The sequence below is a fragment of the Hyperoodon ampullatus genome, assembly GCF_949752795.1.
Source record: "Hyperoodon ampullatus genome assembly, chromosome: 2".
Taxonomy (NCBI): Eukaryota; Metazoa; Chordata; class Mammalia; order Artiodactyla; family Ziphiidae; genus Hyperoodon; species Hyperoodon ampullatus.
Window position 1 is genome coordinate 22,304,235 of NC_136915.1, and position 123,803 is coordinate 22,428,037.

The 123,803-nt window shown below is 49.5% G+C and overlaps 6 protein-coding genes across 12 annotated transcripts; 3 read left to right on the forward strand and 3 right to left on the reverse strand.

Moving 5' to 3' along the window:
- Positions 1–8,333: 8,333 nt before the first annotated feature.
- WDTC1 (WD and tetratricopeptide repeats 1) lies at positions 8,334–60,157 on the forward strand (the record flags this gene model as incomplete). Of its 5 annotated transcripts, none has more annotated exons than XM_079697252.1 (15): positions 8,334–8,396; positions 9,792–9,875; positions 41,483–41,529; positions 41,973–42,084; positions 44,855–45,042; positions 47,487–47,669; positions 48,832–48,926; positions 49,338–49,453; positions 50,771–50,846; positions 51,434–51,542; positions 52,314–52,487; positions 55,562–55,794; positions 57,253–57,433; positions 58,375–58,567; positions 59,960–60,157. In XM_079697252.1, 15 exons carry the CDS (start codon positions 8,349–8,351, stop codon positions 60,155–60,157), a joined length of 2,037 nt encoding a protein of 678 aa, XP_079553378.1. The 5 variants fall into 5 exon arrangements, with proteins under 5 accessions (XP_079553378.1, XP_079553379.1, XP_079553380.1 ...); XM_079697253.1 differs by having other exon boundaries at positions 8,349–8,396; positions 44,852–45,042; positions 55,562–55,797; XM_079697254.1 differs by having other exon boundaries at positions 8,349–8,396; positions 55,562–55,797.
- An 11,001-nt stretch (positions 60,158–71,158) lies between these two features.
- On the forward strand, positions 71,159–83,199 carry TMEM222 (transmembrane protein 222; the record flags this gene model as incomplete). Its single annotated transcript, XM_079698623.1, has 6 exons — positions 71,159–71,355; positions 77,740–77,824; positions 79,121–79,152; positions 80,659–80,755; positions 80,841–80,971; positions 82,112–83,199. 6 exons carry the CDS (start codon positions 71,159–71,161, stop codon positions 82,197–82,199), a joined length of 630 nt encoding a protein of 209 aa, XP_079554749.1. The 3' UTR covers positions 82,200–83,199.
- Positions 83,200–86,789: 3,590 nt separating this feature from the next.
- SYTL1 (synaptotagmin like 1) lies at positions 86,790–95,484 on the forward strand. The gene is made up of 16 exons (XM_079719735.1): positions 86,790–86,920; positions 87,097–87,160; positions 89,089–89,317; positions 90,299–90,447; positions 90,670–90,742; positions 90,824–90,869; positions 91,288–91,360; positions 91,611–91,714; positions 91,869–91,982; positions 92,220–92,386; positions 92,649–92,745; positions 93,086–93,244; positions 93,458–93,536; positions 93,660–93,759; positions 94,840–95,045; positions 95,254–95,484. Exons 3-16 carry the CDS (start codon positions 89,127–89,129, stop codon positions 95,391–95,393), a joined length of 1,698 nt encoding a protein of 565 aa, XP_079575861.1. The 5' UTR covers positions 86,790–86,920; positions 87,097–87,160; positions 89,089–89,126; the 3' UTR covers positions 95,394–95,484.
- A 254-nt stretch (positions 95,485–95,738) lies between these two features.
- On the reverse strand, positions 95,739–107,248 carry MAP3K6 (mitogen-activated protein kinase kinase kinase 6; the record flags this gene model as incomplete). Of its 2 annotated transcripts, XM_079728411.1 has the most annotated exons (29): positions 95,739–95,958; positions 96,183–96,259; positions 96,550–96,623; positions 96,720–96,832; positions 96,919–97,090; positions 97,364–97,469; positions 97,749–97,925; positions 98,095–98,254; positions 98,772–98,910; positions 99,016–99,208; positions 99,312–99,469; positions 99,957–100,062; positions 100,383–100,519; positions 100,759–100,886; positions 101,290–101,423; positions 101,505–101,592; positions 101,747–101,842; positions 101,930–101,979; positions 102,101–102,208; positions 102,285–102,447; positions 102,654–102,813; positions 103,210–103,322; positions 103,423–103,593; positions 104,016–104,122; positions 104,498–104,666; positions 104,783–104,973; positions 105,250–105,273; positions 105,362–105,501; positions 106,888–107,248. In XM_079728411.1, the coding sequence occupies 29 exons, from the start codon at positions 107,228–107,230 to the stop codon at positions 95,868–95,870; spliced, it is 3,888 nt and encodes a 1,295-aa protein (XP_079584537.1). In that variant the 3' UTR covers positions 95,739–95,867. The 2 variants fall into 2 exon arrangements, with proteins under 2 accessions (XP_079584537.1, XP_079584536.1); XM_079728410.1 differs by lacking the exon at positions 105,250–105,273 and having other exon boundaries at positions 106,888–107,230.
- A 97-nt stretch (positions 107,249–107,345) lies between these two features.
- On the reverse strand, positions 107,346–113,720 carry FCN3 (ficolin 3; the record flags this gene model as incomplete). Its single annotated transcript, XM_079720324.1, is given in 16 exon segments — positions 107,346–107,451; positions 107,602–107,759; positions 109,341–109,561; positions 110,596–110,632; positions 110,634–110,731; positions 110,838–110,952; positions 110,956–110,967; positions 112,074–112,094; positions 112,096–112,122; positions 112,126–112,202; positions 112,680–112,730; positions 113,077–113,172; positions 113,468–113,482; positions 113,485–113,511; positions 113,514–113,566; positions 113,659–113,720. Coding segments are annotated over 16 exon segments (1,176 nt in total).
- A 2,923-nt stretch (positions 113,721–116,643) lies between these two features.
- Positions 116,644–120,085, reverse strand: CD164L2 (CD164 molecule like 2). 2 transcript variants are annotated; one of them, XM_079698702.1, is made up of 5 exons: positions 119,936–120,085; positions 119,764–119,835; positions 119,229–119,273; positions 117,523–117,667; positions 116,644–116,961 (listed from the first exon to the last, which is right to left on the reverse strand). In XM_079698702.1, exons 1-5 carry the CDS (start codon positions 120,060–120,062, stop codon positions 116,955–116,957), a joined length of 396 nt encoding a protein of 131 aa, XP_079554828.1. In that variant the 5' UTR covers positions 120,063–120,085; the 3' UTR covers positions 116,644–116,954. The 2 variants fall into 2 exon arrangements, with proteins under 2 accessions (XP_079554828.1, XP_079554827.1); XM_079698701.1 differs by lacking the exon at positions 116,644–116,961 and adding an exon at positions 117,052–117,245.
- Positions 120,086–123,803: the final 3,718 nt, after the last annotated feature.

The window sequence follows — 123,803 nt, forward strand, 5'->3', positions numbered from 1 at the left end:
TGCATTATTGTACACGTTTTCTTATGGAGTTTCTTTGTTTTTAACAAAGTCACTTTTTTCCTCCTGACCCTGCATTTCAAAGCTAGCAGAGGTGATAAAGACATCCTATTCTCTGTGCCCCACCATCTGCAGTGGAATCCTCCATGTCAGCTTTGTTCCTCTGGTAGGGAATGAAATATGGAAGAAATGTTGTAACCATGCCAGTGAGTATAGATAACAGGAGTTATCAGGTCTTAGTAGAATTCAGGTTTGGTGGAAGTCTATTAAGCACCTACCACGATCCAGGTATATATTTTGTACTTTCATATATATTTCATCATTTATTCCTCACAAAGATCGATTGAAGTAGGTTAGTATCCCTATTTTACAAATGAGGAAATTGAAACTCAGAAACGTTAAGTAACTTGCACAACTACGGGGCTGAAATTCAGGCCCAGGTGTCTAAGTATTTCAAGTCTGCTTCTCTTTCTGCTGCGTTAACCAGAGCCTAAACAAGGACTATGGCACACCTGAAATGGGTGGGTCCTCATGTTTGTTTGGATATTACCAATTCAATCCTTGGTTCCAGATGAGTAATCTTCTCCAGATGTACTTTTTTCTAGGGTTTGTTAACCTTAGGCTCTTATATTACTGGTACCCTTTTCATTTTGAAGTATGAGATTAATTACTCCAAATTTAACTATTAGTTGAATTTTATTAGCTTCCTTTGTAACTATACAAAGATGTGCCCATTGAAGAAAGTTTCTCAGTAACTAAGTTAATAGTTTGTGGTTAATCATTAGAGAAATGCAAATCAAAACTACAATGAGATATCATCTCACACCGGTCAGAATGGCCATCATCAAAAAATCTGGAAACAATAAATGCTGGAGAAGGTGTGGAGAAAAGGGAACACGCTTGCACTGTTGGTGGGAATGTAAATGGATATAGCCACTATGGAGAACAGTATGGAGGTTCCTTAAAAAACTAAAAATAGAACTACCATACGACACAGCAATCCCACTACTGGGCATATGCCCTAAGAAAACCATAATTCAAAAAGAGTCATGTACCAAAATGTTCATTGCAGCTCTATTTACAGTAACCAGGACATGGAAGCAACCTAAGTGTCCATCAACAGATGAATGGATAAAGAAGATGTGGCACATATATACAATGGAATATTACTCAGCCATAAAAAGAAACGAAATTGAGTTATTTGTAGTGAGATGGATGGACCTAGAGTCTGTCATACGGAGTGAGGTAAGTCAGAAAGAGAAAGACTATCATATGCTAACACATATATATGGAATCTAAGAAAGAAAAAAAGAGTTCATGAAGAACCTAGCGGCAAGATGGGAATAAAGACACAGACCTACTAGAGAATGGACTTGAGGATATGGGGAGGGGGAAGGGTGGGCTGTGACAAAGAGAGTGGCATGGACATATATACACTACTAAAATAGATAGCTAGTGGGAAGTAGCCACATAGCACAGGGAGATCAGCTCGGTGCTTTGTGACCACCTGGAGGGGTGGGATAGGGAGGGTGGGAGGGAGGGAGACGCAAGAGGGAAGAGATATGGGTACATACGTATATATATATAACTGATTCACTTTGTTATAAAGCAGAAACTAACACACGATTGTAAAGCAATTATACTCCAATAAAGATGTTAAAAAAAAAAAGTTTGTGGAAGGGATGGTGTTAAGCTCTAGGCATTTTAGAGCTCTGGGAGTAGAATACCTTTTAGAAAGTGCAACATCTGCATAGCAGCTCATATTTTCTTTATAACATTAAATCAGGGCTTCCCTGGTGGTGCAGTGGTTGAGAGTCCGCCTGCCGTTTCAGGGGACACGGGTTCGTGCCCCGGTCCAGGAAGATCCCACATGCCGCGGAGCGGCTGTGCCCGTGAGCCATGGCCACTGAGCCTGCGCTTCCGGAGCCTGTGCTCCGCAACGGGAGAGGCCACAACAGTGAGAGGCCCGCGTACCGCAAAAAACAAACAAACATTAAATCATATCTTTTCCTTTGTGCCTTAGGTATTTTTATATTTCTCATATTCCTGACTCCTAGAAGCTGGCTTCCTTCTTCCTCTTTTCCATTTAATATCAGCTAGAGTTTGCCTGCAATATCCTGAATTACAAGTAAATGCCATTCCTAAACCTTTGTATTCTAGCTAGAGGAAGTTTTTATTGAGCTTTCACGTTCTGCCAACAAATTAGCCCCCAGTGTTATTAGAGCTTTAAGTGTGAAAATCAGGGTTTTTTCATTAACTGTGCTATCCTTAGGATGAAGAAGATACATTAAAAGTTGCTCGTTGTCTGGGAATTCTCTGGTGCTCCAATGGTTAGGACTCGACACTTTCACTGTGGTGGCCAGGGTTCAATTCCTGGTTGGGAAACTAAGATCCCGCAAGCCATGTGACTCAGCCAAAAAAAAAAAAATTGCTTGTTGTCTGTTAAAGTCCTTATTCTTCATTAGTGATTTCCCAGTTGTCTGTCTAGCTCTACTGTTACATGTTTAGTTTGTTTCCCTTACTGTCATTTTTGTGCTCTCTTCTAAGATGTGTGAATAAATGAGTATAAATAACATTTAATTTATTATTCCATGTTGTTCCTTCTGAATTTACTGTCCTAGCTATTCATTTTGGTCGTTTGGTTAAATTAGCCTTTTTCAGTCCCTCTTTGGAGCTCTGATTACAGTAGCCTTAGTGCCGTTGATATACAATTAATGACAACTATATTGTGTGCTCTTGAATAGACGGGTCTGTGTTCGGCTTGTTCTTTGCTGTATTTTCAAAGTTTAGCACAGTGCCTGGCAAAATAGGCATTGAAATTTTTACCTTATGGATTCCTTTTTTTTTTTTTTTTTTTTTTTAATTTGGCTGCATCGGCTCTTATTTGAGGCATGCGAACTCTTCCTTGCGGCATGTGAACTTTCAGTTGCGGCATGTGGGATCCAATTCCCTGACCAGGGATTGAACCCGGGCCCCCTGCATTGGGAGCACAGAGTCTTGGCCACTGGACCACCAGGGAAGTCCCCACCTTGTAGATTCTTGAAGTCACTTATTTCTGTCTTTTTGCCCCTCAGCAGAACTGAGCATTATGTAATTTGCATACTGCACCAGAGATAGAAATCCCCTTGATGTAGTCTTTTCTAGTGTTTAATCATATATAATATATATAACTTCCTTTTGCCAATTCCAGTCTTTCATTCGTATCATTTCATATTTATGAGTTCTTTACTCTATAGAATTGACTATTTCCTAACCTTCCTTAAAATAATGCTTTTAAAATTTGCCCATGATTAAATCTCCTAATATTCAAATAACTTTTATTTATTGCTCTGATTATTTGTATTTGAGAGACTTTGGACTGAAGTGTGAAACTAGTTGTGCCCCCTGTACATTTGAGCATATTTCTCTTCTGAGGTGAACCTTTTAAATAATCTCTGCTTAGAAGTGTTTCCAGTTATGCTTGTCTGCCTCTAAAAGTTTGTGGAAAGGCACTGTTGCCCTTAAGAGAGGAGAGGGTGGGCTGTGCTCCAGAATGAGCTATCTGCCAGTGTGCTATCATTTCTTCTCAGGATGGGAATGGAAATGTTTACCAAAATACCAACTGAGCAGTAGTTGTGTTAAATTTGACATTTGGGGTTTTAAACCTCTGCCTACCAGTCTGATATTGTTTTAAATCCCAGTTTCCATTTTATCATTTACCTGAATTGTAGTGGTTTTTGCTTGCCTGGTTTCTCTGCTTTTACCTCCCTTGTTCCTTTTAGTATTTTCAAGCCACATAACAATATTAGCTAAAGTCCCTTGCCTTTGTTTTTTTCTTTTTTTCTTTTTTTTTTTTTTTTTTGGCCTCACCATGCAGCTTGTGGGATCTTAGTTCCCCCACCAGGAATTGAACGTGTGCCCTTGGCAGTGAAAGCACCGAGTCCTAACAGCTGGACTACCAAGGAATTCCCTAAAGTCCCTTGCCTTTAATTCTTTGCTTTCTTAGTATAGGTACTATATCTTTCATCTCATTATTCCCTTGTGTCAAGCACAATGCTTGGTGCTTGGTAAAAACTCAGTTTATGTTTTAAGAAAAATAATGAATGAGTAGTGACAAATTAGTTGGCTCTTTTGGGGATTCTCGTAGTGATCTTTACTCTAGGAAGTTACATACCATAGTAACTTATGCATGTATACTTAGTAATTAAGAGTATCCAGGGCTTCCCTGGTGGCGCAGTGGTTGAGAGTCTGCCTGCTGATGCAGGGGACACAGGTTCGTGCCCCGGTTCGGGAAGATCCCACATGCCGCGGAGCGGCTGGGCCCGTGAGCCATGGCCGCTGAGCCTGTGCATCCGGAGCCTGTGCTCTGCAACTAGAGAGGCCACAACAGTGAGAGGCCCGTGCAACACCAAAAAAAAAAAAAAAAAAAAAAAAAAGAATATCCATACAGTTCTGGGTTTGAGTCCCGGCTCCACCTCCAGTTTATTAGCTGTGTGACATTGTGAAAATTGTCTCACATCTATGACTCTATTTCTTCATCTATAAAATGATAGTAGCATCTACCATACAAGCTTTTTGAACTACTCTGAGCACTAGTTGTCTCTCTCCTCAGAAGTGTATCCCCCTAGTTCTTTGCGATTTCTTGCCATTCACGGTTCAGCTTAAATGTCATCTTCTCAGAGGGCCCCTCTGTATCAGGCAGGATTTGTAGTTGTAAGCAACAGAAACCAATTCTAGCTGATTCTTGAAAGGATATTAGGGAAACTCACAAAATATCAGGGAAGGCCGCAGAGCAGGCTTGAAGAATGGGCTGGAACAATGGAAACTGGTTAGCATCCAGGACCCACACCCAGAATTATTCACAGAACCAGTCCATGAGGTCACTGCTGCTACTTATATAGCTTACACCACCACCATCTGACTGGACCTTAATGGCAATTATAGCACCTCTTCCTGCCAGCATGGACTTTCCATGGTCCTCTGATTCGTTGACAGCAGATCCCAATTAAGGTCTGGGGCTCCTGTGTCTGTTGGCATAGCCTGGGCCATATGCACACACTGTAGGTGTAAGGGAGCCTCAGAAAGAGAATCTTGTCTCCACCATTCTCACTTCATAGTGAGAGGGCAGAAAGAGAATCTTGTCTCCACCATTCTCACTTCATAGTGAGAGGGCGCTCTGCCTCCCACCAGACTCGTTAGATGGGGAGCTCCCAAAATACAGGAAGGGAGTTCACATGCTGAGCAGCCAGAAAACTCCAAAATACACTATATCTTCTTTGACCTCAAGGCTAAAAGTAGCCCATCAATCACTCTCTGATCAACTTGTTTTATTTTCATCATAGCTCTTTTCACTACTGGATATCTTCTTATTTTATTTGTATTATTATTTGTTATCTATCCCCTCCTGCTAGAATATAGGTACCATGAGAGTAAGGAACTTGCCTATTTTGTTCACTGCTGTATCTCCTGGGCCCGGAATAGTACCTGGCATATAGTAGAAGCTTCTTGTGTTCACCTGTTAAATGAATAAATTAATGAATGAATAAATATAAAGCACTTAGCACAATTCCTGGTACATAGTAAGTACATAATATTTGGCAACTTACTATTTCTTCGCAGATAAAAATATTTATATTCTTTTCAAAATAAAATTAAAGAAAAAACTTTATACTTACATTATTTTATTTGACCTTCCCAGTAATCTTCCAAGGAAAAGGTGTTGGGAGTAAAAACTGAGCCTTTTTCTGGTGAAGCATGCATGGCCCATTCAGTGTTTGTACCAATGCTTCCTGTGCCTGTGAGTCACAGGAATGAGGGCCTACTTAGAGAGATTAAGAGACTTGACCAAGGCCACATCACTGGTCTTACTTTTTTTTTTTTTTTTTTTTTTGCGGTACGCGGACCTCTCACTGTTGGGGCCTCTCCCGTTGCGGAGCACAGGCTCTGGACGCACAGGCTCAGCGGCCATGGCTCACGGGCCCAGCCGCTCCGCGGCATGTGGGATCTTCCCGGACCGGGGCACGAACCCGTGTCCCCTGCATCGGCAGGCGGACCCTCAACCACTGCGCCACCAGGGAAGCCCACTGGTCTTACTTTATATCAGATATACTCACTGACTTTGGTGTTTTCCATTGTAATAAGCCTCACCCCATATTATTGGTGATTGTAGGGCAATTACTGTTATTGTTTTGGCTTTGACCATTATATCACAAATCAGAGCCATAAACACAATTGCAGGCCAATGCTTAATTTATGTCAGTTTGTTCAAATTCATAATTTTAATTTGATGTCCAAGGGCCCCTGGAAAAGCCATTGGGGAACTGTAGTTTTCAGATGGCATCCCTGGATGTTCTTGGTGCTTGTAGGTTTTGTGAGCCTAAATAGTGCCAGTGACTTCCATATATCCCTGTTAATGCTCCCTAAGATGCAATGCTGGGTGACTTCCACACTGTAAGGGAAGGTTCTTGCCCTTTTAAGAGCTTTTAATCCCAAAATAGACCATGGAGCCATAAGCCCCAAAGAACTCGAGCTGAATGGGAACATCTAATCAGGCAGCAAGTTTTTTATAGTCCCACTGTGTGCCTAGCACTAAAGGAAAAAAAATCTGCAATAACATAGGGTTTATAAATAGAGTCTCCTTTTGTGGTTAAATGCCAAAAGGAAAGGAAGGAGTCTGCTCACAGCTCAGGTGGAGAAGGTTTGGTTTTCGGAGGGTGTGCTAGGAATCTGCAGGAGGCCAGCTGGAGGAAAGCCAGGGCCAGGAGATCCAGAAGTGGCCTTGGGAGGTCCTGCTGACTTGGGAGGGTTAGCAGAGAGGCCTGATGGGCCTTACGAGCCATCATTAGAGGGCCATCGTGGAGAAGGAAAACTAGACCTCCTGTGTGACTCCAGAGGTAGAAACAGGACTAAAAGGTGGACATAACAGGAGGCAGAACTTTCTTTTAAAACATAGTGGTTTAAAATGTAAAATAGATAGCTAGTGGGAAGCAGCCGCATAGTACAGGATGATCAGCTCCGTGCTTTGTGACCACCTAGAGGGATGGGATAGGGAGGGTGGGAGGGAGGGAGACACAAGAGGGAAGAGATATGGGGATATATATATATATGTATAACTGCTTCACTTTGTTATAAAGCAGAAACTAACACACCATTGTAAAGCAATTATACTCCAATAAAGATGTTAAAAAAAAAAAACCAAAAAACTGGTTTATTTTTTCTCTAGTGGTTTTTTTTTCCTGATTGTAGAATAAAATTAACGTGCTTTTATAGAAAAAATTTGAAAACATCAAAAAGTAGAAGGAAAAAATCAGTCATACTATTTATTACCCAAAGATGGCAATTGTTATTTTTTATATTTCCTTTTTTAAACATAGCTGTGATAATAGTGTTTACTGCAAAAGCAAAATATAAACATTTGACATGATGTAAGCATTTTTCCTTCATAAGTAGCATTTCAAATGCTACATAATATCATATGGCTATACATTATTTAGCCATTCCTCTATCATTGGAAACTTGGGTGGTTTTATTTTTTTGGCTTTTACAAACTCGGTGATGAATATGCTTCAGTATGGAACTTTTTTATTTCTCATATTTTGTGCTTTATTATGGCAAATTATCAGAAATGAGATGACTAGGTCTTTCTAACAGAGTTGTATGATAAAGGAATAGTTTGCTTAAGAAGTTCTGAGTCTGAAAGCCTACATATCAGGGTATTGAAGAAGGATTTCTTTATATTGGACATGGTCACCATTACATTTCCTGTCTACTGTTTGATTCTGTGAATCTGTTAGAGGGTACAATGTTCTGTTTGTGATACTGATTTGGTTTTGGGGAGAGCCAAGCTGAAGGTCAAGGATTTTGAAGCATAATTAAAAGTTTCAGACTGGTTGCCACAGATGCATACTGAGCAAGTGAAACTTGACATCTTTCTTGCTGTATGCCTTGTTCTTACTTTGGGATGTGCTTCCATCTTCCTTCATACTCATATCCACACACACACATCCATTTTCTAGAGAAGCACACATGACTGACTCCTTCAGTGTTTGTTCCAGTACTTCCTGTGGCTGTGAATCATTGTCTCTCCACCCCTCAACCCCCTTCACCCTCCAGAGGTTCTTCAACACTATGGAGCAGGGCCAGCACACCATGTCATAAATCACAGGCAATAGCCAGTTTACTGGGTGGGCTGGTGGGCTATTTTAGGGGTGGAATCAGGGCCCTGAAGCCACCTTACTCCATCCTCTAAGGTTTGATGGTTTTTTTCCCCCAGGTAATTAAATGTGTGTCTTGTGGACCTGGGCTTGGCTGGAATGCTCAAGGGTCCTGAAGATCCTTCTATAGCTTCCTTCTGTTGAATCCATTAAGAGAAGATGGCAAAAGTCAACATAACTAGAGACCTCATCTGTAGGCAGATAAAGGTAAGCAACCCAGACCTATGAACCAGAGCATGAGGTCCTTTTTCCCCACAGATTCATGTTATAGCTGAATAAACTGAGGACTAGAGTCTGTGACTTGCCTGAAGTCACATAACTAGTTAATGGCAGACACAGGACTAGAACCAAGGTCTCTTGACTCTGGTCTTCTTTTATCCAAGAACATGGAATCATGGAGACTCCTCTATCCAAACACTTGTACCTGGGCTGCTGAGATTGATGGAGTCTGGTGAAGGAGGGGAGCATGTATGTGCACATCTGTGGAGGAGGCGGGGTGTGCAGCGGAAGTAAATAGAGCTTCTTCATGTTGCTCTGGCTGCTCAGTTGTACATATAACAGAACCTGGGGGAATCTTAATCCCAGTTTAGCTTAGACTCTTTCTTCTCTTCTTGGAGGGTCTCCTATACCAAAGCCTCACCTTTTCTCTACAGTTTGTACCTGGAAGACACTCCAATACTGTGAGATGAATAGATGACTGGGCAGTCAAGCTCATTTAGTGAGGTAGCCCAGGCTTTGTCAGGGAAGCCCTCAGTAAAGGAGCACAGGGGTTTAATGGAGGAGATTCAACCAAGACAAGATGTGCTTTTGAAGTAAGAACCCCAGGCTGGGGTCAGGAGCTTAATCTCACCACTGCCCTAATTAACTACCTATAAGACTTTAGTCACTTTACCTTTCTGTGCCTCAGTTTTCAGTTGTTAAATGATAATAATATCTGTCTGCCTGCAGGCTGATCTTGAGAATGAAATCCGAAAGAACCTGAGAAAGTTCTTTGTAAAGGTTAAGTGCCAAAAATCTTTTGAAAATTAAGTGGCATGCAGCATAAGCTGTGGTCACCTCCAGAAGGATTGAGTGTATGCCTTTACATGAGCCATGTACCTGGTGCACGTTAGTCTGTGTTTTGTATATTTTCCCCTGCATCCCTGAATCCTTTTGCAGCTTTGTCCATTTGTGGGGGGTTTTGTGTGTGATTTCATTAGACTGGGTGGCCCCAAGGGCAAGGACCAATTCCTAGAGGCACAGAATCATAGAATTGGAGGGACCATGCAAGTTATTTTTCTCCTTTATATATACCCCACAATATGTGTCCTAAAGATGATGCCCACCTTCTCTAACCTAAATATGGAAACATTTCCTATTTGTTGTTTCAATTTTTTTTTTTGGTAAGCCAACAATTACAACGTAGTGCTTAATTATATCCTCTCTTCTATCGATATTATTCTCTAATCCCTGCCCAAGTATACTGTAAGCTCCTGCAGGCCAATTTCTTGTTCTCTTTTCTAGCTCCTGTAGGGCCCAGCACAATGCTGCATATATAATAGGAACATAGTAAATCATGTTAAATCGAATCAATGAATCTATGAGTTTGTTTCTGTTCCCCAGGAGCGGGGTGCCCTGAGCTTTGAGCGGCGCTACCATGTCACTGACCCCTTTATCAGACGGCTGGGCCTGGAAGCAGAGCTGCAGGTAAGAGATCCAGTTTGCACCCTAGATGCAGATGACTGGCTCTCCATTCTCTGCCTGCAGAGAATCCTCTTTGCACTATTCAAGGCATAAACAGTTTTTCTCTGCAGGTCATACCTGAAGGTTACCTCTCCTTTACAGCGGTTTTATTAGGCACATAAATCTGAATCAAGATTAGTGATTGACATGGTCACACAGAAATTGTTTTTTCGTCATATTATTTCCTTTGTGCTTGGAAAAAGACTATTGAATTTCATACCACTGTTTTTACTATTGGCTTGGACAGTAAAGATTCTTACCTTTGTATAGGAATTTAGAGTTTACAAAGTGTTTTCACACACACACACACACACACACACACACACACACACACTTGCATTTTAGCTTCAAAGAAATGCTGTGGGTGGTATATAGGAAATAGGTATTAAAAAAAAAAAAAGGTTTAGAAAAACCAAGCACCTTGTCCAATGTTGTCCTGTCCAATCCATGGGGAGTCAGGCCTACAGTCCAGATGTTCAGCTTTTTAGTTCTGTCCGACACAGAAACACTCCCCAGTGTTAGCTCCATCCCCTTTCCTTCCTCAGAACCGTGTTTTGAATCCAACTTTTAGCTGTCCTATCCAGCTAAGTGTCATCTGCAGGTTGAATAAGAATTCTCTTTGGTTCCTTCACGTTAATGTTTGTAAGTAATTGTGTTCATCTTAGAAAAAGACTAGAAAGAAATTCATTGCCTACTAACAGTGTTATCTCGAGTTAATGAAATTATAGATGATTGTTATTGCTTTCTTTTCATTATAAACTTTTATCCGTTATAAAATATAACCACGTTAATAGTAATATGGAAAAGATAAGTAAAAATTACTTGTTATTCCCACCTCCCTACTCTAATTACTATGTATATACTTCCTTTTATCTTTTGCATATTTTTACATAATTGTAATCATACTTTACATTGCATTTTGTATCTTTTCTATAATAATCCTTTTCTCCATGTTACCAAGTGGTCTTCACAACTTTCACTTAAAATTTTTTTTCTGATTATATAAGTAGGAAATATCATAGTAGAAAATATGGAATCGACAGAAAAATATAGAGAAGAAAACAAAATCACTTTTAATTCTACCATCCAAAGATAAACATTGTTAATGTTTGGTATATTACTTTCATGTACTATGAAGCAGAATGCTAGTTAAGAGATGGGCATTAGAGCTGAATAAATTTAGTTTCAAGACCTATCTTCTCTACAGCTATATAGCCTTGTTCAAGTTACCCTTAGTTTCCTGATCTGTAAAATGGATCAATAACTGAGAATTGTTGTGATGATTAAATGAGATGATTTTTGAAGTACTTAATACAATGCCTGGATCATATAAGCTAGTTCAGTAAATAACAATTATTATTATGTCTTACAGTTTTTTTCATGCTTAGGTAATTTTTTTCTGCAAAGTGGAGCTCATACCATTTACACAATTTGCTAAACCCTTTTATATTTTTATGTCATTATTGTTTCCCCATACCTCTAAAAAGTCTTTGAAAACATGATTTTGTAAATATATTGTATTATTTATCCTTTACTCTATTTTTTTGAATTTCTTTCCATATTTCCTTGAAACATAAAGTACATCCCTTTAGTGCAGTTGGAGGTGGGGCATGGAAGGTTTTACCTCCAAGGGGACATTTGGCAATGTCCAAACAGTTTTGGCTATGAAAACTGAAAGGGTACTACTGACATATAATGAATAGAGTATAGGGATGCTGCTGAACATACTACAATCATAGTACAACAAAGAATGTGCAAGCGCCCAATGCCAATAATGCCGAGGTTGAGAAACCCTGCTCTGGTGGATGCTGAGTAGACAGTTCTGGCTGGTCTTCTCCTTTTAGCTGTGCCTCCACCCAACCCACATTGTCTCTACTATCTCTTCCTGGTTTTATAACTTTGTCCACAACAGACTTGTAAACCTCTGTGAACACAAAACAGGATTCTAGCTATTATTTCCAAAGATTTGGCACTCAAATACAAAAATATGTTAAGGTGGATGCACTGTCTGAATTTGCACTTGGCTGAAGGCCACCTTGCCCGGGACCTATAGTAACAGTGCACAATATGAAGGAATGCCCACAGGTTTAGGTGTTAAAACAAAGACCTAGTTTGGACTTCCCTGGTGGCGCAGTGGTTAAGAATCCGCCTGCCAATGCACGGGACCCAGATTTGAGCCCTGGTCTAGGAAGATCCCACATGCCGTGGAGCATCTAAGCCCGTGTGCCACAACTACTGAGCCTGTGTTTTAGAGCCCGCAGGCCACAACTACTGAGCCCATGCACGTAGAACCCACGCTGCGCAACAAGAGAAGCTACCGCATTGAGAAGCCCACGCACCAGTACGAAGAGTAACCCCCACTCGCCACAACTAGAGAAAGCCCGCGTGCAGCAACAAAGACCCAACACAGCCAAAAATAAATAAATGAAATTTAAAAAAAAACAAAGACCTAGTTTAAATCCCAGCTTTGCCGCCTGTGAGGCTTAGAGAAGTGAGAGCAGGTGGAAAGAAGACTGGGAGAAAAATAGGTTTGAGAGAGAATCGGGGTTGGACCTGTAAAGTTTGAAAGCCTGTTGGACAGCTTTGTGGAGATGTCAGGTGGGCAGTTGATGGTCCTAATCAGGGGAGAGCTCTGGACTATAGGGAGAAATCCGGAGACTTCAGCGATCCATGCAGCCTTAGAGAATAGGGTCCAAGACCTAGCTCTGGAGATACTCCAGCTTTCAGAAATTGATTACAAGCTAAGGAGATAAAAAAAAGTTAACCACGAAAGAGAGTCAGTGAAGTAGAACGGAGACAAAACCAGGAGAGTGTAAGGAGAGTATTTCAAGAAAGGAGTGGTCAGTTCTACTCAGTGCTTCTGAGAGGTTGAATAAGTGAGGACAAAACGGTGACTGTGGTCTTGGCTAGAGCAGTTTTATTGGAGTGGTGAGAATAGATACTAAATTGGAGGGGTTGAGAAGTGAATTGGAGGTGAAGGAGTACAACAGCAAGTAGACAACTCTCTATTTAAAAAATTTTTTTTAGAGAATTCCCTGGCAGTCCAGTGTTTAAGACTCGGCGCTTTCACTGCATGGGCCTGGGTTTGATCCCTGGTCGGGAAACTAAGATCCTACAAGCCACACGGTGCAGGAAAAAAAGAAAAAATTTTTTAAAGAGGGTGATGAAAATTTATTTATCTATTTAGTCAGTTATTACAAACGTTTCCCCTAGATGAAAGGAAAGATAGGATGTAAGCAGTACAAAGGGTAAACTGTTGCAGGAAGGGGGACCCCTTCCAGGGCCCGAGAGTGGGGTCTTATCTAACACTCAGAAATGAATTGTCCAAGGAGACACACGTGCTGACAAAGCAAGAGACTTTGTATTGGGAAGGGGTGCCTGGGTGGAGACAAGTAGGGTAAGGGAACCCAGGAGAACTGCTCTGCCACGTGGCTCACAGTCTCAGGTTTTATGGTGTTGGGTTAGTTTCCAGGTTGTCTCTGGCCAATCATTCTGACTCAGGGTCCTTCCCGGTGGTGTGAGCATCACTCAGCCAAGATGGGTTCCAGTGTGATGGATTCTGGGAGGTTGGTAGGACATATGGACTGGCGTCTCCTCTCTCCTTTTGACTTCTCCCGAATTCTGCCGGTTGGTGGTAGCTTGTTCCATGTTCTTTACCAGGATCTCCTGCTGTAAGATAACTCATGCAGGTGGTTACTATTGCCCCTGGCCAGGGTGGGTGATTTCAGACAGTGATTCACCTAACAAAACTGTAAAAGATACCTTTTCTTGCTTTTCTACATCTACTTCTCACCTTTCTTTCTTCAGCTAACTACCTGGGCAGCTGACTTGCACAGATGTATCAATAGTCTCTCTTGTCATCTATCTTCTTGTTGGCTTTAACCAATGAGGAATCATTTCAGGAGATTGGAGGAAGAAGGACAGCTTTTTTTATTCCCCTCGCTTCCATCCTTCAGAATCACTTTATTTTGTTTTTGTTTTTGTTTTCCAGCTTTATTGAGTTGTGTAGACAGTTCTTGAAAGACCTCATTTACAAAAGGAAGCAGAGAAATGGGGCAGTAGCTGGAGGGGCCTTTGGGATCAAAGGAGGGATTTGTAAGAATGGGAAGAGGGCTTCCCTGGTGGCGCAGTGGTTGAGAGTTTGCCTGCCAATGAATGGGACACGGGTTCATGCCCCGGTCCAGGAAGATCCCACATGCCACGGAGTGGCTGGGCCCATGAGTCATGGCCGCTGAGCCTGCGTGTCCGGAGCCTGTGCTCTGCAAGGGGAGAGGCCACAACAGTGAGAGGCCCACATACCGCAAAAAAAAAAAAAAAAAAGAATGGGAAGAAATACTAGAGGTTGTTTGTATGTTGATGAGAGAGAGGGTGGTTGCTGATAAAGGATTAGGACAGAATAACTGAAGGAGCCACGTCCTAGGGAAGGTTGGAGGGGATAGGATTTAGAGTTGAAGCAGAGGGCTTGGCCTTTGATAAGTGCAAAAACATTTCTATCATTATTACAGGGTCCAGTGGGTTTGGCAAAAAAAGAAGCATAGACGGGGGTAAAAACTGGAAAGTCATTGTAATAGTCTATAGTAGCAGTTCTCAAAGTGTGGTCTGCAGACCCCTGGGATCCCCATGACCTCTTCAAGGGAATTCATGGGGTCAAAACTACTTTCATAGTAATACTAAGACATTATTTGCAAAACAAAACTTAAAAAAAAAAAACTAATTCATTTAAAAATTTGCGGAAAAAAAGTGGTAAAACTACTGTCATTTTAGCGTGAGTCAAGGCAAGTAGCATCAAAGTCATTGAATTATTTACCCCATGCATTTGCAGTGACCCCCCCCCAAAAAAGCCAGTCTTACTTAAAATGTTCTTGATTTTTACATCAATAAAATAATACAATAAAACTTATTAATTTTAAATTTCAACCCTTAAATACAGATCTCTTCAGTGTTCTTTATTATGAGGTAGGAAGAATCCATAAAGTGCTGCTGCTGCACACTGAACTCTGGCGGTTGTCTTGAGGAAAAGCAGTTGTTCAGTTGTTTTTGAGTTGCAAGCTCAACTGGACATTTTTTTCATGGAACACCATCTGAAAGAATGGCTAGCAGATGAAAACTGGTTATTCAAGTATGGGTATTTGGCAGACATTTTCTTTGAAATGAATGAAGTAAACTATCACTTCAAGAAGAACAACTGACAGTATTTGTTGCCAAGGATAAAATTTGAGCTTTAAAGCAAAGAAAAAAAAAAGAATATAGGAAAACTTGTATCTGCCACCATGAGCTTGTTAGCCTCTCAGTACTTCTTAAAAGTCTTTTTGATGAGATCTGTGGTGATATTAACAAATGTCAACTTTATTTTATTGTTCAAATTCAGTGAGTCCTTTTTTTAAAAAATAAATTTATTTATTTATTTTTGGCTGCATTAGGTCTTCGTTGCTGCACGTGGGCTTTCTTTAGTTGCATCCAGCGGGGGCTACTCTTCGCGCGGTGCATGGGCTTCTCATTGCAGTGGCTTCTCTTGTTGTGGAGCACAGGCTGTAGGTGCGTGGGTTTCAGTAGTTGTGGCATGCTGGATCAGTAGTTGTGGCACACGGGCTTAGTTGCTCCACAGCACATGGGATCTTCCCGGACCGGGGCTCGAACCCGTGTCCCCTGCATTGGCAGGTGGCTTCTTAACCACTGTGCAACCAGGGAAGCCCCATAAGTCACTGTTTTGAAAGCAAAGTCATACATCTGTAAAAGACCCAGGCCTAATGTAAAATCAACTAATGTTTGTTTTTGTTTTTTTTAATTTAATTTTTTTATTTTTGGCTGCGTTGGGTCCTCGTGGCTGCATGTTGCGGTGCTCAGGCTTCTCATTGCGGTGGCTTCTCTTGTTGCAGAGCACGGGCTCAAGGCGCGCAGGCTTTAGTAGTCGTGGCACATTTGCTCGGTAGTTGTGGCTCGCGGGCTCTAGAGCGCAGGCTCAGTAGTTGTGGCGCACAGGCTTAGTCGCTCCACGGCATGTGGGATCTTCCCGGACCAGGGCTCAAACCCACGTCCCCTGCATTGGCAGGCGGATTCTTAACTACTACACCACCAGGGAAGTCCCCAACCAATGTGTTTTAATGTAGCAGGATACCAACAGCTCATTTATGTGGTTTCAGATTCCACATTGTAATGTTAAGAAACTGTTATTTGTCCAGTTTTGGTGTAGTATCAAAGAAGGATACCTACAGTGATCTGAAAAGGCTGTTAAAATACTGCTCCGTAGTCCAACTGTAATACTTATCTTTATGAGGGTGGATTTTCTTCATGTACTTCAACCAAAATAACATCTTGCAACAAACTGAAATCAAAAGTAGATATGAGAACCCAGCCATCTTCCATTAAGCTAGACAAAAGAGTTTTGCAAAAATGTAAAGTAATGCCATTCTTCTCATTAAATTCTTTTGTCTTGGAAAATATAGTTAGTTTTTATTTAAAATGTGTTAGCTTATCTTTTTATTATTTTTTAAATGAAATTAATAATTTTATTTTCATTAAGTTAAAGTTATAATTAATAATGTTAATTTTAAATGAAGTTAATGTTTCAGTTTTTATTTCTAATATGGCAGATACTGATAACCTATATTAAAAAATTCTTTGGGAGCCTCAGTAATTTTTAAAAGTGTAAAGGGGTCTTGAGACTAAAAAGTTTGTGGACCAGTTGTCTATAGAGCCATTAAACTGGATGACTGGATAATATCACTGGGGAAAAAAGTAGGAGGAGAGAGAAGGCCCAAGACCAAGAACCAAGGTGTTTCAGCATTTAGAGATTATCTGTTTCTTCTCTTCCTCTACCCAGAGGAGACAGAAAGAATAGCATAGAGGTGGGAAAACATGGTATTATGGAAGCCAAGAAGGAGGAAAATTCAACGATACTGATTTCTTACAATCCTGATCTCAAAAGGCTATCTTATTTCCCTCTTTCCTAGTTGGAGCTTGGAGGGGATACCTTTATTTGACACCCTCACCCCCCCACTATAGTAATAAAAATGCCATTATAAGCCATATCGCCATGGATAAGCCCTTTAACTTCTAGGATCCATTTCCTCATCTGTAAACTAATGTACACATCCTGTTTGTCTCTTAGATTTAAGAGGAGGAATAAATAAGTTATTTTATGTATGTAAGGTACTTAGCACGGAGCTCAGTATATTGTAAAATTCATGGTACTCAAATATTAGCTACGGTTATTGTTGTTGTTATTTATAGAAAGCTTTTAAAGTTTCCTGAGATGCTGATTTGATGGCGTCCAGCTTTTTAAAATGCTTTATGGTCATTTTCTTCCCTTGTTTTGTTTCCCACCCGTTGTCACATATGGACCCCATTTCGGTTAACAAGAGTTGACTTTTGGCATTAAGATGAGGTGATATAATAAGGGTTGGGGGGTGGGATAAAAGAGGTAAAATCAACAGTAAAAACTCCTGCCTTTTTGTGGTTATTGATTATAATGTTTTCCTCTATATTATCTGGGGGAATTTTTTCCCTGGATTTCCTAATTTACTACTTTGTATAGTTTTGAAAAATGCAAAATGAAACTTAAAGAGAACTCCTAGAATATAGTACTGAACATTTAGTAGAGGCTCACTAAAAGCCTGTTGGTTTGATTGGCTTTTAAAATTTTCTATATTAAAGTTAGCTTAAAAGTTTAAAAAGATTGTCTCCTTTCCACTCTTTTTCCCAGCCACCAAATTCACTATCCTGGAATCAACTAACATATTCAATTTCAGTATCCTTCCAGAGAAATTTTATGCATTTTTATGCAAATTTTTATGTAAAAATTCTCACCTTTTCTCACAAATGTTAGCCTAACATATTTACTGCTTTGTACCTTACTTTTGAATTTAAAAATATACTTTCATGATTTTACCACATCAGTACGTAAGGATGTTTCTTTCGTCCTTCCTCTCTTTCTTTCTTTTCTTTCCTTTCTTTCTTTCCTTCTTTCTTTTCTGCGTCAGGTCTTCGTTGCTGCACGCGGGCTTTCTCTAGTTGCAGCGAGTGGGGGCTACTCTTTGTTGCGGTGCGCGGGCTTCTCATTGCGGTGGCTTCTCTTGTTGCGGAGCACGGGCTCTAGGTGCGTGGGCTTCAGTAGTTGTGGCACACGGGCTCAGTAATTGTGGCTCACGGGCTCTAGAGCGCAGGCTTAGTAGTTGTGGCGCACGGGCTTATTTGCTCCGTGGCATGTGGGATCTTCCTGGACCAGGGCTCGAACCCATGTCCCCTGCATTGGCAGGCGGATCCTTAACCACTGCGCCTTCAGGGAAGCCCAAGATGTTTCTAATATCTAATTCTTTCATGGCTTCAGAGTGTTGTGTTGTATGAGTGTACCATAATTTATTTAAATTGTCCCTGTTGATGGATATGTAGATTACTTACAGTCTTTTGTATGTACAGTGTTATTCCTTGCAACATCATTTGGCATATGTGGGTGTATATTTTTAGAATAAATACCTACAAATGGAATTAGTAGTCAGAGAGTATATCCATCTGTGGTTTTAATAAATATTAACAAAATTGTCTTTCATGGAGTTTGTACCAATTTATACTCTCATCACACTTCTTCAATCTTAAACATAGCGTTCAACAAACATTTGTTCTCTCCCCAACCCCAACCTCTTCTCCCTCACATGTCCATCATTATTCTGAGAAATTTCACAAATGAGTGAAACATAATGTGCCAGAGAGATCTCAACTTGGCTTCCTAAGAGAAATGTAGTCTAGGCTGATACCTGAAAGATGGATGGGAGGAGCTAGGTAGATTTGGGGAAGATAGGGAGAGAAAAAAATCCTAGGCTGGGGGAATAGCATATGAGTGATGCAAGAGAGAGTAGAGGGTACTTGGTTCAAGAGAACAGATAGTCCCAGGATACAAGTGGAAGAAGGATGATAGGTGAGGTTGATGAGGTTGGGATGTTCATAATGAAGGATGTTGTAAGCTGTGTTGAAGACTGTTGATTTTATCCTAAGGGCAGTGGAGAGCTATCAAGTGGTCTTTACCATGTGAGCAATATGATCACAGTTAAGGTTTTTGTTTTTGTTTTTTTAATTAAAATTGGCTTCAACATGAAATTGCAGAAGTTTAAAATGTGGACAGCTAGACCACTTAAGAGATGGTGTCAGTGATTCTGGAAGAGGTGATTGGTTACTTGAACCTAGATAATGGTAATTTGGATGGAGAGAAGTCAGTGAATTTGAAAGACATTTAAGAGGTAGAATTAACAGAATTCTTAGTGACTGAATGTGGAAAGTTAGGAAAAGAGAGGAGTCAAGGATGAAAGTTAAGTTTCTATTTGGCAGGGTAAATGGTAGTATCATTCACAGAGTTAGGGAGCACTGGAGAAGGAATAAGTTTGAAGGAAAAGATGATAAGCTTGGTTATGGATGTTCCGGAGCTCTAGGCCCATGTGTTGTCTAGTGCTTTCTAGGCAGGTAGTTGGAATACTTGGGTCTGAGCTTAGGTACACACTGGAGATGTTGATTTGGGAGCAGTGAGTAGCATATACATTGGAACAATGAAAGTGAGTTGTGATTGCCTTCGAGGAGTGTGTATAGTAGGAAGAAAGCCTAGGATAGAGCCATAAAGAACACCAATATAAGGGCCAGGTGGACAAAGAGTATGCAAAGGGTATCAAGAAAGAGCAACTAGAGGAGTAGGAAGGAAAACAGAGAGGGTGATGCCTCAGAACCCAGAAGAAGAAAGTTTCATTGGAGACGAAGTGGTCAGCACTATCAAATACCACTGGGGACCAAGTAAGATAAGGACTGAGAAGTGTCCCTTTGATTTAGAGCAAGGAAGCCATCATGGTCACCTTGGCAAGGGCCATTTTTGTGGTATAGATAGAAGTAGGTGGAGGAATTATTGGGAAGTAAGGAAGTAAAAATACCCAATATAGACTACTCTTTCAGTATGGTTATGAAGGGGAAGAGAACTGGAAGGCCACAGCTAGATGTGGATTTGGCATCAAGGGAGGACTTTTTAGCTTAGAGAAACTTGAGCATGTTTAATCCCAAGGGGAAAGAATCAGTAGAGAAAGGGAAAGTTGAAGATACAGGAAAGCTAAAAGATCATGTGGGGTTCAGAGTTTGTCAGATGAAGGTTGCAAGAGAATGACTGTAGTAATGAATCATGGATTTTTAGGGGGATGAGAAGGAAGTAAAGACATGAGGTAGCATGTAAGGAGAGAACAGAGTGACTGACTGGACTTGGAGGACTTGTTGAGGATAAGAATCATTGAGGAATGATATAGATTCTCTTTTTTTCATTTAACTAATATATCTTGAAAATCACTCATCAGTTCATAGAGTTCTTTTTTTTTTTTTTTTTTTTTTGGCCTCGCTGCGCAGCTTGTGGGATCTTAGTTTCCTGACCAGGGATAGAACCCAGGCCCACAGCAGTGAAAGCGCTGAGTCCTAACCACTGGACCACCAGGGAATTCTCCTCAGAGTTCTTTTTCACAGCTGCATAGTAGTCTCGTGTATAAATAAAACAAGATTAATCAGTGAATTTCCCATGTATGGGCTCTTAGAGTTGTTTCTAATAGTTTGCAATTACGATGTCATAACGAATAACCTTGTACATATGTATTTTAGTATTGCTAGAGATATACCTTCAGCGTAAAAACCTAGAAGTGGGAGTGCTGGCCAAAGAGTAAATGTATATATGTGGTTTTGTTAGATATTGCCAAATTTCCCTCCGTGGGAGTTGCACCATTTTGCCTTCCTGGTAGCAATGCCTGAGAGTGCCTTTTTCTCCACAGCTCACCGACAAACTAGGGGGTTAAGCTTTTGAATTTTTTTACCATTCTAAAAGATGAAAAATGGTATCTCAGTAGAGTTTTAAATTACATTTCTTTTATGAGTGAAATAGAATATCTTTTTCATATATTTAAGGGCTGTTTTAATATAATTTTGCCAAGTTTGGTGTAACAAAGGAGGGAGAGTAACAATTTTTATATGTACCTGCATGTTTTTACAAACACAAGCATAGAATGGATAAGCAGAAACTCATGAAGTTGGTCACCTCTAGGGGATAGAAGGCATAAGTGGAGAGGTAGAGAAAAGGGAATAACCCTTCTGGACCTTTTTGTAGAGTTTTTAATTTTATAACCACTTTGAGGTTTTACACATTCAAAAAGTAAATTTAAGTCAGCAGAGATGGGGAAAGGGCTGCCAACTAACTCAAGTAATTTTTGACACAGTACTTTGACTATAAATATTCTTTGTATGTATTTTAAAGACAAGCTAAAGAAATCTTGATTGAACTCTAGTTAGTAAATTTGTCATTTGTAGTGGTATTCCTATAGCAATTCTGTAACTCTCAGTATTTTGTGTGTGTTGTAGAATTGAGCAAATGAGTAAATATATCAGTGTTGTTGGGATAAATTTATCAGTTAATATATAATAAATATAATATTTATAATATTGATATAATATACCAATGTTGTTCCCTTCTCACTATGGGAGAAGGGAAATTCAAATATGGAATAGGCAACAGAAGAACTCTGAGGTATTGGATTGGAATTAGCTGTATCTCTTTGAATTCATGGTTGTTTGTTTGTTTGTTTTGGCTGTGCCACGTGGCTTGTGAGATCTTAGTTCCCCGACCAGGGATTGAACGTGGGCCCCAGCAGTGAAAGCACCGAGTCCTAACCAATGGACTGCCAGGGGATTCCTGAATTAATGGTTTAAAAATACATATATTTTAATATAAATTTATATATTATTTCCAGCTCTGTCTTCTGAAAGGGTCCAGAAGCAATGATACCTCAATAGCCATGAGTTACTGGTTTCTAAATACCATTCCCCACTAGAAAGAACCAGGGGTCCTTGGAGGAATAACTGATTCAGGTCTGGGACAGCGAGTGTACGAGATGAGCCTACAGCATCTTGTGGCAGAAGATCAACAGAAAGTAAAGAAATAAAAATGACAGGAACATATCATAAGGACACAGAAGCCAGCTTGAAAGGCATGCTACTGGCCAAACCCGTGACAATTTGAGCATCAGGATGAATAATGACAATAATGAATTAAAACCCACTGAATAAAAAAATACCTGATTTTGCACTGGTAAGAGAGAGAGGGAGAGAAAGAAGGGGTGGGGAGAGAGAAAAGCACTTCATTCTAGTAGATTGCTGACCACTAAATGAAGAAATGATAAAGTTGGAAAAAATCACCATTTTATAACTGTCACACCACATCATACCAGTAATTGATTCAGGCAAGAATAATCAATGAATGATTGAACCATTGGGTGAAAACCTGATGGTGGACAGGATGTTTGCGCAATGTAGAAGTATTTCCTCACAGATAGCAAAGGGGAAAATAGTAACATTAGAGTGGAGAAACCTGGTAGATACCACCTTAACATCAGGTGACACCTGACAGTGTGCACTGAGGAGGACACAAAATCACCTAGGTGGTATTTCTGTCAAAATGCATTATCTAAAACTAATCACGAGGAAGTAATCAGACAAATCCAAACTGAGAGACATTTCTCCAGAACAGCTGACATATTCTTCGGAAATGTCAATGTCGTAAAAAACAAAGGACTGAGGAACTGTTCCAGATTAAAGGAGACTAAAAAGAAGATGACAACTAAATGCAGTGTGTGATCCTGGATTGGGTCCTAGATCAGCAAAATCAAAGGGATAATATTGGGACAGTTGGTGAAATGTGAATATAGACTGTATATTGAATAATAATTGTGTCAGTGTCAAATTTCCTGACACTGAAATTTAAGTATGTAATGGGTCCTGAGGTCTGTAACTTATTCTCAAATGGTTCAAGAAAAAAGTGTGTGTGTGTGTGTGTGTGTGTGTGTGTGTGTGTATGTATGTGTGTGGAGAGAGAGAGAAAGAAGAGGGGGGGAGAAAAAGAAATGTTAGCAGTTAATGAAATAGGGGAAAGGTATATACGGGTGTTTTTGTACTATTCTTGTACCTTTTTATATGTTTGAAATTGTTTCAAAACAGAGAGTTAAAAATGTTCATTAGGGCTTCCCTGGTGGCGCAGTGGTTGAGAGTCCGCCTGCCGATGCAGGGGAAATGGGTTCGTGCCCCGGTCTGGGAAGATCCCACATGCCGCGGAGCGGCTGGGCCCGTGAGCCATGGCCGCTGGGCCTGTGTGTCCGGAGCCTGTGCTCCGCAACGGGAGAGGCCACAACAGTGAGAGGCCCACATACCGCAAAAAAAAAAGAAAAAAAAAAAAAAAGTGTTCATTAAGAAAATATAAAGAAGTGTTACAGTGGCAGCAACTGAGTAAGAGAGCCTGAAGGGAGGTTGAGATTAGAGGATTTAAGTTTAATGTTGATTAGGGTAATTCTAAGGTGCTCTGGTATATAGACCAAACCACTTCTCTGTATTCCTTGGACATCTTTGCTGAGCATTCCACATCCCCCTTTAGTTATATGCGCTAGCTCATCTTGTCTCAGTGAGTTTTATTTTCATAACCAGACAGGAGCCAAATATCCTGGGATTTCAGTTTGTGGCCTGCAGTCCTCACTTCGGAGGCAGTTGGTACTTGCTTTTAACATCCCTAGGGTTTTCAAAGTCCACCTTAAAGTTCTAATCTCACTTTGATCCATTCTATTTCTTCCACTTGTGGGATTTCTTGGCATAGTGTTAGGCATTAACACTGAGAGGTAGAGAGAGGGAGAGGAAAGTAACCTCACTTTACAAATAAGGAGAGTAAAACAGCACTTCCAAGGTCACATAAGTGGTAGAAATAAGATTAATAAGATTTATTTCAGGGCGTGCTTCCCTGGTGGCGCAGTGGTTGAGAGTCCGCCTGCCGATGCAGGGGACACAGGTTCGTGCCCCGGTCCGGGAAGATCCCACATGCCGCGGAGTGGCTGGGCCCGTGAGCCACGGCCGCTGAGCCTGCGCGTCCGGAGCCTGTGCTCCACAACAGGAGAGGCCACAACAGTGAGAGGCCGCGTACTGCAAAAAAATAATAATAATAAGATTTATTTCAGGCCTGTGTGGCTTTAGAGTTCACATTCTTTCCACCTCAACCATGTGTCTACTTTTTTAAAGGGCTTAACAAATAGTTCTTGGCTTGGTGGGTTTATTCTCTTGCCTTATTAGTTTTCTTAATATTGTCCTTAAACAAGTTGAAAACATTATATGTCCCACCTTCACAACTGGCTTGATGGCTTTTTTGTTTCTTATATAATTTGAGCATAAATTCACTAGAAACAAGTCATATCAAACTAGATTGGTTTTCTTTTTTAATATAATTAGTATGGTAGACCAGGGCAGTTTCATAGTATAACCTGACTCTAACAAAGACTTGTCAGAGTTTTATTACAATATCAGTTGAGAGAAGTAAATTAGATAACAAGTTCATCAAATAGCCTGAAAGAAACAGATGGAGCAGAGATCTGACTTTGTGAGAGATTTCAAGAGCTATCCTTTAGATCAGGGGTCAGCAAATTATGACTTGCAGGCCAAATCCAGCTTGCCACCTGTTTGTTGACTTAGTTTTTTAAGTTCATTTTTATTTTATGTAAGTGTACAATTCAGCATTTTTTTGTTTTTTGTTTTGTCTTAGTGTATTCACAAAGTTGTACAACTATCACCATTACCTAACTCCTGACATTTTCATCACCCCAAAATAGAAACCCTTTTAGCAGTTACTCCCCATCCCCTACCCCTGGCTCCACCCCTGGCAACCACTAATCTATTTTCTGTCTCTATGGATTTTCCTATTCTGGACACTTCATATGAATGGAATCATACACTATGTAGCTTTTTGTATCTGACTTCCTTCACTTAGTATGATAATTTCAAGATTTATCTATGTTGTAGCATTCCTTTTTATGGCCAAATACATTCCATTCTATAGCTATACCACATTTTGTTTATCCACTCATCAGGTAGTGGACATTTTGCTTGTTTCCACTTTTTGGCTATTATGAATACTGCTGCTATGAACAATTTGTGTAAAAAATTTTGTATGGACATATATTGTCAGTTCTCTTAGTTATATACCTAAGAGTGGAATTGCTGTGTCATATGGCAACTCTAGGCTTAATTTCTTGAGGAACTGCCAAACTGTTTTTCAAGGTGGCACCACCATTTTACATTCCCACCAGAAATGTACAAGGGTTCCAGTTTCTCCATACCCTTACCAATACTTATTATCTGTCTTTTTTTTATTATAGTCATCCTAGTGGGTGTGATGTAGTATTTCATTGTGGTCTTGATTTGCATTTCCCTAATGACTAATGATGTTGAGCTTCTTTTCATGTGCTTATTGGCCATTTGTATATCTTCTTCTCTGGAGGAATGTCTATTCAGATCCTTTGCCCATTTTTAAATTGTTATTTATCATTTTATCATTGAGTCATAAGAGCTCTTTGTATGTTCTAGATAATAAACACTTATCAGATATGTGATTTGAAATTTTCTCTCTCATTCTGTGGGTTTTTTCAGTTTCTTGAGAGTGCTTTTGACAGACAAATTTTTAATTTTCATGAAGTTCAAATTTTTTTCTTTTGTCATTTTTGCTTTTGGTGTTATATTTAAGAAACCATTGGGGCCAAAAAAGAAACCATTGCCTAATACAAGGTCACAAAAATTTACACCTGTGTTTTCTTCTAAAAGTTTTATAGTTTTAGATCTTATGTGTACATCTTTGATCCATTTGGGGTTATTATTTTTTTTGTGTGTGGTACACAGGCCTCTCATTGTTGTGGCCTCTCCCGTTGCGGAGCAAGGCTCCGGACGCACAGGCTCAGTGGCCATGGCTCACGGGCCCAGCCACTCCACGGCATGTGGGTTCCTCCCAGACCGGGGCATGAACCCGCGTCCCCTGCATCGGCAGGCAGACTCTCAACCACTGCGCCACCAGGGAAGCCCCATTTTGGGTTAATTTTTATATATGGTGTCATGTAGAGGCCCAGCTTCATTCTTTTGCATGTGCATATTGTTGTTACAGCACCATTTGTTGAAAAGACTATTCTTTCTTTCATTGAATTGTCTTGGCACTCTTGTCGGATATCAGTTAACCTTACATAAATGTAAGGGTTTATTTGTGAACTCGTTACTCTATCCCATTGATCTAAATTTCTGTCCTTTATGTCAGTACCACACTGTTTTGATTACTGTAGCTTTGTAGTAATTTTTGAAATTGGGAAGTGAGTCTTCTAACTTTGTTTTCTTTTTCAAGATTGTTTTGGCTATTTTGGGTCCCTTGTATTTACATATGAGGTTTATGTTCAGCTTGTGAATTTCTTCAGAGAAGGCAGATGGGATTTTGATAGGGATTGGGTTGAATCTATAGCCACTTACTTTTATAAATAAAATTTTATTGGAACACAGCCACACTCATTCATTTATGTGTTGTCTATGGCTGCCTTAGTAATTCAACAGCAGAATTGAGTAGTTATAACAGAGACCGTATGGCCTGCAAAGCCCAAAACATTTACTCTCTGGCTCTTTACAGAAAAAGTGCCAACCTCTGCTTGAGATGATGGAGTAAACTTAGGCTCTGAAGCACCAGAGGGCAGAACCTGGGAGTCATTCATTAATTCAGTCATATGTTCAAGCGTATATTGAGTGCCTACAATATGGCAGAAATGTTCTAGACTCTGGGAGATGAATATAGCAGAAAATAAGACAACACAGTTCCTGGCCTCATGAAGCTTCTTGCTATGGCCTATATGACACCCTTAGAATATTGCCTCTACTCACCTCCCTGAGCTTATCTTGCCTTACTCTGTCCCTTTTATCACTGTGTTCTAGCCACACTGGCCTTCATTCTGTATCTACAGCATACCAAGCCCGTTCCTACCTTTGTACTTTTTCTTTCCTGTACCTGGCATGCTTTTCCTTCTCAGCATTCAAATTTCTCCTCAAACATAGCTATGTCAGAGAGGCTTTCCCTGACCACTGTATCTAAAGTATAACCTGTCACCATGTTTTATTTTCTACATAGCGTTTATCACTATCTGAACTCATTTTATTGATTCCTGTGCTTATTTTTTTTCTCTCCCCACCACTAGAGTTCTCTATCTTATTTAGCACTGTAGCCTTTTCATGTATAAGAGTGCCTAGCATATAAAAAATAAAAATAAAATCAATCAATCAAATAAAAAGATTGAATGAATAAAGAGAATTTGCAGGGATAGACTGCAGATATAGGTCAGCATAAGGAAAAACTTTCTGACATGAGTTATGGTTGTTGACTTGCCCCACTATATTTATACTTAGATTTTTAGCTAGAACATATAGAAGTTGAAATATATTTTAAATCGTTCCTTTTCATGACTTCTAGGAGGATTTTTCCTTCCCCAGTAATCATAGTTCACATGCTATACTATAAGTCTTGAATTATCATGGTGCAAGGGAAAGAACATACTTGGATTTGATTTCCAGCTTTGCTACTCAGCTATCACAGTGCTTTACGACTATTGAATTGGTTCCGACAACAACCCTATGAGGTTATGTATATTATCTCCTTTTTTAGAGATATAAAACCTGAAGCACAGAGAGGTTAAAGAACTTGCTCAAGGAAACACGGCTTGTGAACATGAAAACACATTAACTGTCCTTTTTGGACAGTTTAATGGATTTTGAAGGGTAATTATGTGAAGCAATTAGGACAGGGCCTGACACATAGTAAAAGCTAAGTTTTAGTTATTCTTGTTACTCTTACTTCTCCATTTAGTAATTCTAAGGCACACTAAAATTTGAGAAACCATTGAACTAAGTTAAAGAAGCAACAAAAGGATTTTATGGAGATGTCTGGGTATTCAGATCATTCTGCCTTTAAGATAACTATCAAATCATTAAGTGAATGGAGAGCAAGTGAAGAATTCTCGAGTTTTATTTGCCTTCAGGACTCACTCCATTCTGTCATATTACAACTATGTAATCTCAATACATGCTAATAAACACGTGTATTGTGAAGTTTAAATGAATCAATATACGCAACAGCTTAGCACTTACCCTGGCATTTAGTAGATGCATAATTAATGTTTGCTGGATTTTCATCTAAATCTTCCTTGCTCAGACTCATGTTCACACTGTCAAGGAGTTATAGAGAAGCACATGGCCATCTGTTTCCTCTCTTTCCGAGTTGGCATTTCCTGTGGAGGGTACACTGAGCATCTCTAACTCTCATGCTCTTTGGCATTGATCTTTTCAGTGGAACTTCATTATACAAACGTTTAGGTCTGAAGTCAGTGGGTATGTTATACACGTATGTGGTTTGGGTTGCAGTTAAGAGAGGGCCCTTACATGTATCCATGCAAACTGGGCCACAGTTGTCTCCAAGCTAGACTATGTCTTCAAAGATCGTTTAAGCTTGCTCTTAAAGCCTGATGCTCCTGTCTTCTGGGTTTTTTTGGTACCTCTCTCCTTCCTCTTTTATGGTAGACCTTAGTCTCATGTCGCCATAGACATGGACCTGTCTTTGTTTATTCTACTGTCTATTCCCTTTTCTCCCAGTGCCTTATACCTAATGCGTGTGGAATAAATGAGTTGTCTGTTTGGTCAGAGCTTAGGGTAGCAATTTAATAGCTGCAGAAATAACCCTTTAGAAAAAGTTAGTAAATAGGAAGGAGTCCAGTTGTTCAAGATGTATACACTTTGTGAGTATTCTGGCCATGTGGAGGGGTCTTTGAGAGTAGGATCTGGAAGAACACACAGAGGTTGGCAAGAGAAGATACCTGAAGATGAGTTCCACGAATGGGAGCCAGCATTTACCAAAGTGTGCTAGGCACCTTGCATATATTACATCATTTGATCTCCACAGTGATCTTGTCAGGATGACATTATCATCATCTCCATTTCCCAGTGAAATATCTGAGGCTCTGGGAATCTTAAGTGATTGCCCATATACCTAGAAAGAGGCCAAGCTAGAGCTGAACCCAGACTGTTCTTTCACTTAACAATTCTGCCTCATATGTGTGACCCAGCTTCCTCTTGTAAAAGAATTGCTGTTACAATTCTGCCTCATATGCCTCATATGTGTGACCCAGCTTCCTCTTGTAAAGGAATAAATCTGGACAAAAGGATCTCCAGTCCTTTGGGTTATGCCAGGATACACATTGGTTGGCAGACTTCCTAGCTCTTTGCTTCTCTTTTCTTATTCCCTTAATGCAATGTGTCCCAACTTTTTCCCCTATCAAGAATGACTTTTATTATTTTTTTCCCTGTAGGTCCTACATTTTGATAGATTGTTGTCTCCTAAATTGTATTAATTAATAATGTTTCTTATTTTAATATACTTCTCCACACCGTGACTGCTCAGCAGAGCTCCTGAGTAGCATTGGCTATACCTAACGTTACAACACAGATTGTATATATTTCCAGTCAAATGCAAAAAATCATGACTTTGTGCCTAGTCTGGGTTGCCCAGTCACCTGTAAATGTTCTTTTCCCACTGGACTTTTAGAATACATCAACTCGGGACTTCCCTGGCGGTCCAGTGGTTAAGAATCTTCACTTCCAATGCAAGGGCACGGGTTCGATCTCTGGTCAAGAAACTAAGATCCCACATACTGCAGGGCACAGCCAAAAATAAATAAATAAATAATAAAATAAAATACATCAACTCACCAAAATTGGAACTGATCTAAGTGTATAACACTAAGGTAGAGATGAATATAGTTTAACCTTTGGAGGAATATTCTATAACCATTTGAAGTGATGCTTATGAGATCATAATAACATGGGGAAAGGCTCATGTTATAAGTTTGGAGAAGAGGAGGAGAAAACAAAACCTCATCAGCTCCTCCAGAGAACAGGAGATGTGTCTGTCTGACTCAGTTGCATCTCTCTGATCCAGTACAATACTGGCAGGCACATAGCAGGCATTTAAGTTTTGAGAGAAATACCCCGAAATTTAAAAAGCCAAAATGGAGCTTCCCTGGTGGCGCAGTGGTTAAGGATCCGCCTGCCAATGCAGGGAACACGGGTTCGAGCCCTGGTCCAGGAAGATCCCACATGCACCACAACTACTTAGCCTGCGCTCTAGAGCCCACGTGCCACAACTACTGAAGCCTGCACGCCTAGAGCCCATGCTCCGCAAAAAAAGAAGCCACCACAATGAGAAGCCCGTGCACCACAATGAAGAATAGCCCCCGCTCGCCACAACTAGAGAAAACCCGCGTGCAGCAACGAAGACCCAACAATGCAGCCAAAAATAAAAATAAATAAATAAAAATTTAAAGTAGATTGTAAAATAATATTTTAAAATTAATTAATTAATTAAAAAGGCAATATGACACCATGGTTAAGAGCCAAGCTCTGGAATCTGTCAGACATAAATTCACATTCTTACTATACTGTTTATAGAGTATGGGGTATTAACCTTTTCCTCATCTGAAAAATGAGAATAGGTAGTTGTAAAGTTTAACTCAAAGCATAAATGAAGGGCACAATATTGTTCCTGGTAGATGGTGAGATAGCACTTATTATATATCAGCTACCACTATCACTATTATTATTACTACCTTGTTTCTTCCCTCTCTTTATTGAGGTATGATTTACATAAAAATGAAGTGCATAGGTCTCAAGTGTTGAGTTAGATGAGTTTTGGCACTTGAGTAACTACCACCCACAACAAGATAGAGAATACTTCCATCGCCCTGGAAGTTCCCATGGTGCCCTTTCCAGTCAACACTCCTACCTCAGAGCAACCACTTTTTGGCTCTGTCTCCATAGATTAGTTTTGCCTGTTCATATACTTTCTGTAAATGGAATTATATAGTATACATATTTTTGTGTTTGGCTTCTTTTGCTTATCATAATGTTTTTTGAGTTTCATCCATGTGGTTGCGTGTATCTATGGGTAGTTCCTTTTTATTTCTGAGTAGGATTACACTGTATGAATACACTACTTTTGTGTATTCATTCTCCTGTTGATGATCATTTGGGTTATTTCCAGTGTGGGGCTTTAAAAATTAAAGCATCTATGGATATTCTTATACCAGTCTTTAGGGGGACAAATGTTTTCATTTCCCTTAAGTAAATACCTAAGGAATGGAATTGCTGGGTCATAGGGTAGATATAAGCTTAACTTTATATCAGACTGACAAACAGTTCTCTAAGGTGATGGCAGCAGTGAGATCTCTTTTTAATACAGGTGGGAATAAGGGTGACATTTGAGGTAATCCAGCACAGCCAGAGAAATACTTTGGAGTCATGTGGACCTGGGTTCCTATCTGGGCTCTGGCGTTTACAATTTGTGTGACCCTGCTAAGTTATTTAATATCTCTGAGACTTGGTCTCACCTGTAAAAAGGGAGTGATAATGAGATCAGGTATACTAATAGCTAGTATTCTACCTAGCAGCGGCATGCCAAAGTGGGGGCAGTAGTGCAGGCTTGTAAGGGGGTGCATGGTCTGTAAGGAATTTAAAAGCAGTAAGAAAACCACCTAAAAGTCCATTTGCTTTTTATCATTATGCACCTACAATTCTAAGCAGTGTCAGTGGTAAAACGCTTCTTCCTGCCTCCTTTTCCTCCTGTATACCATGCTACCTAGAAATTTATAGGAACTTATAATAAATAGTAATTATAATCAATATTTAATAAAGTTAAGCAGGAAGTAAGGGGTTGTAATTTTTAACTTAAGTGAGATTTGTAGCTTTTATTCCAGGTACTTTCTCTGTGCACTTTCTGTTTTCTCCAGATCCCTGGTGTGGAAGGCTCACCCTAAGTAGAAACATTTCCTGGGTTCCAGGGAGGCACACAGAGGTCTATTCCTCTTTAGGAGCCATGTGTAAACAGTCCCTCCTCTCTGTTCCTTTAAAGTTTGAGGTTTTCTCCCCTTTTTACCCAGTGTTTAATTCTGATATGTCATAGGCATATTTTCTCCCATTGTATTTGTCAACGTAATTATAGATCGTGTACCTAATCTAAGCCAGCCTTATTTATCAAGGCCAAAACAAATCCTCTTAAACAGTCTGTGCCTTGTAAATTAGCTTCCCAAACATACATTCTAACTTATGGAGCCCTTTATTAATGTTTTTTTGTCAATAGTTACTTTGTATTTATGTAGAATCTGGTTTGGGCTTTCTCTCTACACTTTCTCCAACTTACCTGCCTCTGAGCTATTTTTTACTATGTAAAAATGAATCATAAGTATCATATTTGTCTACTGTGGCCAGACTTCTATACTTTGGATGGGCTACTGATTTGAGGACAAATACAGTAATTCTGGAAGCATTAATACATTTTTCAGACAGTGCTTAAGAGCCTGAGCTCTTGAGTTAAAATGCTTCCTGATACCACTACTAGCTGTGCCACATTAGCCATGTCTAACATGTGGGGGGGGTTGTTTGTTTGTTTGTTTGTTTGTTTACACCACCAAGCAACTCTCTGTTACCAGCTGGGTTCCCTACAATGCAACTCAATTCTGACAGGATCTACCTGGAGATAGCATCAGATCCCACAGGTTAAGGGTTCAGTCCTACAAGACTGCCCTCCTGTTCCCTACCCCCAACACCTATTTCAGATGCCAGTGGCAAACCCAGGTTGTCACCTGTGCTTTGGACCAACTGGCTATAGATTAGAGGTTCCAAACACCTTCTCCTTTCGTTGAATTAATTTGCTAAAGTGACTTACAGAACTCAGAGAAACATTTTACTTACTAGATTACCGATTTATTATAAAAGGATATAATTGAGGAACAGCCAGATAAAAGAGATGCATAAAGCAAGGTATATGGGAAGGGGTGCATAGCTTCCATGCCCTCTCCGAGCATGCTGCTCTCCCCAAATCTCCACATGTGTACCAACACAGAAGCTCTCTGAACCCTGTCCATTTTTGTTTTTCTTCACATTGGCATGGTTGATTAAATCATTGACCATTGGTGATCAGTTCAACCTCCAGCCCCTCTCCCCTCCCTGGAAGTCAGGGAAGTGGGACTGAAAGTTCCCGCCCTCCAATCATATGTTTGGTTCTCCATCCTTAGGTGCTTTCCAAAAATCACTTCATTAACATAAACCTCAGGTGTTAGTTGAAAGACGTTTGTTATGAATATCACGAAACCTTTATCACTCTTATTACTTAGGAAATTCCAAAGGTTTTAGGAACTCTGTGCCAGAAGTAAGGATGAAGACTAAATATATCTTTCTAGGTATAAATATATATATAAATCACAGTATCGCAGCAGATTACCTAACTTCTCTGAGCATTGTTTTTCTTATCCATGAAATGAGTAATGATACCTGTGTTTTGTTTTTTTTTGAGACATTCACATTGTATTTCTAGAATATAGATGATCATTCAAGTTAGAAGTTAGTTAATTTTTTTAATTTTTTAATTTAATTTAATTTTTTTATACAGCAGGCCCTTATTAATCATCCATTTTATACACATCAGTGTATACATGTCAATCCCAATCACCCAATTCAGCACACCACCACCACCACCCCCTGCCGCTTTCCCCCCTTGGTGTCCATATGTTTTTTATTGGTTGGGGGTAGGAGTTTATTAATTAATTTATTTTTGCTGTGTTGTGTCTTCGTTTCTGTGCAAGGGCTTTCTCTAGTGTGGCAAGCGGGGGCCACTCTTCATCACGGTGCGCAGGCCTCTCACTATCGCGGCCTCTCTTGTTGTGGAGCACAGGCTCCAGACGCGCAGGCTCAGTAGTTGTGGCGCACGGGCCTAGTTGCTCCGTGGCATGTGGGATCCTCCCAGACCAGGGCTCGAACCCGTGTCCCCTGCATTAGCAGGCAGACTCTCAACCACTGCGCCACCAGGGAAGCCCAGGTGTCCATATGTTTGATCTCTACATCTGTGTCTCAATTTTTGCCCTGCAAACCGATTCATTTGTACCATTTTTCTAGGTTTCACATATATGCGTTAATATGCGATATTTGTTTTTCTCTTTCTGACTTACTTCACTCTGTATGACAGTCTCTAGATCCATCCATGTCTCTACAAATGACCCAATTTCGTTCCTTTTTATGGCCGGGTAATATTCCATTGTATATATGTACTACATCTTCTTTATCCATTCGTCTGTCGATGGGCATTTAGGTTGCTTCCATGACCTGGCTATTGTAAATAGTGCTGCAATGAACATTGGGGTGCATGTGTCTTTTTGAATTATGGTTTTCTCTGGGTATATGCCCAGTAGTGGGATTTCTGGGTCATATGTAATTCTATTTTTAGTTTTTTAAGGAACCTCCAAACTGTTCTCCATAGTGGCTGTATTAATTTACATTCCCACCAACAGTGCAAGAGGGTTCCCTTTTCTCCACACCCTCTCCAGCATTTGTTGATTGTACATTTTCTGATGATGCCCATCCTAACTGGTGTGAGGTGATACCTCATTGTAGTTTCGATTTGCATTTCTCTAATAATTAGTGATGTTGAGCAGCTTTTCATGTGCTTCTTGGCCATCTGTATGTCTTCTTTGGTGAAATGTCTATTTAGGTTTTAATATTGAGCTGCATGAGCTATTTATATATTTTGGAGATTAATCCTTTGTCTGTTTGCAAATATTTTCTCCCATTTTGAGGGTTCTCTTTTCATCTTGTTTATGTTTTCCTTTGCTGTGCAAAAGCTTTTAAGTTTCATTAGGTCCCATTGTTTATTTTTGTTTTTATTTCCATTACTCTAGGAGGTGGATCAAAAAAGATCTTGCTGTGATTTATGTCAAAGAGTGTTCTTCCTAAGTTTTCCTCTAAGAGTTTTATAGTGTCCGATCTTACATTTAGGTCTCTAATCCATTTTAAGTTTATTTTTGTGTATGGTGTTAGGGAGTGTTCTAATTTCATTCTTTTACATGTAGCTGTCCAGTTTTCCCAGCGCCATTTATTGAAGAGACTGTCTTTTCTCCATTGTATATCCTTGCCTCCTTTGTCATAGATTAGTTGACCATAGGTGCGTGGGTTTATCTCTGGGCTTTCTATCTTGTTCCATTGATCTATATTTCTGTTTTTGTGTCAGTACCATATTGTCTTGATTATTGTAGCTTTGTAGTATAGTCTGAAGACAGGGAGTCTGATTCCTCCAGCTCCGTTTTTTACCCTCTAGACTGCTTTGGCTATTCGGAGTCTTTTTTGTCTCCATACATATTTTAAGATTTTTTGTTCTAGTTCTGTAAAAAATGCCATTGGTAATTTGATAGGGATTGCATTGAATCTGTAGATTGCTTTGGGTAGTATAGTCATTTTCACAATATTGATTCTTCCAATCCAAGAACATGGTATATCTCTCCATATGTTGGTATCATCTTTAATTTCTTTCATCAGTGTTATAGTTTTCTGCATACAGGTCTTTTGTCTCCTTAGGTAGGTTTATTCCTAGGTATTTTATTCTTTTTGTTGCAGTGGTAAATGGGAGTGTTTCCTTAATTTCTCTTTCAGATTTTTCATCATTAGTGTATAGGAATGCAAGAGATTTCTGTGCATTAATTTTGTATCCTGCAACTTTACCAAATTCATTGATTAGCGCTAGTAGTTTTCTGGTGACATCTTTAGGATTCTCTATGTATAGTATCATGCCATCTGCAAACAGTGACAGTTTTACTTCTAGTTTTCCAGTTTGTATTCCTTTTGTTTCTTTTTCTTCTCTGATTGCCATGGCTAGGACTTCCAAAACTCTGTTGAATAATAGTGGTGAGAGTGGACACCCTTTTCTTGTTCCTGATCTTAGAGGAAATGCTTTCAGTTTTTCACCATTGAGAATAATGTTTGCTGTGGGTTTGTCGTATATGGCCTTTATTATGTTGAGATAGGTTCCCTCTACGCCCACTTTCTGGAGAGTTTTTATTATAAATGGGTGTTGAATTTTGTCAAAAGCTTTTTCTGCATCTATTGAGATGATCATATGGTTTTTATTCTTCAATTTGTTAATATGGTGTATCACATTGATTGATTTGTGTATATTGAAGAATCCTTGTGTCCCTGGGATAAATCCCACCTGATCATGGTGTATGATCCTTTTAATGTGTTGTTGGATTCTGTTTGCTAGTATTTTGTTGAGGATTTTTGCATCTATATTCATCAGTGATATCGGTCTGTAATTTTCTCTTTTTGTAGTATCTTTGTCTGGTTTTGGTATCAGGGTGATGGTGGTCTCATAGAATGACTTTAGGAGTGTCCCTTCCTCTGCAATTTTTTTGAAGAGCTTGAGAAGGATGGGTGTTAGCTCTTCTCTAAATGTTTGATAGAATTCATCTGTGAAGCCATCTGGTCCTGGACTTTTGTTTGTTGGAAGATTTTTAATCACAGTTTCAATTTCATTACTTGTGATTGGTCTGTTCATATTTTCTATTTCTTCCTGGTTCAGTCTTGGAAGGTTATACCCTTCTAAGAATTTGTCCATTTCTTCCAGGTTGTCCATTTTATTGGCATAGAGTTGCGTGTAGTAGTCTCTTAAGATGCTTTGTATTTCTGTGGTGTCTGTTGTAACTTCTCCTTTTTCATTTCTAATTTTATTGATTTGAGTCCTCTCCCTCTTTTTCTTGATGAGTCTGGCTAATGGTGTATCAATTTTGCTTATCTTCTCAACGAACCAGCTTTTAGTTTTATTGATCTTTGCTATTGTTTTCTTTGTTTCTATTTCATTTATTTCTGCTCTGATCTTGATGATTTCTTTCCTTCTACTAACTTTGGGTTTTGTTTGTTCTTCTTTCTCTAGTTCCTTTAGGTGTAAGGTTAGATTGTTTATTTGAGATTTTTCTTGTTTCTTGAGGAAGCCTTGTATAGCTATAAACTTCCCTCTTAGAACTGCTTTTGCCACATCCCATAGGTTTTGGATTGTCGTGTTTTCATTGTCATTTGTCTCCAGGTATTTTCTGATTTCCTCTTTGATTTCTTCAGTGATCTCTTGGTTATTTAGTAATATATTGTTTAGCCTCCATGTGTTTGTGTTTTTTTTCCCTGTAATTGATTTCTAATCTCATAGCGTTGTGGTCAGAAAAGATGCTTGATATGATTTCAATTTTCTTAAATTTACCGAGGCTTGATTTGTGACTCAAGATGTGACCTCTCCTGGAGAATGTTCCGTGCGCACTTGAGAAGAAAGTGTAATCTGCTGTTTTTGGATGGAATGTCCTATAAATATCAATTAAATCTATCTGGTCTATTGTGTCATTTAAAGCTTGTGTTTCCTTATTAATTTTCTGTTTGGATGATCTGTCCATTGGTGAAGTGAGGTGTTAAAGTCCCCCACTATTATTGTGTTACTGTCGATTTCCTCTTTTTTTTTTTTTTTTTTTTTTTGAGGTACGTGGGCCTCTCACTGCCATGGCCTCTCCCGTTGCGGAGTACAGGCTCCGGACACGCAGGCCCAGCGGCCACGGCTCACGGGCCCAGCCGCTCCGCGGCACGTGGGATCCCCCCGGACCAGGGCACAAACCCACGTCTCCCGCAACGGCAGGCGGACTCTCAACCACTGTGCCGCCAGGGAAGCCCCAATTTCCTCTTTTATAGCTATTAGCAGTTGCGTTATGTATTGAGGTGCTCCTATGTTGGGTGCATATATATTTATAATTGTTATATCTTCTTCTTGGTTTGATCCCTTGATCATTGTGTACTGTCCTTCCTTGTCTCTTGTAACATTCTTTATTTTAAAGTCTATTTTATCTGATATGAGTATTGCTACTCCAGCTTTCTTTTGATTTCCATTTGCATGGAATATCTTTTTCCATCCCCTCACTTTCAGTCTGTATGTGTCCCTAGGTCTGAAGTGGGTCTCTTGTAGACAGCACATATATGGTTCTTGTTTTTGTATCCATTCAGCAAGCCTGTGTCTTTTGGCTGGAGCATTTGATCCATTCATGTTTAAGGTAATTATCAATATGTATGTTCCTATTATCATTTTCTTAATTGTTTTGGGTTTGTTTTTGTAGGTTCTTTTCTTCTCTCATGTTTCCCACTTAGAGAAGTTCCTTTAGCATTTGTTGTAGAGCTGGTTTGGTGGTGCTGAATTCTCTTAACTTTTGCTTGTCTGTAAAGAGTTTGATTTCTCCATCGCATCTGAATGAGATCCTTGCTGGGTAGAGTAATCTTGGTTGTAGGTTCTTCCCTTTCATCACTTTAAGTATATCACGCCACTCCCTTCTGGCTTGTAGAGCTTCTGCTGAGAAATCAGCTGTTAACCTTATGGGAGTTCCCTTGGGAACTCCCAGGGGAGTCATTTTTCCCTTGCTGCTTTCAATAATTTTTCTTTGTCTTTAATTTTTGCCAATTTGATTACTGTGTGTCTTGGCGTGTTTCTCCTTGGGTTTATCCTGCCTGGGACTCTCTGCACTTCCTGGACTTGGGTGGCTATTTCCTTTCCTGTGTTAGGGAAGTTTTCGATTATAATCTCTTCCAGTATTTTCTATGGTCCTTTCTCTCTCTCTTCTCCTTCTGGGACCCTTATAATGCGAATGTTGTTGCATTTAATGTTGTCCCAGAGGTCTCTTAGGCTGTCTTCATTTCTTTTCATTCTTTTCATTCTTTATTCTGTTCCACAGCAGTGAATTCCACCATTCTGTCTTCCAGGTCACTTATCTGTTCTTCTGCCTCAGTTATTCTGGTATTGATTCCTTCTAGTGTATTTTTCATTTCAGTTATTGTATTGTTCATCTCTGTTTGTTTGTTCTTTAATTCTTCTAGGTCTTTGTTGAACATTTCTTGCATCTTCTCGATCTTTGCCTCCATTCTTTTTCCGAGGTCCTGGATCATCTTCACTATCATTATTCTGAATTCTTTTTCTGGAAGGTTGCCTATCTCCACTTCATTTAGTTGTTTTTCTGGGGTTTTATCTTGTTCCTTCATCTGATACATAGCCCTCTGCCTTTTCATCTTGTCTATCTTTCTGTGAATCGATACCTGTTTCTTAAACAAGATAATGGATGTAGAATGCTGTATTAGTTTCCTATTGCTACCACAACAAGTTACCACAAACTTAGTGGCTTAAAACAACACAAATTTATTATCTTACAGTTCTGTAGATCGGAAGTCTGACATGGGTCTCACCAGGCTAAAGTCTTGACAGGGCTATGCTCCTTCTGGAGGCTATAGAGTAGAATCCGTTTTCTTGCAATTCCCGCTTTCTAGAGATTGCTGTATTTCTTCGCTCGTGACCCCCTTCTTCCATCTTCAGAACTGGCAATAGCAGGTCAAGTCCCTTTCACACCTACATCTCTCTACTCTCTGCAGCCAGGAAAGGTTCACTGATTTTTTTTTTTTTTTTGACGTGGACCATTTTTAAAGTCTTTATTGAATTTGTTACAATATTGCTTCTGTTTTATGTTTTGGGTTTTTGGCCCTGAGGTATGTGGGATCTTAGCTCCCTGACCAAGGATCGAACCTGCACCCCCTGCATTGGAAGGCGAAGTCTTAACCACTGGGCTGACAGGGAAGTCCCAAGGTTCACTGATTTTAAGGACTCGTGTGACTATATTGGGCTCACCTGGATAATCTAGGCTAATCTCCCCACCTCAAGGATTTTAACCTTAATCACATCTGCAAAGTTCCTTTTGCCACCTACCATAACATATTCATGGGTTCCAGAGGATCAGGACATGGACGTTTGTAAGGGGGCCGGTGTTCTGCCTACCCCAAGTGCAAGGTACTGTGCCTCGCTCTTTGTAAACCCTCAGTAAGTGGTGCTCATTCAAGGCCCTCGGTACTCTGGGAAGTTGCAAGCTGAAGACGTGAGCCCTGGGCACAAGTAATTTAAAGCCTGGTAGGAAAATGAGAGGGGTGAGGACAGAAATTATTCTGATCCAGAAAAAGTGACCAGAGTCATGTGTGGGGTTTCCACCAAGTGCTGTGGGAAAGTGAGAGGCCTCAGGTCAGTAAGTGGTCTGGCAAGTTTGAACAGAGTGAATGTGTCAATAATGTATCTAAGTGCAGAACCCGGAAAGAAATGAGGATCAACTCAAATGAGAATCTTTATAGGACAACGGGTAAGAAGGAAGGAGAAGGCAGAGGAAAAGCCTCTTCTGCCTAGAGAGTCAGGGAATTAGATTTGTTCATGTCTCTTGATTCTTCCCACTAGTCCCCCTGGACTCACTTGTTCATTATGCAGCAGATATGTGCCAGGCACTGTACCTGGCCTAGGGGATACAGTGAACACAGTACACAGAGGCCACTTCCCTGCAGCTCAGTGTGGTGAAGCAAAATAACCATGTCAACACAGAGCCATAATACAGTGTGACAGTAGGAGAGCACAGGAAGGATGTGCCTCCTTCCCAGATTTACAGGGTGGGAAAGGCATCTTGAGGGAGGTGCCGATAAACTGCGACCCGAAGAATGAGTTAATCAGGATGCTCTGGGCCACAGGTAACAGCCCAACGCAAGTGACCTTAAACAATAATGAGCAGACTGGCTCCTGACTGGAAGCCCAGGAGTAGGGTAGGCATCAGGGTTGGTTACTCTGGTCACTTTAGCTCCATTTTTCTGTGATTCCCTTGGCTGGGCTTTCCTCTCTCTGTTTATTTCACTCTCAGGCTGGCTAACCTTGTGGTCACAAGTCCAGGAGTCACATTAGGACACCCAGCATCCAGAGAAAGAAAGGCATCCCTTTCACAGACTCTCTCCTGAAAATGAGAAAACTCCTTTTCCACACACTCCCAGCAACTGGTCGCCTTACATCCGATTGGGGTCACAGGCTCATTTCTGAGCCAGTACCTGTGTCCAAGTGAATGCTGTGTCCAATTTGGCTTAGATCTAAGTTCCTGAACCTATCACTGTGGAAAGGACAGTGAAATTACACATGGTCTGATATGAGCTGGGCAGATAATGAAATGAAAATCAAGGTGCCATTAGGAATGAGGGAGGGTGAGGGAAAGAAAGAACAGTGTAGGAATGGAAGTGACTTGTTCTCTCCTTCTCCCATGTAAGACTCGTTTCTGCCACTTCATACCTTCTGCTTTCCATGGATTCTGTTTCCTCTTAATTCTAGCTTTGCCATGACTTCTCTCTGCACATGCTTTCAACTTCAGCATCTGTCATTAACTGTCTCACTTCTCCGTGTCTCTCAATTCAAATCCCCAAGCTTAATTTACTTCACTATACCAGGCTCCACCTACTTGGAAGTAAGCTGCAGAAGACCTAAATACAAGATCTATTTTGTATACTGCTCTGCCCCCAGCATCTGAACAGTACCTGGCATGCATTAAGTGCTTGATGAATTAAATATGTGCCAAATGAATGGAAGATCAGCCTTCTAGCTAATCGGCTGCCTTTCAGTCAGTTGCTCCTCTGCCAGATTTTCTGTGGCTGAGGGGGTGTCCCTTGAAGGGACTGTTGACATGTCCCCTCTAGTGGTAGGAGCAGAAATTTGTTTGGATATAACTTCTACTACTATTATCTGAACTTCAGTTTACTTTTCTGCAAAATAGGATCAATGAAATCTGCCCTTTATGGCTCAGAGGGGTTCAGTATCAAGTGAGATCATGAATATGAAGGTACTTTATATATTGTAAAATGCCAGGCAGTTTAATTCAATCCTGGTCACTCACATACGCCTGGAAAACACTGATGACAGAAAGGCTATTTTACCTGTTCACTTCCACTTCTTGATGTTGAGTTATCCAGGAGAACCCCTAATTGGCTCTCTTCTTGTCCCTCTCCATTTGCTCCCCCAGGGTCACTCAGGATGTGTCAACTGTCTGGAGTGGAATGAGAAAGGAGAGTAAGTATGAGCTCCGACACCTAGGGGTGCTGGAGAATGGTATGGGGAGGTTGGGAGAAGGGGACTTTCCTTCCTCTTTGTAGATCCAAGGAAAAGAGTGGACCCAAGAGCGGAGACTGCTGCTCTCTGCTATGTACTTAAGTTTAGTTCATCATTATCAATACACAGTTAAACAATGAATCCCAGATAGATGGAAAGTTGAATGACCTTCCAAACCCTGTTTTTTTGATAAGCTATTTCATTTAAGGAATGATGAGAAATTCTCAGGACAAAATAGAAGAGAATCAATCACTGTTTACAAGATAACCTTATATTCTATGACATCTACTGTTCTTCAGGTTCTGTGTAGCCTAAGTCCTCATCAACTGGGAAACATGGGATAGAGGAAGGGGGGCCCAGGAACTTGAGGAGAGGTCAGAACTGTTCTATCTCTCTACTTGCAGCTTGCTGGCCTCTGGTTCTGATGACCAGCACACGATTGTGTGGGACCCGCTGCACCATAAGAAGCTGCTTTCCATGCACACGGGACACACTGCAAATATCTTTTCTGTCAAGGTGAGCAGGATAAGCCACAAAGCAAGCGAATGGTGTGACTGGGCTGTGCACATGGTTGTGTTTGCATGTGTGTGTCCCATGTATACCCTGGGGTCACAGACATCTTTGTGATCTGAGCATCTGCTGGTGATTCCTGAAATTCCGTCTCTTTTCCATGCTCTGCTTCTTCTCTTAGAGCCGAGAGGCCAGCTCCAAATGAATTTATACTTATGTGAGTGGTGATGATGGGAGGTATGGTTCTGAGCATGAACTTCAGTAGCAGGCAGACCTGTGTTTGACTCCCTTATCTGCTCCTTGGAAGCTGTGTGAACTGGGAAAATCACCTGACCCCTCTGGGCCTGTTTACCCATCTGTAAAAAGGAAGTAGTTAAGGAAAATCCCGCACATTCATGAATAAATGAGTAAATAAATAATTTAACTAAAAAAAGGAAGTAGCAATCCACAGCGTTGATGTTACAGTTCAATGAGATGATTGATTTAATAAGCACCTGTCACAGGTGATTTTAGCTGTTCTCCTTGTCATAGGAAATGAGTCTCTGATTGTTGATCGAGGGGAGTTGAGCTGAGAAGACGGGAGGCAGGGGACTTAAAGGACTTCAGACCTCTGAAGACCTGTTGTGTGGAAGTGACATGAAACTTGTGCCTCTCGGTCCCAGAGAACAGACCTAGGAATAGTGACTGTTAAGTTTTCAGAAGCAAATGTAGGCCTGATGAAGGAAAGAATTGTCTAATGCTTAGAGATATTTGAAAAAGGTAAAATGGGCCTTCTGAGGATGTAGTAGATGTCCTAGCACTGAGGTATTCCTCACTGGGAACTTTCATCTGCTAGGTTGAAGCCTGAAGGAAATGACCTTTAAGGACTTTCCAGCTCTGAAATTCTGCAATGGATGTATGTGAGAGTGAGGCTATCCTTTGGAAAGCCTCACTAATCTAAGAAATATTTTCCTAATTAATATCAAGATGAATTACAAGATACCTGAAGAAGAAGATTCAAGAGCTCAAAACCAACTTATTTCACTAATCAGAGCTTCTTTCCTAAGCTCTGATTCTCATCTCCTGTTCCAGGGACCAATCCTAGATGAATTTCTGTGATTTGAGAGACAGAACAATGCTGATTCACCTCTTGCATGATGAACAGAGACTGCTTTCCTCCCCTGAAAAGTGTTAGGTCCAGTTTAAATCAGTGGGGTCAGATCTGGGGAAGGGACCTAAGCTATCAGTTTGGCATCATAGAACACAAAATGTTGAGTTCAGAGACCAGAATTGGACAATGACCTTGATACTCCCTAATAGAAAGACCTTGGGCAAGGCACTTATATTCACAGACTCTCAGCCTCCTCTTCTGTTATAAAAAGGTATAGAAAAGGGTTCCTCTCTCTTCTGGTAATAAAACACCACAGATCTATTTATTTAACCCACGAGCTCCCCCTGGTGGCATCTATAGTGTGGAACGAGTATGGCAGCGGCCACAAGCTCTTCCCAAAGGTTCTCCTGTTTATTTCTATTGCGCGTGGGGTATATGTTGTCTCCAGCCAGGATTAAAGACTGCTAGTTGTCCCTAAAAATGATCAAATTCCATCTGTTTCATCTAGCCCTTATGCTGGTGAGCTATTAGAGAAGTGCATGTGGAAAGAGTGAATTGTTAGAATCAAGTGGGGCTTTAGCTACTTAAATGCAGGAAAATGTCAACACCCTCTCCCCCACCCCCCCAGACCCCAGCACCCATTCAGCCTTGTTGTGGGTTGGGAGAAACTTTTCAACTAAGAAAAAAAGATAATTCAGTCTTTCAAACTTAAGAAAGAAGAGAAGAACTCAACTTACACCACACCTGAATATTTTTCTTCCTCAACACTAGGTGATAGAACTGTATATGTTTTTTAAATTATTAATCAAGGTTATGTTTGTGGCTACTTTGACCTTGCCATATGTGATCTGGAATATTTTGTTCTCAACTTCATCAGAATGATGGGGTTGTCCTTTTGAATAATGGCCACATAAAGATGTATTCTGTTGATGCTCAGCCCTTCCCCAAGTTTGGACTTTTGAGCCATTTCCAGCACTTGCCATTATAAGGAGTGCTACTTGGAGCATTTCTGCATAGGTCCCTTTTTTCTTTTAGAATTATTTCTCAGAAGTGGAAGTTTTAGGTCAAAAGATAGAAATCGTTTTTATGTTTCTTACCTATTGCCAGATTGTTCTCCAGAAATATTTGAACCAATTTAAAACACCCACTCCCTTGTAACACTGCAAGTCCTTTTCATTTCAAGACTAATTTATTACTTAACCCCCAGGTTGTTAAATAGCCATCATGAGGCATATAGGAGTCAGACAGACTTGGGTTTGAATTGACAGTCCTACTGAATGCTAGTGCCGGACCTCAATTTTTAATGGGGTTATTGTAAGTATTAATAAGATAAATTACCTGTTCGATGTCTAGCACATGGTAAATGCTTAGTAAGTGGTAACAGCTATGATTATCATCCATTCAGCTCTTACCTGGAGAAGAATCAGAGGAAGAGGGTTCCTTGGGTAGTCCAGCTTGGCATAGGTCAGGACCACTCTGGCAAAATAAAGGTGTACATCCTGATTTTGACCTTTAGGCCTACAGGCTGATGCTCGAGATCCAAAGTTTTCTTGGTGGATTGTCTTGGATGGGCTCGTTTTCTTATCTGATATGGAGAGGGAAAGAAGGTGCTAACATCCAGGCTGGTCTCCTTGCGTGCCCTAGCCCCACCACCTGCCAACCTCTTCTTCAATCTCTCCCAAGCAGTTCCTGCCTCACGCTGGGGACCGCATCTTGATCACAGGGGCAGCTGACTCCAAGGTGCACGTCCACGACCTGACAGTAAAGGAGACGATCCACATGTTTGGAGACCACACAAACCGGGTGAAACGCATCGCCACGGCGCCCATGTGGCCCAACACATTCTGGAGCGCTGCTGAGGATGGGCTTATCCGGTGAGGGCCTGAGGCAGGGAGCGGGGCCTGTGCCTCCCCGGCTCCCACTCCATGTCGGTTCCCCCATCCTATCTGCCCTGCTGCTTCCTTCCACAGGCCTGGCTCCTTCCCTCCAACAGAGGTCCAGCCTCATTTGTCTGCCCAGCACAGTTATCAGTGAACAAACTCCACTGATTTACTTACCCTATTCTTCACCTTCCCCACTTCTTACCCTCTCCTGAGCAACGTTCAAGCCCACTGGCTTTCTCACCATCTCAGATGCACAGTCTGCTTCCTCTGGGCTTTCATACTTGCTGTTCCCTCTAACTGGTTTTCTCAGTCCCAGCTCTTTCTCAACTCTTTCTTACCCTAAGGAGACAGCTTAAGAGTCACCTCACAAGAAGCACCTTCTGTGACCATCCTATCTAAAATAGATCCCCACCATTGTTCTCTGTCTCCGTGCCCTAATTGTATCCTCTATAACTCTAATCGCCCTCTATAGTTCTTTTATTTTATTTACTTGATGGTTTACTTTTTTGTCTGTGTCCCTCACTGAGTAGTAAACTCCCTCAGCATTTTGTTTGTCTTGTCCATCTCGTCCATGTCTTTCTTGTCCTTGGTTGTGTTCCTAGAGCCCAGCACACTACCTGGCACATAGAGACACTCGATACATTTTCCTTGAACAGTCGCTCAATGGGCATGTTCCTGGGAGGGGGATAGCCAGCCAGAAATGGTTAAGTGGACTCTCCCCCTTTTCACTGGCCTATATCGTCACACCTTTGCCTCTACTTCCCTTCTTCTTAAAATGGTCTCATTGCCTTTCTTTAGCTCCTTTCTTCACATATAACCTTAAAACTTTTTCCTTATCTCCGCAATCTGCTTTAATTGCCTCCCTTGAGATAACTATGGGACTTTGTGCCCTCTTCCCTGTTACAGAGGAGGAGGGGTGTCTAAGTCGTACATGAACTAGAACTCAGACAGATCAAGTCAAGTCCTCCCTCTGTCACTCAGTGTCTGGGGCAAATTACTTCACCTCCCGGACCTCAGTTTCCTCATCTATAAAATGGGAATTATCATAATATCTCTTTTGTTGGCCTGAGCATTAAAATTGAGATAGTGCCCGTAAAACTTTAGCACAGTACTTAGCAGACAGAATGCACTTGGTCGGTGGCGGGTCCAACTCTCTGTTGCTCTGGTTGACCCTGACTGACTAGACTGTGCCAGGGCAGCAGGTAGAGGCTAAGCACCTAGGGCATGGGGCAGGAGCCTAAGCACTTAGGGGCAGGCACAGTCAGAGGAGGAGTCCTAGCAGAAGGTGAACACAAGCTGGCCTTCCAGAATAGACAGGATTTGGATGGGCAAGGAAAAGCAGAGTGGACTCCCCAGCTTGAGCAGAGTTTGTGAAGGCATGGGTAAACGTGCCACATACAGGACACAGTTCTGAGGCTGTAACTGACCCACCCTTAGAAAACTGAGGAGCAAGGTTGGAGAGGTATGTGAAATCATGTCTTGAAAACCAGACTGAGTAGTTTGATAGAAGTAAACGAAGAGTAAACTCATGCTAAAAGTATTAATCTGCAATTTTTTGAGCAAGAAAGTGATGCAACAAAAACAATATTTTAGGAAGAGCAATCTGGTGAGGATGGCTTAGAAAGATAAGTGAACAATGAAGAAATTATTGGAGATGTTTAGGCAGAGGTGGGTGAGCACATGAATGATGCCCTCACCATTCTCTGGATGTGCCTGTGTCCCAGCATCAAAGCAGTTCCCCAGTAGGAGTGTGCTGACGCTAGGTGGATGTTTTGGCATGACCTTTACCACCCGGATGGGACTTGGGCTTGTCCTGGCAGTTGGTGTTTCTAGGTAGCTCTTAGATGATCTCCAGATTTTCTCTTCTGTCACCTCTATACTTCTTTCGTCTCCTGCAAGAAACTAGATTAAGAATAGAATTATTCTTAATCAAGGGGCAGAGCAGAGCGGTTAAGATGCAGCCTTTCCAGCTCTGCACTGTCTCAGCGCTGCACTTACTGCAGTGTCGTCCAGGCAAGTTAGTTAGCTTCTTTGAACTTCTAGTGGTACCTAGGGATGGTGTGAGAATTTAATTAGATAATACATGTATAACACTTGTGAACAATACTGGACACAAAGCAATTTCTCACTAAGTGTTAGTAGTCAGTAGTAATAGTACTTAGTAACAATAATATTGATATCTATTTAAAAAAAAGGGTTTAGTAGTCTCTACCTTAAAGAGTTATGTTAGAATAAAACAGAATGTGTGTGAAGCCTACTACAGGTGCCTGGCACACACTGGGCACTCAAGAAATGGGAGTAGTTTTTGACATTCTTATTATTTACAAACAGGTTCAAAGCCACTCCCACTTCCTTTGCATTTGGGCCTTGGCTTCTCCCCTGCCTTCCACCTACGGACACAACCCCCAATCCCCTAACTGTGTCCTCTCTCACAGCCAGTATGACCTTCGGGAGAACAGCAAACACTCGGAGGTGCTGATTGACCTGACAGAGTACTGTGGTCAGCTGGTGGAGGCCAAGTGCCTCACCGTCAACCCCCAGGACAACAACTGCCTGGCAGTGGGGGCCAGTGGGCCCTTTGTGAGGCTCTATGACATTCGCATGATCCATAACCACAGGTATGAATAGCGCGGCCTCCCGTGGGCAAGGGAGCCTGGAACCTGCTGCCCCTTTCCCTCATTGCCATGCCCTCTTCTTTTTGAGGTGGGTTGTTTTTGCTTTTTTCTTTTACGTTTTTTATTTCTTTAATGTTGTATCTAATTTATTTATTTGTGGCTGCATTGGGTCTTTGTTGCTGCATGCGGGCTTTCTCTAGTTGCGATGAGCGGGGGCTACTCTTTGTTGCGGCGCACAGGCTTATTGCGGTGGCTTCTCTTGTTGCGGAGCACAGGCTCTAGGCGCACGGGCTTCAGTAGTTGTGGCACGTGGGCTCAGTAGTTGTGGCTTGTGGGCTCTAGAGCACAGGCTCAGTAGTTGTGGCTCACGGGCTCAGTTGCTTCGCGGCATGTGGGATCTTCCCGGACCAGGGCTCCAACCCATGTCCCCTGCATTGGCACGCAGATTCTTAAACACTGTGCCACCAGGGAAGCCCTGAGGTGGGGTTTTTTAATTTTGTGATTCTTTTTTAAAAAATTTAATCCATGCTTATTTTGGAAAATATGAAAAGTATATTAAAGAAATTACCCATACTCCATTACCTGAAAGAAATCACTGTATATAGTATTTTCTGCTTGTCCTTTCACTATGAGTGTATGTACAGAGTTATAATCTTATACATGTAATTCCTTTATTTGTACATATAATTCTACTTTATTCTTTTTTTTTTTTAAACAAAAGTAGAATATACTCAGAATCTCCACAGAAGTCCCAGACCTGAGGGGCTCCGCCAGCCTGGGTTTTTAGTGGACTCCTGGGATAAGTGCAGAAACTTCTGGCCTGCATTACTTTCATTTGTGGATTTGGGTGACCACTCTTGCTCTTCACACACTGCATGACTTAGGGTGGGCCTTGAGCTTTTAGCTTCCTCATCTGTAAAATGTGAGTAATAGGGTGGCCATGAACCAAGACAAGTAGGCAGGACTTACTTATAAAGCACTGTAATGTATGTGTCCACAGCTGTCTAGTTGGTGGACCTTTGGGGGTGCTGAGATAAGGAAGAAAGGTACCTCCTCCTGTATCTCTCCAGGGATATACACTTGGGTTTTTCTCCAGGAAGTGTGGTATGGTCTAGCCAGGAGTACTGTTAAGCATTATAACCTATATGGTTTGCCTTCCCACCAGAAAGAGCATGAAGCAGAGCCCTTCAGCAGGTGTGCACACCTTCTGTGACCGGCAGAAGCCCCTTCCGGATGGCGCAGCCCAGTATTATGTAGCAGGTAGGGCTCAGCCCAACTCTGGCCCTAAACTCTTGGCAGGGTGCTGATTGTCTGTGGGGCAGTGCAAGGAGGCAGCATGGGATGGTGACCAAGAGCAAGGGGTTTAGAATCAGACAGACCTGGGCTTTGATGCTGACTGTGAGTGACCAGCTATCATACAACCTTTGGTAAATTACTTACCCTTGAGGAGCCTTAATTTATTTTCTGTAAAATAGGGTTGTAATGACTCAATGAGATAAAGCATATAACACAGTTGGCCCAGTTCATATAGTAAGGGCTCAACACTTGTAGTTGCTTTTCTGATGAAGATGATGGCTATCATCATTGATATGGTTGACTTCTCACAACTCCCTGCCCCTTTTGGGAGGGATTGGAAGCCTCACACTAGGGTAACAGGGCTGTTCCCTGCAGGTCACCTGCCAGTGAAGCTGCCCGACTACAACAACCGTCTGAGAGTGCTGGTCGCCACCTATGTGACCTTCAGCCCCAATGGCACAGAGCTGCTGGTCAACATGGGAGGAGAGCAGGTATGGACGGCTGCCCAACGTGGCTCTGCCCTTCCCCCTCCCACCCTCGTATCCAGCAGCCAGGGCTGTGTACCCCACATCCCCTACCATGAGGCAGACAAGAAGCCTCATTGTAAATGACATTACTGTGAAATGTGGAAGTGCCATGGCATCTATGGAATTCCCAGAGAGGTGCCCTGGCCTTGAGTGTAAGGTTCAGAACTGACAGACTTGTCTTCAGATGCTGGCCTTTTGTTTAGTAGCTGTGTACTGTGACTTTGAACAACTCTCTTCATTTTCCTGAACCTTGGTTTCCTCATCTGCTATTTTCCTAGGAGGAAATCCTGGGGCTCAGAGCATGCAGCCAGGCTGCAGTTTAGGGCCAGCTTTGGGAGGTGTTCTTTGATAATGGCAGGTTGCTAACCCTTCTGTTTACAATCTCTCAGTCAGGATATTTAGTAAGCCTTGCAAAAATTCATTTACTCTACAAAGTCACTGAGTACTTACTCTGGGGGTAGCATTAGCATAAACACGAGGGAAACAAATGTGAAATATGATCCATCCTAGGCTGATGGGAGCGACATGGCAAGTGAAACCGTTGATGACATTTAAAGTCAAGGTGTGACACAAGAGAAATGGGATGGAGACTAGGTGAGCCCTTGAGTTCAGAAGAGGGATCTGGCTTCAGGTTGCTTAGCCGTCACCTGGCTTAAAGGTAGCATAAAGATGAGTAGCGAGGCAGTCTAGCAGAGTGGTTCAGAGCCAGACAGACTTGGTTTTGGGTCCTGACTGTGCCACCTGCTGCTTTTATGGCCCTGGATAAATTAATTAAACTCTGAGCCTACATTTCTTCATCTGTTCAGGGGGTGATGATAATAGTACCTTTTCGTGGGGGGGTTTCTAGGATGAAATGAAAAAAAGCCATATAAAACACTTAGCAGAGGTCCTGGAGCAAAGTAAGAATTCAATAAATAGTAAGTAATAATAGCTAATATTTACTGAGGGAAGTAACTAGCAGTGTTACTTTGGGCAAATTGCTTCTCTGCTCTGAGGCTTCAGTTTTCCCATCTATAACATGAGACCTCTGAGGACCTTGTCGACCTAATAAACACGTGATTTGAAGTAATGACAGTATTTCAAGCCATCCACCCTAAGGGCCAGGAACTGGCGAGATTTTCCTGCCTGAGGTTTGCTCCATAGAAACACCCCTTCTCCCTCGCTTGATGGTTCCCTGCTCAACACTCAGCTGTGTTCCTGGGAGCCACCCAGGCCTCGCTTACAGTCCGGCCATGTTCTTGCCTCACAGTGTCCATTCTTTTCTTGACCCCTGCACTCTAGGTCTATTTGTTTGACCTGACTTACAAGCAGCGGCCGTACACCTTCCTCTTGCCTAGAAAATGCCACTCCTCAGGGGGTAAGTTCTCCCTTCAGGTATCCTTTAGGGCATCTCTGCTGGGGAGCATGAGTGTACACTGCCTCTGCTGAGAAGCCTGCCACTTACCTTGTGCTGGCTGTGATCCTGCAAAAGGAGTAGATTCTCTGAAATAACACTGTACAGTAAGAGGGAAAGTAATATTAGGTCAGAGAGGTCTGTCAAAGGGGTTTGCGTCACAGCCCTTTTCACTTCCCTCCGAAAAAGCAGGTTCTGTCCGTGCTTGGCTCTTGAGGGCCTGAAGTAATTGTCTTTCCCTTCTCATCCTGGACCAGTCTCCTCATTGATTTCTTCCTGGGGCCTACAGTTGTTTTAGGCACCTCCTCACCCCCCACTCCCATCCCCACCCCCAGCTAATGCCAAGTTGAAGTTGTGTCCCTCTTCAGCCAGCAGAGGGCGCACAGGCTTTTCTTTATGTCCTTGCCTGCTTTCTGGGAATAGACCTACCCTGGGGGGATAGCCCCACAGTGGAGCCATCAGACCCTGTGGTGGAAGCTGGAGGGCTGCTGAGGAGAAATGAGAACCTCCTCCTAAGTTGTTGCTGTTCCTTTCTGCCCACCCCCTCCCAGAAGTTCAGAACGGCAAGATGTCCACCAATGGTGTGTCCAACGGTGTGTCCAATGGCCTGCACCTTCACAGCAACGGCTTCCGGCTGCCAGAGAGTAGAGGACATGTCAGGTGAGGCCAGCCTGACTTTCCCAACCTTCCCAGCCCCAGTTACACCCCACTGGACTGAAGGGAGGGCATGTCCTGTAAACCTTCCTCCTGACCCCCACCCAGGCATACACCCCGGAGTCAGGGGACTGGGGCAAAGAGGCTTCTGGACTGTGGCTAGTGGTCCCAGTGCCACTTCCTCCTGGTAGGACTCCAGTCATGCTCAATCTGAAGCTCTGGTCCCTTGATACCAGTAGCTGGCATCAGGACCCAGAGGCTAGCTCCTCTTAGCACTGGGCTCCCTCCTATAAAGGGGTCCCACACAGACGGGCCTCCCCCATTATATTTTCTCCATTCATAGCATCTTCTAGCCTCTGTTCACTTCCAGGCCCTGTGCTGGGCTTTGGATACAGAGGTACCCAGATCCTCTAGCCCTTGGGAGAAACGTAATTATCTATAGAGAGATCCACGGGAGGCACTTGGGTGGTAAGGAGGTTCGGCTCAGCATGGAGGCTGTAGGTTTCAGCTACTAAGAATTCCCTTAAACCCGTCCAGGACAGCTTCATTTCTCCCTGTTTTTTTTTTCCCCCCCACTGGCTCAGAGCATCTGGAATTGTGACCATTACCTATCACAATAACCCAGGCCAAGGATAGGAGTGGTACCCTCTTTTAGATGACAGTGCAGATCCCAGGGACCAGGAAAACCTGAGTGGCCTTCAGGCAGGGCTACAGACTTCCTGAGAGGCTTCTCTGGCCTTCCTTGGTTGGCCTGACTTGGCTCTGCTTCCCCCACAGCCCCCAAGTAGAGCTGCCCCCATACCTGGAGCGTGTGAAACAGCAAGCCAATGAGGCTTTTGCCTGCCAGCAGTGGACCCAGGCCATTCAGCTTTACAGCAAGGCCGTGCAGAGGGCCCCTCACAACGCCATGCTCTACGGGAACCGAGCTGCTGCCTACATGAAGCGCAAGTGGTGAGTGGGCCTGATGGAAACAAGCTGCTGAGGCATCCATGGAAGGTAGCAGTGACATCCTGCTGCCTCTTAGGGCTTCTTAGGCCCAGGCTTCTCCTCCCCACCTACAGGTTAGTGGTGAGCAAGTGCCTGACTGATTAGTCAGGAAGTCTCAAACACCAAGAAAGCTCACAGTTCAGTGGAACATGTTCACAAGTAGCTTCAACATGGTGCTTTGTTAGAAAGTGCTGTGACCACTGGAAGTAGGAATTGGGAGAATGGTTAATCCCCACTCTTGGAGAATTGCGCCTTGAATTGGACTTTGAAGGAGCAGTAGAATCTTGCTAGATGGAAATGAGGCATTTGGTGAATTCAGTTGGTATCTGTTTGAAATGATTCTGCAGCTCCTTGACCTTGGGGCTTGCTTTCCTATGCTCTTGGACCGTCTGGACCAAACACAAACAAGATCCTAGACATCCAAAGCTGTCTGTGGGTCTTGCTGAGTTGTAGTGGCTGGTGGTAAGGGAGTAGGTCCATATCCTGAAGAACCCTTTATCTTTGGAGACCATTAGGGCCCCCGGCCCTTCTGCCTGCAGCACCAGCAGGCAAGCAGGCAGGCAGACCCCATCCCCCAGCCAGGGCCAGGATGGGAGATGGATAAAGCTGGGCCCACAGCCATTTCTGCTCCGTCTGGCATCCCTTGGCTCTGCCCAGACAGACAGGCCAGCTGGTGTGCCATCGTCTGGCTGCAACTAGTCAGGCCAGAGAGGGAAGCTTAAGAAACCCACCCAAGTCAGCAGGATGGTGGATGGGGGTTCGGAATGATGCTGCCCCCACGGGCCTTAGCTCAGGCATCAGGAGCTTGCCAAGGGCTCAGATGGCAGCCAACCCCAGGAGACAGCAGCTTTGGGGCCATCCTGAGGTGTGTTGCCCCTCTTTCCCAGCAGGTGGGTAGAAAGCAGTGGTGTTCATCCAGGCTGCAGGCTAAGAGCTGTCTCATTCCTGCATTCTTGCTAAGAGAGACTGATGATTTCCCAATCCATGGGTACCCTCAACATGTTCTCTGAATTCCTACTATGCACTAGGAACTAGGGACACAAAGTTCTGTCACTCTGAGTTCTTGTGCTCCAGAGTGCCCAGTCTCTGGACAGGGGATAAAGATGTGGACATGCTTCATCACCAAAGAGGCAGGAAGCAGTAAGTCTTTGAATGATCAGGTGAAGTGCTGTGGGCATCAAGAAAAGTTAGGTCACTTTAACTGGGGATCAGGGAAGCACCAGGAAGATGTGATGTCTGAATGGGCTTTCAGTGTCAGCAGGCTTAGATGGGAGACGCAAGGAGGAGGGGACTGTGGGGGAAGGACATTCCCAGGGAGATGAAATGGTGTGAACAAAGGCATGGGGGTGGGGGGCTGACTGAAGAGCTTGTTTGCAGAACAACAAATCCATTTGGCTGGAGCAGAGGGTTCGGGCTGGGACTGGCAGGAGATGAGTCTGTGAGGTAGCCTGGGGCCGGCCTGGGAAGGACTTGGAATGCAGAGCGGTGGCGTTTTGGCCTTGATTCAGTGGACGATGGGCAGCTTCTGAAGAGTTTTGAGCAGGAGAGGGCTGTGCTGAGGGCTGTCTTTTCAGGGAGATTGATCTGGCAGTAAGTCTGGATGGGTGAGCCCTGGGGCCAGCCTGCTCTCTCCCCAGCCCCACATGCCTGCCAGTGACCCCCAGAATGTCACATTCTGTCCCGGGCCAGTCTCCCCAGGGCTGCCATCTGCTTCTGGATGCAGTGGGAGCGGTCACCCTCTGGCACCTGGCTGCTCTCTGGTCTGGCTCTCTCCAGGAGCTCTGAGGGCCACCTTGCAGGCAGTAATTGGCTTTCCAAACAGCGCCTGCTCCTTCGTCACAGCCACCCGTTTTGACGCAGGCCGTGCCATCGAAGCACTCTGTCTCCTGCCTGCCCCCACCCTGGCTGAGCTGCTTGCTCCTGGTCTGAGCATGGCTGCTCCAAGGACCGGATGCTTCCTCTGAGCGCTGTAGGCGAAGGAGGGTCAGAAGGATAGCTCCCATGTTGGGCCTGCTCTGGCCCCGTGCGGGGGAGCTGTGAGCTGTGCCTTGGTGGAGGGACCGTCAGCTCTAGGGAGTGCTGCTTAGCACCGTTGGGTCCTAGGCCCACCTCAACCCATCAGGAAAACAAAAAACAAAAAAAAACCCACAGCTCCCAAAGGAGAGGTGGCTCCTGTGACCCGCCTGGCTCTCCAGATAAGAGGTGGGAACTGGTCTGTGGAGCTGGGGGAAGGTGTATTTTATATTCCGGCACAGGGTGGGAGAAGGAGGGGCTTTTTCTTTGGCCCCTCCCCCCCCAAACCATTCCCACTTCCCCATATCCATGCTTTGGGAGTTTGGAGAAGTCAGTGTGGATGATCTGGAGCTCCTGGTGTATGCCCGCCCCCCGCCATCAGCTTCCAGAGAACTGACTCTGCCAGACTGTCAGGCCCCATCCTCCAGCCCTGGGAGGTAGAGGCCACAGCTGCTGTGGATCAGTCATCCAGGGCAGAGGGGGGTCTGGCTGAGGGCTTGCTGCCTGCTGCTCAGACCCTGAGTCCCCAGCCTGGCGCTTCTGGCTTCCCCGGAGCACAGAACTGTCCTTGAGGGCCCCCCGCCTTGGACATGGCTTTAAAGGCCAGCCGGGGGGATTTGAGGAGGTGGATAGAGGAAGGGAGAAGGAGAGCTTGGGGAGCCTGAGGCGGGCAAGATGCCAGGCCTTCTGCTGCAGAGCTGCGGGTGCCTGGGGTGAGCGGGTGCGCAGTTGCACACTGTGTCCAGCAGAGGGCAGCCGGACACTGGTTTTTGCCTCACACCCACCTCCCACCCTCTACCTACCCTGCCAAGACCTCGGGGCTCCTGGCTTGCCTCCTTAACGTAGTCTGTCTCCTGGGGAGCAAGACCTGGACTGAGCCAGGATTCTCTTCATCCCCAAGTACCCTTGCCATGAGATCTCTCAAAGGTGGGCTGGGGTGGCTGCAGGAAGCGCAGGAGACGGAATGGGGACTCCCTGCTTGCCACGTGGCCCCACCTCCAAGCCACATTCCCCTGCCTTCGCAGGGATGGTGACCACTACGATGCCCTGAGGGACTGCCTCAAGGCCATCTCCCTAAACCCCTGCCACCTGAAGGCACACTTCCGCCTGGCCCGATGCCTCTTTGAGCTCAAGTACGTGGCTGAGGCCCTGGAGTGCCTGGATGATTTCAAAGGGAAGTTCCCGGAGCAGGCCCACAGCAGCGCTTGTGATGCATTGGGACGCGACATCACGGCCGCCCTCTTCTCCAAAAATGATGGTGGTGAGTCGGCACTGAGGAGGGGTTGCTGTCACTCTATCTATTTGAGGTGCTACAGTGACATTCTGGAGAGGACATAGTTCTGAGATAGGAGAGGTCTAGGCTCACGTACTGATTGAGAAGCCACATGACTTTGAGACAGTCACTTGGTCTCTTTGAGACAAGGATTAGCAATGACATGTTTAAGGCACCTGGTGTTTTCCCCCTGGGACTCAGGATAGGAGTCAGCTGAGCCCAGTGTGCCTCGCAGGTCATTCTCCTCTGCTCACAGACAGGGCCTTGGCCATTCCATTGGGATCTGAGTTCGGGGTAGCTGGCTGGCATGCACTTGCTCCAGTTTGCATGGGTGCAAAAGAAACAGCAGCACAGGGCAGTAGAAATGCCTTGGGCACAGGTGTGGAGCCTCAGTTCCAATCTCAGCTCTGCCATATGAAACCATGTGACCTTCGGTAAAGCACAGCCTCTCCGAACCTGCTGCCTTATTTGCAGAGAGCATTCGAGGCCCTGCCCAGCTCACCTGGGTAGCACTGGAGAGTAAACTAGGTAGTTGTGTGGTCTACAAACATGAGAGGGGAGCTCACTGAGGGCAGACATGGATCCTCCCTGTCTCCTTTGCAGTTTACTAACCATGGGTTGATTCATTAGTCTGAATAGTGCCAGGCACTGTCCTGGGTCCTGGGAATATATCTGGGAACAAGTCAGATGGAATTTCTGTATTCATGAGTCTGTAGCCTAGTGAAGGAACCAAGCGATGGAGAAACAAAGAATGCCCTGCGGCCCTGCGGCCCTGCTAGGGTGCAGGTGTGGTGGGGAGGGCTTGATGGCAGTCTGGGGTTCTTGAGGAAGAGACATTCAGGCTGAGATCTTGAGGACGCGGAGGAAGAGTTAACTAGATGCAGAGCGTAGCTGTGGGAGGTAAAGAGTTCCTGGCAGGGGGACCAGCACGTGCCAAGGCCCTGAAGCAGGCAGGAGCGAGGCACTAAGAAGACAGGTATGATTTTACCCGAGGCGCTTACCCGATTAGCACCTCATCTGGATCCATGATAACTTGTCTTCTAGAGAGGGAGGGCTTGGACCTTACTGCCTTCAGAGCTATGGATCTATTTAGAAAAATCACCCCCTCGAGGCTCTCTTGGCAGTGCCTTACCCTCCCCTCCCTGCCTCTCACATCCACAGAAACAGACCTTGGGTCTGTGCATCCTTGGGGCTTCCAGACGTTATTCAGGGACCTAAGCCAAGGCCCTCCTGGCATCAGAGGTCTCCTCTTGAACACCCTCAAGGGCAGGATGCAAAGATGCTTCTTTCTCATAGTTGTTCCCAGTTTTCCAGGGAAGAGGTAGAGACGGGTAGCCCTACATTGCTTACTGCTTGGACCGAAAACAGGGTCAAGGGTGGGGAAAAAATGGGGGAGGCGAGAGAGGGACACGACTCTCATCTTTCTTTGTTCTCTGCCCTCAGACGAGAAGAAGGGAGCTGGTGGTGGTGGCAGCGGCCCCGTCCGCCTCCGCAGCACAAGCCGCAAGGACTCCATCTCAGAGGACGAGATGGTGTTGCGGGAGCGAAGCTATGACTATCAGTTCCGCTACTGTGGCCACTGCAATACCACCACAGACATCAAGGAGGCCAATTTCTTCGGCAGGTCTGAGGCCCTGAAGAGGAGGAGGGCACAGCCCAGTTGGCAGCAGGAGGTTGGGGTGGGGGTGGGGGGGCATGGGGACACAATGCTTTCAGAAAAGTCTCACATCCCAGCTCTGCCTTTGTACCCTTGGGCAAATGGCTTCATCTCTGTGGGTCTCAGTTTCTTCACCTATGAAATGAAACCAGCCCTCCCCACTCAAGGGGCCATAACAAGGACTAATGAGGTGACCCAGAAAGCATCCAGTGCAGCACCTGGACCCTTCCTTACCCGCACCTCCTGCTCCCTGTGCCCCCACATGCCAGAGCTTGGGTTCTTTATCTGGATGCTTGGAGCCTTGGGCAGGCACCCTCATAGGCTGTCAGTCTTGGCAATCTTTTGTGCCTAGAACTGTGCCCCCGGTACTGAGGGACCTAGCCCATGTCTCAGACACCATCACCCCCAACCCTCCTTTGTAGATGCTGTACTTTCTTTGGGTAGGCGAGATACATGAATGTGAATTAAGAATCTCCGTCAAGATCCCCTCTAAATGTCAATGGTGTGTCAGGGGCAGATGTGCTGTAGGATTTCAGGGTCTGGATCCGGGAAGGCTAGGACTACTGAGGGAAGGCTTAGGCAGGAGTGTTCCCAGAGACCTAAGAGATGCACGATCTGGTCCTGGCACCCAGAGTGCTTATAATGTACTTCGGGGGGAGAGTAAGTAGGAGGGACCTAGGCAGTCCCTGACCCTGAGCTTAAGAGAACAGTTGAACAGTGACACGCTCTGCAGTGTGGAGAGAATTACCGTGTGCGTGGGAGTTCCGAGTCAGGTAAAGACCCCAGAGTTTGGGGGGCCGAGTGGCTCCAGACTTCCCTGCTCTCCCTTTCCCTAAGCCATGCAGCCTCTGCTTGAGGCCACAGGGCAGTACCCCACCTGACCTCCCTGCCCTTTGCCCCCCTGCCAGCAACGCTCAATACATCGTCAGTGGCTCTGATGATGGCTCCTTCTTCATCTGGGAAAAGGAGACCACCAACCTGGTCCGCGTGCTCCAGGGGGATGAGTCCATCGTCAACTGCCTGCAGCCGCACCCCAGCTACTGCTTCTTGGCCACCAGCGGCATCGACCCCGTTGTGCGGCTGTGGAACCCCCGGCCAGAGGTGAGGGTGTGGCAAGGTGGCAGATGCCAGACAGGGAGGAAGGTAGGGATGGACCCTATGCGAGGCCTCCAGCTGAGCCCATGAGGGTTGGGAAGGGCAGTGAGTCATACAGAGGCTAGGAGCTGCTAGGATGAGTGAGCTCTCACCCCAGGGCCCCAGGCTGCATCGGTGGGAGCCAGCAAGCTCTGAAAGCTCCAAATGAAGTGGGCAATTCCAGGGGCAAGAGTTGTCTCCTGCCTTCCAGAGGCATATCCTTGAGCCAGCTGGCAAAGGTGAGACTCACATATGGGAAACAGCAACCAAGGACTGGGTGCGGGAGGGCAGGGAAGGAACCAGATGAGCTCCAACACTTCATGAGAACAGTACCTCAGAGGCTCCCTAGGTACCCTGCCCCTCGTATACCACTGCCTTGTGTCCCCCAGAAGCTGTACAGAGGTCTGGCCCTCAGTCACACGAGAAGTATGTAGGTTTTAGAGTCTGGTGGGCCTAAGTTTGAATCCTGGTCTCTCCACTTACTGCCTGAGGGAGGGACTCAACCATCTCTGATCCAGGTTTTTTACCATCTGTACATTGGAAAGGGAATGACAGCACCACCTCAAAAGGTTGCTTTGAGGATTAAAGAAGTGATGCCTGTGGTGTGTCCGGCCCACAGGGACACTTAGGACGGTGTGGTAGTCAGTGTGGGGAGTCAGGTGGGCTGGCCCCCTGCCCTCTGCCCCACCTCCTCCCCCTTCCCAGCTGGCAAAACAGAAGTCAAGAGCTGTGTCTAATTTTCTATGAATTTTAAAGAGAGAAACCCTACAGGACCCTCCCTTGGTGGGGAGAGGAAAAGGAGGATAAAGGAATCCTCTTTGGGAGTGGCAACAAGAGTGGGGTGGGGGGAGTTATATCTGCGCTCCCGCCTCAGGTATATACTTTGTGTGCCCAGCACATCCTGGTGTGGATCCTCCCTCATTTACGTCCATGTATGCCGCCCCCATATATATAACCCTGCGTGGTGTGCTCCCCGTGTCTGTCTTGATGTGGTATGTCCTCCTCATTTTCCAGTGTGGGGTCTCCAGTGTACACCCTGCTATGTGTATTCCCCCCAGTTTATATCCCAGTGTGTTGTCTCTCCTCCAAGTGTATATTACCACGTGCCCCCCAACCCTAATACGTACAACCCTGTGTGGTGTGTCATCTCCCTCACATACAGCCTGGGGTGTGTGTGTGTGTGTGTGTATGTGTCCCATACATACCCCAGGATGCGTTCCCCTCTACGCATGGACACACATGGATATACCCATATACATCTCCTGGTATGTACATACCCTCTCCATACGTATAGCTCAGTCTGTGTGTGTGTTTCCCCTGCATATATATCCCAGCAGTATGTGTGCCTCCCCCCCACAGAGTGAAGACCTCACAGGCCGAGTTGTGGAGGACATGGAGGGTGCTTCCCAGGCCAACCAGCGGCGCATGAATGCGGACCCGTTGGAGGTGATGCTGCTCAACATGGGCTATCGGATCACAGGCCTGAGCAGCGCGGGTGCCGGGGCCTCTGACGATGAGGACAGCTCCGAGGGCCAGGTGCAGTGCCGGCCCAGCTAGGCCCTCCTAACCCTGGTCCCCAGCCCCTGCTACTGGCTGGGTCCTCCGCCCCCGGGCAGGAGGTCAGGGGGTTCTGTTTTGGTTTGTCTTCCCCTTCCCATTTTTTCCTTTTCCCTGTTTTGTTAGTTTGGCATTGGGGGTGGGGATTGCTACAACTTGCTGGCTTTTGGACTTTTGGGCAATTGCCCCTTGACTGGCCCCAGCCCTGAGCAGAAGAGCAGGAGGAGAAGCCCCTCCATATGCCCCCCACCACCTTGCACTTCCATGTCCCTGGAGGGCTCCGGCCTGCCTCAGGTGGGGAGGCAAGGGCTGAAGCTGTCTTCAAGGACTGCCCTACCCTTCAGTTGGCAGCAGAAAGGGGAGTGGAATTCCCAGTCCATAAGGGCTAGCCTTGACCTGTTACCATTCTTGCTTCTGGTGGGCAAGGCTAGCTCCCTCCTGGTCTTCAGGGAAGGTTCTGAAAAAGCATAGGGTGCCCCCTTCCTTGCAGAGCCACTCTGTCAGGGTGGAAACAGAAGTAAGGATGGGAGCCCTGGAGGGGCAAGGTCAAGCCATTGCTTCCTTGCAGTACAGCGTCCCTGCCCTCCTCCCAGGCACTGGCTCTGGGTCCTGCGCCTGCCCTCACTGGCCGCCCCTGGGGGCTTAGCCTTTCCCAAGGGCCCTGGCAGTGTGGGGCACCACACCATTCCCCACCCATCTGTGCCAGCCCTTCTGCACTCTGGAGGGCCACTCTTCCTTCGGGCGCTCTTCAGCCTCACTGTGACCTTTCTGCCAGAGCTCCCAGCCAGGCCTCCTCTTGCTGAGATGGCACTCCCTGCTAGGAGCCTTCCAGCCCTCTGTGCCCTCCCTCCCATCCCACATGCTGAGCCGCCACAAAGACCAAAGAAGTGATGGCTTTTCTCTGTCCCCTGCTGCTCTGGGGGGAGGGGGTGGGTCTCCTGAGCCACTCGGATGGGGAAGTCCCTAACTCAGCCCCCTCCCTCCTCAGCAGCCTGAGCTTTACACTGGATGCAGCGGTCACCCCACCACTCACCAGACCCCCCTCTTTGCCCCCTTGGCTCTCAGCTCAGGAGCTGCTCCCGTAGTTGGTTCATCCTTCCTCCCCTCTCCCTCCTCACTCCCCTCAGGGCTCACTTGGCTCCAGCCCTCCAGCTGCAGCCTCTGGGGAGAAGCAGCCTCCCTCCCTCCCTCCCTCCCTCCGCCCTGACTCTGCCAGGTGCCTCCTCTCGGTCAGGCTTCAGAAAAGCCCTGTAGACAGCAGGGCCACGTTAAAAGCTTTTTCACAGTTTTGAGAAGATGAGGGGTGGGGGTGGGGGGTGGTGAGGATAGTGGTGGGGGTCTGGCACCATCTCGTCATTGCTTTAATCCCAGCAACACAGGTGGCAGCCTCTCCCCCTTCCTCCCCGCCCCCGCCGCCCCGTCCCTCTTCCCACCCCTCTGTTCTAGCTTGGTGATGAAGTATATTTATTGGTGAAGGAAACAGCTGCTGCTGCTTCTCCTGCTGCTGGGACTTGCTCCCCTGTCTCTTCTCCACGACCTTTCTCCAGCCGGGAGGGGAGAGCGGGAGTACTGGGGCTGGGCCCTGGGGCCCAAGGACTAACAGGGGCCCCTTTGCTTTCCTGTGTTCGAGCCACCCGCCATTTCCTCTGTCCCTGCCTCCTGCCTGCCCAGCCTGGGCCCTGCCGTGTGGAGAGACACATAAGCCTTACTGTCCTCTGGGGGCAGGAGCCGAGCCTTTTTGTTGCTCCGCTCCCAGGAGAGTGAGGGTGACGCAATTGATTAAAACCATTTTGTTCTAGGTGTGGCTGGTGGCATTTGTGGGGTGCAAATGTGTCTTGGGATCAAAGTGAGAGTATCTCACCTCTGTAGCTCTGTGACTTTGAGTAACCACACCTCTACTGGGTAGAATAAGGCCTGCCTTGGAGGGTCACCAGCCTAGCAGGGCCAAGTGCAGAGCCCGGCACTGGTGGCTGTGATTTGCAATAATAATCAGCTTTCACTCTCTGGGCTGTTTTCTCATCTGTAAAATAAGGAGGTTGAAGTCTTAGCAGTTTTTCAAACTTTTAAAATCACAACCCAAACAAGAAATACACATTTTACATTGTGACCCAAGATACCCACGCTAATTTGTATGTATATACTGAACATAAGTTTTACACAATAATACGCTTGCTACATGCAATGTGTTCTGTTTACCATTCTATTAAGGAGAAAAAAATGCTGACTATAACCCACTAAGTTGATTTCACAGCCTGCAGTTTCTTGATGGGCCCTGGATTAGAGGATTTCTTAGGCCAGAGGTTCCCAAACTTTCTCAGCTCACTGAACCATTAGTGTCCCAGTAGTTTTTTCATGGATCCCCTAAGCCAAAAGAAATACCTAATATTTCAATGTGTTAGTTAAGCCCGGATCACTTAAGAAGAATTTATGTCCTACCAAGTTAGTCATTTAAAAAATTAATACATATAAGTTAGAAGAAACTGTTTTTATTTCATTCTTGAATAAGTACAATAACTAATGGAATCTGTGTGCTTGTCGGGTGCTGTAAAACTTGTCAGACTTTCTAATCAGATTGGACCCCACCACCCTCATTTCCTGTTCCACATTGACTTTCATTTGCTTTATATCACAGCAACCGCTAAAAACCCAGCTTCTCAAAGATGACATAATCAAAGGAATGTAGTGCAATCTAATGATAAAACTCTGAACCACCTTGAGCTAGTAGTTCTCTCGGTAGCCAACAGATGCTGAGTAACTCTAAATTTATAATATCCTACTGTGCTCCTGTGACTTTGCTGTGGCACCCTAAGGTGCCCTGATGCACAGTTTGGGAACTGTGGTTCAATACTGTGGGAACAATATTTTCACTAGTGAGATTTTGTGATTATTCTGTTTGTGCATTTTGAGAGAACCAGGCTGAGGCCAGCAGGGTATACTCAGTTTAGTACAGGAGACAGAGAGGGAAGAGGTCCTGTCAGAAGCACAGTAGGTGATGTTATGAAGCAGGTGCTTATCATTCCTCTGTGTTCCCAAATTGAAATCTGCAGAAGCTTCTTCAGGACATTTACAGACCAGGCAAGGAAGGGACGATGTACCAGGCCAAGGGAGTAGGGCATAGTCCCAGGTGCCCTCATGGACCCTGAGTGATTCAGTTCAGCTGCACTGTAGAGGGTGGAGTGGCCCATGGACTCCAGGGGCAGCCAAACTGTGGAGGACTCCTGTGCTTGATGAGGGATTGTAGGCTTGATCCTGTAAGCAAGGAGGAGCCATTGGAAGACTTTACGAGGGGCTCCATTCCATTTGGAATTGGTACTTTTTTATTAATAGACTTTTTTTTTTTTTTAGAGCAGTTTTAGGCTTACAGAATATTGAAAAGATAGTACAGAGTCCCATATACCCCTCTCTCCCTGGCTTAGTTTCTCCTATTATTAACATCTTGCATTAGTGTGGTACATTTGTTACAATTAATGAACTGATATTGATACATTATTACTAACTAAAGTCCATAGTTTACATTAGGGTTCATTCTTTGTATTGTACAGTTCTATGGGTTTCTTAGGCCAGAGGTTATTATGACATTATGACACACGCATAATGTCCTGTACCCACACTATCAAAAAATAGTTGCACAATGGGCTTCCCTGGTGGCGCAGTGGTTGAGAGTCCGCCTGCCGGTGTAGGGGACACGGGTTCGTGCCCCGGTCCAGGAAGATCCCACATTTCACGGAGCGGCTGGGCCCGTGAGCCATGGCCGCTGAGCCTGCACGTCCAGAGCCTGTTCTCCGCAACGGGAGAGGCCACAACAGTGAGAGGCCCGCATACCACACACACACAAAAAAGTTGCGCTGCCCTAAAAATCCCCTGTGCTCCACCTATTCAGCCCTCACCAGCACACACACACACACACACACACACACACACACACACACAAAAGGGAAGAAGAAAAAAGGTACTAAGTACTTAGGAACAAACCTAGCAAAATACGTACAAGATATTTATGAGGAAAACTATAAAACTCTGATGAGAAAAATCAAGGGAAATCAGAATAAGTGAAGAGATATTCCATGCTCATAAATAGGAAGACCCAATACTATTAATGTCATTTCTTCCCAACTTGGTCCACAGCTTCAGTGAAATCTCAATCAAAATCCCAGCAAATTATTTTGTGACTATCAACAGGCTGATTCTAACGTTTATATGGTGAGACAAAGACCAAGAATAACCAACACAAATAACAAAGAGAAAGAACAATATCAGAGGATTGACCCTACCCAACCTCAAGACTTATCATAAAGCTACAATAACCAAGACAGTGTGTCATTAGCAAAGGAACAGACAAATGAATGGAATGAATTAGAGAACCCAGAAGTAGATCCACACAAATATATAGTCAGCTGATCTCTGACAGAAGAGCAGAATCAATTCAGTGGAGAAAGGAAAGTCTTTTCAAAAAATAGTGCTGGAAGAACTGGACATCTACATGCAAAAAAAAAAAAATCTAAACACTGACTTTACACGATTCACAAAAATTAACTCAAAATGGATCATAGAACTAAATGTAAAACACAAATCAATAAAACTTCTAGAACATAACATCGGAGAAAATCTAGGCGACCTTGGGTTCAGCAGTGAGTATTTAGATACAACATAAAAAGCACAACCCATGAAAAAAATTGATAAATTGGACTTCATCAAAAACTTCTGCTCGGGGCTTCCCTGGTGGCGCAGTGGTTGAGGGTCCGCCTGCCGATGCAGGGGATGCGGGTTCGTGCCCCGGTCCCGGAAGATCCCACATGCCGCAGAGCGGCTGGGCCCGTGAGCCATGGCCGCTGAGCCTGTGCATCCGGAGCCTGTGCTCCGCAACGGGAGAGGCCACAACAGTGAGAGGCCCGCGTACCGCAAAAAAAAAAACCAAAAAACTTCTGCTCTACGAAATCACTGTTAAGAGAATGAAAAAGACAAGCCAAGGATTGAGAGAAAATATAAGAATTCTTACAAGTCAACAATATGAAACAAGCAACCCAATTAAAAAATGGGCAAGGGACTTCCCTGGTGGTGCAGTGGTTGGAAGTCCGCCTGCCAATGCAGGGGACACGGGTTCGAGCCCTGGTCTGGGAGGATCCCACATGCCGCGGAGCGACTGGGCCCGTGTGCCACGGCTGCTGAGCCTGCGGTCTGGAGCCCACGAGCCACAACCACTGAGGCCCGTGTGCCTAGAGGCCATGCTCTGTGGCGGGAGGGGCCACCGCAGTGAGAGGCCCGCGTACCGCAACTAGGGAAAGCCCGCGCGCAGCAACAAAGACCCAACCTAACCAAAAACAAATAAATTTTTTTTAAAAAGGGCAAAAGATCTGAATAGTCACCTCACCAAAGAGGATATACAGGTGACTAACAAGCACACGAAAGATGACCAGCATTATGTCGCTAGGGAATTACAAATTAAACCAACAATGAGATACCACTCCACACCTATTAGGATGGCGATACCAAACGCTGACAAGGATGTGAAGCAACAGGAACTCATTCATTGCTGGTGAGAATGCAAAATGGTAACAGTCTGGCAGTTTCTTACAAAGTTAGATAGTCTTATCATAGGATCCAGCAATTGCTGTACTTAGAATTTACCCGAATGAGTTGAAAATGTATGTCCATGCACAAACCTGTACATGAATGTTTACAGCAGCTTTATGAAAATTGCCAAAAACGAAGCAACCAAGAAGTCCTTCAAAAAATGAATGGATAAACAAATGGGTACAGCCATACAGTGGAATATTACTCAGTGAAATGAGCAGTCAAGCCACAAAGCCATGGAGGAAACTTAAGTGCATATTGCTTAGTGAAAGAAGCCAATCTGAAAGCCATACCGCATGATTCCAACTATATGACATTCTAGGAAAAGCAAAACTATAGACAGTAAAAAGATCTGTGGTGCTCCATTTTAATGTGTTTCCACATGTGACTCAGCCCTGCTGACAGGGAGCCTGGGGCTCGGTGAGATAAGCCTGCTGCGTAGTGAATATGTAGCAAAACAGACATTAGAATTGCAACCCCTGTGTTTGTGGTGGGCAGGTGTGGCCCTGTGGCCCTGTGGCCCCAGGGGCCTGCTGCGGGTCTCTGTGCTAAGGAGCATGCTGAAATGCATTTGCAGAACTTAAAAGGTGATGAGAGATCAGCTCAGAGGATCCCAGCCCTGGCTATACATCAGAACCACCCAGAATACTCTAAAAACTACAAATAGGGACAATGAGTTCCAAAGAGGGGCAGGAAGAGGGAATCGACTGCCTAAAACCCAAGTTATTAGAAACAAAACCAGGACTGGATCTCTAATCTCTGATTCCTGGTCCAGTTCTTTAAGAATCACTTTCTTATTTAATGTCATGATATTTTTTGAGTTCCTATTTGCCTAGCACTGGCTTAATGACAATGCACGCAACAGATTAGTCCCTGCCCTCCTGGTGCCTCCACATTATCTGGAAGATGTGGGTAGCAAATAAGGGGGTTGTGCACGGTCCCTGAACATTAGATTTCACTAGAAATCTTGAGCCCTGCCCCATACATTCTGCCGTGGAGTGCCCCACTGCTTGCCAGGCTCTGTGTCTGATGGACATGATGGCAGGCGTGAGGCACTCTTGTTCAGCCATGTTCTGCCTCCTGCACCCAAGCCACTTCTTGATATATGTATAAAATAGGTCCTGGTCCTAGTGATGCCACAGTTTGCACCTTTTTTATGACGATTTACAGAATCTCAGGTCTCATCACTCTTTAATGGCCCTAAAAGGGGTCACCAGCAGAGATAGCCCAAGGTTAAGGTGCAGAACCCCAACTCTGATTTATGCTTAGATCTTGGGAAAGTTCCTGAACCTTTCTGGGCTTATTTTTCTCATTGGGAAAATGGGTGCCATGATACCTGCTCTGGTTACTTCACTGCAACGTAAGAAGGCCCCAAATCACAGTGAGAGGATGCGCATCAAAGTGCTTAAGTGGTTAAGAGTCCTATGATGGTGGTGAGTGGTTTTAATTGCTGTAACAGCCAACACTGAGTGTTCATATTAGGCCAGGAGCTGTTCAGCTATAGCCTATCAAATAAACTTTACAAGAACTTTGCAATTTTTGTTTCCCATTTTAGGAATGAGGAAATTGATGCCCTGACAAGTTCGGTTACTTTCCTAAGGACAACCACTGACAAAGCTAAGGGTCAATACTGGGCTTGCCGGCTGACACCTGAGTTCATATGCTTAACCACCGTGCTTCACTGCCCACCTGGGTGTAGAACACTTAGATTCTGGTCCTAGCTGTGCTTTCTAATTTGTTGGGTAAGTTTGCCCATCTATAAAATGGAATGGAGAAGAAAGTCGTTTTGTAAAACTCTGATGTCTAAAGGGTCAGAGGGTCTGTTCTCAAATGGTTTCTTGCATTGTATCAGCCCCAGTGGTCCCCTCCCCACCACAGAAAGGTTTGGAGCCATCCAGGAAGACAGTTTAGGGCTTAATGGGGGGAATCCAATGGAGCAGAAGCAGAAAGCCTGCAGAAGAGAGGACACACACACGTGCACACTGCGTCACGCCCAGCAGCTCCTCCAACCTGCGCTGTGATCGCCCCAGGCTCAGCCCTCCTTCCCTGGATTACTGATTGAGGTGATTCTTTACCAGAGCCATTAAGGCGACCAATCTATGTTCATCAAATAGCTCTGGTGCCATTCCCTGAGCACTTCCTATCTACCGGGTGCCATTCTGACTACAAGGTCCAATGGATCCAGTCAGTCCCCTTCTCAAGGAGTTTGCTGTCTCCTGGGGAAGACAGACATGTAAACAGCTAATGCTAATGCAAGTACACATGAATATGCAATAAGCAAAAACAGCCTTCGTGCTCTGGGAGCAAAGAGGGAGGATTTGCTGGAAAACCTGAAAGTGGTGTAGAGAGTAGGGGAAGGAACTCTGCTGAAGGAACAGTGTGAGCAAAGACATGAGGTATGAAGTGCAGGGCTCTTTCTCTGAGGGGCAAACAGGGCAGTGAGGTTAAATCCAAGCAAGTCCCAAGGGAAACAGAGAGAGAGATGAGGGTGGAAAAGAAGGTTGGGGGTTGGGGCCAGACCATGGGGGCCTTGAATGCCAGGATGAGGAGTGAGATGGCCTGGGGAAGGAAGTGTGTGAGCCCTGGGGACTTTTACATGGGGCCAATTGAGGGGGTGTCCTGACTCATACCAAGAGAGGACGTGCCCTGAGTTCACCCTTCAAACAAGCAGCATCTTACCCTTGAAGCTTTCCCAGCTTGACTGCTTCCAGCTCTGCCATCCTTCCCTCCCCCAGCCAGTCCTATAAGTGGATCCAGATGGTCATTCCTATTTTAGGTCGGGGTGTGTGTTGGGGGAGGGGTAGCTATGAGCTCTATCAATCCTTTCCTGAGCTCTGCTAGAGGAGCTTCTTCCAGGACCCTGCTGTGATCCTCTGAGCCTGGAAGGGACTGTTAGTCTTTGATGGAGATTTCCCATCTGTCTGTGGGTGATAGGGGTGGCAGCAGCACAGGAGGCAAGGGCACAGGCCAGGGAAGCTTTAACATTGGGTAAGAGAACCTAGGTGACGTGTACATGTGGGAGGGGGTCCTGTGAATGGGCTGCGAAGGGGAACAAGCCTGGGAGAGAGGCTCCAGAGGAGTCAGAGAAAGAGCTGGCTTCTCCCTCCAGGTACCTGGCCCTCCTCATGCCCCTGCTTCTGCAGCTGCCTAGGCCAAGGAGCTAGGGCTCTCTGGTCAGACCCTACTGAGCACTGTGCCTACCAACATCCATAGGTCCCTTAAAAATCTTGGGGCACTGCGAGGTAGCAGCTGACAAGCTAGGTTCCTGCTCTCAGACTGTCTATAGCTAGCATATGATACATACCAAGCTTATAACTATTTGCCATTCATTCAGTTTAGCAAATATTAAGCAAATGCTATGTGCTAGACACTACTAGGCATTGGGTTTACAAAAGTGAACAAGACAAATACAGTGTCTGCCCTCAGGGAGTTTCCAGCCTAGTAGGGGAGTCCAACAATACACAACCACAAATGTGCTACAAAGGAAAAGAACAAGGTATTCCAGGGGAGATTCACAGGAGCTTTCCAATTTAGATGGGGCGGCCAAGGAAGAGCTCTCTGAGAAAGTGACATTTAATCTGCGACTTGAAGGATGAATGAACGTTACCCAGTTTTGGAGGGAGAAAAGGCACTTCAGGCAGAAAGGAACAGTGTGTGCCAAGTCCATGGGGTATACAAGAGCATGGCACATGAGAGGAACTGAAAAGAGGCTGTAGGACAGTGAACAAGTTAAAAAAAAAAAGGGGGCATGATGCAGGGCCTTGTAAGCATGGTATATTTGTGTTTTATCCAAAGTACAATGGGAAACCACTGAAGGTTGTCAGATTAAATGTGGTACTTGTGTTAGTACAACCAAATTTGTGGCAGGCCCTAAGAAAGACTGACTTTGGTTGTGTATTCATCCCTACAAACAATAAATGTTTAAAGGGCACCCACCAGCCCTTTGCTAGAATTATGGGTTGACAGTGATGGTAGAGGAATGTCTAAGGTATAGACCTTCCTCGGAGACCTTCCTCCAGAAGAGATGAGACAGCTATAGTGATTGAATCAAGATGTGATTTATTCATTCAACACACAGGTACTTAATCTATTCCATACATGTGCCAGATGCTGGTTGTTGCCTGTCAAGGATCACACACATGGGTCACAGGAGAGGCATAAACGTACTCAAAGAATTTTGAGTGGGTTAGAATCATTTTCAGCTGTGATATCTGTGAGGCCTTTATAAAACATCCAGTCATTCTGTAAATCAGTAAACATCTAGTGGGCATCTGCTCTGCACTAGGAACAGTGCTAGCTACTGAAATTAAGGACCTTAGAGTTCCATAACAGAGATAGACATAACCCCCCCGAAAACGCATTAAAATATTAGGTGCTAAAAACAGGAGAGTAGGCTTTCTATAGATCAGTGTTGAGGGAGGGTAATTCAATGGAAGAAAAACCTTCCCCAAAAGGCATATCTCCCACCTTCCTCAGCGGATTTATCCATACCTCCCACTAGCATGACTTTTAGCTGCTGCCTTCCTTCTTTGTCCCCCCATTTTCCCTTCCCACCCCAGCAAATTCCATTTTCTTTGCCTATCTTGGCATCTGTTAAAAAGCCCAAAGAATCCAAGATTTGACCCTGGCTTCTCTATATTTATAGTGTGTGATCTCAGACAATTACTTTAACTTCCCTGAGCCTCAGTTTTCCCATTTGTACAATGAAGGGATCGGATCACATCTAAGGCTTGTGATTTACTCCAGCCAAGGTGATATTCACACTCCTGCACACTGCTCTGCAAGGCCTTTCTTTGCACGGCTGCACGCATCCCTCCACCCCCATCCCCGAGCCACCTGGCAAACATCAAGGCTCAGCTCAAATATCTTCAGGTAAGTTTCCCCTATTTCTGCACACACGCCACACATTGTTTTAGTCTATCCTTCCTTTATGCTACCACCACCTCGCAAGAGACCACAGAACGAAAAAGGGAGAGAGACTTGGGTTTGAGTCGTGGCCACTTACCTCACCCCTTAAGCCTCAGTTTCTCACTTGTAACTTGAGGGAAATACCTAAATTCGCACGCCTAAGCAGTTTACGGGGATTAAAAACAACGTATGTCAAGTCAAGTGCGTGGCACCTAAGTCGCGCTCAATAAATGGAGACTGTACCACACCTCTTAGGGGCCCTCAGCGTACTGAATTACAGAGTTCTCGGTCAGTCTCCCGCGCTAGACTGCGCGCTGCCTGAGGGCATCCCTTCCGCTGCGCTTCAGTGCTAGCGCGAACACCCAAGGCTGGCGGGCGCCGAAGGAGGTCGGCCGGGCCAAGAAGGACGCGGCTCCTATTCCCGGCGGGAAGGCCAAGCCTGGCGGACCCCACCTTCCGGAAGTGACGCCACCGAGCGACCGGCGCCGGATCAGGGGCAGGCCGGAGCGGGGCGCGCGCAGCATGGCGGAAGCGGAAGGGAGTTCGCCACTCCTGTTGCCGCCGCCGCTGCCACCCCCGCCCGGGATGGCGGAAGTGGAGGCGCCGACGGCGGCCGAGACGGACAAGAAGCAGTTTAGCTGTGGTGGCAGCGGCGTCATGGACGTGGAGCGGAGCCGCTTCCCTTACTGCGTGGTGTGGACGCCCATCCCGGTGCTCACGTGAGTCTCCTCCGGCGTCCGCCCGGGGACCGGGAGAGCCGGGCCCGCGTGGCGTCCTCCGGTGGCCCGGTGCCAGCCTCCGGCCCCGACACACAGCAAACCCTTCCCGCGGGTCCGGGGTTCACCAGTACCCCGCCACCCGCGCGGTGCCAGCTCTGCTGGTGAATGGGACAAGCTCCCCTCCCTCATTACACCTGGTCTGAGCTGAGAGAAAGACAGTTGTTGACCGCGGAAAGGTACTGAGGCTGGGAAGCTAAGGACCTGTGGGCGTACAGAAAAGGGGCCCCTAACTGGGTGTGAGAGAGACATCTTCATTCACTCACTGGCTTATTCATTCGTTAAACAAATGATTGCTGGTCACTTCCTATACGTAGGACATCCTGCTGGGTCTGGAGGCAAGAGTGGGAGTTTGATTGGGACCACACCGACTCCTGGGATGTCGTCATTGGAAGGGCCCCCAGGGATCTGGGAGTCCAACCCTTTGTCTCACAGATGAGGCTGAAGATCACACACCATCTCAGTTGCAAAGCGCATTCAGGTCCCAGGCTGTCTGCCTCCCAGACCAGGGTTCTTTCTATGGCATCAGCCTTTGTCAGAAGAGAAAGCAGGTGCTCCAGAACTGCTGGCGCCTTTTAGCAAGGAGCTTGGGGACGGGGAGGGGGGAGTAGGGAGCTGGTTTGCCCTCGTGCTTCAGCCTTGACAGCTGATAATAACCACCATGTCACAGTGCTGGACAGTTGGCCAAGCTCTTTTACACCCATTTTCTCTGAATTCCACAGCCACTTTCTAAGGCAGGAATTATATTCTCGGATGATGAATTTGTACCATTAAATGTCTTGATCATGTTCACATGACAGTAAGCAAAAGCATCCCAAACTCCGTTTTCTGACTCCATAACTTGCTCTCGTTCGACTACATCCTATCCCCTCTCACCTGACGAATAGATTTGTTCCCTGTATCAAAAACAGCCAGGTGGTGTGGAGAAGGGATCATTTTTGTCCTCATATGTTGCTGATCCTAAAATGAGCTTAATTCTTGTATTATGTTAAAATACTTCAGTTGTTCTGTTTTCAAATGCTTATGCATTTGTTTAAGAACACCCAAGTCTTGGACTTCCCTGGTGGTGCAGTGGTTAAGAATCTGCCTGTCGATGCAGGGGACACGGGTTCGATCCCTGGCCCGGGAAGATCCCACATGCCGCGGAGCAACTCAGCCCGTGTGCCACAACTACTGAACCTGTGCCCTAGAGCCGGGAACCTAGCTACTGAGCCCACATGCCTTGAGCCCAGACTCTGCAACAAAGAGACGCCACTGCAACAGAGAGTAGCCCCCACTCACTGCAACTAGAGAAAGCCCGTGCGCAGCAACGAAGACCCGACGCAGCCAAAAATAAACAAATAAATAAGTAAGTAAATAAATTTATAATAAAAAAAAGAACACCCAAGTCTGAGTCCTTTCAAAATAAAAATTTTAAGAAAGTGTTTTCATTGATTAATTCAGTATTCTTTTCTTTTTTTAAAAAATATATTTATTTATTTATTTATTTATTTATTTATTTATTTATTTATGGCTGTGTTGGGTCTTCGTTGCTGCATGCGGGCTTTCTCTAGTTGCCGCGAATGGGAGCTACTCTTCGTTGTGGTGCGCGGGCTTCTCATTGCAGTGGCTTCTCTTGTTGCGGAGCACGGGCTCTAGGCGCACAGGCTTCAGTAGTTGTGGCTCGCGGGCTCTAGAGCGCAGGCTCCGTAGTTGTGGCACACGGGCTTAGTTGCTCCACAGCATGTGGGATCTTCCTGGACCAGGGCTTGAACCCGTGTCCCCTGCATTGGCAGGCGGATTCTTAACCACTGCGCCACCAGGGAAGTCCCTCAGTATTCTTTTTAGCACACCTACTAAGTGACTCCTATTTGCCTAGAGTAGTTCTAGGTAATAAGAATATACAGTGGTGAGTAAAACAGGTATGATCCTTGTTCTCACAGAGTTTAAATCATGGTGGAAGGAGATAGACAGTAAACAAGTAAACTAATAAAAGAACTGAGGGCTTCCCTGGTGGCGCAGTGGTTGAGAGTCTGCCTGCCGGTGCAGGGGACACGGGTTCGTGCCCTGGTCCGGTAAGATCCCACATGCCGCGGAGCGGCTGGGCCCGTGAGCCATGGCCGCTGAGCCTGCGCGTCCGGAGCCTGTGCTCCGCACCGGGAGAGACCACAACAGTGAGAGGCCCACGTACCGCAAAAAAAAAAAAAAAAAAAAAAGAACTGATAGTGAATCGTGCTATGAAGAAAGTAAAATGTTAATGTGAGAATAACTGGGAGGGAATGTATTGGTTTTGAGAAAACCTGTCTTGTTGTCCCGAGATCTCTCTGGTTTCTCCCTGTTCTCAAAAACACGTCTGTGGAGCCCTCTGCTCTTCAGAGAGCTGGTAGCAACATTGAGTGGAGGCACCACGATCCCCAGTCATCGGGGCCGGAAGCAGCACACACCCCATTTCTATTCAGATCTATTTACACGTGTTCATAAGATGAATAAGGCCTACTGCCCCATCAGAAGGCTCATGTTCCCATCAAAGGACTCGCCTTCCAGCCGGAGAGAGAGAGACAGGTGAACTCACCATTGTAATACATTGTGGTGATTGCTGACCTAGAATGCGGAGCTAGGAATAGATGTGGCACAAGGAACTGTCATTGATTTTGGAGGGGGGGTGGGATCAGAGAGGAGGAAACTGAATCCAGAGATCTGTCTGTCCCCTCAGAAGTGTTGATAATTCTGCATGAAAAGCCAGATAACAGCTATTGCTACTACTAAAAACAGCAAAGATTGGAAACTTACTCTGTTCTGGGCTCTGTTCTAAACATTTTATATTCACTGTCTCATTCAGTCCTTTTATCAATGTAATGAAAATAGGTCCTGTCATCCTCATTTTATACATGAGGAAATAAAGGCTTAGAAGCCAGCATAGGGCTTTTTCCGTTGAAATAGTCTACCTATACCAGGTAGAGCTCCAGAGTCAATAACTCATTCATTCAATAAATAGTTCTTGAGGACCTATTATGTACTAGGTCTGAGTAGACAGTAGTCCACAAAGCAGCTTTGGAGCTTGCCTTCATGGAGCTTCCAGACTGACAAATAATTGAGAGTTTCTTCTCTGCAGCTTCCCCAGGCGCAGACTCTTCTGTTTTCTCCAGCCTTTACTCTAACTTCCAGCGAAGCCATGGTATGTGGAGTATTGGTCAAACCCAGACCTTCTCCCCAACCAGATGAAAGGAATTGAGGGTGGGAGGGGGAGATGGGTCTTGAGATTAGGGCCTGAGAAGCCAGAGGAGCTACTTTCCCATAGTTCTGAGTGTCCATCCTGTGGACACTATGAGTCTAAAGCGACTTATTGTACGCCAGCCAGTCCAGCCAATCAGATAGCAAGTATTTATTGTACACCCCATGATAACAACATTGGGCAACTACCAAGTGCAGGGAAGTGTCATAAGCATTTTGCAGGCATATCCTGTTTGATCCTCACAATCGCCCCCCATTGAGGTCATCATCATCACTGTTCACCTCTCACTGACAGATGGGAGTGAGTGCCTGCCCAAAACAGTCAAGACTCAACCCAGGTCTGACCTCAGAACCTGACTCCACTCTTAAATGCATGATATTCATTCATGCATCATTTAGTCAATGACTGCTTAGCTCCAGCTCTGTGCCAGGCACAGCCCTGGGGGCTACTCTAATCAATAAGAGAAAATCCCTGCTCTCTCGGAGTTTACATACTAGAGGGGAAAGACAGTAACCATAACAGTAAACAAGATGATTGCAGATAACAGTAGATACTATGAGGAAATTAAAGCAGAGTAATGGGATCTGGGATGCCTGGGGTTGTGTGTGGCTACTCTAGAAGGCACTGTCAAGGGAAACCTCCAAAGTTGACTGTTGAGCTGAGGCCTAAATGATGAGAAGCAGCCAGCTGTGTGAAGCTCTAGAAGAGTGTCTGGGACGAAGGCAAATGTAAAAAAAAAAAAGCATTGAGGTGGGAGGATTTGGTGTGTCTGAGGAGCCAGAAGTGGGCAGTGTAGCTAGAGAGAAGAGTGAGGTGACTTCAAGGAATAAGCAGGGCCAGACTGTTGGAAGGAGTTTGGAGTATAAGTGTAATAGGAAGCCCGTAATGGATGTTAAAGCAAGGGAATGACAGAATCTGGATCATGTTCTTAAAAGACCACTCTGGGGAATTCCCTGGCCGTCCAGTAAGGTTGGGACTCGGCGCCTTCACTGCCGGGGGTCCGGCTTCAATCCCTGGTCCGGAAACAGATCCCGCAAGCCATGTGGCACGGCCAAAAACAAAAAGACTACTCTGGCCCCACCATCCTTTCAGGTGGTCAAGCTGCAGACCTGGAAGAGCTCTATCCTATCGTCATAAAACTGCCCAGTCTTCCTTTTAAAGATCTTCTCAAGCCATCTGCTTCTCACCTGACCAGTACTCTGGTCAGGATCACCATCATCTCTTGCCAGTATTCCAGAACAGCCTCTGAACTCCTGTCCCCCTCCCATTCTCCAGGCACGTGCAGCATTTTGCCTTGGAGTTTTGCTTTCTGCCTGTCAACATCCTGTGCTTTCACAGGTCAAGGTTAAAAGTTACCTCCTGTGTGAAGTCTTTGCTGACTCTGCCCCAGCCCCATGTAATTGTTTCCTTGGGCTATATCTCTGTGGCTTTTGCCTCCACCTCCCAGCAGGCAGCCTTCAAATCAGCACGTGGCTGCTGGCCCTGGGAGTCCTTTTTTCTTTTTTTCCCTGTGAGTCCTTCTTAAACTGGATCAGTCTCTCCAGCACCTAGTTCCTGTAGAGCCACGGTTCTCAGACTACAAACAGATCCGGAGTTCCTATGCGTTTTGCATATCGGAGTCCAACTGAGATTTGGGTTTTTTTAAATGCCCATGGCTTTTAAAAACTCAAACTTTCGACTTCCCTGGTGGCGCAGTGGTTAAGAATCTGCCTGCCAGTGCAGGGGACACGGGTTCTATCCCTGGTCCGGGAAGTTCCCACATGCCACGGAGCAACTGAGCCCATGCTCCACAACTACTGAGCCTGCGTGCCACAACTACTGAAGCCCGTGTGCCTAGAGCCCGTGCTCCTCAGCAAGAGAAGCCACCACGATGAGAAGCCCGCCCACCACAACGAAAAGGTAGTCCCCGCTCGCCACAACTAGAGAAAGCCCGCGTGCAGCAACGACGACTGAACACAGCCAAAAAAAATAAAAATTAGAATTAAAAAAAAAAATCAAACTTTCAGTTCCTGGAATACATCATGCTTTTGTCCTGATCTCTACCCTTGCACACATTGTTTCTTCATCATTTCCTCAGAGGAGCCTTCTGAACCCCACCCCCACCCCAATGTGCGCACACGCGTGCACGCACACACGCACGCTGGTTTAAGTGCCCCCCCAACACTTTTAAAAAAACTTTTTAATTGAGGTATAACATGTACCATAAAGTGTAAAAATCTTAAGTATACGGCTCAGTGAATTTTGCATGTGTGTGCACTCATGTCACCCAGGTCAAGAGAGAGGACGTTTCCAGTATCCAGTGGGCTCCCTTGTGCCAGTCAGTTCTGCCACAGAAATAACCCCTCTTCTGCCCTCCAGCACAATAGATTAGTTTTGCCTTTTCTTGAACTTCACATAAACAGAATAATATGCATGCACTTTAGTGTAAGTTTTCTTTTACTCTGCCTTGTATATGTGAGAATCCGTGTTGTGCATAGCAGTTTATTATTTTTCATTGTTACCTACTATTTCACTGTATGACTATACCCCAATTTACTTACCCATTTTACTACTGTGGGACATTTGGATTATTTCTAGGTTTTTTTAATCAACTTTATTGGGATATAATTCACATACAATAAAGTGCATACATTTTAAGTGTGCAGTTCAGTGAATTTTGACTACTGTTGTTTCCAGCTATTTTTTAATAAAGATGCTGTGAACATTCTTGTCCACGGCTTTGGTGGACACACGCATTTGTTTCTGTTAGGTGTATACTCTGAAGTGGAATTGCTGAGGTAGAGGGTGTGGTACCAGTTTTCGAAAGCTGTGGAAACAATTTATTCTCCCAGCAGCAGTGAGAAGACAGTTGCAGTTGCTCCGCCTCCTCACCACACGCAGTGTTACCGTCCTCTGAGTTTAGCTGTTCTGTGGGCTGCGCTGGTTCCCCGCTCTGCTGTTCACTTGCACTTGCCCCTCTTCTGTACTCCCCCTCCCGCCGCCGCCACCCTAGTGGACACTTACCACACAACGTTATATTCATATGCTGTCACCCTGGATGGACTGTTCCCAGCGTCTGTCTGGCCAGCTGAAAGACACCCACAAACTCTGCCCTTTCCCTGTCCTTTTTTCCACAGGTGGTTTTTCCCCATCATCGGCCACATGGGCATCTGCACATCCACAGGAGTCATTCGGGACTTTGCTGGCCCCTACTTTGTGTCGGTGAGTCCCCATTCTGTCCCCCTCTGGAGGGTTCCAGGGCTCAAGTGGAAAGCTAGCCTATCTTGCCCACAGGCAGCCTTCCTGTCTCCCCAATATGCAGGAGAATGCAGATGCCATGCAGTCCTGGTCCGGCCCTCTGCTTCTCACCAGTGTTTGACCCCTTTCCCCCTTCTCTTGCCTTCAGGACAGGCCAGGAGGGCAGTGTGGCCAGAAAGATTCTTAAGTAACTGACCCAGCCCTTTGCCCACCCCGGGGGTACCAAGACCTGGGTAGGGTTAGAGGCAAGAGTGGAGAGTCAGACCATCCTGGTTCCTTGGTCCAGGAACCAAGTGTCTGGACCTTCAGAAGGTGGGAGTCACAAGGCGGGGGCACAGGGGAGGCTGACATGGTTCCCTGGGTGTGGCCATGGAGAAGAGAGGGCAGACCTTCTAGAATGAACCAGCTGTGTTCTCAGGTCTGTTCCCTGGGGATGTGCCTGAGATAGGGCAGTGGGCTTGCTCCAGATGAGCAGGCAGCATCCTGCCTATTTCGAGGTGGCAGCTTCCTCTCCATCAGAGGCTGGGATGAATGGGTGTGGTGGCACCAACCTGTTTATATTCGTATTTGTCATGATCATCTTAACACCACAAAGGTCTTTCATACCCATTACTTTCACTGTCATATACGTGTATGATAATTCATCTTTGACCAGCTCTGTCAGCAGATTCTGAACCCAAAATCTGTCCCTTTGTAACTCCTGTACCCCACATCTTGTGTGGCAGGTCTAGGACTTGGCTAAAACATCCCCCTCGTAGCAGGCCTCTTGGGGCCCAACCGCTGTGTCTACCCCACTCACCCCAACCCACCCCACGTCCTGCCTTGACTGCAGTCACACTGCCAGATTCTGTGTGGGCCACCACTGTCGGGTCAGGAGGTCAGAGGGTGTCATTCACACCATGAAGGAAACCACTTCCCTGTGGACAGGGACCAGAGATTGACCAGAGAACCTGGAGAAAACAAGGCCCAGAGAGGGTGAGAGAGTTACTTGGCAGCCACACAGAGGCAGTCATGGCTGCACCCCAAGTCTTCGGTCTCCGGGGGCAGTGCTCTCTGCACTCCTGCCACACTGCCTTCTTCACACAGAAGAGCCGCTGCTGGCCCTTCAGATATCCCACCAACCCCAGAGCAGGGCCCGGGCTCCACTTCTGCCCACCCACCTTACCTCCTTCTAAGTCACGACACTTCCACCACCAACCCAGGTCTGTCGGCTGGGATGGATGCAGTTCCCCACTGACCTCTGCTCTTGTCCCTCAACAGGAAGACAACATGGCCTTCGGGAAGCCTGCCAAGTAAGTGGTGGACATCCGTGTGATTGGCCCTAGAGCCAGCTTCCTCCTACCTGGAGCAGCAGGCCAGGCCTTCTGGGGCACAGCAGGAGCCAGCAGCCTGAGGATGGGGTGAAGGGGGGCAGCCAGGGTCTACCAGAGCACCTGACCTTGTACCACACATCTCCTGCTCCAGTCCCTGGCTGGGTCCTTTATCCACAGGCCGTCTAGGCCTTGCCTCAGCCCTGCAAGGTCGTGTTTTCAGCTCCATCGGAAAGGTGAAGATAAGGAAGGGACTTGGTCAAGATCACACAGGAAGTGGCAGAGCTGGGACTCACACGCAGGTCCGTCTCACTCCAAAACCTGGACTGTTTCTCCTGCCCCTCAAGGAACAAACATGCCATTTAAGGTGTAAGGGAGGCATGGTTTGGAACTCTGCTGGAAAGTTCTGGTTGGAGAGAATAAAGGCAGTTTAGTCTCTCCTGCAGCTATTGCTGGTTTGCATGGGATTTTTGGACTTCATTTTTTCTGTCTTGGGGGCCCACCTCAGTTGTGGGTCTGGTGACAGTGCCTCAGTCTTCAGTCTGCTCAGAACAGCATCAGATGCTCTGTTGCCCAAGGCAGCAGTCCAGGAGGGTGGAGCCCAAGGAGGAGTTGGTGTCCCACACAGCATAGGCGGCCTGGAGCTGGGCTCTCCAAACCGTGCTGACGTCCTCAGGCAGGTGGAAGTGTGAGCCAGGGGCCTCTGGTCTGGGTGTCTGCTGCCAGACTGCTCCTCAGCGAGAGCTGAACGGACACCCGTTTCCAGGCAGGAACCCCTGAGCAGCTGAAGTCCCGGCCACGGTGGTTTCTCACTGGTCCAGTCTGTAGGCCCCTCTGTCAAGCCATTCCCCACATAGTAGCCAGAGGGCGCTCTGACCTCCCAGTGCCCCCTGGCCCGAGACCCTTTGGGGTGTCACCCGGCTTGAGGTTCACAGACTTTAGCTCCACCAGCTATTCTCCCATTCACCCTAGTCTCCCATGTAGGGAGATGGGGAGAATGCTTTCTGACGGATGAACTCCTCAGGATGACATTCAAGTCGCCCAGAACGTGGCCCCCCTGCATCTCCAGCCTCACCTTCCAACATCCCTCACCCCGTTCTTCCCTCTGAATCCCCCAGCAGAGCCCAGTTTCTTAATTTCTGGTACACACTGCACAGTTCTGTGCCGCTTCCTCTGTTCAAACTGTTCCCTCTCCCTAGAATATTCACTCCCCATTCTGCGCCTGGCTAATCCTTCCTCCTTCACACTGGACTCAGGTGTCACCCCCAGGAAGCCCCTCACATCCCCATTGAGTGAGTTCATATCCGCCCCAGGATCCACATGGCAGTGGGCATGTCACACTGTTGCAGTTGTCTGCTGTGTGGCCCTTTCCCTGGACCTGGCTCACCCCTGTAGCCTCAGCACCCAGCTCAAGGCCCTGCACAGAGCAGGCGTCAGGGGACATTTGTGGAGCTGAGCCAGTGCCCAGAACCCCTTCTCCCCCCTCAGGTACTGGAAGCTGGACCCTGCTCAGGTATATGCTAGTGGGCCCAATGCGTGGGACACGGCTGTGCACGACGCTTCTGAGGAGTACAAACACCGCATGGTAGGTGGGCTGCTCCTGAGGGCGGGAACGAGGGTGGGAGGTTTCCCCGCAGCCCATCCTGACCCAGCCCATCCTGCATCTCCAGCACAGTCTCTGCTGTGACAACTGCCACTCACATGTGGCCTTGGCCCTGAACCTGATGCGCTACAACAACAGCACCAACTGGAACATGGTGACTCTCTGCTTCTTCTGCCTGCTGTATGGGAAGTACGTCAGGTGCGCTGCCTGTCCCCCTGGCTGCCGCCACCCTCCCCGGGGCCGCTCTCCCACGGATCCCAACAGGGCCATTTCTGGGGTCCTTCAGCCAGCAGGGACAAAGCAGGAAAACAACTAGCTGAGCTCCTGGTGAAGAGGGCGGTGCTGTCTGAAGCCCAGCTCTGTCCCTTGCTCACTGTGAGATCTTGGGTAGCTGCCTTGGCCTCTCTGGAGCTGCAACTGTCCTTGGTAAAATGGAGATAATGATTCTGGCTCCTCAGCGATGCTGCGTGTGTACAGAGCCCTGTGCTCAGGTCCAGTGAACAGGTGGACCCTCAGAAGAGGGTGGGTGACCCCATAGGGGCCCCTCCCAGCATCCCTCGTCAGAGGCAGGGTTCTGGGCGGGTGGGCCCCAGTGGTGGCCTGGGATGACCTTTGAAGCCCCCGCCTCATGACTTGTGAGGTCAAGGGCCTTGGTCCTAATTCACAGATAAAGGGAGCTCAGAGAAGTGGAGTGACCCTCCCACCGGGGAGCCAGCACACACCTGGGCTGACCCAGCTGCCTCTCCAGGCTTTCTTCCAGCTGTGCTTATCATTAAGAGCTTCTGAAAAGGAGATTTTTAGGGTCTTTTTTGGTCCAAAGACTTTTAGAGGTCTCCTGGGAAGACCTTATCTGTGGTCACACAGAGACTGAGGCAGAGGCAGGGTTGAAGCCGGGCTGAGCCATAGCCCGGTGCTAACTCTCGCCGACCCCTCCCCGCCCACTGGGCTGTGAGCAGAGGGCACTCCTGGCTTCCCCACCCAGACTGAAGACTTCTGGGTCCTCTCACTGACGACCTCTCCCCAGACACAGGGGTGACTGTGGATGGAGTCAGGAAGGCCCAGAGGGTGGGCGTGTCTCCTGTACCCACCCAGCGAGGTGTCACATCTCCACCTGGAACCTGGAACAGCCCCTGCCCAGGACCGTAGCTGGTGCTCCTCCACAGCGGGCACCAGGCCTGGCCCAGTCCCTTAGTTGACTGAGTTTCGGGGTGAGGGAGGTAGTTCCAGGAGCTTCCTTGGGGGAAGTGGCCCCGTCTGGGTTTGCGGGAGGACAGTGTGCCGGACCACACGCACACTCACTGGGCCCTTCCCTCCCATGCTCCCCTCTCTCTCCATCAGCATCGGGGCCTTCGTGAAGACCTGGCTGCCCTTTGTTCTCCTCCTGGGTGTCATCCTAAGCGTCAGCCTGGTCTTTAACCTGCGGTGATGGCTGCCCCACGGCCCTGGGCCCACCAGGCTCCTGAGGAGGCAGCCGCCATCACCTTTCGTTCCAGATTCTTTCTCCTCGCCCCGAAAGGCAGGGATGGGCCTGCTGGTTTTAGTCCAGGGGTCTGGGCTAAGTGGGGTGGAATAAGGGCTGAGGATGAGCATGGGGTGGTTTTTGTGTCTGTTTGCATTTCGTGTCTCACTGGTTGCTCAGAAGCTCCCTGCCCCCTCCTTCCCAGGCTTGTGACTCCCACCCTTGAGGCACCCTTTGTTCATCTGTTGGAAAAGCCTTAGCTTCCTTCTAGAGCTGTGTCTGCCACTGCCTGCTGGGCTCCCTCTGCCTCAGCCCAGTGCCTGGTGGGGGAGGGAAGGATATTTGGACCCACCAGACAAGGCAGCACAGGGACCAGAGCTGGATTTGAAGCCCATTCTCCTGCCAAGACTCTGGTCTCAGGGTGAAGGTACACTAAGAAGTCTGCATAAACTCAGCCACCCTGGGGCCTTCTCCACTGGCCTCTAGAATGGTCCAGTAGGGCTGACGGGCCCCCTTCAGATGTCTGCCGGAAGCTGCACTAGGGGTAGTTTGCGCCCCACTCCTGGCGGCCACCAGCCCATGCAGCCCCCTCTTCCCACTCTCCCAGGGCCTCCAAGCACTTGGGCCCATCTCCCCCCTGCAGTTTGGGGCCTGGGCTCCCCCAACCAGGCTGGAGAGATGAGTGACACTGACGTATCCAGAGTGACCCCTGCGATGTAACAAAACTTGTCCTTGGCCCCAGGAACGGGCCTCGCACTGGTGACGGCACCCCTTGGGTCCGAGATGTCAGGGGGCCGTTGGAGCAGCCAGCGCCATCAGGGAGCTGAATGGGAGCTGTGTCCTCCCACCTCCCACGGCTCCCCCTTCTCTTCAAGTTGTGGGACAGGCCTGTGCTGCCCCCTCACCCCTGCTCCATGGATTCCTTTGTGTGGGGCTCCTGGACAGGACAATAAAGAGTTTAACTCCAGACCATGCTTGTCCTTGATTTCTCCCTTCGGTGGTCCCTGGTTTCACTGAAGACATGCGCTCCCTTCAGCTCCTATCTTCCTGGTGAACTTGGGTTCCTCTGCCTCCGGCAAGGGGTCTGGTTGCCAGGGACACGGTGGGGTCCTCGTCCAGTGCCTGGAGCTTGCAGGAGTCAGCATCCCTCGGGTGTATCCTGCTCTGAGCCGGAGCGCTGCGAGTTCTCCATGCCTCGTCCACCATCCTAAAGCTTTCTCCTTGAGGCAGGCGAATACTGAAACCCCTCCCATATTCCCTGTTGGGAAGAACTTGGCAGTAAGATTGGGAGTCAGTGCTGACAGACCAGGGCCCTGGACCTGGCCCCCACCGTATCCATTGATCACGTTGCCAAGCTCCCCGTGCTCACCCCCACTGATCCAGTCACTGCCCTGCTCCGTGGTGCCTCTACTTCTCCGTGGCCTTCGGGACCCTGCAGTCTCACTCTCCATGCATCCCACTCTCTACCGAGACAGGGCAGCACCTGCTCTCCAACACCCACCCACTTCTGGTCCTTTGCTTTCCACCTGTTGAAGTCGTGCCCTTCCTTCTCAAGGCCCAGCTTAAAAGCCACATCCTTGGTGAAGTCTCCTAACCTTGCCCTATGCCAGGTATCACTTTAGTTGAACTAGCAAAGGATTTGGCCTCTGAATCCTGAGAGCCCTTTGTGTTCACCCTGAGGATGGCCTTGGGGACAGCTCTAGCTGCGGCCTTCAGGGCCCTGGATCAAGTGTCCATCAGCTCATCCCAGACCCTGCGGTGCTGTGGTTTCCAAGCCTGGGGCTTCTCCAGGGCATGACAGAGGTAACCCCTCCTCTCTTCAGAGCAATCCCATTTTCAAAAATCTGTTCTGCCTATGGGTCCACCCACCTAAGGGTTGGGGTTAAATTCTGGTATGGAGGACACCACAGCAAAATGGACACAAGCTTTAAGGCCTGTTTTCACCCAGCAGAACTTTAAAGCAGCCATGTGGTGATGGGACATAAACAGGTGCCATAAAAATCACCAACAGTTACTGAGTGCTCACTATGTGCTGATAAAGTACATCATTTATCCTCACCACAGTCCCATGAGGTAGGTGCTCTCATCCCCATTTTGAGATGAAAAAAAGCACAGAGAGGTGACACGACCTGCTCGAGGTCACAGAGGTAGGAAGAGTGGAACCATGTTCAAACCCAGCAGCCAGGCTCCAGAGCCCCCATTCGGAGCCACCCTGCAAGGTGGCCCCACTGGAGCACACGAGGGAAAGTGGGGTGGGTCTGTGACCGACAAGAAGGGAGAGTGGGCGCTGGAGGCAGGAGAAAGGAATCTCCTTACGACAGTCCCAGGAGATGGCTGCCATTGTCCCTGCTTCATAAATGGAGAGAGTAAGGCTTACAGAGATTGTCACTGATCCAAGGCCACAGGCCATGTGGCAGAGCCAGAATTTTAACCCAGGCCTGGGAGCTCTTAGCCAGGGGGTGTTGCCTGGATACCAGCCGCAGTGCAGAGCATCAAGGCCCTGCAGGGGTGGCGACGGGTGGGGAAGGCATTCTGCAGCTGAGGAGCTGGGAGCACAAATGGGTCTGGGTGTTGAAAGGACAGGAAGCAGAGCCCGTAGGTAGGGCTCTAAGGACGTAGGAGACAGGATGTGAGGACCAGTCAGAGCTAAGCAGGGTCCTGAGGGTTGGGTTGAGAGGCCAGGCAGCCCAAAGGATGAGGGACTGTCTTGGGAGGTGATGAGACTCCTGGTTTGGAGTAGATTTGTTAAAGGGTCAGGGGGTTCCCCTGGTTGTCTGCTGGCACCTTCCAAAGCTGAGGAATGACAGATAAAAGTGGGACGCTGAAAGGGCCCTCTGACAGCTGTGCAATAAAGGGCTGGGGCGGGGTGGGGTGCTGAGTGTGGAGGCCAGGAGACAGGGAGGAGGAGGCTTCCAGGAGAGGCTGGGCAGGGACTGAAACCTGGGCAGTGGGAGGGTGGCAGAGGTGGGGGACAGATGGAAGAGAGTTCAGTGAGTGGCCACAAGCATCAGGAGGCCTGGGGGCCAGGACATGAGGGCTGTTCACAAAAGTGGAAACTTGGAAATAGGAGAAGGTTTCAGGTGGGGAGGACACAGAGGAGTTGGGGTTGAGAAGACAGCAGCAGAGGGGTCCAGGAGAGTCACAGAGGCAAGGACAGGAGATCAGAAAGAGGAAGGGAGTTTGGAAGCCAGAAGAATAGACAGTGAAGTTTGATGCCTTCCATGGTGAGAGCCTAGAGGTGGGAGGGTTAGAGAAGCATCCTTGGGAGGAGCCAGGACAGAGTGATGGGAAGGGGTGAGGGTACTGTCGGCCACTCCTCTCCCAGTCCAGGAGACTTGACAGAGGAAGCAGACATCACAGTAGCCTTCCCACAGTGGATATTCAATGGCTATTGCATCTACAAATGCAATTAAGGGCCGGTAGGGGTCTAACTGAACTGTAGTGAGAGCCATCTGAGGAGGGATTATTCCCCCTATTTAATAGATGAGGTAAAAGAGGCTCAGAAAATAAGACTGACTTGCAAAAATAAACAGAGAAGGCTGGACCTTGGGCTGGGGGTGGAGGAGGGACCCTCAGGGGCTCTGAGTGGTGGTAACATTCTGGAGCCGCTTCCAATGCTGGGGAGGAGGAGTGGGGTTTTGCTTAGAGTCCACTCCTTACCCACCTCCCCTCTTGGGGGCCTGTGAGGTGCCCTCTGATCTTTAAGCCATGGTGCAGGTGGCGCAAGACAGGCAAATTGAAATGAAGCGACTTGGGGGGATCCGGAAGCTTTGCTGTGGCCTCGGCTCATGGTCCCAAAGCAAATGTAATCCAGGGCCCAACCTATTCTCAGGGTGGGGAAGAATCTGGGAGAGAATGGGGGGTGCTCAGAGGGGCTCCCCACGGACAGAGGGAGGGTATGGGAGCCTCACTTTGGCCCTGGAAGAGTCCAGGCCTCCTCAGACAGATGGGGCCCAGGGTGGCAGAGGGGACAGAGAGCAGCTCTGCTGAGGCCAGCACTTCCTGGGAGGCATATGTGGACATGGAGGGGACTATGTTGGCCAGGGAACACCTGGTACCTTCTATATGCCAGCTTGTGCCAAGCACCTTCATTTCCCTCGGAGGCTCTTCACACTCTGCTGCCTGCAGTTTACACAGGAGGAAACTGCAGCTCAGAATGGTTGAGAGACCTGCTTAAGGTCACACAGTGGCACAGCAGGAACTATTCAGGGTTGTCTGGTTGCAGTCTGCAATCCTTCCACCACCCTGGTTCTCAGAAACGTTTCTAACTTTGCTTTCAAAGCAAGTTCCTATCAGCTCCTTAGTGGGCAGGGTGGGGCTGCTACCCATTCTACAGATGGGGCAACCAAGGCTCTGAGGGGTTGGGGCCAGCTCGGGTTACAGGAGTTACAGAATAAGTCTGCAGAGGAGCTGGGGCCAAGCCCCAGGCATCTCCTACCCACCAAACCTGCTCTGGGGTTGCTGAAAGCCCAGGCCGCACCCCTGGGGAGCCGGGAGTCCAGGCCCGGTTTTGCATCAGGCCCTGTGAGAAGGTGTTTCCTCCTCCTCAGTGGGGCAGCCACTCCGCTGGGCTGCCGGTTGAGTCAGCCTTAGGCCCTCACTGCTCTTCTTCTCGTCCCTGAAACTCAGCTGCCAGGGGAGCCGGGGTTACCCGACGAAGGTGTCCCCTCCATACTGGACCCCTACAGGTAATACACCTCGGGGCCAGAGGGCCCCTGCCAGTGTCCCGAGGGGTGGGCACTGCCACCTGGTATCCTGAGCACCCTCTAGGACCTAGGGGTCGGGGAGGTGGAGCGTGTCTGGGGCTGGAACAGCCAGACAGACGGACAGACCCTTAAACTGACCAATGGGTCTGTCCCGTAAGTGTTGAAACAGAGTGGGGAAGACCAGACACTGGATTCTGCCTTTGGAACCAGAAGGGACTGCAGGTAAGCGTGTGCTGCTGGGGACCCTGGGCTCAGATGCCCACAGCCCAGCCCAAGCAGACCTCAGGACAAGGGCGGGCAGGGTCAGTTCTGTGGAATGTCCCTCCACCTCCATACTCATACACACACACCTGGTGGCCCCCAGGGCACCAGAGTACACACCACAACACACAGCCCAGTCACACATACACACACGCGCACACACCCCACCGTGCTGTCGCCCAGAAAGTCACAGAACATACCACACAGACGAGAGTCCCCCATGCAGCACCACACTGTGACATGACGCCCAGACACACATGCAGTGATACAACATTCACACCCACAAAATATACAGCCTCCCAGATCCCGCAGTCTGCAGACGCCTGCTGAACAGAGACTCACAGTGGCACTGGGTAACACAGGGGCAGCCACACCAGGCCCCAGAAGAGCCCTAAACAGTGCGTCTGCAACACCCAGGACCTGCACACAGCAGATGTTCAGGAAATGCTGTTAACATCGGTCACACCGGCATTTCCACAGCGTCATACACGACACCCGATAGAGACACCCACCCACCTCCCGGGTGAGGGTGGGGCAGCAGGGGGAGAGGGCTCGCTCGAGGGGTTCGCTGACTCAGCTGGGAGGGCACAGAGCGCGGGCTGGCGGCAGGCACAAGCCAGGACCTGCCTGCTGAGCGTCCTCTTCCCATCTCAGCCCTGCCTGGTGCCCCGGGAGGGAGGGGACTAAAGGGGCGGGAGGAGAGGAGAGACCGCCCAGCGGGCTCAGGCCACGGCTCTGCCCACGGCCCAGTCACAGGCTCCTTGCCACGTCCACATGCCCCTCAGGGCTGGGAAAATGTTTTCCTTCCGGAGTCACCGTGGTACCTTAGCTGCTTTGCAGCACTCGGCCTCCACCACCAGGTCCCACCCCAGCCAGGTCCTGGGTCAGGGCGTGGGGAACCCATGTGGCCAGAGTAAAGGGGTCTAGGGAGGGGCTCCAGGCCAGGGGGCAGGGCTGACAGCAGGGGCAACCTTGGGCTGGAGGCCTCCGTGGGAGTGGGTGCGGCAGTTACCTCCGGGGGAGGAAGTTAGGCTGTGAGCTGGGGAGGAGGCTGCCTCAGACAGGAAGGCCCAATAGGCCAGAGCAGGGTGGAGGTGAAGGGTGGAGGTGAAGGGTGGAGGGAAAGGACCCAAGTTGGGAGATTCCCGGGGCAGGGTGGTGAGCAGATATGTATGTGCACCTGTGCGTCTGGCTGCGTGTTCGTGTGTGTGCATTTCCCATGTGTGTGCAGGTGCACGTATTTCTGCATTTAACTAGTCAAACTTTTACTAAGCATCTGCTGTGTGCACAGTTCTGGCTTTGAAGATGAGGCCCTGTCCCTGACTTCAAGGAGCTCACAATCTAGTTTGGGGGATGCAGTATGTGTGTGCAAAAGTGTGTGTGATTTGTATATATCTAAGGACAGGTCTTTGTCCCTGGACTTATTCTTGTATAGGTGAACCAATCTGTGGGTCCTTGTCTCCCCTGTGTGCATGCGCCTGTGTGCAGGTTTAAGGATATGTTACATGCATCTCTTGGTCTGGACGTGGATCTGGGCCTATGACTGCATAGGGCCCTTTATGGGGGACCGGGTATGCATGAGCCTGTCTTTATATAGGTGTCAGTGTGCATGTGTGACCAGGTGTGCATCTCACTGTGGGGAACTATATCTACATGTATCAGTGTGTGCATGTGCGTCTCTACATGTCTTTGAGTGTGTCCCTGAGTATGTTCATGGGTCTCGGTGTGCATGTGTCAACGAGTGCATCTCATGCAACCTTGATCTCAGCCTTCCTGGGCTTGTACCCCACCCACCATGGGGGGTGTATATTTGGGCAGAAAAGGCAATTGGCTCCAGGATGTGCCCTGTATATGGGCAGGCCTTTACCTGACCCTTGCTCTGCCCCCAGGGAGCCACGTGTGCCCAGCCTGGGCGCTGCCCCAGCTGATGCCCCAGAGGGGCCACCCATCTCGAAAGGGGCTCTGGTCCCTGCCTGGCCCCCTCATGGCACATGAGCCACAGCCTGAGGCTGATGGGCAATTGGATCTCAGCTTCCTGACAGAGGAGGAGCAAGAGGCTATTGCCAAGGTCCTGAAGCGAGATGCCCACCTGCGCCAGCTGGAGGAGGGACGGGTCAGGTAAGGCAGAGTAGGGGAGCCCCAGAGGAAGGGGCCTCAGGCACTGGGGGGCTTGGGTGACTCCCACCCTCTCCCCTACCAATGTGCAGCCTGTCAGATATCTGGGTAGTCTTGTTTTTGCCCACTGGTCCACTCCACCCTTGGCCAGCTCAGTTCATCACCTCTCCCAGGGTGGCTGCACCAGCTCCCTTGCCGGCCTCCCTGCCTCCAGGCTCGCCCTTTCTGGCCCACCCTCCATGCTGCAGCTGGGACTCTCCAGATCTGTCTTTAATATCCTCTCCTGAAACCTCACATGGTTCCTCAGCATCTCCTGTCAGGGGCAAGCTCCAAAGCGTGGTCCACAAGGCCTCCCTGGTTGGACCCTGCCAGCCTCTTCCACCAGTAAGCCTCACCCCCTGACACACATATACAAAATGTCCACTACAGCCACTCGGGTGCTCCACAGTCCCCGAACACACCCTTCGCTTTTATGATGTTTCTCCTGCCTGGAAGTGCACAATCACAGAGCAGCATGGGACTTACAAGTAGTGTTTGGGGACAGGCAGACACCTCCTAGCTTGTAACCTTGGACCTCCCCAGCACCACTCTCCTCATCTGTAAAATGGAGCTAACGAGCCCTACCTCATAGAATTAGGAAGGATTATACACAGTCATTTAATGAATAATAATTATTTTTCTTCTCTACCTGGAGAACTCCGATTTGTCAGTTAAGAGCAATTCCCATGTCACCTCCTCTGGGAAGCCCTCCAGTATTCTCACAGGCAAAGCTGGCCCTCTTACATACATCATGGCTCTACCTCACTATAGTGTACTTGACTATTCTGGACTCAGTCTCCCCACCAACCTGAGCTCCTCCAAAGCAGGGATCAAGTCTGATTTGCTGTTGTATCCCTGGCCCCAGGTACAGGGCCTGGCACAGAGTGGGTGGCAATAATGTTGATTGCATGAGTGGTGACAGCCACGCCCTCCCCCATCCTCCAGCAAGCTCCGGACATCGCTGGCAGACCCTGGGCAGCTGAAGATCCTTACAGGGGACTGGTTCCAGGAAGCACGCTTCCAGCGGCACCACCACGCCCACCTTGGCTCTGACCTTGTTCGCGCCTCCATCCGCAGGAAGAAGGGCCCCAGGGGTGAGAGGAGCTCCCCAGAGTGGGGCACGCCTTGGGCAGCCCAGGTCACCAGGTGTATGTGGACAAGGACAGAAGGCCCCTGGTTTCAGTTCCAGCTGCCCCTGGCACTGTGTGACTTTGGGTGGGCACTACCCCTCCACGGGCTACAGGAGGTGGGTGGGCATCTCCAAGGGCCAGACATCCTGAGAAGAGAGTTTCACAGAACTTCTCACCTGGGTGCAGGAGACCAGGCTCAGGGCAGCGATGGGGAGGCTGAGGCTGCTGGGAAAGAGACGGAAGAGGCGCCGGAGCCCAGGTGAGGAGGCATGGCAGGGAGTGGAGGGTGCCTCCCAGTCACCCGGGGCCCATCTCTGACTATACCTCTCCCTCTTCCCAGGCTCCCCATGGACGAGGCCCCCCAAGAGAGGTCCAGCGAGGCTGAGGTGAGTAATGAATGACTGAATGGGCTAATGAATGAATGTACAGTGTCCCTGGCATGGAGGTGGGATGTGCTGGGGAAAGCGCCCAGCCTGAGAACCAGGAGACCCTGGCCTGGGCCGCTGTCATCTTCCTCTGTCAAACGGGGGTGTGGGCCCATCCTCTAAGGGAAACTCTGAATTGGTTACTAGGGGTGGAGTGTGGACTGAGCTGGGTGAGGTCCAAGACTCAGATGCCACCAATGGGACCCTGGGAGTTAGGTAGGGCAGGCCCTGAAGTGTGAAGGGCTGTGAAGGACAGGCCAGACTGGCCCTGCAGCTGGTTGCCAGCTCTGCCCTGAGGGCAGTGCAAAATCGGAAGCTGGAACCTCTGACCCCTTCACCACTGGCCCCCTCTGTGACTTCTACCCCTTGCTTCTTTCAGGGACCTGATTTCCCCTCACCATATGTCCCCCCAAAGGCGTCAGATCATGAGGAGGAGCCCCAGGCCCAAGAAGGTAAGTGGGAAGGTGTGTGCTGGGAGCACAGAGAGGTTGCGGGGATCAGAGGCAGCTCTAAGTGACCCCAGCCACCTGTGTTCACCTTCCTCGTCCTGCTTAGGGGGCTGGTAGGTGTGGTCTCCACCAGCGACCGCAGGCCAGCACTGGGGTCTGAATGGGGGTTGTAAACCAGCCCCTCCAAATTTGCTCAGGGGCGGGGCAGGGCGGGCAGGGGAGGGGCTCGCTGAGCTGTTTGTGCCCCTCCCAGCCCCCGGCACCGGGGGCGTTCAGGCCTTCGTCGCCGAGGAGGCTGACTCTGAGCTGGAGCCTCCGTCGAGGGGAGAGGAGGAGCCGCAGCCCGCGCCTGCCCAGGTAGGCGGGAGCGGCCCGCGGCTGCTCTCAAGACCCGGAGAGGACTTCGGGCGGGGAGTGCAGCTGCCCGAGGCTGCGAGCGGTCCGGGACCGAGAGCGGTCGCGGGAGGGGCGGGGGGTTAGGGGGCGCCCCCGTCACTTACCCCCTCCTCAGACCCAGGAGGCGTCCGAGATCCTGGAGAATGGGGAGGAGGCCCCGGGGCCCGACCTGTCACTCCACCGCGTGCTCAGCAGCAGCTTCTCCACGCCCAGCCTCAACTCCTCCGCGGTGAGGGGGTGAGGGAGAAGGCCTGGGGTGGGGGTGGGGTGCGCCTCCCCTCCCCGTATCCCGAGGCGTTGCCCCTGCATGACCCCTCCCTTGACCCCCGGACCTGACACTCCAGCCTCCAGGCAAGCTACCTCACTTTACCCCCCTCCCCTCCCATCTGAACCCTCCGCGCTCCCCTTCCCCGGCCCCGACGTGAGCCCCGCAGCCCGCCCTGACCTCCCCACCCTCCGCCCGCAGCTGAGCAGCAGCCAAATGAGCCTGTCCGGGGAGGCGGAGGCGGGCGCGGTACAGGTGAGCGGCTCCCTGTACTTCGCGCTGCGCTACGAGCCTGGTGCCGCCCAGCTGCGCGTGCACGTGATCCAGTGCCAGGGCCTGGCCGCCGCCCGGCGCCGCCGCTCCGACCCGTGAGTGTCTGACCCCGCGAGGAGGGGCGCTAGGGAGCCGCCTTCACAGTCCAACCCCACCGCTTTTCTTGGCCTCAGTTTCCTCATCTTCAAAATGGGAATAACGTTCTTGGTAGACGCGGGAGCTGGGTGAGATAGCTCCTGTAAAGCGCTGCACGAGGCCTGGCACGCGAAGCTGCGTTCCCGGCTGTGGCTGGGGAGTAGACGCTGGAGGGGTAAAGGGGGCCCCCTTCACCTCCGGTCCTCACCTGCCCCGCTCCAGCTACGTCAAAAGCAAACTCCTCCCGGGTAAGCAGAGCAAGCGCAAGACCTCAGTGAAGAAACGGAATCTGAACCCGGTCTTCAACGAGACTCTCTGGGTGAGGCTGCGACGCCAGGGCGGCCCCCCATTAATGAACCGAACGCCCCTTCCTGCGGGGACCGGGTGGCGGGGGCAGCCACGGTGTCGTCATTGCCGGTCGTTCCAATCCTCCATTCTGGGGGAGGAACGGCAGGGAGGCCCTCGCATTAACGCGCTCTCCAACATGTCAGTCTAGAGGTGGGCGCGGCGCTAGTCCAGACCCCCATTAATACCGTCCGGGGTTCCCCAGGATTCCTTCCAGCAAGGAGCGTGGTAGGATAAGCCCCAGCCAACACTCCCGCAACACTGAGGCCGGGGCCATCGACGCTGCTTCATTAAAGTGCACCTCCTGTCCCCAGCACTCCGTCCCGCAGGCCGAGCTCCGGGGCCGCGTGCTGAGCCTGTCCGTGTGGCACCGCGAAAGCCTGGGTCGCAACATCTTTCTGGGCGAAGTCGAAGTGCCCCTGGACACGTGGAACTGGGACTCCGAGCCCACCTGGCTCCCCCTGCAGCCCCGGGTGAGCAGCTGACCCGCGGCGCAGATCTCCCGCCTTTACCGCACTGGGCTTTCCCCCAGTCCCCGTCAGCCTCGAAACCTTACGGGCCCCATGCAGAGGTCTGCCCAGGGCTCTCGGATTCCCCGACCCGTCGGTGTCTGGAGACTCCGCTCCCTTCCGGCCCCTTTTCCCTAGGACTTTGTCCCCACCCGCTGACGAGCCCGCCTCTCGCAGGTCCCGCCCTCTCCCGACGACCTTCCCAGCCGCGGACTGCTCTCTCTGTCCCTCAAGTACGTGCCCGCTGGTTCTAAGGGTGAGTGACCGCCGGCGAGAGACCAAGCTGGACGTGCCTTGAGAGGCGGGGAATCTCTGTCCCGCAAGGGTGAGGGACAAGTGTCTGTCCTTGGGGCAGGGCCTGAGCCGAGCCTCTTTGCAGGCGCAGGACTGCCCGCGAGCGGGGAGCTGCACTTCTGGGTGAAGGAAGCTCAGGATCTCGTGTCTCTGCGCCCAGGACCCCTGGATACCTACATACAATGGTGAGGGGCATCGGTACTTCCCCGCCTCCCTTCCATTCTCATGCAGTGGAGCTCCCCACCTTCAACAAACCCCTTCTGATCACCCACCCTTGATTCCCCACTCTGGGCTTTGACCGCTGAGCAGAGGTGGAGGGGAGAGCTTGAGCAAAGGCCTGGAGTCAGGAGAGTTGAGGACTCCTCTGAGCAGCTGCATTTCAGTGACTGGAGCATAGGACTTGCTGGAGAGCTGAGGCTGAGACCTGGGAGGTCTCAGGGGCCTGTCCATGTCAGGGGCCTGTCCATGGAGGCCCTGGAAAGCCAGGCTGTGGGGTTTGGTCCTGAACTTGCAGTTCAGTGGTTTTGAAAGTAAGCACCGGAGGAACTCTAGGGGTGCCTCCAGGTGCGGTCCCACCCTCAGAAAGTAAAATAGAGGTAGGCCAATGAGGTTCTGAGTTCCCAGCCTTGATTCAACATGAGACATTGTTTTTCTTTTAGGTTTTGTACTTCTGACTAATATTTTTGTCTTGCAGAAAGGGCTCCAAGGCTTTAAAAAGTTTGGAAACTACTTCTGGGGGGCTGTGAAGGTGACTGAGCTGAGGAGTAGCAGAACTGCATTTCAGAGACATTACTCTGGGGTCCTGTGAATAGGGGTTGTAACTTTTAAAGGCAGGAGAGGGCTTCCCTGGTAGCGCAGTGGTTGAGAGTCCGTCTGCCGATGCAGGGGACACGGGTTCGTGCCCCGGTCTGGGAGGATCCCACATGCCGCAGAGCGGCTCGGCCCGTGAGCCATGGCCGCTGAGCCTGCGCGTCTGGAGCCTGTGCTCCGCAACGGGAGAGGCCACAACAGTGAGAGGCCTGCGTATCGCAATAAAAATAAAAAATAAAAATAAATAAATAAAGGCAGGAGATCTGAGAGGAGGTTGGCGCAAAGGTCCCAGGATACTAAATTATGCCCATTTAGACCCCAGGGTTTGAGGCCAGTTGTCAGGCAGGAGCCAGAGGACATGGACATTGTGAGGAAGTATGGGTAGGACTCGGTGACTGGCTGGTTCTGGGGGGTGTGAGGGGGTGGCCACTTGACGCCAGCCCACCTCCCCACAGTTTGGTGCTGCCTGATGACAGCCGGGCCAGCCGCCAACGCACAAGGGTGGTGCGACGCAGCGTCAGCCCCGTGTTCAATCACACCATGGTTTACGATGGCTTCGGGCCTGCTGACCTACGCCAGGCCTGTGCTGAGCTCTCTCTCTGGGACCATGGGCCCCTGGCCAGTCGCCAGCTGGGGGGCACACGCCTCAGCCTGGGCACCGGTGAGTGGGGCAGAGCCCTGAGGGGACCCGATGCTAGGAGGCAGGGGCTTGACCTGTGGCCCTGGGCACTTCTCTGTCCTTTCCTGAGCTTTGGTGTCTACGGAGAACGTGGGGGTGATAGTGCATGATCTGGGACCAGGCAGGTGTTCCTTGGGACCTGGGGTGTCCAGTGTGACCATGTCTTCCACCCCTGCCTGCCCACATCTAGGCAGCAGCTATGGGCTCCAGGTGCCCTGGATGGACTCCACACCTGAAGAGAGGCAGCTGTGGCAGACCCTCCTGGAGCGGCCGTGTGAGTGGGTGGATGGCCTTCTGCCCCTCAGAACCAACCTGGCCCCCAGGACATAGCTGCCCTACAAGCCCTACAAAACCCCTCTTTCTGGACCCCCATCTCAGGGCCTGCCCTTGGCTAAAGTCAATAAAGTCTATTCTGAGGGCAGCAAGGGGCTGATGTCGGCTTGGGGGTGGGAGTGTGGGGAGGGCAGTGATAGCAGGGAAGTGAAGAGGGCCAGATGAAGGAACTTTAGACTCAGACATAAAGACTTTAGGGAGCTGGTCCTAGGACTCCTCCCCATACTTCAGACATCGCCAAGGCCCAATGGTACAAAAGTATTGTTTAATAGTCTGCCTGCCGGCACTCCACGAGCTTGAGGCGCCTCTCTGGTTGGTTCCCCCCACTGGGGCTAGGCTTGGGCCCTACCCTGCCCCCCACCCACCTGGCCTCCTCCAGTTGCCCCTGAGTCCTGGGGCAGGTGTGTCAGAAGCCTCTTGTGTTTCCTGCGTTCATCCATCCTTGGGTCTGGCCTCCTGTCTCTGATGTCCTCATTCAGCCTCCTGCAGGCCAGGGGTAACTGGCGTGGATCTTGCTCGCTGTGCCAAGATGGCTCTCCAGATGCGGCATATCATCCCTCCCCTGGGGGCACCAGGCTCAATGAGGCTCAGGCAGAAGAAGGCCCTGGGCTCTCTCTCTGGTACCCACTGTCTGCCTGATGCCCCCCCCCCGTCCCCAAGGGACCCTGGGGTCCCTATAGTTTTCAGAGAGGAACACAGGCAGGCCTGTAACTAGGGGGGTGGTGTCAGGATCTGGCCAGCATGAGGCCATATGTGTGGGTTATCCCTCAAGGGCCCAGGACATACCTGATGCGTGTGTAGATGAGGTCATCTCTAGTCGCACAGGTCAGTAAGGCATGGAGGGTGAAGCTGTGGTTCAGTAGCTAGTTGTGGACAAAGACACATACACAGAAACAGGGAGAGGTAAAATCAGAGAAAGATGGGTCCAGAGACCCAGGAACTAGCTCTGTTCTACTACCAACATGATACGACAGATCACACTCCTTTCTGGGCCTCAGTTTTCTCATCTGTCCAATGGGAGGCAAATACAAAGTGTTCATTCAGTATTGAGATTCTCTGCATCAGAGGGAGAAAGTGAGAAGAGCTGAAAGATGGGCATAGATGGAGTCTTTGGTTGGTGGGGGTCAGGGACTGCCAGTACTCGCCCCCTTACCGTCTGGATGGTGCCTGAATCCACATTCAGTTCCTGTAGCCACTGCACCAGGCCCTGGTCCACTGTGAGAGCAGCTGTCAGGGAGAAGTCAGCTGGTGAACCCAAGGATGCCTCTGCCAAGAAGCTGCCTCACACCCACCATTCGAGCTCTCCAGCCTGCTCCCACTCACCTGGGGGCTCTGAGGGCAGGGCCCAGGTCCTGGCCCCCCGACTGACGCGCTGTAGGGTTAGCTGCACCAGGGCCTGGCACTCCCGTTCCTTCTCAGCCAGGACATCTCGAAGCCTGTTAGAAGGCAGAAGGCAATAGAATGGAGGGGGCGTAGGGGTGAAGCTCCTGCAGAGGCTGTGGGCGAGTCCCAGAAGCTGTACCTATCGGTCTCTGCTCGCAAGAGTCCCAGCTGCACCATCGAAGGTGGGGTGCGCTGCTCGGGTTCCCCTGGGAGCGGGCTCCGCTGGACTGGGGCCTCCTGCTGCTTCCGCTGGGACTCCTCTTCTTTATTGGACTCCTCCGACTTCGGTGGGACTGCCTCCTTCTCCGCCTCTGCCGATCCGAGTGGGGTGAACTCAGGCAGGGCGAGAATGCCCATTTAGGACCCCAGACATCGACAGAGGACGCGGGGCTCTGGGCACGGGCTAGGCAGTGTCAGCCTGGGAGATATCCATTTGGTTACGCCATCCCCCTGCTCGGCGCCGGGTCAAGCCAGGGCCTCACTGACCACGCCCCTACCTGCCCTATTGGTGTTCACCACGCCCCCAAGGATCACACCCTCGCCCCGCAGGCAGGCAGGCAGGCAGGCTCCAATCCCCCACCCACCTGGGGCCAGAACAGCCAGGGCTGCCAGCACAGCGCGGCTGAGCAGCGAGTCCAGCACGAACATCCAGTGTGGGCGGATCTGGCGCCTGCGGAGGATCTGCTTCACCTGGAGCAGGAGGAAGGGTGCGGCTGAGACTGCTGAGCTTCAAACAGAGATGGGGCTTGAGTTGGAAAGGCCTAGAAAGTCTTCTATAGGAGGCAAGTGGGGTGGGCGGGCTTGGGATCAAAGGAGGGGCTGGGAAGCTAGGACTGGGCAGATGTCCCTTTCCCGATGGTTCTATCGGGGAAGACATGGAATCTTGCAACATCAAGTCCTTGTACATTCCCAAGCATGGGCAGCTCACTACCTCTTATTGGGCAGCCCTAACTGAGAAAGCTCCCTCACCGCATCCGGGAAGGCGAAGAGTGGTCCTTGCAGAATCTCGGGCCCAAGGCCCTGGGCCCGAAGCTGCCCTTGCAGCTCCCGCAGCTCCTGGGCCAGCTGCCGGCGGTTGGGGGTGTGGATGTGTGCCCTGAGGCAGCGCAGTAGCTGTTCCACATGATTCTTCCCCAGATGGGAACCCTGAGGAGGAAGAGAATGTCCTCAGAGAGTATTCCCGCCTGAGCCGGGGGAGATGCTGGTGGGAGGGTGCGGGGCGCGGTGGGGGTAAGGAGCGGAGGTACGGGGGAGGCCTTCAGCAGGAGTCCTGTCGGTGCTCGACCAGCAGGGGGCGCCGGGGCGAGCCTCCCACCTGTTCCTGCTTCAGGCGCAGACTCTCCGCCAGGGCCTGTAGCTCCTGCTCCAGTACCGTAGCCAACATGGCCCCGCGCTTGCTCTCTTGGTGCAGGAGGCTCAGCCCCGAACTCTCCTCAGGGGACGCAGGCTCCTCGGCCCCAGGCTCCTCAGGCACCCTGGGTGCAGTGAAGAGCGGCTGATGGAGGGTGGGCAGCAACACCGTCCAGCCACCTCCACCCCAGAGTTTGAATCCTGGCTTTTACTTTTTTTTTTTTTTTTTTGCGGTACGCGGGCCTCTCACTGTTGTGCCCCCTCCGTTGCGGAGCACAGGCTCCGGACGCGCAGGCTCAGCGGCCATGGCTCACGGGCCCAGCCGCTCCGCGGCATGTGGGATCTTCCCGGACCGGGGCACGAACCCGTGTCCCCTGCATCGGCAGGCAGACTCTCAACCACTGCGCCACCAGGGAAGCCCCTGGCTTTTACTTTTATGCCCACCTCACAGGGATAAAAGAGATGAACTCAGCATTGAGAGGGCACAATAAACATAGGTAAGAGCATTTGGGAGGAGGGCACCAAATGCCATCCTTGCAAGTGGTCAAAGTGCCCAAGTCCCCAAGGAGGACTTTTTCTGGAGGGAGCATACCAGGACAAAACCAGATGAAGCAAACCCACCCCAGGACCCTGGGTTCTTACCGGAGCTGGCTGGTGTCCCCATAACTGAGGCAGCGCTTGGGGGTGCTGGGAGGGTGCTGAGAGGGTGCCTGAGGGCGCGGGAATGTCTGGGACTGGGAGGTCAAGTTAGCTGAAGGAGTGGGGCTGGCGGAAGGGGCGTCTGAGGGAGGGACAAGGCTGTCAGCCGGGGCCCGCTGAGCCCTCTCACCTCCACGGCTCCTCTGCCCTCACCCCAGTGTGCTCACTCCTTCCACCCACTTGGTACCTGAGGACCTTAGAGCTTGTTGGGGGGAGCCAGGGATGCGGCTCTTCTTCCCAGGTTGCAGGAAGGGGTCCTCCAGCAGTGCCTGAGCACTGGCTCGGAGGCGGGGGTCTGGCTCAAAAGTTCGGAGGAGGAAGGCTTGAGCCTCGGCTGACAGAGAACTGGGCATTGGTGGGTGCACCTTGTACATGCCCACCTGGGAAGAGGGCAGGGAGGGGACACAAGGGACAAGTTTAGAGGTGTTCAGGGCCCAGTCTGTCCCCACCCCACCTCATAAGCCAGGCCCTGAGGGATCTCACCTGAAACATGGCAGCCTGCGGGCTCCCCAGCTCGTGGAAGGGTGGGCGACCTGTGGCCATCTCGATTACAGTGCAGCCCAATGACCAGATGTCTGCCGCCTTCCCATACCCTCGTGGGCCCTGGTCAATGATTTCTGGGGCCATATACTGTAGCGTCCCTAGGACAGGAGCAGTAGCAATAATGCACATCTAGGCTTTGTCGCTGTGGGGGTGGCAGGGGGCTCTATCATCCTCTGGCCACCTGCATTCACCCTGAACTTTAGTATCCAAAACAATTCCTATCACCTCCCCTGGTCATCAGACATCTATCCTGAGTCTCCTCACTCATCTCAGCCTCCGTCACGTTCGTGGGCTCCATCATCCACAGTAGGTGCCATCATCTAACCTGGATTGCATCATCCGCTTTGACCTTTGGCCCGCATCAACACTTCTGGGCTCCGTTTCAGGGACTAAACTCAATGTCATCAGCTATCCAAGCTCCAGTTCTAGATTCTATCACCTCACCCCTGGCTCAGTCACCTGCCCCGGGTTCCATCCCCCATTAGGATCTAACTCCATGCCCAGGAGAAACAGCATTCCCTGGAAGGTCCCAAGAGTTCTCTGCCCCACGTCAGCAACCCCATTCACCACCCCACCCCCTGTTACCTGTGAAGGTCTCAGTGCACGGTGTGATGCCTGCTAGCCGCTTGGAGGTACCAAAGTCGGAAATCTTGAGCAGCCCGCTGAAGGTGTTGATCAGTACATTGTCCCCCTGAGTAGAGAGGACATTGTGCTCAGCGGACATCAGGCTGGGCTCCTGGTGCCAGAACTGGACCCTATCCCGAGACCCCGACTCCTGGGACTCCCAGCCTGACCCTGCCTCTGTCAACCTCCTCCCCCTGCCATCCCACTTATCCCCCTCTGGAAGTTAGCTTCAGATCTGAACTTCTTGCCTTCTCTAGGGAACCTTCTTGATGAATTCCCCAACCCTTTGCAAAGGGTCTGTCCACTTAGTCTAAACTGTCAGCCTCTGTCTGGGGCCATATCTCTTCCTCCCCACCCCCCACCAGGGTGAGCCAGCTACACTCTGACCTTGATATCTCGATGCACGATGCGGTTGTCGTGCAGGTAGCTGAGTCCCTGCAGGATCTGGCGGGTGTAGAAACTGATGGTGCTCTCGTTGTCCTGCAGGGGTCCCCACACTGACCGGAGCAAGGAGGACAGGCTGCCTGGGAAGATGAGTCCAAGGTCATAATTGGCACCCACTTACTCCAGCGCACAGCTCTCTGCTCAAAGGCCAGGCCACGGCCCAGACTCCATCACCCAGCTGCACTGCCTCAGCTAATTCTGGGCTACACTACCCACACACGCTAGGGTTCATTTTCCTGGAGGGTTCTCCACCCTTGCTTGGCTCCAGCCCCATGCTCCACAACCCCAGTTCCATTCCCATCCCACACAGGGCAGGAACCTCCAGGCACTTCCTCCATGAAGATCTTGAGGTAGCCGCCCTGACTGGCTGAGCCCAGATAGCGCACGATGTTCTTGTGGCGCAGGCGTTTGTGCAGAGCGATCTCTTCATGCAGTGGCTGAGAGAACCTGGGGGCAGGTAGGGAGTGAAGAACAGGCCAGCTTGGGGCAGAGATGCTTACCCAACTCCAGCGCCAGCAAGGCAGGCCCCCAGGATCTGCCCCGCCCACCAGCACCCCCGCCCCCGACCTTCCGCAACTTAATCACCCAGCCCACACGCCCTCCAGGCCACAGCCCGCCCTCCGGGTCCCTGCAGTTCTGCGCACAGGCCTGGGCCCACTGGGCTCGTACTCTCGCTTCTGTGAGCCAGCGCACTCGGCTCGACCACTTGGGCATCCGCGTCGCCCCCGCCTGCAGTCCCGCCCACAGGACCCTCTCAACTCGCGGTCCAGCCCATTTGACCCGCCCACCTGGTCCCCCAGCCCCCCACCCCGAGCCCTGAGCTCCACCCGCGTGGCCTCAGGTCCCAAACCTGCTGTCCCGCTCCGGGATCTCCTTGATGGCGATGCGCACCCGCGTGTGCCGATCGCGGCCGGCGTACACCACCCCGTAGGTGCCCTTGCCCAGCACCAGCCGCTCTCCCGACTCCGTGTGCTCATAATCAAACTGGGGGGCGGGTGAGATGCGGGGTTCAGCTGGGCACTCAGCCCTTCCCCCTCCTCAAGCTCCCAGCAACCCCTTCCTCACCTCCAATACCTCCCCTCCGCCCTCCACCTCCTCTGCGGCCGCCGTGGAGTCCGGATTCTTCACCAAGGCCTGGATCAGCCCGCAGAACCTGAGGGCGGAGATCAGGCTGATGGGAAGGGCACCTTGGGCGGAAACTGTCCCCTCTTTGCCGAGAGCACCCAGGGAACATGTCCTTTCCTTTCCCTCAATACCCCGGGCACCCTTGCCCTCAGAGCACCCCGACCCCGAAGGGCTGCGCGCACCACTGGCAGTGCCCTCCGCTGGGGAAGCACAGCTGGACGTCCTGAGCCGGGGGAAGCGCGTAGAGGAAGCAGCAGCGCTCGTCTCGCTTCGACACGCTGGAAGGGATGAAGAACCCCAGTGAGCCGGGCAGACCAGCAGCGCTCCCCCGCCCCCGCCCGACCCCCCCAGGTCTCCCCTCTCACCTGACACCGCTGATGGAGGCCACCGGGAAGGTCCAGCTGGAGGGAATGTCCTGTGAGAACAAAAACGTCCGAGAGGGGTGTGGGGACCTGGAGAGGGGTCTGGGGATGGGGGAAAGGCTGGAGAGAAGGGGTGCATAGATGTGAATGGGGGTGACTCACCGGCGATATCACCTGCTTACCGGGCTCCAGCAGGCTCACTGTCACTGTGCTCACCGGGTTGGCACCCTGAGCCTCCAGCCTGGCCGGTAGCAGCGCCTTATTCATCTCCAGGACCAGCACCTGCAGGTGACAGGGCAGAGGGGTTGGTCAAAAGGGGCCTTCCCCTCTCCCAGGTCCCACACCCCACGGGCCTCACCAAGCACTGCTCCCCTTGGGGACAAGTCATCTTGAGTGGCTGGCAGGACTGTAGCAAAAAGTGGAGCCAGAAGTGGGCATGGTGTGGGGTTTCTCCAGGAGGCTCTAGTGTGGGTCTGAAGTGCTGGTACAGCAGGAAGGTTTCCATCACAGACACCAGGTACCTGCAGACACAACCTTGTCCTCAACTCAGCCCAGGCACCAGCTAGCACTGCCAGGGACAGTAGACTGGCTTGGATGCAGCCAGAATGTGGCCATTGGGTGCCATGGGCACTGGTCTGAAAGAGGTTCAGACTAGATGCCAGTGGATATAGGTACAGAAGCTGACAGCCCAGGCCAGCCCAGGACCACCACAGAAGGGGCCACCTACCATATGGGGGCATTGAGCTTGTACAGCTGCTCTGCAGCCAGTGCCACCTGGGTGAGGTCATTGGCAAGGATCTGAGCTCCCAGATAGAAGCCAACATCCCAGTAATACTGCATCTTCTCCACACAGCCTTTTCGGGCCAGAAGGCAGCCCAGCTTCATGCCTGGGAGGGAGGGGCATGGGTTGTATTGAATGTGATGACAGCTTTGGGCAAAGCCCAGGTGTAGGCCACAAAATTCATGTGGGCAGGAACATAGAAATGGCTAAAAACTTAGGTGTGGCCAGATCTCAGGTGGGAGTAGGAGCTCAGGCACAGGTGAGGGTTTGGGAACAAGTGTACGTGGAATTCAGTGTGTAAGGAACACAGGTGTGAGCTTAGGAACAGTTGTGGGCTCAAGGGCTCACAAGGGCCCAGGACCGGGGTGGGTTCAGGCAGGACAGGTCCAAAAGGGGATGGGGTCGGCCTCAGCTCCAGCCCAGTGTCTTCTCTCCCTGCCCTCTCCCCAGGCCCCTCTGAGCTCCTGTGGGTAGGGGATAGGGGTGCAGGATTGGGGTTCACCTATGAGCCGGAGCTCCTTGGAGTCCTCAAAGCGCTGCCCAGCGGCAATGAGAAGCACAGCTGCATTGATGCCCGAGTGGAGGCTGGGCTCTACATCAAAAGCCTTGCGATACCTGGGGGAAGGGTGGGGGGACGCGGGGCTGGACTGATGCCCACAGCCTCATTCCTCATCCCTCTAGCTCAGCACACTGTCCACTCGTTTGGGCCCCTTACCAGTGATAGGCCTGCTCCCGGTGCCCAGCATCCTGGAAGCCAGAGCTGAAGAACATGTCCTTATAGATACGGCCACACATGCAATATAGGTCAGGTGCCACTGAGCCCTCAAACTGTACCAGTGGCAGCAGCACAGCCAGTGCCTTCTCCCGGTCCCCAGGCCTGTTCCTCCTAGGGGAAAGGGAAGAAGGCTGGGAACCCACTTGATGGCCCTGCCTCCACTCTCTGTCTAGGAACCCCCAGACCCTGAACAGCAGGGACCCTTCCAAGGGCCTGACAATCATGAACCCAGAATAGCAGTGACTCTGGTCAGCTCTGATCTTTCTAGAGGTAGTGATCCCAGATGGAAGTGATTTCTAGCTGCAGTGACTCTGAGAAGCAGTGACCTTGGATAGCTGTGACCACTCCAAGGGCAGCGCCACCACCCCACCCCACCCTGGGCGGCAAGAACAGAACAATAGGGACCATTTGACATCAGTGTGACCTTGGTCAGCAAATTCCCTGAACAGCAGTGATTGCAGACAGCAATGACTCTGCACAGCAGAGACCCATGTCCCCACATGCTACTACCTGAGCCTTGCTCTGCTACCCACCGGTTGAGGGCAAATGTGTAGTGGAAGCAGACATTGTGCTGCTCGGCCACGTCACAGGTGGGCAGGGCCTGCAGTGTCTCCACCAGCTCAATGATGGCTGAGTAGTCCTGCAGGAGGGAATAGCACGCCCTGGCCTGCTGGCCTCTGGTCGGTCCCATCTGCCCACAGACCCTGAGGTAAACCTTGAGCTGGGGTCCCCGACACCCCATCTTCCCACCCACCATCCTCTGCACGCCTCCTTCAGGCCCAGCAGGTAGTAGAGACACCACACCTTACACGGAGAACCCACTGTGTGCCCCAGCCTCCCAGCTGCCCTGGGAGACATGATCGTCCCCTCTTACAGACAAGGAAACCGAGGCTCAGAGACGTCAGATAATTTGTTCAAAGCCACCAGTGAGCAAGTGAGTCCAGGAGCTGGACTCAGGTTTCTCCGACACTGAATGTCGCTGCCCCCACTGCCCGCCTCTCTGCGCACCGCACACCTGCACGTCACGGTAGGAGAGCAGCAGGTTCATGATGATGTCGGGGCTGAGCAGCTCTACGCTGTCCAGGCTCCGTTGCAGGCGAGCCAGCTCCTGCCGCAGCTGCTGCCCGCTGAACCGCTCCCGCGCCTGCCGGATGTCCCGCCGAACGGTCTCCCGGAAATAGCCACTAACGTCCACGGCAGGGGAGGGGGGGAGAGAGAATGGCCAGGCTCGCTCCTCAGCCCCAGCCCCCCGTACCCTCACCAGCCTCCTCCTGGTGCACCTGCTGAAGGCCCCCATTACCAGGAGTCCGTGGGCGTGGCCTCCAGCAGGCGGGCAAGCCGGCCCACCAGGGGTGTGAGCAGCACCTCGGTGCCCACCCCAGCCTGTACGAGGCCGTCAGCCAGGCCCCTCAGGAGGCCCGCGTCTCCACATAGCACCCGACCACTGGCTGTCACCACATAGGGGATCAGCGTGTAGCTGCCAACGCAATCCTGGTGGGAGGGAGGTGGGAATCAGTGGAGGTCAGAGGTCACTACCAGGTTAGAGAGGGGCAGTGAGGGGGGTCAGAGGTCAGCACCAGTGGGGACTAAAATAGCAGGGAAGGGGCACACTTCATGAAGGGAGACCATAGGGAACAAAGGGTCACATGGATGTCAGGGGGCACTAGGGAGGTCAGAGAGGAATGAGGAGGCCAGGAAAGATAGTGGAGGTCAGAGGTCACAATGGAGGTCAAAGGGCACATTGGAGTAGAGGTGGTTTCTGTTCACCGAGTTCTTCTGGAAAATGTCCTCCTGCAGGGGACAGACATTCAGATACTGGTGTTGTGAGTAAGGCCACCCCAGCTCTGTGCCGGCCCCCACCAGCCCGCTGGCCACCTACCCGCAGGGCCTGCAGGTCAGGGAGGTCGGCCTGGGAGCAGAGAAGCACGTTGTTGGTCATGCTGAAGCTCTCCCGCACGCCCAGGTGGTAGAACAGGGAGGGCTGCACCAGGGAGCTGCTCACCTCCAGCACCACCACATCTGTGGGCACACGGGTGGGGGCCCTGAGCCCTGAAGCCCAGCTTGTGGGGAAGGAGCCTGGGGATCCATCCTGGCTCAGCCTGCCTTCCCATTGTGACTCCAGCAGGGTCCAGTTTTGCTCTGGGCCTCAGTTTCCCCCTTTTAGGGTCCCTCTGGCTCATACAGAAATTATATCTATAGTATTGCAAGGAAAGGAGTGGAGCTCCCCGGGCTATGACTCATACCCACTGTTCAGAGCCTGCGGACACTCGGCACAGAGAAGGGGAGGCTGTGCACCAGTCTGGAGCCTGTTCCAGGCCATCTGAGAGGCAGGAGTTGTGCAAAGATAAAATTCCTCTTCCCTGGGTTCTCAGCCCAGTCTCTTGAAAGGGGCTGGCACGAGCAGTGTGCTGTGTGTATACACATGTGTATACACACATGCCCTGTGCGTGTACAAACACTGTGCCTCTGTGTGTGTGTGTGTATGTGTGTGTGTGTGTGCAGCTTGCTGTGTCTGTATCTCTGTGTGTGATAGTGTCTGCGACAGTTTATGTGAATCAAGATATGTACGATTTGTGAGTCTGTGACTCTGTGTGTCTTTGTGTCCTCAAGGTCGAGTCAGCCTTCATTTTTAGGCTGCGGTTTTATGGACATCCTGGACATCCTGCAAGTACGGTTCCTGGACTCTCGGATGAACAAATAAGTATCGAGGGCGGGGCGTTCGGGATAGCGAGAGGGCGGGGTGACCCGCGCGGGAATAGCCGCCTTCTGGTCCCGCCCCCGGACGACCCTGCTCCGCCTCCAGCCCCTCCCCCCCGCAAGCTCGGCGCATTCTCTCGGAACTACTGGGGTCTCATAACCCAAGCTCCCTCGCCTAGAATCCAGTGCAGTTGGGCACTTGGTCCCCTTCACTTCTCTTTCTGCCTCTCCAGCCGGATCCTCGGAAGTAGTATGCTAGGACCCCTGAATTCCAGGCCCACATGTTACGGCTCCTTTCCCCAGTCCAAATTCCACCTCCCAGGATTCTCCGTCATGAGCTCCGTGCGAGATCATCCCGAGGCTGAGTTCTCCAATCCCACTCCTGAGATACCACACCCTGCCCCGCTCCCAGCCTCTCCCTAGGCACGGTGCCGACTCCAGAGTGCTTAAGTTCCAACCCTGAACCACGAGCCAGACCTGGATCCGCTAAATCCCTGCCCGAGTCCGGCCGTGCTCCAGATCCCCTAAACTCCACTTTTATCACTGCCCCGCCTCGAGCACCTAGACTTTAGCTCATTTTATGCCCGCATAGCCCCCTACACCCCACACCTCGGGGTCTCCCGGGAGTCGCCGAGCCACGCCCCTTAGGCTCCTCCCCAGACCCTAAGCCCCGCCCCAGCGCCCCGCCCCGCCCCCAGGAGCGCTCACCCGCGTTGTAGAAGGAGTCGAGCGCTGAGGTGTCTCCCAGCGCCAGGGTTCCAAAAGGCAGGCTGCGCAGCTGAGGTCGTGGCCGCGGTCCGGGGAGCTGCGCGCAGGCCTCACGCAGGCAGCGCAGAGGGAGCGGCTCCGCCTCGGCTCCAGTCTCGGTTTCCGCCAAGGGCTGCGGCTCCCGGGTCAACACGTAGACCACGCTAAGCGGCCGGCTTCGCACGCAGCCCCGGCCCGGGGACGCCGCGAGCGGCCGGCCCCGGCTCACCGCCTCGGCCAGCGGGTCCTGCCAGCAGCTGCCGGCGCGCTCCGCGGCTCCGGACCTCAGGCACTGCCCCGCCATGCGGGGGCGCTCGGGCGTCGGGCGCCGGGCTTTGGGCACCCGGGGCGGGACAGGAGCCAGGGACAACAGATCCCGGGATCCCGGGATCGGGAATCAGGTCAGGATCGGGAATCTCCTACGGGATCTGAAGATCTGGAGATCCGGAGTCCGGCCGGAGGTCCCGTTTGGGAATCTGGTGTCCAGGGCGAAATCCGGCCTCTGACTTGTAAGGTCCTGAGGATCTGAAATCGGGGATTGGGGTCCCGGGAATCTTGGGCATCCGGTGATCCGCGATTCAGAGTCACGTGGGGGAATCCCGGGAATCGGTCAGGCAGTGCTCACCACCCGGATTCCGCAGGAGAGCGCCTGCAGTCGCTCTCTCCTGCCCTCACATGTAGGCCGGGCCCAGCCCTTTCCTGGACGACGGGGAAAGCTCCACCCTCGGCCCTGGGGCAGCACCGCTCCCTAGCGGCCTGGGACTCGGCCTCTTCCCTCCCTCATCTCCCGCCAGAACCTCTGAGACAGGCCGCTTCCGGTACAGCCTGTGCCCCTGTGCACGCCAACCACTGTGGACTGCTCACAGCAGGCACTCATAAGATACGTGCCCAGGGGACTTCTCTGGTGGTCCAGTGGCTGAGACTCGGCACTCCCAATGCAGGGGGCCCAGGTTTGATCCCTGGTCGGGGAACGAGATCCCACATGCCACAACTAAGAGTTCGCATGCCACAACTAAAAGATCCCACATGCCGCAAAGAAGAGTTAAATAAACAAACAAAAAAATAAATAAATAAATAAACACACAGACACACACACACACACACACATGTGTGTGTGTGTGCCCAGGCCAGGGCTAAGGAAGGCAGGGGTGGGAATTGCAGGCCCTGCCCCCTGCGGGGTCTGTTGAAAGAAAGGATCTCCAGAGACATTAGTGTGTGTAGAACACAGCGTAGAGTGCCACGAAGAGTGCCTGTCCTCCGGGTCCCTGCTGTGCAGGCTGGGAGGGACTAGAGACTGGGGGAAGCCTGCTCTTCAGCCTGCCAGGAGCATGGGACTTGGCATCTGAGCCCGGTCTTTTGCACTTTTGCCAGGGGGCTGCTTTTCCCGTAACCCAATCTGCCGTGGAGCCCTTCCGATCTATGACCTCCACCCAGAACATGACCATGGAACCTGAGAAGAATCCCCATGCAAACGTTTCTCTACTACCTGGAGAATGCCAGAAACTCCAGCCCTTGGGCTACAACAGCTTCCCAGCTCCAATCCCCAAGAATCCCTAACCTTCTAGTGTGAATTAGTGAGGCAGCAGCCTGGTATAAACTTCAGTGAACTCTGAAATCAGGAACTGGGGACTTAGAGAGGTTGAGTAACTTGTTCAAGAGCACTCAGCTACATGACAGAGCAGGATGCAAGCCCAGGACTATCTGTCAGGCTCAGAGATCAGACTCTTAACTATTGCTCTAACACTTTCTAGAATGTGACACTGGCAAATTAACTAACTGCTCAGTAAATGCCAGCTCGGTACTGCTGTTTCACTGCCTTGTTGCCCCAGGGAAGAAAAATGTACCTGCCTTGGTTTGACTGAGTTCAAACTAACCCCTAATGGGACAGGCAAGAAGTAGCAAAGAATGAGAACTTGACTTACAACAGAGCCTGGAAAAGAGACAACTTAGAAGGGACCAGGAGAGGGCAACAGAGAGGGTGAGATAGCTGTGCAATTCCCACCACAAAACCATCCATTTGTAGGACCCAGGGGGCTCAAGAGTATTGTCAGTGGATGCCTGAATCCTTCCAAGTCCACCACTCAATGTTCCTCTGGCCTTGGCTTGCACACCTCTTGGGATGGAAGCCTCACTACCTTTTGAGGCCAATTCGTCCATCTTCCTGACTGGAAGGAATGTCTTCCTTGAATGGAACTGAAACCTGTGCCCTGCTCTGCCCTTGTGAGCTTTTCCCAATGACTGGAAGAGGTCTGCAAGTCAGGAAAGGGTTAAAGTGATTTTCTTTTTTTTAACGTGGACAGAGGAGCAAAGATGGTTAGCAATGGGGAGGGGTAGCCGAGGGTCCAGAAACTGTACAGGAGAGATAAGATAACCCTGCTTGTTGCCAGGGGGCCCTAGCAAAGCATTATGTGAACCCTGTGGTAAGGGTGGCCCACGCCACAGTCTGAGGCCCAGTCAATGTCATAGTTATGGGCAGTGGCTTCGGACATCCAGTGGCACCCGTTGAGATTGGACTGATAGCAGGATCTGAAACACCAGGCACCACGGACAGTCACCTCGCAGTTGCTTTTGCTTGTATCATGGTTTGTGTCATAGGTGGTAAAGGGCTTCCTGCTGTGGAAGCTCAGGGAGTCCCCTGGCAGGAAGGGGATGGGAGGCACCTAGGTGCCGGCACCATGCCTGGCACCCTTGAAGAGATGATCTCACAGGAGCCTCAGAGCAATTGTGAGGTGGATGTTTTCAGGCCCCATGAGAAAACAGCAGTGCCAAGGAGCCAGGGTGTTTGCCCATGGCTACACAGGGGCATTGGGACTTGAGCTCAGGACTGTGGCTCCAAAGCCACTGGCTCCTCCCCCTACCTTTTCCCCTCCCAGAATCCTCAGCTTCCCTCTTGCTCCTTTGTCTCCTCCCAGCTCCCATTTGCAGCCGGAGCAACTGTGCCAGGTAGAGCTGGGAGGGATTTCTCAGATGCCTGGGCAGGAAAGGGGGCTCTCCTGAGGCACCTCCTCATAACCACTTCCCTCTTTCAGATTTCCCCTCAACAGTTGGTGTTTCTCTGAAAAAAGCCTTCTCTGGTTCCTCTTCCAAAGCAGATAATGCTGGGGACTTCCCTGGTGGTCCAGTGGTTAAGACTCCGCACTACCAAGGCAGGGGGCCTGGGTTCGATCTCTGATCAGGGAACTAGATCCCACATGCATGCCGCAACTAAAGATCCCGCACGTGGCAACGAAGATCCCACATGCCACAACTAACAACTGGCAGAGCCTAAATAAATGAATGAATGAATAAGTATTTTTAAAAAAAGGCAGATAATGCTAACACTCAACAGAGCCTCAGAGGTCTCCCGCACCCTCCCTCCCTGCCTCCTTACCTATTTTACAGGGGAGGAGACTGAGGCTCTGACCCAGAAGGGACTTGCCCAAGGTCACATAGTTAGTAAATGACAGAGCTGGACTTTTAACCTCAGGATTGTTTGCCTCCAGAGCCCAGCTTCTTCACTCCTACACCACCCTGTCTCACAACTGCCATTTTTCAGATGAGGAAACTGAGGCCCACAGAGGGGAAGGAGTTGTCCTGGGTCATTCATGAAGGCCGTGGCAGCCTTGGGAAAGAACCCAGCCTCCCTCACCTTCTTTGCCTACTTCAGGGCCCCACTGTAGGCTCGCTCACCTGCAGTGCCCTCTGAGTACCTGCCCAGCACTAGCTGGGTAGTGACCTGCCTCCCCAAGGAGGTGGAAGGCCCCACAGTGAGCAAAGGTGCGGTTGCCTTTAAAGTCCTCCAGCTCCACCCGCAGCTCCCAGGTACCTGGGGGACAGGGAGGCAGAGATGGAGCAATCCTCAGATCCCAGGTGGGAAGTCAGAATGCCAGGGAAATGCCCCTCCAGCTCCCTGGACCCTACTGAGAACCTACTCTGGAGAGTAAGCTGGGGCAAATTCTCATTACCCAGCCAGAATTCAGATTCCTGGCTCCCAAGACCTGTTTTGTAGGAGGACCAAGAGCAGAAGAAATCCACGGAACCATCCTGTCACCGCTGGAATAGCTAGGGAGGCAGAGAAGGCTAGCACGGCAGCCATTACTCCAGGCTGAGCATGGGATGAGGAGAAGCGGGGGGCAGAGGCAGCTGAGAATGGATGCACTGTGGGGGGTAGGTGGACAGGCGTCCCCTCTTTGGATTCGGGTCTTGTTGATAAAGTGTGAGTCCAAGTGAGCCTTGCCTGTGAATATGCTGATGAGCTCTACACACACTTATTACATTTTACTGACTCTCAACTTTACACTGCAGCCTCGAAAGCCCTGGGGGAAATGAAATGATAGAAACATCATCCCTGTCCTCGGGAGACGGTCAGTCCAGTTGCGGGTCAGATTCAAAATAACCTGCTTTAATTTACTATCATAAGAACCAAGATATTAGAGAGGTCACCTCCAGAGGCCCACCCAGCCTTACCCTGATGCTCCCTCCCAACCCCACTTTCCTCTTCAAGCCAAGCAGACCCCAGGCCCTGCAGGGTTTCTCTCCTAAATATCTTTCAGTCTAAGAGCCTCTACTTCCATTGTTGCCACTGCCCACCCTCTTCTCCTGCCCTGACCCCTGCAGTTGTCCTAACCTGTGTCCCTACCTGCAGTCTGGTCCCCACTCAATGCATCTGCCACAGTGTAGCCTGAGTCTTCTTTCTAAAACATGTCTGACCTGGTCCCTCCCCTGCTTAAAACACTTCCATGGCTCCCCACTGCCCTCCACACTCCTCAGTGGGTCATTCAGTGCCCTCTGTGAACTGGTCTTTTCAGGGGCCCTCAGTCCATGCTTGACCCACAGCAGTAGACCTCAGCCAACCACTCCACCTACTCTCAGCTCATTCATACAGTCCCCCCACACCCTCTTGTACTCTCCTGCCTCCTTACATTTGTCTTTCCCTCTACCTGGAATGACCTTCTGCACCTCATCTATCTCGAGAACTTCTACACAGCCTTCAAGGCCCTTTCAAATGGCATCTCCTCTGTGAAGCCGTCTCAGACTTCATTCCTTAGTGAGTTACACTTAAGGGATGCCTTGGCTCTGGTGGGCTCTGGCTCCCCCTACGGGCCAAGGGGAAGAAGTACCCACTGGGCCTGACTTTTGAGTCGCTTCTCTCCCTGACACTCGCTCGCCAGCCAGCCCCCACTCTGTGACGTCCACGTCACAAAAGACTGGGAAGGCTCAGCCCTCGGGTAGGCACAGATGGTACCAGCCGCTCAAGGTGGTACCCCGGCTCAGCAGCTCCTGGCAGCTCCTGGGGCCTGGGGAAGGGGAGATGGACTGAGGGGGGCCCCCAAGTTATTCCCCACCCCCCACCCCCCCCACAGGCAATGGAACAGGCCAAGTGTGGGACCCAGGAGCCCTTTTGATTCCTTTGGACCCCTGAAGAGGGGTTCCAAGGTGCGCTGGGCCACACCTGGGGTCCACCAACACCCCAGCACCAACTGACTCCAAGTGCCTGGCTCCTTTGAAGGCGGCCTCACTCTCCTGGCCCCCGAGCAGGTTCGCTGAATCTCCTGCCCAGGGAAAGATGAGTGTTGGCTCTTGAGGTCTGAGTACCTCCAAGGGAATGCCCATTAACCACCAGAGGGGAGGGTGCCCAGGCCCTTCTAATTCTCCCCACTCCTCCCAGCTTTCCACCCCCTCTGCAGGAGAGAAATCATAGCCAATTCCTGAGCAGCAGCCAAGCAGAGGCAGGGACGGAGCAAAGAAAGAAGAGGAGACCTCTGGCCCCACACACTCTCCAGGCTCACCCTTGGGGCCCATCTTGCCTGGTGGTCCAAGTTGCCCTGAAATCCCAAGGCAGAGATGCATTACGTCCCACCCCATGTCAGGGGCCAAAAAGCAACGAGGGATTTGGAGCCAGAAATCAAATCCCAGCTGCAGCCTTTCCTGGCTCCGTGAATGTGGGCAAACTGCTTATCCTCTCTGAGCCTCACTTTCCCCCTAGCAAAATGGGGATGGTACCACCTACCTCACAGGATCAATCTTCGGATGCTGGGCATCCAGCCTGGAGCCTGGCACGCAGTAGGTTCCTTGTCCTTTTGTCATGGGCTCTCAGCACAGACTGTAACTGCTGCACCCCGTCCTCCCCAGCTTGCCCCAGGTCCCTGCCTGCTCCACGGCATCTCTCACCTTGAGGACCTGGCGCTCCCTTCTCCCCAGGACTTCCTGGGGCTCCAGGACAACTGGGCAGGAGGACAACCTTGCTGGCTTCCAGTTCCCTGGGTTCTACAGGGAGACATGGGGCTGGATGGGCACAGGATGGGCATGGGAGGGGTGGGCATTTCTCTCCCAGACCCCTCTGCACTTCTGTTTCCACCCCCCAGATTCTAGCTGTCAGGACACTGGCCTTCGGAGCTGGCAAGGTTTTTCACCATTTGCATCTATTTGCATAAGTTTTTGTGCAGAGCCCAGATTATCAAACTCCCACACTGCTCCTTGAGGCTAGTGAGCCTGGCTGGGAGAAGGATACCTAGGGAGGGAATGAGGGCAGATGGGTACGGGGGGCGCCCTAGGCCTCTACCTGGGCAGCTGGGGCATCCTGGGTTCTCAGGCGGGCTCCCCAAACAAGAGGAGCAAAAGGGAGAGTGGGGTCCAGAGTGGGCCCACCTTGCTGGAGCCCCTGAGGGAGGATGCCAGTTTATAAGGGGCCAGGCTGGTGAGAGGACATGAAACAAGGCTTCCTCCTGTTGTCCCTCCCCAGGGACACCCCACCCAGGCTGGAACCAGCAGAAGGTGGGGGCATTTCCTTCCTCAGCCCTGGAGATAATGGGCATAATCCCTCCCTGCTCCAACCAGGATGGAGTCCAACTTCTGCTCCTGGCCTCTAGGGCTCTGCAGCCATCTCTTCAGACTTCTGGTTTCACATAGGGTTTTTCTACCTTTGAACTTTAGCTAAGTCTTTGCCTTCCATCCGGAAGCCTCCTCCTCTTCTCTCCCTGTGAAGCTCCGCCCATCCATGAAGGTCCAGCCCTAATGCCATCTCTACTAGGAATCCTTCTCTGATCCTTGTCACCAGTGTCAGGAATGACCGCTGCTACCGTCTGTTGGGCACCTACTGCACCCCACAAGTCATGCTGGGTGTGGTACGTTACCTCCCATCGTTACACAGCCCCCCTCATGGTCGTTATTACTGGCCCTGGGTTATAGGCTGGTACATAGCAGGTGCTCAGTTAATGTTGGTTAAATGAATGAATAAAAATGGAGAAACGGGCCCAGAGACAGGACATGATTTGTGTTCTCTCTGGCACTTATATGCCATAGGTTTTGCCCAAGCCCATGTCCCCCCACCTTAGCAAGGTGACTTCATGCCCACCCTCAGGTCCACTGAGAAGCCCCTGGCAGTGCCTAGAAAACAGCTGCTAATATAGGCCATTGAATGGGCAGACCGTGCAGGGCAGGCATGGAGGCTGGGAGGCCAGTGAAGAGGCAGCAGCCTTGGTCCAGATGTGAGTGGTGAGGTCTGAGCTGGAGAGGGACCTCCGGTGATAGGGGAGGGAAGGAGAGGAAAAGCTCATTCATTCATTCATTCACTCATTCATTCCTTCATCAAACCCTCCCTGAGGGCCTCCTTTTTCCAGGCCCAGTGCTTGTGGGGGTGGGGAAGGCTGAGGTTCAAGAGGGTGCAGGGGAAGGTAGAGGCCAAGTTTGCCAGACAAGATGGATCCATGAGATGGACGCTGAGACTCTGCAATTCCAATTCCAGGAATCTGTCCTCCCTACTCTCTCCCACAGGTGTGCCAAGATCTGCAGACAAGCCCCTTCACCATGATGCTGTTTATGATAAAGTGGAAATGACCCAGCTGCACATTGATAGGATGCAGGCAAATAAATCTTCACCATCTTTATAAGTCATAGGGCAAATTTGATCTATAATGAAAGGGGCAAAATTGCAGAACAATATGTAAAGCATGCTCCCACTTTGTATTTTAAAAACGCTAAATGTGTGTTGTGAATTCATAGAAAAAGGTCTAGAGTCAGAAAAACGTGGATTCAAATCCCAGCCCTGCCCCATCCTGTTAAGCATAGTTATTACTGGGGAGTGGGACCGGGGGGAGAGGGTTTCTCGTTCTTTATATAAACTTCTGTGTAGTCCTCTTGTTCCTTACAGGCATTTACTACTTTTTTTGGGGTGCCACACGGCTTATGGGATCCTAGCTCCCCAAACAGGGATCAAACCCATGCCCCCTGCAGTGGAAGTGTGGAGCCCTAACCACTGGACTGCCAGGGAATTCCTGGCATTTACTAATTTTGAAAAAGAAAACATTCAATAGAGAAATTTCCTTAACTGGGTGGAAAGCCAGAAAGATATAGGGGCATTTCCTCCCTTGGCCTGGGAGAGAATGGGCATTATACCAGCCAGGATTAAGTGCTGGGTGGAGAAGCCAAGGGAGGGTGACCCAGGCAGGAGAAACTGCGTGTGCAGGGGCTTGAAGAAGAGAGAGCAAGGCAGGCTGGGTAACACGAGGTAGATGCAAGGAGCTGGAGGGGAGGCTAAAGGGGAGGCTGATGTCTGAAAGGACGGGGGTGTTGATGGAAGTGAGCATGGAGGGGAGGGACGAGGAGGCGGACTGTGTTTGGCATTGTCCATGGTGGTGCGATGTCTAGGCAGGTGAGCCCTCGGTGAGGAAAAGGAGTAGCTGGAACTCCCTGTGGAGCCCAAGGGCCCTAAATCCCTTCCAGCTGCATCCGGAGACCCTGCACGGAGACTAGGCCTGGGGCAAGAAGAGGTGCAGGTGGCTGACCACAGGCTGCCCAGCTGGAAGGGTGGATGGGTGCCCTGGAATGAAGCAGACGGAGCACATGCACCTGCTCTGAACCTTCCCCATATCCCACAGAGATGGAACCGCTGTTACCCAACTTTACAGACGAGGAAACTGAGGCCAAGAGCTGTTCAATTAACTTGTTCCCATTCACACAGAGCAGTCAGGCTCCACAGGCTGAACTTTCACCCATGACTCTCTATTGCCTCTCAGCTTCCTAGGACAATCATGGGACTAAATCAGATACTGATGTCAGACTCTCAGCCACATGCCTGGTTTCCAGCAAGTGCCCCATTGATAGGAGATGTTATTCGTCAGGGAAGACTTCTGGGCCCAGGGATGGGGGGGTGAAGAGGGGGAGGTGGGCATGGGTGGAGCTTTCCAGAAGGGCCTGCTCAAGGAAGGCCAGAAGTACCCTGTGGAGGGTCCCGGGGGCATCTCCACCTTGGCACTGGGGCAGAGACCCAACTTTAGAAGCCAAAAGAGCCTGGAGATGCCTCTGCAGAGGAGTTCTGAAGTTCTGCTCATTCTAGAGTCAGAAAAACGTGGATTCAAATCCCAGTCCTGCCCCATTCCACTCTGTGCGATCTTCAGCAGGTGTGCTTACCTTTCTGTGTCTCTGTACCCTTATCTATAAAGTGGTGGAGGAGGGGATTAAACACATGTAACAAATAAAAATATTTTTTGTTTTGGCTGTGCCATGCAGCTTGTGGGATCTTAGTTCCCCAACCAGGGATTGAAGCCGGCCCCAGAAGTAAAAGCGCTGAGTCCTAACCACTGGACCACCAAAGGAATTCCCGCAAATAAAAATATTTTAAAAGGTGACAGTATCAGTTCAAGTCTGAATTTCCATTAAGGAGAGGACAGTGGCCATACCCCCACCCTATCCAATCCACACACAGCCCAAGACATGGGACATAAAACACAGTGCTGGAAAGAGCTCCTTTATTTGGGGGCAGTGTCCAGGCCAGGTTGATGGGAGGAGGCAGGCTCCAGACCTAGTACCAGGCAGGGGGCCCCGCAGGGATGATGGATGAGACAGGAGGTGGTTGAAGGATGCTCTCATCTGCAGGTACCAGGCCCAGACAGGAGGGGATGTCAGGTATTGGGCACCGAGCCTGCTCGGTGCCCACCAGGGCCAGAATTTGGTGACCAAAGTTTCTCCCACCCCTAGTGCCCACAAGTGGGTCAAGAGGGCAGCCTCTTCATCCTTTTTCCCCTGAGTATGGAATCCAGGCCTGAAGGGGGTCAGATTCTGCAGAGGCCAGACAGAGAGGGCACTCAGGGCAGTGGTCCCACCTCAGCCAGGCCAAGGACGCCCACCCTCAGAGAGCAGGCGGTGATCAAAAGAGCAAACACTTTAATGGAGGCTGCAGCGATCCGCCCCACAGCACACATGGGGCCACAGCACACGGGGGCCTCAGAGCAGCTCCCCTTCTCAGAGGAAAACCAAACCGCACACATGGCCCAGGCTCCTGCCCGTGGCCACAGAGCTGCAGGCCGAAGGCTGCCTGTGCTGTCACCTACTGGTTCTCCTCCCTGCTGGCAGCATGAGGGGACAAAGACAGGTGGGCTCAGTTGGGTTCGCAGACGCCGGGCCCAGGCTGAGTCCTGCCCCAGCCAACACCCAGCAGAGAGAACCCCACAACTGGAGGAGGGAGAAGGGGTGTAGCTCACATGGGGGAGGCTGGGAGGGACTCATCGCCCCTAAGGCTGCCCCATGGGGAAGACAACCACCGGCACTAATAGGGACCTGAGGGGCAAGAGAGGGGGGCGGGTGGGCAGTGAGCTGGGACTCGGCGGGCTAGGTACTCACAGTGTCTGGTAGGTGCTGTCCTTGGCCTTGAGGAAGCGCAAGACAAAGAAGGCCACTGTCTGCAGGCTCAGCACCAGCACGATGCCACCAATGAAGCTGGCCCCATCAAAGCCAGGGCCGTGGGCCTCAGGGACCAAGGGGCTCTCTGCAGGGTGGAGGTCACAGCAGGCCACTGTGGGCCAGGAGCCCAGCCCCACCCCAATACCCGGCACAGGTCATCTGGAGGTCCCAGTCCTCACTATGGGAGCCTTGAGCAGCAGGCTCAGAAGTTCAACCCAGACCCTGTGGGAGGTTGGGAAGTGCCTGTGGGGAGGGACAGTGCCTGGCTGGGGAGGCAGGGCCTTGGCTCGGCCCTGGCTCTGCTCCTGAGCTGCTCGGTGGCTTGATGCCTCTTACACCCTCTCTGAGCCTCCTGACTGCAGGGACCAGATGGTGACTGAGCTCCCTGCCAGCCTCCCTCTTCCACAGGGGCCCAACAGGGTGAGGAAGGACCCAGAACTTGGACATCCACACCCGCTTCAGCTCAGAGTCCCTCTCAGCCTTGGGTCTTGGGGTTTGAAGCCCAGATGCAGATGCTGTGGTCTCCTTTCAGGATTCCTAAGTCCCGAGACCCTGGAGTCCCCCAGTGCCAGAGCCCTTACTTAGGGAGGGAAGGAGCGAGGAAGAAGTGGAGGCCCGCACCCTACCAGGTAGAGAAATGAAGACTTGATGATGCACGTCAGAGGGAGAAGCCAGGCTCTGAGTGCCAGGCCTGTCCAAAGTCACCCCACAGTCAGGGCATAGCCAGCCTCACACAGCATCCCCTGCCCCTTTCCCCTGCCCCCGCCTTGTGGCCCACGGTTGCCAGGATGTCTGGGTGGCTCCCAGCTGTGCCACGTTAGCCATCCACTCCCACCAGGGATTCAATTTCAGGCCCTGGGCCAGGTGCCCAGAGAAGGGCAGGGCAGGGATGGTGGTGAAAGATCATTCTGGGGCAGTGAAAGGGGCCCAGTTGGGAGCTGGGTCCACCTCCCAGAGGGAGTAGCTTGTGGAAGGGGGGTCTGAGAATATGAAGGGCAAAGGGTAGTCCCAGCTGCAGCTCAGGGAGCCCCAGAGAAGGGCACTGGGGAAGGAGGAGCAGAAGAGGGAAGAAATAAGCTGTACAACACTGATCTGGGGCTCAGGCCGGAGGGAGCTGAGCCATCAATAATTCAGCCCCTAAGATCACGTTTCTGGCTTTAATTAACCAAGAGCCTCTTCAGCCATCCTTGCCAAGCCTGCTGACCTCCAGGCCCTGAGGGGCAGTGGGAACCAAGGGGTGGGGTTCTTGCCTCTGTTCTGCCAGGAACCTGCTTTGTGACCCTCTCTGGGCCTGGACGTTGCAATAGGTAGTCACTGAGGACACCTTGGCAACCTGAGCCATACACCCTCAGCACCAAGTAGGTCCGGAGGGGGTCATCCTGAGTTCTCTGGTGTTGGGAGAAGGGATGGGAACCATCATTTCTTGATCACCTTCTATGCGTCAGAAACTGAACTAGGTGCTATACGTCTTCTCATAAAATCCTCACAGCAACTTTGTGAAGTATTATCCAACCCACTTTACAGATGTGGAAACAGGCTCAGAGGGAGAAATCACAGGGCTGAGGTCACAGATCTCGTCAGTGCCTGAGCCCAGCTCTGTCTTTCCCTGCACCTCTAGACCTCCCATTCCCCCAGGTAGTACCTACCTGTTGTGATGGTCTTCGGTTCATAAGTGGGGTGGTGGTGCACAGCTGAAGAGACAGGGAATCCATAATAATCCAGATCCCCACCCTCAATTCCCATCAAGACCCCAACCCAGGCCCACCCAACACACTTTCAAGCCTTAGTTCACACAGTTCCTTCCACCAGATGTGCCCTCTTTCCACTCTACCTTTTAAAGTGTCACCGCTGATGCCACCTCCTCCAGGAAGCCCTCCCCCCATTCCCTTCTGAACTTCCAAAGTCCTCACTATGGTTTAAAATAGAAGAGCTAGCTCCCCCATCCTCTCTACATGCTTGTCCTAGATCCTCTGGCTGCACCGATTTACAGAGGAGGAAACAGGCCAGAGAGGGGAAGGGACTTCTCAGTGAGCTAAAGGCAGAACTGAAACTGGACCCCGGTGTTCGTGGGCATAGTCGACTCTCTGGGAGAGGCCAATTCCATATTGGAGGCAGGCTCTGGCTGGGGACACCTCAGCCCCCTCCCTCCAACTTGACTTAGGCCAGCAGGAGCCCCTTTACCTGGACATGACTCTGAGCGGTTGTAGACAGAGCAACCTTCCTTGACCACCTCACCTTGGGCCACACAGTGTCCTGGTGGGAGAAGGTGCAGGGAAGAGGTTTAGGGGGTGGGGCCAAGGCCTTGGCGTTCATCACTGGGGGCACTAACCTTGGGGAGGGCCTGACTCCATACCTGGCTCCTCCGGCTGACACTGCTCCCACACGCAGCCAGAGAGGTTGTGTGCTGTGTTCCCCTGCACACAGTGCTCACAGAGCTTCAGTTGTTTGCAGGCCCCTCGGACAGCTGGCCAGATGTTCATGCGGAGCAGGGCTCCCCGCCCAAAGCCTCGAGCTCCTTTACCTGGGAGTGGCATGGGTGCAACACTTTGAACCCAAGCTACAGCCCCCCTTCCCCACTACGGTGGATCTCACCCCTCTGCACACATACACTCACCTGGATCCCCCAAGCCCCACTGCCCATCTTCAGTTTCCACAAACACATGGTTACACACACCAAGAACCTCCCTGACATTCACCCAGGGCACCCTCCCTTTGCATACATCGGGAGCTACGCCCCCACACACCTGGGGCCGCTTCACTTCCATACACCTGAAGCTCCCTCACACCTGGCGCCTATATGTACACACAGGGCTCCACACACAGCTGGAGTCCCCTCCTACCCACCCCAGGAGCCCCGCACACATATGGAAAACTCCCCTCCCGCCCCCCAACCCCCGACTGCTCCTGGCAGGCGGCTGGGTGAAGGGTGAAGGGCACGCGTTACCAGCCACAGCGAGCTGGGCATACAGGAGGAGGCAGCAGCAGCCGCCACAGAGCGCAGCCCGTAAGGCGCGGGGTCCCGGCGCGGCCATGGCGCGGAGGCGGAGCCTGGGGGTCGGGGTCTGCGGAGTGCTGGTGTGGCACGTCCCTTCAGGACTCGGCTCCGCCAGGGTGTAGGGAGCGAGACCCAGGCAACCTGGGCGAGGCCAGGTGGGCGTTGCTCTGGCAGGGAGGGGCTAGTGACGCCACCAGGTGGGGCGGGGTTTTGTGGTCTGAGGCGGGGTCAGGTAGGGCGTGGGTAGTGGGCGCGGCCTGTTGGGGGCGGGGTTCGGGGATCTGGGGCGGGGCTCCGGCAAAGGGGGCGGAGTCCAGGACGGGTAGCCGGCCAGGTCGCTGGATTCCCCCACCCTCAGTTTCACAAAAACTCTGCTGCATTATTATCCCTACTTCACAGGTGAGGAAACCGAGGCTCAGAAAAAGTGAGTGACTAGTCGGAGGTCACAGAGTTAGTGGCAAAATCTGGATTTGAAGCGAAGTCACTTTCCTGACTTCCGGGCTTGCGTCAAGGGTGTCCTCCAAGCAGGCCCCAGGACGGCGAGGATCAGCCTCCAGGCTCTGGCAGCCCACCTCGCTTCACCCGTTGCACCCTCCTCTCTTCTGCCCCTCAACACACCGCGTCTGCCTCTGACCCACCACATCCCCTCTGGCCAAGTCAGCGGTCTCATTGTTACTGGGACAAGTGGGCCTTTCCACAGCCTTCCTCTCTGCCTCTTCTGGTTCTTCTCTCTCTGCAGCCACTTCTCAGGTTCCCTAGAATACACCTCCTCTTCCTCTTCCCCCCGTCCTCCATTCTCCCCTTCCCCTTCCCTCTCCTTCTCCCCCTTCTCTACTCCTTTTCCTCCTTCCCCAGTTCAGTCCTGAGCTCTATTTCTTCTCTCCTGGGGTCACCTCATCCATTACTCTGCCATCAGTTCCCAATTGAAAGCCAACGAGTCCCATATCTCCATCTCCAGCCCAGTGCTCACTCCCCAGCTGCCACACCTGTAACTAATAATACATAATTAACAACTATTAACGACTTACTACTAGCAGAATGTACATTCTACTAAGCAGTTTTACTTGCAGCTTCTCTTCTGATGTCCTCAACTACCCTCTAAGCATGGGTTTTGTTATCTCCAGTTTGCAGGCCTCTAGTAAAATCACTCGCTCAGGGGCACACAGGAGGGGGGCCAGGATGTGGACCCAGGGTCCAGTGAGGTCAGAGGCTACTCTCCCCTCTGCTATGCCTCCTGAGGGTCCATCTGCTTCCTGGGCACCTCTACCTGAGTGTGCCTCAGGCCCCTGAAACTGCCCGGTCCCTCTTTCCCACTCAGGGAGGCCCCTTCATTCCCCTCGGCACCTGATTGGAAACCATGGTCTCATCCTCACTCCCTCCCTGTGTCTCAGCCCCCAGATTAAAGTCCTGCAGATTCTGCCTCTACGTCTCTCCTGGGTCCTGCTCCCTCATCTTCCCTTTGCTGGCCTCACACCGCCTCTCAGCCTCCAGGACCCTCCCAGCTCAGCCCTCACAGTGCAGGGCTGTCCTGAAAACATGGATTCAACCATGAAACAACTTTCAATTCAGCTTGGCCTTCACAGCCCTGTGATTCCTGGCTCTAGAAGTCTTTAGAAGTCTTGTGCTCACCCCAATATCTTCTTACCCTCTGAGAAAATAGAACAGCCTTTCCCCCAACACACACCCTCTTTTGTACCTCCTTGCCTTTATCCTATAGCTGTTCTCTCTCCTGGAGGGTCCTCCTCCTCTCCTGACTACATGTGTCTGGCAAACTAATCCTTCAGGACAATGCAAAATGGGCACTGCCTGCAGGAAGCCCTCTGTGACTGTCGTGGAGCAAGGCTGAGCTGCTGTGGCACTTGTCCCAGGTGGTAGATCCAAATCCGTCTGCTTTCCCGTACCCAGGCCCTCATTCCCTCACCATCTCTTGCCTTGGTGACTTCAGTGGCCTCCTGGTAGGGCTTCTGCTTCTGCTCCCCACCTCCAGTCTGTTCTCCACTCAACAGCCAGAGCAATCCTTTGAAAATGTAAGTCAAATCGTACCATTCCCATGTTTAAGCCCACCAATGGCTCACTGCTCTCCAATACTAGCATGATCTGCCCCCTGCCTACCTCTCTGAGCTCAACTCCTACTCTCCTCATGGCTCCTTTGGCTCCAGACACACTAGCCTCCTCTCTGTTCCTCAAACACATCAACTCTTTTCCTCCTAAGACTTGGTACCTGCTGTGCCCTCTCCTTGAAACTCTTCTCTCCTCTCTTCAACTGACTTGCTCCATGACTTCCCTACTTAAAACAGGTCTCCTGGTTATTCTACATCATCATGCCTCCTTTTTTCCTTCAGAACACGTATCAACTGTATAATTAATTACTCATTTGTTTCTTAGGCTATAAGTGAGTTCCAGGAAGGCAGGGACCATGTTTATCTTCATCTGTAGTTAACTCCCTGCACACATAAAAGCTAAGCAGGTGGTTACCAAATAACCATACTGTACCATCTTGTGACTGTGTACATGTTTGCCTGTCTCACTGGTCTGTGAGACCCTCAAGGGCTCCCTACTTAATATCATATTAAGTATTTATTTGTAGATTGTCCATCTCCCCATCAGAATGGAAGCTCCATGAAGAAGGCAGAGATTTTTGTTCATTGCTGTATCCTCTGTGCCTAGAACGGTGCCTGGCAAATAGTATCTGCTCAATAAATATTTATTGAATGTTGAAAATGCAGGGATATGGCCACATCATCTTTCTGTCTGCAGCACCCTCTCAAACCCAAGCCCAGGGGAACTGTCAGTGAATATTGGCTGAATGAATGAGTCAGTGCTAAGAATGTGTGCGCTGATGATGCCCAGATACTTGGGGCTTGGACAAGGAGCTTGTGTAGATAGTATCTGTGTCTCTCACAGACACACCTCCCTCCAGAGCCTAGGCCCATAGGATTCTGCAGATTGGTGAAGAGAGAAGAGGTAAGAAGTCTTACCTGGAGCGCTCACAGCCATCTGGTGGTCACCTGGGGAACTGCAAGTACTATCAGCCCTAGTTCAACTTCACTCCCAGCCCCTTCTGGGGAGATGGTGACATCTAGGCTAGAATGAAGGCACACTGGATTTGGTTGCAGATGGAATGGCTTCAGATCTCAGCTCTGCCATTTACTGTGAAATTTGGGGCAAGTCCCTGGCTTCTCTAGGCTTCACCTGTGAAATGGGGATGCAGGACTCTTGTAAGCAC

Bases quoted from the DNA above. Each gene is read 5' to 3' on its own strand.
- CD164L2 (XM_079698701.1), bottom strand. From the start codon at position 120,062: ATGAACATCTGGCCAGCTGTCCGAGGGGCCTGCAAACAACTGAAGCTC. The intron at 119,836-119,935 runs GTATGGAGTCAG...TTCTCCCACCAG, and splicing joins GTGTCAGCCGGAGGAGCCAG to GACACTGTGTGGCCCAAGGT. The intron at 117,668-119,228 runs GTAGGTACTACC...TCCACCCTGCAG, and splicing joins ACCGAAGACCATCACAACAG to AGAGCCCCTTGGTCCCTGAG.
- SYTL1 (XM_079719735.1), top strand. From the start codon at position 89,127: ATGCCCCAGAGGGGCCACCCATCTCGAAAGGGGCTCTGGTCCCTGCCT. The intron at 90,448-90,669 runs GTGAGAGGAGCT...ACCTGGGTGCAG, and splicing joins CAGGAAGAAGGGCCCCAGGG to GAGACCAGGCTCAGGGCAGC. The intron at 90,743-90,823 runs GTGAGGAGGCAT...CCCTCTTCCCAG, and splicing joins GAAGAGGCGCCGGAGCCCAG to GCTCCCCATGGACGAGGCCC.